Here is a 143,018-nt window from a genome sequence, read left to right as displayed (position 1 = left end):
CGCTTCAAGCCCGCCTCCTATTGGTGACGTCCTTTTTCAACCAATCGTCATTCTGTATAGGCGGGACTATCTGTAAATGACGGCGGCCCCTTGCAATAAGGGAGCGTCGTTGTGCCTTCTACGCATTGGTCATGAAACCTTCGGTTCATTTTAAGGAACCGTCTGTTTTGAATCGGTTGAATAAAAAGAGCCGGATAATTCGGTTCCCGAAATGCACTCATTTTTTGTTGTGTGTAAAATACGTGTAAAATGAATATTTAGTGTACAAATATGATAGATTGTGTTTATTATTACGATGATTTACATGGATTAAAAAATATAAAACAAAAACAAAGACGCATCTTTAAAGAGCCACCCAAACAAAAGGGTTAAACTCATATTTGAGCTATTTTCCGTGAAACACAACAATAAAACACTATGTATTATGTTAAATGTAATTTAAAATGTGCAAAAATAAATGATATGCAGCATCCAGATAACAGTTTTTGCTCATCTTTAGTGAAGATTTGCATGCAGAACACAGAGCGTCTCAACTTTTGTTTCCTACTGCTCATTTTCCTCAACTTTCCATCTTGCTTGTGCGAGTCTGGAATCTCGTCATCACAGCGACTCGAACAGAAAAAAACAACGACTGTGTTAAAGAGCCGGCTCCCGTTGTTCACTTCATGGAGCCGCCTCGAAGAGCCGTTTCGTTCGCAAGAGACACGTCACTAGGACGTATATAAGAAAATTCCGCCATAGTTTCTTTCTTTGTAATAATGTCGGCTGAGAACGATAATAGGTAAGGAACTGTTCATCACGATTCACTGAAAAATTCCCGAGCTAGGGTCCTCACGAGTATATACTTACGTGTGTCGTTATGCATAAAGTGTGACTAACAATCGCTTGGGGTTATACGAGTAAGTCGAATATGTTAAAATAGTCTTATATCGGTTCGGCCTTTTGTGGCTCAATGCTATTAGCCTCCCTTGCTAGCCAGTCGCCGCTCGTTTTCCCTCCCGTAAACAAATTTCACTTGCTAGTGTTTACCCGTGTCCGCCATCTTAGAGCCTGCTAGTAACTGTTAAGAGCTCATAAGGCGACTGGTTCGGTAGTTCGGAGTTAAGCTAAGCTAACGTAGCCCGGCAACATGTGACTGCTTGTGGCCTAGCGGCAGTTACCTAGGCCTTAAGTGTGTAAATTGTTTAATCGGGTCATAAATGTCATGTTTTTCGAATTCCCGCAATTTTTGATGGCGGATTTCATCACAAATGTTTACAAAGGGCATCACAAATGTTTAAAAAGCGCCGGTGTTAATGTAGTAAGGAGACGTTTATTGAAGTTGGGTGCTGTCACATGGTCCTCCGGCTAACAATGCCGGTAAGTGGAGGTCGCCAGTGTGTAAAACTGCGGGTGAAATCGTGTCGAGGGGCTGTGAAAAGTGTTGTGTCGTGTGAGACGATGGATTTGCTGACTCGGCTGGTGATGCTGAAGCTTAAAAACCGTGTAGGAGAGGTTATGATGGTACCTTTACGGTGCTAGTGCCCGAGCTAGCTTAGTCGCGCTGCTTTTACGACTCATTACATTTTAACTTAACGACCGCTCGAAAGTGAAGTAAGATTAAATTGAAATGATATTAAATAAAGCGTCCATAAACGGCTCTTTTCGACGTGGAATGGTAAGCCTGTCTGAGGTTGTATCCACCATCTTGAATGGGAGGGGGAAAAATGGCGGCCTTGGTTCATGAACAATGTAGCTATCTGGAAAAATGATGGTACAGATGGAAGAAGGGTTTTAAATGTTATATTTTTTTTTCTTTCGACCCACAGAGACAATGGCCCAGAGGGCATGGAGCCAGATGGCATCATTGAGGTAAGTTTCCATTGGCTTTATTTTTCCAATGCCAGATGTTCTCCATCCAATGCATGAATTCCTACAGATGGACAATGGGGGGCAGTGTTGCCCGGTGTGGTGGCAAGCTCTATAGAGAGCAGAGGGGAAGATGATAAATCAGATGCTCCCAGCACCACTACCCTATTACCATTATCCACCCCACCCCCGATGTCGGAATACAGATTTAACATGGAATAATATTAACCATGTTTTAAAGTGAAATTTTGTCTTGGGTTTTAATGCAGATAGAAAATATGATAAAATGACATTGCCGCCCACAATTTTTCCTAAATGTTATGCTACAAAGTAAAAATAAGTGTTACTGGGTTATTCATATAGCCAATGGAGCAACAAGCCCCAACCTGGCATTGGCATCATCCAAAGTCCTGTTTTCAGGGGCTGTCACCACGTCAACGTGTGCATGAGAAGTGTGGCACGCTGTTGCAGATATTCTTCGGACTTGAACAAGAAATGCACGTCTGACATCACTCCTACGCACACACTGTTGTTGTGATCACGTGGGCTGGATAGAATAGACTGCTTGTATCGGACTGCCGATATCGCTAGTTTTACATGCAGGCTGATATTCAATATCAGTATCTGATTTGACAGCCCTAGTTTTACAATGTACTTTTATTCCCTGGGAGCAACATGGGCCCCACCCCTGATCCATGTCCTCACACCCACTAAAGGTCCCCCTCCCCTTGATGCGGGTGTCAATTCAAAATTCTTCACTTGCTTTTAAGCTCATAAATTTGACCCTCATTTCTTCCCTTGCAGAGCAACTGGCATGAGATTGTGGAGAGCTTTGACGAGATGATCCTGCGCGAGGAACTGCTCCGGGGAATTTACGCCTACGGTTTTGAGAAGCCTTCTGCCATCCAGCAGAGAGCCATTCTACCTTGTATCAAGGGTAAGGCAAACGCCTACATGACACCTGCAGTTGTAGTCAAACACGTTGGCACCTTCTTCACGTCGTGCTTCTATCTGATAATGCATCATCTCTCCCCAAAACCCAGCAATTACAAATGCTGTGGTATTTGTTTCAGATTGGCGCTTACCCTTTTCCATGCATAAAACAATTGTAAATGCACTTAAATGAAGAATGGAAGGGCTAAATGAACATTTCTGGTGGTTTTCCTTCATTTACGACTGCTCTTCCCAAAGACATGACGTGGCAGTGACACAATGCACGGACACATCATGAACACTTTTGCGATGTTCTGCTAGTTAAATGGGTCAAACAATTGCTCATCATTTAAAAAAAAAAAAAAATGCTGCAGCAGCAGCCATTCACCCTCCATGCAGCCCACCACCACAGCTTCAAAAAATCCTTGGGCAAACCCTGATACAACCCTTTTGCCCCCAACACATTGCCTGCCTTATGATTTTTATTTTTGTTAAATGGAATTGTAAATTGGATTCTGTTTGGTACACATGGAATAGTGAATACAGCAAGTGCACAAGTTAATGTGGTGGCAATTGATGTGAAACAGGAACAACTACCATTATTCCCAACATAAAGAGAAAATATTAGAATTATTTGTCAAAACAAATACAATTCTTAATAAATACATCATGCATCTTGGTTTGAAATTTGCCAGCCACAAGGTTGCCTCATGTCCAAAGGACTTGCTGTCAGTAAGTAAATGTCGTTTGTTTCAGGTTATGATGTGATTGCTCAGGCCCAGTCCGGAACTGGAAAGACTGCCACCTTTGCCATTTCCATTCTCCAGCAGATTGATGTTTCCCTGAAGGGAACCCAGGCTCTGGTCTTGGCCCCCACCAGGGAGCTAGCTCAACAGGTTAAGCCTCTAGAATTCCCAAATTTAGTATGGCTGGATGTAGGCATCTAAACGCGGATACATTTTTCATTCAGATCCAGAAAGTGGTGCTGGCTCTGGGGGACTACATGGGTGCCAGTTGCTACGCCTGCATCGGAGGGACCAGCATTCGCAACGAAGTCCAGAAGCTGCAGGCAGAGGCCCCCCACATCGTGGTGGGTACCCCGGGCCGAGTCTTTGACATGTTGTCCCGCAAAAACCTCTGTAAGTACTCCAATATAGCTTTGTGATTAAAACTAGGCTATTTGAATGTTTTGTTTCTTTTTCCCACTCCAATAGATTGCCATAACTACCTTTTACAGGCTTCACTACAGTGCTCATGGCATCTGTAAAGCTGCTTTTCACGCTTGCGTAGCTGTGCCTCAATAAGATTTAGCGTCTCCTTTACACGTGTGGGAAGCAATGTCTTTGCCCCAGCATGGCATCTGTAAAGCTTGAAAGGTGAAAGGCACTTTTGAAGCCGTTATATTTACCACACGGACAAGCTTTCCGCACAGAGATGCTGCATGTCTATTCTCTGGGGGGCGGGGGGTGTTTTGGGAGACGGGTGTACCAAGGTACTAAACTAAAGCGGACGAGGTTTGCATTCGACCTCCAGCATGGTGACACGGCTCGTTTCAGTGTTTTTCTGATAAAGGGCATCTTTTTCTGAGATGTTTGAGATGTCAGCAGTCAATAGTGAGGATTGTGGTTGGCGTTTTACGAGCGAGGGCAAAGGGGAACCTGACATGCCTTGCATGCTGGATTCCACCTCTGGCTGTTATTTGAGGATGTGCTGCTGTATCATGATGAAACTCATGCGTGTCAACTGACTCTGGAAGCCCGCTGCTGGGTTGTTGCTCAGGTGGGTGTTTTACCCACCCGAGGATGCAGCCCCAGCAGGGATCCTTGGGTATGATCTTTTGTCATTTCTGAATACAGCACTCGGCAATAATCTGACCCTTCCTCAGCGTTTCCTCTGGCCTGCCATGGAACTAAATAAAAAAAATGAATATCTTTTCAGCTTCCAAACACATCAAAATGTTTGTGCTGGATGAGGCAGACGAGATGCTCAGTCGAGGCTTCAAGGACCAGATCTACGAGATCTTCCAGAAACTGCCACCCAGCACACAGGTAATGTCCGCCACCAAATGGAGCATAAAAGTATATGTGGTCAAACCCGGGATGGAAGTGTAGTCATGCTGGCTGGGTTGGCAAGGGCTCCTTTATTTGCTTGTTTTCGATTGTTTTTTTTATTTCCAAGGTTGTCCTACTGTCGGCCACCATGCCAGCCGATGTCTTGGAGGTCACAAAGAAGTTTATGCGCGAACCCATCCGCATCCTGGTCAAGAAGGAGGAGCTTACCTTGGAGGGTATCCGCCAGTTTTACGTCAATGTGGAGAAAGAGGTTTGTGGACAATGATGCGAAAGGGGAGTCTTGGACAGGACTTGATTTGGACTCGTGGACTCTTACAATTCCAGGAGTGGAAGCTGGAGACGCTTTGCGATCTGTATGAAACCCTCACCATCACACAAGCCGTCATCTTCATCAACACCAGGAGGAAAGTGGACTGGCTCACTGAGAAAATGCAGTCCAGGGACTTTACAGTGTCTGCTATGGTACGGGTCCTCCATGTCTGCTTTGAACAAGGCTTAATGCGGTCTGGACTAATGTTGCCTCTTTCTCAGCACGGTGACATGGACCAGAAAGAGAGGGACTTGATCATGAGGGAGTTCCGTTCCGGCTCTAGTAGAGTCCTCATCACCACTGACTTGCTGGTATGCATCATCTGGTTAACTTTGATATGCTCATGTTGAGGGCCACCAAATGTGGAGATGTGATTGAGTCTGGAGTGGATGGTGGCCATAGAGTTTAGTCTCCACTCAACAGCAGGCTAGTTCATAGTGGAAAGTTGTGACCTTTTTGGGCCGCTTGATTGCATTCCCCCACACCATGGAACATTCACAAAATGAGAGTATAAATATTACAACGTTTGACCAAGTAGGAGTTACTTTTCAATCACCCTCTGCCTTTGAGTTAACTGAAGTCCAAGGTTCCCTCTCCTCCCAACTGTTGTGTTGGCTCAGGACTGAAAGTACTTTGGTAGAGAATACCCGATCTGTCCTCCACTGTGGCTGGGCCATTCTGTCCCAGTTGTCCAACTTAAAGATGGATCACATTGCACAATAACTGCCTGGACGAGCCAACTTGATCGCTCACGCTGTTTTCACTTGGCAGGCCCGTGGTATCGACGTGCAGCAGGTATCTCTCGTCATCAACTACGACCTTCCGACCAACCGGGAGAACTACATCCACAGGTAGTATCTACCACCTTCTACCTTGTACTGCCACACCTAGGTGGTCTCCATCCAGACTGTTTTATTCTTTGTCCCGCCAGGATCGGACGTGGTGGTCGTTTTGGCCGAAAGGGTGTCGCCATCAACTTGGTGACTGAGGACGACAAGCGCACCCTGCGGGACATTGAGACCTTCTACAACACCACCATCGAGGAGATGCCCATGAATGTGGCTGATCTTATCTAAAAACAAACATGTATGAATTTGCCCCTCCATTTTTAAAAGCAAAAAAGCCCACATCAACTTCACTTTCTTTTCCCACGCGAGGAACGCCCATATAAGGACGTTACAACCCAATCAGATGTCTTGCTAATTTGCATTCATGTTTTAACCCTGGTGGCTGTTTTTGCACACTGTCTTTAGGATTATTACCATCATGAAGAGGATGTGCTGCGTTGGACCACAACAGTGTTAAAACGTCAGTGTACATAAAAGAAAAATACGTAAAAAAAAAAAACAACAAACAAAACAAAAAACGTTGGGGGCTTCAGAGTACACAATAAAAAGACCTGTATAGTTAACGGCTGTTTTCATACTTATTATGATACACTGTTCATGGCCCGTAGTCAATGGATGGATTGCAGGTGAGTTATGCTAAATTATTTTTATCCCCCCTCTTAGTTTTGTAGCATTTATTTTTTATTAAAAAAAACATGGTGGCCACTTTGTGTGAACTACCTCAGCAGTGAAATTAAACGTGTGTGTTAAAAGGACCAAAATAAAGCGTCCCAGCATAATAACCTGTTCTCATGTGGAGGGGAGGATTTCCATCTTGTTTATACTTTTTTTTTTAAGTGACTATTGACTTGTTAATCTTTTTTTTTTGACACGGAAGACGGTGTATAAAATTTTTTTCTACATTGGATTCTGTATAGTATTTATTTTTAATGGTCTTTAAAAACAATAATAAAGGTGTCCTTTTTCACAGTGGAATCTGACTTGAGTGCAAGAAAAGCTTAAAGCTAGGCTAGGATAATGCCCGCCCTATCACAACCTGTCCAATCAGATGTTGAGAACATTTTACTTCCGCAATTACGTCGCTCTGATTGGCGTCTGATAATGGCCAATTTGTCCTGCCGGCGAAACCTAACATTTATTATTAGCTGTGTTAGTTGTCAACGCTAAGAAACTCCCTTATTGGCAAAATTACATTTGACAAAAGGTGCCTAGAATTTCAAATAAACTAGTCAAAATATAAGCATCGCATGAGCTGTCAACATTTCGTGTAATTCCGAGTTTGTCCGTGTTCCCTGGGTGTTAGCTTAAGGGCAAAGAGCGTTGTTATGCAATCTCGCTCGTTCCTACACAAAACACGTCACTGACACGCCAGTCCACGTTTGCCCTGGGACACGCAATTCCAGATCCACAAACCAGAACTGGATGTCAGGACGTCTCTACCGTAAGTATTCATTGTCTTGATAGTAAACAAGTGTTGGTCCCTTTGGTTAGGTCTGTTTTCACCTAAATGCCACCTTAGCTGCCCCTTTGACCCTTCGACGATGACGTCACTCTGAAGTCCCCCCAAAGACCCCACCACCAGAATAAATTGCAAGTGGCAGCATCGTGGGCAAGAAGGTGAGAAAAGTTATTGAATCCATAAATAACTCCTGACAAAAGATAACTCAAATGTGGTGTGTCGCTGCCACGTCGTCTTTGGGAAAAGTGACGTCACCAATGACGGTAAAAGCAACCTCAAATGGTCAATTTGCCTTTTTATTCAGCATTGATTGTATTTTCATTCATTATTTCTACTAAAGGTATCTGCTTTTTCCTATATCTACATGTGTTTCTTTACAAAATATCAAAGGTTCATGCTTTCATTTGTCACTGTGGCCCTGGCTGGAAAAAGTTTGGACACCCCTTGTTTGAAGATGAATGGTAGTGACGTATCCGAGCTGCTGCTACTGCTTCCCACCACTAGAGGGAGACACACTACTTGTCTCCATTCAAGCCAATGCGGACCATTCCTAATCTTTAAAAATGGCATTTACGAAAATTGTCATTTCAATGTAAAAATATGACATTTGAAATACATAACTGCTGATAAAGTAATAAAAAGTGGCGGTTTCCGGAAGAAGATGATATGCTACCTTATTCATGACAAGAGTAGTTTTATTGTATTTTTATTATATTGTATTGTTGACTTGAAGTGGTCTTTTTAAACCTGTATGTACCTGTACCCGGTAAAATAAGAACACCCTGTAGACCAGGGGTGGCAAAGGCATGCCATGGAGGGCCGAGACGTTGCGGCTTTTCTTTCCAAGACTTTTCTCCAGCAGATGATTTCATTGACAGCTCCTTCCCTCCAACCGAAGGAGGGGTCATCATTCAAACCAGCTGCTTTGGTGACCGGCTGGAAAGAAAACCTGTAGCGTGTCGGCTCTGCGTGGCAGGAGTTTGACACCCCTGCTGTAGAGTGATATTTAATATGAACTTCTGCCCATAAAGCCCTCTAAAAAAGCATCCATCAACGCCCCATTTGCATGCCATGACCTGTACATTAACCCACACGAGGAACGACTCCTCTTGCGTAGTGATACGCTAGCTTGACTGTGTATACAGCTGTGATATCAAGCACTATGAGCTCCATGTATCGGAATCGATATCACGCTGACTTGCCCCAACTGACCTGGGGTGTCTTTTCCAGTTGATTTGAAGTGGGTGGAAAAACGGCTTTGCTAGCTTTGTTGTTGTGATACTCGGGCTGGCCATACGGACCAAAAGTCATATCCCGATATATTGAGGTTGAATATCTATATATGACATACGTATATCTCTCTTTTTCCACAGTTGCGACAAAGTACGAGTGAAACGTTGCGTTTTCACATCCAAAAAGGCTACATCATAAAAAGGACGGGAACCCTAAATTCCAGGGTACAAAAACTTACCTTTTTCTCAACTTTGAAGCCTAATCTATGGTGACATTCTAATCTGGTGATGAGAATCTCTTAAGTTTTGGGGCAGTTTTGCTTCGAAGACCCACAGAATATTGGCTTTTAGGACTACATGAACATTGAAACTATTTAAGAAACTTCAGACTCTTGATGTACTTTTGATGTACTTTTGATGTACTTTCTAGCCGTTTAGGTCTTTAAACTGGACAGTAGAACAAACAAAGGGTGGTTTCAGCGAAAAACCCAATATTGACCAAAAATGGAGACAATGAGCTTTTTCTGAAGACTTTACCTACAAGTCTGAAATTGACACACAAGATGGCTACCACTTTGATCTGTAGCTCCTGCGGGAAAAAGCAAAAGAGGGTAATAGCCGTCTTTGGCAGTGAAATAATACAATTGTATTAACAATAGAATTCTCCATTCAATCACTCACTAAAACAACACTTATTTCACCCCACAGCAAGCCATCATATTGTACAAACATGTACAAATATGAGTTTACAATGAAGCCCCCCCCCCCAAAAAAAAACATTTTAAAGTTTGCCCACTGGCAACATTGTAGCACATCCATCTATGTTGCTTGTCCTCCAATGAACCGCCCTTCTGGCAGTAATGCATTATGGGTAAGTGTTGTTTGTTATTATTTGATGTCCTAGGTGAGTGTTAAGTTGCAGTGTGATGAGTTTAATGTAGTTTTGTTATTTGATGTCCTAGGTGAGTGTTAAGTTGCAGTGTGATGAGTTTAATGTAGTTTTGTTATTTGATGTCCTAGGTGAGTGTTAAGTTGCAGTGTGATGAGTTTAATGTGATTTGTGAGATGAGACAGCGAGTTCAACTTCTCTACTGAATAATTGTATTTTCTAGTTGACAAGCTTGTTATATAAGTTCTTGAAAGATCACTAAGTGCTTTTGAAAATGAAGCGGTTGTCTTTTGAAAAATGGCAGGAAGGTATTTTCTTTCTAATTATCATCTGTGTTTGGCTTCTTTTTACGCTTTCATTATTGCCCTCCACACCTCGGGACAGATGAAATCCATTTGCACGATTTGGAATAAGGAGAAATATGGCATCCGTTGAGTGTAAACATTTCCCGACTAGGTGGCCCTTCTTCTTCTACTTCTTCTTCCATGCACCCAAGCCCCCCCCCCCACTTCACCCCCTGTTGGGTGCTGGATTGTGGGGTGGATTATGCGAGTGGGAGGCTCGTAAAAGGTCTGCCAGGGTCTTTCTGTTTGTGTGTGACGGATGGCTGGGAGGCTGAAGGAGGGGGTCTGCTTTGCATGAGAAGAGGGGAGAATAGAGGTCTATTCAAGGGGGCCTGTCACCCTCAAATCACCCCCCCCACGAGCACACATGCATCCCTTTTCATTCCTCAGCCTCACTTTTTCTCCCCCCGAAACTTCTTCTGCTAGCCTTCTTTACTTTTTATTATTATTGATTTCATCCTCATCATCTTCGTTTCTCTTCTCATTTCCCCTCCTCTCCATCACGCCGTTATTATCATCGCCTGGAAATGTTACGGTTCAACAAGTCATGTGACTCGCCACCTTTTAGATTTAGGAAAGATATGTCACCTTTATGTGTTGTACATATGTTCTAACGTTAGCATTAGCACTAGCGTAATGTCAACGTGGCATCCAAGCTCCAGTTTGCTCGTCATTTTCTCCATTTACTCCATCAAATGAACTCATTTATTGGCTTTCTGCTACAATACAGATGAACCTTGTGGATGGTGGATGGATGGATGGATGGATGGTTGGATGATGGATGGATGGATGGATGATGGATGGATGGATGGATGGATGGATGGATGGATGATGGATGGATGGATGGATGGATGGATGATGGATGGATGGATGGATGGATGATGGATGGATGATGGATGGATGGATGGATGGATGGATGGATGGATGGTGGATGGATGGTGGATGGTGGATGGATGGATGATGGATGATGGATGATGGATGGATGGATGGATGGATGGATGGATGGATGGATGGATGGATGATGGATGGTGGATGGATGATGGATGGTGGATGGATGGATGGATGGATGGATGATGGATGGATGGATGGATGGATGGATGGATGGATGGATGGATGGTGGATGGATGGTGGATGGTGGATGGATGGATGATGGATGATGGATGATGGATGGATGGATGGATGGATGGATGGATGGATGGATGGATGGATGGATGGTGGATGGATGGATGGTGGATGGATGGATGATGGATGATGGATGATGGATGATGGATGGATGGATGGATGGATGGATGGATGGATGGATGGATGGATGGATGGATGGATGGATGGATGGATGGATGATGGATGGATGGATGGATGGATGATGGATGGATGATGGATGGATGGATGGATGGATGGATGGATGGATGGTGGATGGATGGTGGATGGTGGATGGATGGATGATGGATGATGGATGATGGATGGATGGATGGATGGATGGATGGATGGATGGATGGATGGATGATGGATGGTGGATGGATGATGGATGGTGGATGGATGGATGGATGGATGGATGATGGATGGATGGATGGATGGATGGATGGATGGATGGATGGATGGATGGTGGATGGATGGTGGATGGTGGATGGATGGATGATGGATGATGGATGATGGATGGATGGATGGATGGATGGATGGATGGATGGATGGATGGATGGATGGATGGATGGTGGATGGATGGATGGTGGATGGATGGATGATGGATGATGGATGATGGATGGATGGATGGATGGATGGATGGATGGATGGATGGATGGATGGATGGTGGATGGATGGATGGTGGATGGTGGATGGATGGATGATGGATGATGGATGATGGATGGATGGATGGATGGATGGATGGTGGATGTTGGATGGATGGATGATGGATGGATGGATGATGGATGATGGATGATGGATGATGGTGGATGGATGGATGGATGATGGATGATGGTGGATGGATGGATGATGGATGGATGATGGATGGATGGAAGGATGGTGGATGGATGATGGATGGATGGAAGGATGGATGGATGATGGATGATGGATGATGGATGATGGTGGATGGATGGATGGATGATGGATGATGGTGGATGGATGGATGGATGATGGATGATGGATGATGGATGATGGTGGATGGATGGATGATGGATGGATGATGGATGGATGGAAGGATGGATGGATGGATGGTGGATGCATACATGTATGTATGGATGGATGGATGGATGGATGGATGATGGATGGATGGAAGGATGGTGTCCGTGTGGTGTCTCGCACCCACATTGTGTGTTTGTCACATCTTCAGTGAAGGTAAAAGTTCCCAAAAATGGGAAAAGGGAGTGATTTTCAGAGAAAAATGTTGTAATATGAGGGAACATAACTTCAATAACTAGTAATAAGTTTTTATTTTATAATACATTTACCTTTGGGGTAAGTTAGCTTTAGAAAAAACGTATAATGTGGTGAGAATAATGTCAAAATATTATGCAGATGAAGTCATAATTATGGCAAAACAATTCAAGAAGCGAGTTGGAAGATATAAAAATAAAATAATATAGATACATTAAAAACAGCTGTGATATTACTAGAATAACGGCAAAATATAAAGAGAAAAAGTTGTATCCTAACAAGAAAAAAAGTCTAAATTTGATGAGAGAAATCATGTCATTGTAGTAGCATAGAGTTGAAATATTAACCAAAAATATTGTATTTTTAAGTGATAATATTATGATAAGAAAAAAAAGCTTCATTTAATATCAATTTTTTGGAAAATGAGACGAAAGGTGAAAAAGAGCAAAGGCCAAAGTTCGGACATTCGATGCGTTGTTTCATCTTTCTGACAAAGCTGAGATGCAGTTTTTTTGGAAGTACTGTATGTGTAACCTCTTTGCATATGTACACGTGTTGCTTTACAACATGTCCAAGTGGCCCTTGCATCCTTTCAGTACACGTCAAGTATTATAAGAAAGTGAAAGTGAAAGCACAGTATGAAATGCCAAGAAGACATTTCCGTCCGTCGGGTCACAGGTCCCACGTTCGAGCCCTCTTAGCCGTCATAGATATGCAATCCAATCCAATAAGCAAGTCATTGTGTAATACTAGTCCGAGTCGAACTACTCATCCTTTCATGGTGTCGCCTGGAAGGGAGGCCGACATCGTGCGTCACGCTTTTTAACATTCTTAACTGTCATACAAGTTGAAGGGTTTCCTGTGGGACCTCGCGCTTCGTGATTCATCCGTTCCAAAGGTTTTCTTTAAAGCCGCAACGACCCTTCGGAAACAAAGTCAATCCAAGTCACGGGAACAGGAAACACTTTGAATGTAGAACAATTACAGTTTTACATTTCGTTGTACGTCTTGTATAATGACAATAAAGGCCATTCCTTTACACGCACAAAACAATTTGAAATCAAATTGTCAATAAATATCAATAAAAAACTGAAGGAACATTCACTTCTCACTGACCTTGATGGAGGAGTGGAGGACGACCTTCATAGGTAGATTATTTATGGACTTCAACCAGGATTCAACTTTCTTTGGCCCCGTGGTGGCTTGTTTACAGCTGGGCCATTTTTCCACCTTAAAATGCACCAAACATGCTCTCTTGTATCGTGGAGTTACATCATCACCTCTTTTGGCCTCTACCATGAAAGAGCTAACTTTGTGAGCGAGCGCTGGAGTATCTTATTACCGCAAGATTGTCAAATACGTGAAGGACCACCGAGACGGCGTACTGGAGGTGGACCAGAGGTGGACTTGCTGGTGTGGTTTGGGTTATTGTGTTGCAGCAGAACCCATCATCCAGCTTTCCTCACCAGGGTCCCAGGACATGCTGGAGCCTATCCCAGCTGACTTGGGCGAGAGGCAGGGGCACATATAGACACAGCAAACATGCATGAATGTGGGAGGAAACCAGATGCCCGGATGACCCCCCCCCCCCCCCGCCCCCCCCCCCGCCCCCATCCACAGGGAGAACCTGCAAACTCCACACAGAGATGCCAACCAAGATTCCAAGCAAGATTCCAAGCAAGATTCCAAGCCAGGTCTTCCTGATCGGCCAGCATGCTAAGCCCTCGTCCACCAAGCACGTAAAACTATAAAAACTATAAAAACTATAAAAACTATAAAAACTATAAAAACTATAAAAACTATAAAAACTATAAAAACTATAAAAACTATAAAAACTATAAAAATGCTTTTCAGAATTGAATTGAACATCGAATCGAAAAAAAAAGCTAAAATCATAAAATATTTTGAAATAGTAATTTCAAAAATAAACTTAACATATACTAACTTTTGTTTTGGTTTTGAAAGTTATTATGCAATTATGATTTTTTTTTAATTATATACGTAAAATATTTTTGAAATACAAATAATTAAAAAATATAAATAATGATGAAAAATGAAATAAATACTCCCTTTTTCAACATGTGTTCAACCTTCACATTTTGGGACCAGACCCAAAGGAGTAAGTTACACTATTTTCAATCATTAAACTAAATCTAGGCCTATATATGTTTACAAATAATCCTAAAAACAGTCATAAACGTTTGAATAAGTTAAATATAGAAAATAATGTAAATAGTTGGGGACCCGTTCAAGGCCCACAGGTTTTGGTCTAATATAAAGTGCTTTTATTGGCGTTATTAAGATATTGGCTCGTCCCTCTTTTCTCATGCTAATTGGCTCGCACCGGCCAGCAAGCTCGCTCCTGATTGGTCCTCCGGGGGGCGGAAAGGGGGAAGTGGGCTTGAACAGGAGAGCGGGCTGGAACAACAAGTGTTTCACATCACAACAACAAGTTGCACCGAGGACTCCACTCAACTCCTCTCCCCACGAAAACTTGGATTAGGGGAACTTTTACAGAGGAAAAGGGCGGAAGAAGAAGAACAAGAAGAAGAAGAAGTTCCAACGCTAACTGTTAATTAGCTCATTGGGATCACCCGGTGCTCCCGCTCCAGCTGCGGGAACACCAGGTTGTTAAATCATTTTCCCTTCTTTATTAGATCGCCATTTTGACCGCGCCCGCCATGTATAGCATGATGGAACACGAATTGAAGCCCAGCGGGCAGCAGGTTCATCACGCCGCCCAGGGGATGTCGCCGATCCCCGGAAACATGACGCCCGGGAACGGCGTCTCTCACCCGGGCTCCAAGTCCGCCGTCGTGGTGGACCCGATGGACAAGGTGAAGCGGCCCATGAACGCGTTCATGGTGTGGTCGAGGGGCCAGAGACGCAAAATGGCCCAAGAAAACCCCAAAATGCACAACTCCGAGATCAGCAAGCGCCTCGGGGCCGAATGGAAGCTGCTGAGCGACGCCGAGAAGCGGCCGTTCATCGACGAGGCCAAGCGGCTCCGGGCCGTCCACATGAAGGAGTACCCGGACTACAAGTACAAGCCCCGCCGCAAGACCAAGCCCATGCTGAAGAAGCACGACGTCCAGGTGCCCAAGTACCCGGCGCTGTCGGCGGGGAACCTGCTCCAGCAGGTGACGGCGGCGCAGGGTCAAGGGGTGAGTCCCAGGATGGAGAGCTACGGGTGGGGCCCCGCGGGGGGCTACGCCGGGATGCAAGGCGAGGCGCTCGGCTACACTCAGCAGCTGCACCGCTACGACCTGTCGGCCCTCCAGTACCCCCCCGCCATGGCGGCGCAGACCTACATGAACGGGAACAACTCCTACAGGTGAGCGTTTGGACTGGGGGTCTCCAAGCCGAGGCTGCGGGCCTAACGCGGATGGCTTTTAACGCTCTGGTGACTTTTCCGTGTGGTGTGGAGGTTCAAACGTCAGGAAAGTTTGAGGGGAGGGCGGGTATCCAAAGTGAGGGCCGGGGCCACAAATGGGGCCCTTTTTAATGCAATTTGGGGTTTAGATGAGAAAATTAGAAACTGTTGGGGGGGGGGGGGGGGTGCAGTTGGGGAGCAGTCGCCGTCAAAATTGGATTATTTTTTATTTTGATGACGTCGGGGCCAATAACTTTAAAAGTAACGAGTTACTCCAAAATCAGCTGCAGAAACATTAATACTTTCCTGCTGTACTGCTATTTTTATCTTAAATACTGTATGTTGATAGAAAAATACATAACATCGTATTTTACCGTTGTAGACTACAAAAGTCATTCTAGTTTGAATGCAGTTATTGAAAATGACATTTTATGAATGAAATGTTTTTAGTATACAAGATGTTGCTTATCTATATGTAGTCAATGTAATGTACATAAACATTCCAAACCATCCATAATGGGACATCTATTAAATGTGTAGTCTATTTACATATTTTATATATATATATATATACTCTAATATTCCAGTTTATCCATGTATAATCTGACTATAAGATTGGTCATTTCAAAATGTTTGATATTCCAATATGATATGAAATGTTCCATATGAGCAGCAAGCGGAATGCCGGGATGGAGCATCCATCAGACTTTCCCTTTTCCCAAATACTTCAGGACAGGCCTCACTCTTGTCCTACTTGTTACACACACACACACACACACACACACACACACACACACACACACACACACACACACACACCTCCTGTCTGGAATGTTGATCAGAACGACACACAGGCTGTGTGTGTGGTCCCATTTTTTTACCCATAATGCATCACTGCCTCCCTGCCTCACACGTCGTCCTGGTCTGGGCGAAGTCGTGATCCAAAGCATCTTACTTTTATTTTGGATCTTTTTGTTGCTGTGCAGAACAGCACATCATGCAAACTCTTATTTTGGAAAGATTTTGGTATATTAGATATTTTTCCATGATAATTTCAATGAACAGTAATATGGACAGTAATATGGACAGTAATATGGACAGTAATATGGACAGTAATATGGACAGTAATATGGACAGTAATATGAACAGTAATATGAACAGTAATATTAATGTTACATGGAAATATTTATATCAGGTTTCCAATCCAAAGTTTTAGCAAGAGCAGCGCTGCAGTGATGGTGGCATCTGTAAAGCTGCAGTACACCCTCCACACCCTCAATTTGCCCTGGGGGGTGGGAAGCCCTCCCTTCATCCTGTACCCCACCCTTGATAATTTATCATTTCAAAGAAATCAATTTCTAGTGGCCCCTCCCACCCCGCCGTCTATCGCCCCATTTTGCTCTTATTTTGAAATGTTGCTTGCCCCCAAACTTTGGGGTGCCCACCTCCCCTGCCCCGACAAACATTTTGCTCAAACTATTTTCTTCTTTTCATCTATGTGCCCCCCCCTTACCCTTAAACATTGGAGTCTTCAAGTTAACTGCCCCCCCCCCCGCCACACCCAACCCATCCTTTATTTTTACAATTTGTGCATATTTTCAATATTTGTGTTTTTAAAATCGACTAACGTTTGGTTTCATGGTGGGTGGGGGGGTACCACCCTCGTTCATGGACACCCCCACATTTAGCACAATAGCTAACACTTTTTCACGTAGCAGACATTTGGGCCCCAGGGGTGGGCCCTCTCACCCAACACTCAGGTTGACCGCCCCCCTAGACTACACCCCCCCCCCCCCAAAGCTCTGTATTTATTGTGTGTATGTTGTGATAGGTCTAACATGTGCCCCCGCCCCCATTTTCCCTTCCCCTTACAGCCCGATGTCGTACACCAGCAGCCCCCAACAGCCCAGCCCCGTCACCATGTCCATGGTCAAACCCGAACCGGTGTCCCACTCGCCTCCGACGCCCACCCACCAGCGGGGCGGCCCCCTGCAGGGCGACCTCCGGGACATGATCAGCATGTACATCCCCGGAGGGGGCGACACGGGAGACCCCGCGGCAGCGGCGGCTGCGGCAGCGGCACAGAGGGGCTACAGCAGCGTCCAGCAGCACTACCTCAGCGGGACCGTCCCGCTCACACACATCTAGACCCCCCCCCCCCCCCGACCCCCAAAGTGTACATATTGGCTTTTTTTAGTCCTTTTTAGACCCAGCATTCAGCTCCGGCTGACCTGAGACCAGCCGATACAACAAAACGCTTTGTTTTGTTTTGGATGGATGACGCCGCCCAATGGGGGGACCACTTTTCTTCTTCGATATTCTTTGAAATAAATGAACCAACGTGTTTTTAATCTTAGCTTTTCCTCTTGACGTGGACACCGTTTGTTTTTAGGCTTACGTTAACGCTCTCCAGGGCCGCTTGAGCCCACAGGGGCCGCAGGTTGCCCACCCCTGCTGCTTTATGGACCTAAAAGGGAAATGTTTTTTAGTTGGAGGCGTCCGGTACTAACTACACACTTTTTGGAAGAAAAGGAGAAGGGAAAAAGCTGTGATGTGTGAATGTTTACATTTTGAAAAAGAAATTAACTTTCTATTTTCCCTATAGATTTTATTCTGTGTATAAATGCAGAAAGATAGTTACTGTATGTAGCATTCTTGTAAATAATGTACACATTTTCAGGTTCTTATACTAAGAGCCCTTTTTTAGAGAAAAAAAATCTTTATGGATTTCATGACTATTAATAAAATGTAAAAAAAAAATGTAATTTTTGTATTTTCATGTTTAAAATATATTTGTTGTGTGCGTAGTTTAAATTGTGTAGTTTTATTTTTAATTGAAATAGCGGGTGACAACGTGCTCATGATTGTGTATATATTTTTGAATGTGGCGTATTCTAGTGTGCATATTGTCTAACTGATAATATAAAAATAAACTAATAGGCCTACATTAATACCTTAAAATGAAATGCACATAAATATGTTAGGCTTTTTCATTCTTGACAACTATTTTATTTCTTAAATATGTCCACATTTCCTCTATTTTTTAATCATTTCAAGCAAATATATGTAATTTAATACCCAAAAATTATATTGTATTTGTATCTTCAAATTCAAGTGTTTTCTACTAAAGTGTTAATAGTTTAGGGGTGAAAAAGCCTTCAATATAAAAGTCCACCCTTGGCCAATATGATCAGTAGAAAAAAACACCAAAATGACACAATTTTAACCATCATTTTCAAATCTTTTCTTTTGACCCTCCGTCTGGGAACCCATGTCAGAAAGTAAAGTATTTAAACAGGGGCTCAGTGACGTTCATTAACAATGACATATTAGCCTTATAGGTGGCTGGGATGGGGGTTCGGGGGGGTCCAAGGGTGTCGGTGGGGGCGGGGCGTGTTCTCCATAGTGCTGTGGGATGATTTAAAAACCTGCGATTATTTACTTTCTTATCTTTGTCCTCTTTAAAATTCACTTTCTCCCCCTCTCCGATTCGCTTTCGCTGCCCCCCCCCCGGCCCCCAGCCCCCCCACCGCCTCCCGACCTCCCCGCACAAAGCCGGTGGATGACGGCCCCCGCGCGTATAATTGGCCGTTTCGGAGGCCGCATTGTCCTCCGCCTTTCAGGACGCAGGTGCATATAGTAAAGCCCGGCGAGTCTCCGCTCCTCCCCTCGGCCGTCTTTGTTCGCCCTCTCCCCGGCTTCCACCCTCCGACAGCCCCCGCTGTGCAGAAAATAAGGGGCTGCTTTTCTGCTGCTTTTTTTCCTTGCTTCGTCCGAGCGGGCTTAACCCTTTCAGCGACCGACGCCTTTTCTCATGGAAATGCCCCACAAAAACCCCAAAGACACCCCCGCACCCCCCCCCCCCCCCAACCTTTGCACCAGCTAATCGGTCAGTGGAAGGGGGGACGGGGCTGGGGGGGGGGGTGAGAGAGTTGATTTCCAAATGAAAGTTTCTACCATTGCTCCTAAACATGATGACAGTACTTCAAGTACTTCAAGTACTTCAAGTACTTCAAGTAGTAAGCTAACGCCGAATAGGGATATTCAAAGTATTATATTAGCTACCTAACAAGTGATTTGAAAGGAAAAAAAGTTGAAATTGTTATACTATTATAGGAAAAATCATAAATATACAAGTACTAAAGTGGTGATGAGGAAAAATACTATTTGGTATTTCATATGTGATCATTTGGCCAAAACCAAAAGTAAAAGTATAATAGTTTTTCTCTTGGTGTATTTGGGGTTGTTGTTCCTGTTTTGTACCCCGGCCACCCCTTCATCCGTGGTGACCACCGTGCCGGCCCCCAATATGGCTGCCCCCAATATGGCCGCCGCCACGGTCAGCAGGTACGCAAACAGGACCGTAGTCTGGACTACATAATCCAACTACTTGTCCTCTTTGGCCGGATGGCTAGCACGCGTCTTCATAGCGCAGGTGAAACAAGAACACAACACCCGACCTCCAGCCATAATTCATATAGAAATATAGACATAGAAATATAGAAATATATAAATATATAAATATATAGCCTCCTTCCTGGTTTACTGTTGGTTAGCATGTTTGACTCCAGTAAATATTAGTCAATGGCAACTCAACACATTATTGGGGAGAAAGAAAGCTCCATGTCCCAGTGGGAAAAAGTGGTAGCCCCCTAAAGCTAATAAGTGCTTGGACCCCCCCCCCCCCACGCCCCCAGCAGCAATAACTGCAATCAAGCGGTTGTGCTAACTTGCTATCTCAGAGCTACAGTGGTAGCTCTGAGATAGCTAACAACATAACCGCTCATTTTATATTTTCAGATGAAAAAGCGGGAAAAATGGGTCATCTTGTTGGAAGTTGTAATATTATTTCTTTTTTAAATCAATATATATCCATATGTTATCATGAAACAATAAAAACAATTCAAGAAAGAAGTAGTAGTTTTACAATACAAAAGTCATACAAAATAATCACCCAAACTTTCAAGTTTTAAGAAAACAAGTAATTTAACCTAAACAATTGAATATTATGAGGAAAAAAGTCAAAAGATGTGTGGAAATTGAAGTTAAAAAGTTGTAATGTTATGAAAAAAAGGCGACATTACAGGAAAAGGGTATTTTTTTAATCGGTATTAAGTCAGAAATATGTAATATATATAATGACAAGTTGTAATATGAAGACATTTTACAAGAAAAAAAGTGGTCATGCTCCAATAAATATTGTGTAATATTATGAGAAACACGTAATAGAACAAAAACAGAAAATGATGAGGAAAAAAAGAGAAAGAATGTCATGAGAGAGAAGTCATTTCCAAAACCAATCACAAATTTATGAGAAAAAAGTCTAATTTCATGATTTCAGTGATATTGTGAGAAAAATGTAATTATTAAATGTAATATAAAAGTAATTTTGCATGTTAAAAGGCGACTAAAGTGCAGCAGGAAGGGGCGGGGCCATCCCAGGTAAACTTAGTGAAATAATACTTTTACTGGAATACTGGAATACTGGAATACTGGAATACTGGAATACTGGAATGCCATTTGACAACGTGAAAGGAATATATGCTGGCTGTTTTGGCTGGAGACCTGGGGGGGGGGGGGGGGGGGGGGGGTTCAGGGGTGACAGGGGGGTTGGGAGGTGTCAATGGAGGGGATTTTCTGGTCCAGTACATCCCATCACCTAGCAACAGGCAGCCAGGCTTCAACAAGTGGTCGCCATGGAAGCGTACACACTGACTTCAAAGTTTTCATACAAAGAGCACGTGTGTGTGTGTGTGTGTGTGTGCGTGTGCGTGTGCGTGTGCGTGTGCGTGTGCGTGTGTTTGTAAAGACCAGCTGGGGAGTCCAAACAATTGAAGAACATTTTATTGAAGTTTTTAACATTTGGTCATATTTGATGAACATGGCATTATTGGATCATTCCAGCCATCCGGAGGCTGTTCCTGGTTTCACCAGCAGAGGGCGACCAAAGCTCATGTGACCTTTTTGTGGCCGGGCTGTCAGTCAAGCGTCAGTCAACCAAACTTGATCTTTTATCTTTTGACTGGAGGAAGACACATTTGTCTTGTTCTTGGTGGATTTATTCATACCAGGAGCTGTGATACGCTGGGATCTTTACGCTGACGTTATTCAACTTCACGTTTGATGTACACTGAAGCTCCGCTATTCTCCCATCTTTGTTTACTCATTTTGCCCGGCTCCATTGTCTCTCTGGCGCCAGCTAGCTAGCTAGCTAGCTACCCGGAGAAAAGAAGATGCAAACTCCACACAGAGATGGCCCAGGGTGGAATTGAACTCGGGTCTCCGCGCTGTGAGGCCTGCATACAAACCAATAGTTCCGCGTGCAGATGGTGCAAATCAGAGTTATTCCTAAAAATGAAATGATTGACATGTGAAATATGTATGTATTGTAAATATTAATATCTGATTAGTTTTGGCAGCAATTTAGTGTCCGATGGTTTCATGTTGCTTCTGGTTCAGGTCTTTGTTTCAGCATCACTTTGGTTGCTTTCCAGTAGTAGACCACCTGCAGGACTATGGTCCCGTTGCAGGCCACCGATACCAGGTAGGTGACCACCAGCAGCGTGTCTCCCGTTTCCTAGGAACACAAACTCAACAGCATCATCAACTAGTTATATTTTCATTCAATATTCATTCTTAGATATGGTTTTTGGACCTGCACGGATGTGAAGACGCGAGCTAGCGATCCAGCAAACAAGATGAAGACGGTCAAGGCGGACAACTGGCCCGTGTGTCCGTTCCGGAAGTTAGCCACCCCTTGGATGACCTACGAGACACCCACAGCATGGACGCCCCTTGGTGGCCAGCCCATAATCCTAATCATGTGGCGTATTAATCATCATCATGTGTGTACCCTGCTGACGATGACGGCCGGCATGTTGGAGGCTTGCATGGTGGTCACCACGGACGAAGGCGTGACCGGAGACAACAGCAGGAACAACAACCCCAAATACACCAACAGAAAAACTACACCTGGAAAACCAAATGTGTCATGATGGTGACACCGGTTTGACTCTGGAACAGACTAACAGCCTTCCCACCTCTGGCCGTTCTTCCTGCGTAGCGCTGAATGAGGAAGCCGATGATGACCGTCTGCAGCATGACGAAGAGCGCCTCGCCCCAAGCGCTGTTCACAGAAAGGTGATTAACGTGGAAAACACAACGACGGGGCCGCGTCCTAATATGGTCGGGACCTGAAGGGGAAGCGGTTAGCGACGCTGTAGGCGATGCTTCCTGTGATGGCCAGCAGCTCCACCAGAACAGACGGGAAGCTCAGACCCTCGGCGCTTTTTGCTCCAATCACCTTCACGATCTGAGGTAACTTGACTGGAAAAACACAAAGGAAGAGTTAGCAAGTCTTAGCCACACGGGGGCGCCACAGAGCACTCACTTTTTCATGTGCTGTCAGAAGGGAAAAAAACATTTTCGAGAAAAAGGAGGAAGTTTTCAAGAAGGAAAATATTTTCGACAATAAATTTTCTTGGGGAAAAAAACATATATGTACTTTTACAAAACCACGATGCATGTTTTCTAGAATAAAATAGTATATTTCAAGAAAAAATACAACACATTTTCCGGAAAAAGATCTACATTTTTGAAGAAAAAAAGCACATTTTGTACAAAAAGTAGTAGATTTTCTAGAAAAAATATTTTCCAGAAAAAGGTGTTGCATAAAAAAAGATAAAAAATAAAGTTGGATATTTCAGAGAAAAAACATTAATATACTTTGTAAAACCATGATGCATGTTTTCTTGAAATAAAAGCATATTATAAAGAAATAATATAAAAACATAACGAAAAATACAGCATATTTTCCAGAAAAACAGGTTGAGAAAGCAAATTACATTTCCATGAAAAAATATTTATATATAAATATAAATACATATTTTCAAGGAAAAAGCTATTTTCCAGAACAAAATTTGACTTTTTTTAAAGTGTTATATTTTGGAGATAAAGCATTTTAAGAATAAAGTCAAAACCTTTTAGAATAAACCTCTTTATAATAATAATAACGCATTGGATGTTGTGAGCGGTTTGTCGCCTTGCTTACCCATCACTGATCCCAAGATGATGGCGGTCCCCACAACTTTGCTTAGGATCGTTTTAAAACACGTTCCTGAAACAAAACAGAGACTTTCATTGTAATATAAAATGTTGTACGTTGTCATACCTGAAAATGTCTGTTTTGCAACTATATTTGTAAAAAGTGTATACTTTATGCAAATAAAAGTATGAAAAAATTAAATAAAGCCGTCTTCCCAAGACAAATGTTAGAATATATTGCAAAAAAGTTGATGTTGCTTGGAGGTACAGCGCCCTCTGGTGGGCCAACCTTGACCATTACAGCGAGGCATGCCTGTACCAAGCCATGTTTACATGTGATGGAGATTTGGAAATGGTCATTCACTGCTTGGTAGGAAGCACAAATGGGACATTTCTCCTCCATATTCTACTTACAACACCTCAAATTACTTCCTCTTTTGGTGCTCACAAAATCCAATGTTTCACTCATAATCTAATAACTTTTATAAAATGCCCAAGTTTGAGGGTGGTGATTTTTGACAAAAAACGTAAACGTCATTTTTTGTCATTTTTTTCAACTTGCTTCAAATGCACTTTTCTGGTGAAATAAATGGAGGAAACCTCACACACACTCAACAGGGGCCCCAGAAGCATCAAAAAATGGCATAAAATGCCAAAGTTTGAATTTGGTGATTTCTGACAAAAAACGTAAGGGGTTAGTATGTCGTTTTTTTATTTTTTTCAACTTGCTACAAATGCACTTTTCTGGTGAAATAAATGGAGGAAACCTCACACACACTCAACAGAGGCCCCAGAAGCATCCAAAAATGGCATAAAATGCCAGACTTTGAGGGCGAGGATTTCTGACAAAAAACGTAAGGGGTTAGTATGTCGTTTTTTTTCATTTTTTCAACTTGCTTCAAATGCACTTTTCTGGTGAAATAAATGGAGGAAACCTCAAACACACTCAACAGGGGCCCCAGAAGCATCCAAAAATGGCATAAAATGCCAAAGTTTGAATTTGGTGATTTCTGACAAAAAACATAAGGGGTTAGTATGTCGTTTTTTTTCATTTTTTCAACTTGCTTCAAATGCACTTTTCTGTTGAAAAATATGGAGGAAACCTCACACACACTCAACAGAGGCCCCAGAAGCATCCAAAAATGGCATAAAATGCCAGAGTTTGAGTTTGGCGATTTCTGACAAAAAACACAAGGGGTATGTCGTTTTTTTCAATTTTTTCAACTTGCTGAAAAAGCACTTTTCTGGTGAAAATAACAAATGAAACCTCACACACACACAACAGGGGGCCCAGAAGCACCCAAAAAGGGAATAAAATGCCAGTTTTAAATTTTGTGATTTTTGAAAAAAACGTAAGGGGTTAGTATGTCGTTTTTTTCAATTTTTTCAACTTGCTGAAAATTCACTTTTCTGGTGAAAATAACAAAGGAAACCTCACACACACTCAACAGGGGGCCCAGAAGCACCCAAAAAGGGAATAAAATGCCAGTTTTAAATTTTGTGATTTTTGAAAAAAACGTAAGGGGTTAGTATGTCGTTTTTTTCATTTTTTTCAACTTGCTGAAAATGCACTTTTCTGGTGAAAATAACAAAAGAAACCTCACACACACTCAACAGGGGCCCCAGAAGCATCCAAAAATGGCATAAAATGCCAGAGTTTGAGTTTGGCGATTTCTGAAAAAAAACGTAAGGGGTTAGTATGTCGTTTTTTTCAATTTTTTCAACTTGCTGAAAAAGCACTTTTCTGGTGAAAATAACAAAGGAAACCTCACACACACTCAACAGGGGGCCCAGAAGCACCCAAAAAGGGAATAAAAAGCCAGTATTATATTTTGTGATTTTTGAAAAAAAAAAACGTATGTCGTTTTTTTCATTTTTTTCAACTTGCTGAAAATGCACTTTTCTGGTCCAAAAAACAGCGGAAACCTCACACACACTCAACAGGGGCCCCAGAAGCACCCAAAAATGGCATAAAATGCCAGACTTTGAGGGCGAGGATTTCTGACAAAAAAGGTAAGGGGTTAGTATGTCGTTTTTTTTCATTTTTTCAACTTGCTTCAAATGCACTTTTATGGTGAAATAAATGGAGGAAACCTCAAACACACTCAACAGGGGCCCCAGAAGCATCCAAAAATGGCATAAAATGCCAAAGTTTGAATTTGGTGATTTCTGACAAAAAACGTAAGGGGTTAGTATGTCGTTTTTTTCAATTTTTTCAACTTGCTGAAAATGCACTTTTCTGGTGAAAATAACAAAGGAAACCTCACACACACTCAACAGGGGCCCCAGAAGCACCCAAAAATGGCATAAAACGCCAAAGATTGAGGGTGTTGATTTTTGAAAAAAACGTAAGGGGTTAGTATGTCGTTTTTTTCAATTTTTTCAACTTGCTGAAAATGCACTTTTCTGGTGAAAATAACAAAGGAAACCTCACACACACTCAACAGGGGGCCCAGAAGCACCCAAAAAGAGAATAAAATGCCAGTTTTAAATTTTGTGATTTTTGAAAAAAACGTAAGGGGTTAGTATGTCGTTTTTTTCAATTTTTTCAACTTGCTGAAAATGCACTTTTCTGGTGAAAATAACAAAGGAAACCTCACACACACTCAACAGGGGGCCCAGAAGCACCCAAAAATGGCATAAAACGCCAAAGATTGAGGGTGTTGATTTTTGAAAAAAACGTAAGGGGTTAGTATGTCGTTTTTTTCAATTTTTTCAACTTGCTGAAAATGCACTTTTCTGGTGAAAATAACAAAGGAAACCTCACACACACTCAACAGGGGGCCCAGAAGCACCCAAAAAGGGAATAAAATGCCAGTTTTAAATTTTGTGATTTTTGAAAAAAACGTAAGGGGTTAGTATGTCGTTTTTTTCAATTTTTTCAACTTGCTGAAAATGCACTTTTCTGGTGAAAATAACAAAGGAAACCTCACACACACTCAACAGGGGGCCCAGAAGCACCCAAAAAGAGAATAAAATGCCAGTTTTAAATTTTGTGATTTTTGAAAAAAACGTAAGGGGTTAGTATGTCGTTTTTTTCAATTTTTTCAACTTGCTGAAAATGCACTTTTCTGGTGAAAATAACAAAGGAAACCTCACACACACTCAACAGGGGCCCCAGAAGCACCCAAAAAGGGAATAAAGTGCCAGTTTTAAATTTTGTGATTTTTGAAAAAAACGTAAGGGGTTAGTATGTCGTTTTTTTCAATTTTTTCAACTTGCTGAAAATGCACTTTTTTTTGGTGAAAATAACAAAGGAAACCTCACACACACTCAACAGGGGGCCCAGAAGCACCCAAAAAGGGAATAAAATGCCAGTTTTAAATTTTGTGATTTTTGAAAAAAACGTAAGGGGTTAGTATGTCGTTTTTTTCAATTTTTTCAACTTGCTGAAAATGCACTTTTCTGGTGAAAATAACAAAGGAAACCTCACACACACTCAACAGGGGGCCCAGAAGCACCCAAAAATGGCATAAAACGCCAAAGATTGAGGGTGTTGATTTTTGAAAAAAACGTAAGGGGTTAGTATGTCGTTTTTTTCAATTTTTTCAACTTGCTGAAAATGCACTTTTCTGGTGAAAATAACAAAGGAAACCTCACACACACTCAACAGGGGGCCCAGAAGCACCCAAAAAGAGAATAAAATGCCAGTTTTAAATTTTGTGATTTTTGAAAAAAACGTAAGGGGTTAGTATGTCGTTTTTTTCAATTTTTTCAACTTGCTGAAAATGCACTTTTCTGGTGAAAATAACAAAGGAAACCTCACACACACTCAACAGGGGGCCCAGAAGCACCCAAAAATGGCCTAAAACGCCAAAGATTGAGTTTGGCGATTTCTGACAAAAAACGTAAGGGGTTAGTATGTCGTTTTTTTCAATTTTTTCAACTTGCTGAAAATGCACTTTTCTGGTGAAAATAACAAAGGAACCTCACACACACTCAACAGGGGCCCCAGAAGCACCCAAAAATGGCATAAAACGCCAAAGATTGAGGGTGTTGATTTTTGAAAAAAACATAAGGGGTTAGTATGTCGTTTTTTTCAATTTTTCAACTTGCTGAAACTGCACTTTTCTGGTGAAAATAACAAAGGAAACCTCACACACACACAACAGGGGGCCCAGAAGCACCCAAAAAGGGAATAAAATGCCAGTTTTAAATTTTGTGATTTTTGAAAAAAACGTAAGGGGTTAGTATGTCGTTTTTTTCAATTTTTTAACTTGCTGAAAATGCACTTTTCTGGTGAAAATAACAAAGGAAACCTCACACACACTCAACAGGGGGCCCAGAAGCACCCAAAAATGGCATAAAACGCCAAAGATTGAGGGTGTTGATTTTTGAAAAAAACGTAAGGGGTTAGTATGTCGTTTTTTTCAATTTTTTCAACTTGCTGAAAATGCACTTTTCTGGTGAAAATAACAAAGGAAACCTCACACACACTCAACAGGGGGCCCAGAAGCACCCAAAAAGGGAATAAAATGCCAGTTTTAAATTTTGTGATTTTTGAAAAAAACGTAAGGGGTTAGTATGTCGTTTTTTTCAATTTTTTCAACTTGCTGAAAATGCACTTTTCTGGTGAAAATAACAAAGGAAACCTCACACACACTCAACAGGGGGCCCAGAAGCACCCAAAAATGGCATAAAACGCCAAAGATTGAGGGTGTTGATTTTTGAAAAAAACGTAAGGGGTTAGTATGTCGTTTTTTTCAATTTTTTCAACTTGCTGAAAATGCACTTTTCTGGTGAAAATAACAAAGGAAACCTTACACACACACAACAGGGGGCCCAGAAGCACCCAAAAAGGGAATAAAATGCCAGTTTTAAATTTTGTGATTTTTGAAAAAAACGTAAGGGGTTAGTATGTCGTTTTTTTCAATTTTTTCAACTTGCTGAAAATGCACTTTTCTGGTGAAAATAACAAAGGAAACCTCACACACACACAACAGGGGGCCCAGAAGCACCCAAAAAGGGAATAAAATGCCAGTTTTAAATTTTGTGATTTTTGAAAAAAACGTAAGGGGTTAGTATGTCTTTTTTTCAATTTTTTCAACTTGCTGAAAATGCACTTTTCTGGTGAAAATAACAAAGGAAGCCTCACACACACTCAACAGGGGGCCCAGAAGCACCCAAAAAGAGAATAAAATGCCAGTTTTAAATTTTGTGATTTTTGAAAAAAACGTAAGGGGTTAGTATGTCGTTTTTTTCAATTTTTTCAACTTGCTGAAAATGCACTTTTCTGGTGAAAATAACAAAGGAAACCTCACACACACTCAACAGGGGGCCCAGAAGCACCCAAAAAGGGAATAAAAAGCCAGTTTTAAATTTTGTGATTTTTGAAAAAAACGTAAGGGGTTAGTATGTCGTTTTTTTCAATTTTTTCAACTTGCTGAAAATGCACTTTTCTGGTGAAAATAACAAAGGAAACCTCACACACACACAACAGGGGGCCCAGAAGCACCCAAAAAGGGAATAAAATGCCAGTTTTAAATTTTGTGATTTTTGAAAAAAACGTAAGGGGTTAGTATGTCGTTTTTTTCAATTTTTTCAACTTGCTGAAAATGCACTTTTCTGGTGAAAATAACAAAGGAAACCTCACACACACACAACAGGGGGCCCAGAAGCACCCAAAAAGGGAATAAAATGCCAGTTTTAAATTTTGTGATTTTTGAAAAAAACGTAAGGGGTTAGTATGTCGTTTTTTTCAATTTTTTCAACTTGCTGAAAATGCACTTTTCTGGTGAAAATAACAAAGGAAACCTCACACACACTCAACAGGGGCCCCAGAAGCACCCAAAAAGGGAATAAAATGCCAGTTTTAAATTTTGTGATTTTTGAAAAAAACGTAAGGGGTTAGTATGTCGTTTTTTTCAATTTTTTCAACTTGCTGAAAATGCACTTTTCTGGTGAAAATAACAAAGGAAACCTCACACACACACAACAGGGGGCCCAGAAGCACCCAAAAAGAGAATAAAATGCCAGTTTTAAATTTTGTGATTTTTGAAAAAAACGTAAGGGGTTAGTATGTCGTTTTTTTCAATTTTTTCAACTTGCTGAAAATGCACTTTTTTGGTGAAAATAACAAAGGAAACCTCACACACACTCAACAGGGGCCCCAGAAGCACCCAAAAAGGGAATACAATGCCAGTTTTAAATTTTGTGATTTTTGAAAAAAACGTAAGGGGTTAGTATGTCGTTTTTTTCAATTTTTTCAACTTGCTGAAAATGCACTTTTCTGGTGAAAATAACAAAGGAAACCTCACACACACTCAACAGGGGGCCCAGAAGCACCCAAAAATGGCATAAAACGCCAAAGATTGAGGGTGTTGATTTTTGAAAAAAACGTAAGGGGTTAGTATGTCGTTTTTTTCAATTTTTTCAACTTGCTGAAAATGCACTTTTCTGGTGAAAATAACAAAGGAAACCTCACACACACTCAACAGGGGGCCCAGAAGCACCCAAAAAGGGAATAAAAAGCCAGTTTTAAATTTTGTGATTTTTGAAAAAAACGTAAGGGGTTAGTATGTCGTTTTTTTCAATTTTTTCAACTTGCTGAAAATGCACTTTTTTGGTGAAAATAACAAAGGAAACCTTACACACACTCAACAGGGGGCCCAGAAGCACCCAAAAAGGGAATAAAATGCCAGTTTTAAATTTTGTGATTTTTGAAAAAAACGTAAGGGGTTAGTATGTCGTTTTTTTCAATTTTTTCAACTTGCTGAAAATGCACTTTTCTGGTGAAAATAACAAAGGAAACCTCACACACACACAACAGGGGGCCCAGAAGCACCCAAAAAGGGAATAAAATGCCAGTTTTAAATTTTGTGATTTTTGAAAAAAACGTAAGGGGTTAGTATGTCGTTTTTTTCAATTTTTTCAACTTGCTGAAAATGCACTTTTCTGGTGAAAATAACAAAGGAAACCTCACACACACACAACAGGGGGCCCAGAAGCACCCAAAAAGAGAATAAAATGCCTGTTTTAAATTTTGTGATTTTTGAAAAAAACGTAAGGGGTTAGTATGTCGTTTTTTTCAATTTTTTCAACTTGCTGAAAATGCACTTTTCTGGTGAAAATAACAAAGGAAACCTCACACACACTCAACAGGGGCCCCAGAAGCACCCAAAAAGGGAATAAAATGCCAGTTTTAAATTTTGTGATTTTTGAAAAAAACGTAAGGGGTTAGTATGTCGTTTTTTTCAATTTTTTCAACTTGCTGAAAATGCACTTTTTTGGTGAAAATAACAAAGGAAACCTCACACACACTCAACAGGGGGCCCAGAAGCACCCAAAAAGGGAATAAAATGCCAGTTTTAAATTTTGTGATTTTTGAAAAAAACGTAAGGGGTTAGTATGTCGTTTTTTTCAATTTTTTCAACTTGCTGAAAATGCACTTTTCTGGTGAAAATAACAAAGGAAACCTCACACACACTCAACAGGGGGCCCAGAAGCACCCAAAAATGGCATAGAACGCCAAAGATTGAGGGTGTTGATTTTTGAAAAAAACGTAAGGGGTTAGTATGTCGTTTTTTTCAATTTTTTCAACTTGCTGAAAATGCACTTTTCTGGTGAAAATAACAAAGGAAACCTCACACACACTCAACAGGGGGCCCAGAAGCACCCAAAAAGGGAATAAAAAGCCAGTTTTAAATTTTGTGATTTTTGAAAAAAACGTAAGGGGTTAGTATGTCGTTTTTTTCAATTTTTTCAACTTGCTGAAAATACACTTTTCTGGTGAAAATAACAAAGGAAACCTCACACACACTCAACAGGGGCCCCAGAAGCACCCAAAAAGGGAATAAAATGCCAGTTTTAAATTTTGTGATTTTTGAAAAAAACGTAAGGGGTTAGTATGTCGTTTTTTTCAATTTTTTCAACTTGCTGAAAATGCACTTTTCTGGTGAAAATAACAAAGGAAACCTCACACACACACAACAGGGGGCCCAGAAGCACCCAAAAAGGGAATAAAATGCCAGTTTTAAATTTTGTGATTTTTGAAAAAAACGTAAGGGGTTAGTATGTCGTTTTTTTCAATTTTTTCAACTTGCTGAAAATGCACTTTTCTGGTGAAAATAACAAAGGAAACCTCACACACACTCAACAGGGGGCCCAGAAGCACCCAAAAATGGCATAAAACGCCAAAGATTGAGGGTGTTGATTTTTGAAAAAAACGTAAGGGGTTAGTATGTCGTTTTTTTCAATTTTTTCAACTTGCTGAAAATGCACTTTTCTGGTGAAAATAACAAAGGAAACCTCACACACACTCAACAGGGGGCCCAGAAGCACCCAAAAAGGGAATAAAATGCCAGTTTTAAATTTTGTGATTTTTGAAAAAAACGTAAGGGGTTAGTATGTCGTTTTTTTCAATTTTTTCAACTTGCTGAAAATGCACTTTTCTGGTGAAAATAACAAAGGAAACCTCACACACACACAACAGGGGGCCCAGAAGCACCCAAAAAGGGAATAAAATGCCAGTTTTAAATTTTGTGATTTTTGAAAAAAACGTAAGGGGTTAGTATGTCGTTTTTTTCAATTTTTTCAACTTGCTGAAAATGCACTTTTCTGGTGAAAATAACAAAGGAAACCTCACACACACTCAACAGGGGCCCCAGAAGCACCCAAAAAGGGAATAAAATGCCAGTTTTAAATTTTGTGATTTTTGAAAAAAACGTAAGGGGTTAGTATGTCGTTTTTTTCAATTTTTTCAACTTGCTGAAAATGCACTTTTTTGGTGAAAATAACAAAGGAAACCTCACACACACTCAACAGGGGGCCCAGAAGCACCCAAAAAGGGAATAAAATGCCAGTTTTAAATTTTGTGATTTTTGAAAAAAACGTAAGAGGTTAGTATGTCGTTTTTTTCAATTTTTTCAACTTGCTGAAAATGCACTTTTCTGGTGAAAATAACAAAGGAAACCTCACACACACTCAACAGGGGGCCCAGAAGCACCCAAAAATGGCATAAAACGCCAAAGATTGAGGGTGTTGATTTTTGAAAAAAACGTAAGGGGTTAGTATGTCGTTTTTTTCAATTTTTTCAACTTGCTGAAAATGCACTTTTCTGGTGAAAATAACAAAGGAAACCTCACACACACTCAACAGGGGGCCCAGAAGCACCCAAAAAGGGAATAAAAAGCCAGTTTTAAATTTTGTGATTTTTGAAAAAAACGTAAGAAGTTAGTATGTCGTTTTTTTCAATTTTTTCAACTTGCTGAAAATGCACTTTTCTGGTGAAAATAACAAAGGAAACCTCACACACACTCAACAGGGGGCCCAGAAGCACCCAAAAAGGGAATAAAATGCCAGTTTTAAATTTTGTGATTTTTGAAAAAAACGTAAGGGGTTAGTATGTCGTTTTTTTCAATTTTTTCAACTTGCTGAAAATGCACTTTTCTGGTGAAAATAACAAAGGAAACCTCACACACACACAACAGGGGGCCCAGAAGCACCCAAAAAGAGAATAAAATGCCAGTTTTAAATTTTGTGATTTTTGAAAAAAACGTAAGGGGTTAGTATGTCGTTTTTTTCAATTTTTTCAACTTGCTGAAAATGCACTTTTCTGGTGAAAATAACAAAGGAAACCTCACACACACTCAACAGGGGCCCCAGAAGCACCCAAAAAGGGAATAAAATGCCAGTTTTAAATTTTGTGATTTTTGAAAAAAACGTAAGGGGTTAGTATGTCGTTTTTTTCAATTTTTTCAACTTGCTGAAAATGCACTTTTCTGGTGAAAATAACAAAGGAAACCTCACACACACTCAACAGGGGGCCCAGAAGCACCCAAAAAGGGAATAAAAAGCCAGTTTTAAATTTTGTGATTTTTGAAAAAAACGTAAGGGGTTAGTATGTCGTTTTTTTCAATTTTTTCAACTTGCTGAAAATGCACTTTTTTGGTGAAAATAACAAAGGAAACCTTACACACACTCAACAGGGGGCCCAGAAGCACCCAAAAAGGGAATAAAATGCCAGTTTTAAATTTTGTGATTTTTGAAAAAAACGTAAGGGGTTAGTATGTCGTTTTTTTCAATTTTTTCAACTTGCTGAAAATGCACTTTTCTGGTGAAAATAACAAAGGAAACCTCACACACACTCAACAGGGGGCCCAGAAGCACCCAAAAAGGGAATAAAAAGCCAGTTTTAAATTTTGTGATTTTTGAAAAAAACGTAAGGGGTTAGTATGTCGTTTTTTTCAATTTTTTCAACTTGCTGAAAATGCACTTTTTTGGTGAAAATAACAAAGGAAACCTTACACACACTCAACAGGGGGCCCAGAAGCACCCAAAAAGGGAATAAAATGCCAGTTTTAAATTTTGTGATTTTTGAAAAAAACGTAAGGGGTTAGTATGTCGTTTTTTTCAATTTTTTCAACTTGCTGAAAATGCACTTTTCTGGTGAAAATAACAAAGGAAACCTCACACACACTGAACAGGGGGCCCAGAAGCACCCAAAAATGGCATAAAACGCCAAAGATTGAGGGTGTTGATTTTTGAAAAAAACGTAAGGGGTTAGTATGTCGTTTTTTTCAATTTTTTCAACTTGCTGAAAATGCACTTTTCTGGTGAAAATAACAAAGGAAACCTCACACACACTCAACAGGGGGCCCAGAAGCACCCAAAAAGGGAATAAAATGCCAGTTTTAAATTTTGTGATTTTTGAAAAAAACGTAAGGGGTTAGTATGTCGTTTTTTTCAATTTTTTCAACTTGCTGAAAATGCACTTTTCTGGTGAAAATAACAAAGGAAACCTCACACACACTCAACAGGGGGCCCAGAAGCACCCAAAAAGGGAATAAAATGCCAGTTTTAAATTTTGTGAATTTTGAAAAAAACGTAAGGGGTTAGTATGTCGTTTTTTTCAATTTTTTCAACTTGCTGAAAATGCACTTTTCTGGTGAAAATAACAAAGGAAACCTCACACACACACAACAGGGGGCCCAGAAGCACCCAAAAAGGGAATAAAATGCCAGTTTTAAATTTTGTGATTTTTGAAAAAAACGTAAGGGGTTAGTATGTCGTTTTTTTCAATTTTTTCAACTTGCTGAAAATGCACTTTTCTGGCGAAAATAACAAAGGAAACCTCACACACACTCAACAGGGGCCCCAGAAGCACCCAAAAAAGGAATAAAATGCCAGTTTTAAATTTTGTGATTTTTGAAAAAAACGTAAGGGGTTGGTATGTCGTTTTTTTCAATTTTTTCAACTTGCTGAAAATGCACTTTTTTGGTGAAAATAACAAAGGAAACCTCACACACACTCAACAGGGGGCCAGAGGCACCCAAAAAGGGAATAAAATGCCAGTTTTAAATTTTGTGATTTTTGAAAAAAACGTAAGGGGTTAGTATGTCGTTTTTTTCAATTTTTTCAACTTGCTGAAAATGCACTTTTCTGGTGAAAATAACAAAGGAAACCTCACACACACTCAACAGGGGGCCCAGAAGCACCCAAAAAAGGAATAAAATGCCAGTTTTAAGTTTTGTGATTTTTGAAAAAAACGTAAGGGGTTAGTATGTCGTTTTTTTCAATTTTTTCAACTTGCTGAAAATGCACTTTTCTGGTGAAAATAACAAAGGATACCTCACACACACTCAACAGGGGGCCCAGAAGCACCCAAAAAGAGAATAAAATGCCAGTTTTAAATTTTGTGATTTTTGAAAAAAACGTAAGGGGTTAGTATGTCGTTTTTTTCAATTTTTTCAACTTGCTGAAAATGCACTTTTCTGGTGAAAATAACAAAGGAAACCTCACACACACTCAACAGGGGGCCCAGAAGCACCCAAAAATGGCATAAAACGCCAAAGATTGAGGGTGTTCATTTTTGAAAAAAACGTAAGGGGTTAGTATGTCGTTTTTTTCAATTTTTTCAACTTGCTGAAAATGGACTTTTCTGGTGAAAATAACAAAGGAAACCTCACACACACTCAACAGGGGGCCCAGAAGCACCCAAAAAGGGAATAAAATGCCAGTTTTAAATTTTGTGATTTTTGAAAAAAACGTAAGGGGTTAGTATGTCGTTTTTTTCAATTTTTTCAACTTGCTGAAAATGCACTTTTCTGGCGAAAATAACAAAGGAAACCTCACACACACTCAACAGGGGCCCCAGAAGCACCCAAAAAGGGAATAAAATGCCAGTTATAAATTTTGTGATTTTTGAAAAAAACGTAAGGGGTTGGTATGTTGTTTTTTTCAATTTTTTCAACTTGCTGAAAATGCACTTTTTTGGTGAAAATAACAAAGGAAACCTCACACACACTCAACAGGGGGCCCAGAAGCACCCAAAAAGGGAATAAAATGCCAGTTTTAAATTTTGTGATTTTTGAAAAAAACGTAAGGGGTTAGTATGTCGTTTTTTTCAATTTTTTCAACTTGCTGAAAATGCACTTTTCTGGTGAAAATAACAAAGGAAACCTCACACACACTCAACAGGGGGCCCAGAAGCACCCAAAAAGGGAATAAAATGCCAGTTTTAAATTTTGTGATTTTTGAAAAAAACGTAAGGGGTTAGTATGTCGTTTTTTTCAATTTTTTCAACTTGCTGAAAATGCACTTTTCTGGTGAAAATAACAAAGGAAACCTCACACACACGCAACAGGGGGCCCAGAAGCACCCAAAAAGGGAATAAAATGCCAGTTTTAAGTTTTGTGATTTTTGAAAAAAACGTAAGGGGTTAGTATGTCGTTTTTTTCAATTTTTTCAACTTGCTGAAAATGCACTTTTCTGGTGAAAATAACAAAGGAAACCTCACACACACTCAACAGGGGCCCCAGAAGCACCCAAAAAGGGAATAAAATGCCAGTTTTAAATTTTGTGATTTTTGAAAAAAACGTAAGGGGTTAGTATGTCGTTTTTTTCAATTTTTTCAACTTGCTGAAAATGCACTTTTCTGGTGAAAATAACAAAGGAAACCTCACACACACTCAACAGGGGGCCCAGAAGCACCCAAAAAGGGAATAAAATGCCAGTTTTAAATTTTGTGATTTTTGAAAAAAACGTAAGGGGTTAGTATGTCGTTTTTTTCAATTTTTTCAACTTGCTGAAAATGCCATTTTCTGGTGAAAATAACAAAGGAAACCTCACACACACTCAACAGGGGGCCCAGAAGCACCCAAAAAGGGAATAAAATGCCAGTTTTAAATTTTGTGATTTTTGAAAAAAACGTAAGGGGTTAGTATGTCGTTTTTTTCAATTTTTTCAACTTGCTGAAAATGCACTTTTCTGGTGAAAATAACAAAGGAAACCTCACACACACTCAACAGGGGCCCCAGAAGCACCCAAAAATGGCATAAAACGCCAAAGATTGAGGGTGTTGATTTTTGAAAAAAACGTAAGGGGTTAGTATGTCGTTTTTTTCAATTTTTTCAACTTGCTGAAAATGCACTTTTCTGGTGAAAATAACAAAGGAAACCTCACACACACTCAACAGGGGGCCCAGAAGCACCCAAAAAGGGAATAAAATGCCAGTTTTAAATTTTGTGATTTTTGAAAAAAACGTAAGGGGTTAGTATGTCGTTTTTTTCAATTTTTTCAACTTGCTGAAAATGCACTTTTCTGGTGAAAATAACAAAGGAAACCTCACACACACTCAACAGGGGGCCCAGAAGCACCCAAAAATGGCATAAAACGCCAAAGATTGAGGGTGTTGATTTTTGAAAAAAACGTAAGGGGTTAGTATGTCGTTTTTTTCAATTTTTTCAACCTGCTGAAAATGCACTTTTCTGGTGAAAACAACAAAGGAAACCACACACACACTCAACAGGGGGCCCAGAAGCACCCAAAAATGGCATAAAACGCCAAAGATTGAGGGTGTTGATTTTTGAAAAAAACGTAAGGGGTTAGTATGTCGTTTTTTTCAATTTTTTCAACTTGCTGAAAATGCACTTTTCTGGTGAAAATAACAAAGGAAACCTCACACACACGCAACAGGGGGCCCAGAAGCACCCAAAAAGGGAATAAAATGCCAGTTTTAAGTTTTGTGATTTTTGAAAAAAACGTAAGGGGTTAGTATGTCGTTTTTTTCAATTTTTTCAACTTGCTGAAAATGCACTTTTCTGGTGAAAATAACAAAGGAAACCTCACACACACGCAACAGGGGGCCCAGAAGCACCCAAAAAGGGAATAAAATGCCAGTTTTAATTTTTGTGATTTTTGAAAAAAACGTAAGGGGTTAGTATGTCGTTTTTTTCAATTTTTTCAACTTGCTGAAAATGCACTTTTCTGGTGAAAATAACAAAGGAAACCTCACACACACTCAACAGGGGCCCCAGAAGCACCCAAAAAGGGAATAAAATGCCAGTTTTAAATTTTGTGATTTTTGAAAAAAACGTAAGGGGTTAGTATGTCGTTTTTTTCAATTTTTTCAACTTGCTGAAAATGCACTTTTCTGGTGAAAATAACAAAGGAAACCTCACACACACTCAACAGGGGGCCCAGAAGCACCCAAAAAGGGAATAAAATGCCAGTTTTAAATTTTGTGATTTTTGAAAAAAACGTAAGGGGTTAGTATGTCGTTTTTTTCAATTTTTTCAACTTGCTGAAAATGCCATTTTCTGGTGAAAATAACAAAGGAAACCTCACACACACTCAACAGGGGGCCCAGAAGCACCCAAAAAGGGAATAAAATGCCAGTTTTAAATTTTGTGATTTTTGAAAAAAACGTAAGGGGTTAGTATGTCGTTTTTTTCAATTTTTTCAACTTGCTGAAAATGCACTTTTCTGGTGAAAATAACAAAGGAAACCTCACACACACTCAACAGGGGCCCCAGAAGCACCCAAAAATGGCATAAAACGCCAAAGATTGAGGGTGTTGATTTTTGAAAAAAACGTAAGGGGTTAGTATGTCGTTTTTTTCAATTTTTTCAACTTGCTGAAAATGCACTTTTCTGGTGAAAATAACAAAGGAAACCTCACACACACTCAACAGGGGGCCCAGAAGCACCCAAAAAGGGAATAAAATGCCAGTTTTAAATTTTGTGATTTTTGAAAAAAACGTAAGGGGTTAGTATGTCGTTTTTTTCAATTTTTTCAACTTGCTGAAAATGCACTTTTCTGGTGAAAATAACAAAGGAAACCTCACACACACTCAACAGGGGGCCCAGAAGCACCCAAAAATGGCATAAAACGCCAAAGATTGAGGGTGTTGATTTTTGAAAAAAACGTAAGGGGTTAGTATGTCGTTTTTTTCAATTTTTTCAACCTGCTGAAAATGCACTTTTCTGGTGAAAATAACAAAGGAAACCACACACACACTCAACAGGGGGCCCAGAAGCACCCAAAAATGGCATAAAACGCCAAAGATTGAGGGTGTTGATTTTTGAAAAAAACGTAAGGGGTTAGTATGTCGTTTTTTTCAATTTTTTCAACTTGCTGAAAATGCACTTTTCTGGTGAAAATAACAAAGGAAACCTCACACACACTCAACAGGGGGCCCAGAAGCACCCAAAAAGGGAATAAAATGCCAGTTTTAAATTTTGTGATTTTTGAAAAAAACGTAAGGGGTTAGTATGTCGTTTTTTTCAATTTTTTCAACTTGCTGAAAATGCACTTTTCTGGTGAAAATAACAAAGGAAACCTCACACACACTCAACAGGGGGCCCAGAAGCACCCAAAAATGGCATAAAACGCCAAAGATTGAGGGTGTTGATTTTTGAAAAAAACGTAAGGGGTTAGTATGTCGTTTTTTTCAATTTTTTCAACTTGCTGAAAATGCACTTTTTTGGTGAAAATAACAAAGGAAACCTCACACACACTCAACAGGGGGCCCAGAAGCACCCAAAAAGGGAATAAAATGCCAGTTTTAAATTTTGTGATTTTTGAAAAAAACGTAAGGGGTTAGTATGTCGTTTTTTTCAATTTTTTCAACTTGCTGAAAATGCACTTTTCTGGTGAAAATAACAAAGGAAACCTCACACACACTCAACAGGGGGCCCAGAAGCACCCAAAAATGGCATAAAATGCCAGAGTTTGAATTTGGTGATTTCTGACAAAAAACGTAAGGGGTTAGTATGTCGTTTTTTTTTTTTTTCAACTTGCTACAAATGCACTTTTCTGGTGAAAAAAATGGAGGAAACCTCACACACACTCAACAGGGGCCCCAGAAGCACCCAAAAATGGCATAAAATGCCAGACTTTGAGGGCGAGGATTTCTGACAAAAAAGGTAAGGGGTTAGTATGTCGTTTTTTTTCATTTTTTCAACTTGCTTCAAATGCACTTTTATGGTGAAATAAATGGAGGAAACCTCAAACACACTCAACAGGGGCCCCAGAAGCATCCAAAAATGGCATAAAATGCCAAAGTTTGAATTTGGTGATTTCTGACAAAAAACGTAAGGGGTTAGTATGTGGTTTTTTTCAATTTTTTCAACTTGATAAAAATGCACTTTTCTGGTGAAAATAACAAAGGAAACCTCACACACACTCAACAGGGGCCCCAGAAGCACCCAAAAAGGGAATAAAATGCCAGTTTTAAATTTTGTGATTTTTGAAAAAAACGTAAGGGGTTAGTATGTCGTTTTTTTCAATTTTTTCAACTTGCTGAAAATGCACTTTTCTGGTGAAAATAACAAAGGAAACCTCACACACACTCAACAGGGGGCCCAGAAGCACCCAAAAATGGCATAAAACGCCAAAGATTGAGGGTGTTGATTTTTGAAAAAAACGTAAGGGGTTAGTATGTCGTTTTTTTCAATTTTTTCAACTTGCTGAAAATGCACTTTTCTGGTGAAAATAACAAAGGAAACCTCACACACACTCAACAGGGGCCCCAGAAGCACCCAAAAAGGGAATAAAATGCCAGTTTTAAATTTTGTGATTTTTGAAAAAAACGTAAGGGGTTAGTATGTCGTTTTTTTCAATTTTTTCAACTTGCTGAAAATGCACTTTTTTGGTGAAAATAACAAAGGAAACCTCACACACACTCAACAGGGGGCCCAGACGCACCCAAAAAGGGAATAAAATGCCAGTTTTAAATTTTGTGATTTTTGAAAAAAAACGTAAGGGGTTAGTATGTCGTTTTTTTCAATTTTTTCAACTTGCTGAAAATGCACTTTTCTGGTGAAAATAACAAAGGAAACCTCACACACACTCAACAGGGGGCCCAGAAGCACCCAAAAATGGCATAAAATGCCAAAGATTGAGGGTGTTGATTTTTGAAAAAAACGTAAGGGGTTAGTATGTCGTTTTTTTCAATTTTTTCAACTTGCTGAAAATGCACTTTTCTGGTGAAAATAACAAAGGAAACCTCACACACACTCAACAGGGGGCCCAGAAGCACCCAAAAAGGGAATAAAATGCCAGTTTTAAATTTTGTGATTTTTGAAAAAAACGTAAGGGGTTAGTATGTCGTTTTTTTCAATTTTTTCAACTTGCTGAAAATGCACTTTTCTGGTGAAAATAACAAAGGAAACCTCACACACACTCAACAGGGGGCCCAGAAGCACCCAAAAATGGCATAAAACGCCAAAGATTGAGGGTGTTGATTTTTGAAAAAAACGTAAGGGGTGAGTATGTCGTTTTTTTCAATTTTTTCAACTTGCTGAAAATGCACTTTTCTGGTGAAAATAACAAAGGAAACCTCACACACACTCAACAGGGGGCCCAGAAGCACCCAAAAATGGCATAAAACGCCAAAGATTGAGGGTGTTGATTTTTGAAAAAAACGTAAGGGGTTAGTATGTCGTTTTTTTCAATTTTTTCAACTTGCTGAAAATGCACTTTTCTGGTGAAAATAACAAAGGAAACCTCACACACACTCAACAGGGGGCCCAGAAGCACCCAAAAAGGGAATAAAATGCCAGTTTTAAATTTTGTGATTTTTGAAAAAAACGTAAGGGGTTAGTATGTCGTTTTTTTCAATTTTTTCAACTTGCTGAAAATGCACTTTTCTGGTGAAAATAACAAAAGAAACCACACACACACTCAACAGGGGGCCCAGAAGCACCCAAAAATGGCATAAAACGCCAAAGATTGAGGGTGTTGATTTTTGAAAAAAACGTAAGGGGTTAGTATGTCGTTTTTTTCAATTTTTTCAACTTGCTGAAAATGCACTTTTCTGGTGAAAATAACAAAGGAAACCTCACACACACTCAACAGGGGGCCCAGAAGCACCCAAAAAGGGAATAAAATGCCAGTTTTAAATTTTGTGATTTTTGAAAAAAACGTAAGGGGTTAGTATGTCGTTTTTTTCAATTTTTTCAACTTGCTGAAAATGCACTTTTCTGGTGAAAATAACAAAGGAAACCTCACACACACTCAACAGGGGCCCCAGAAGCACCCAAAAAGGGAATAAAATGCCAGTTTTAAATTTTGTGATTTTTGAAAAAAACGTAAGGGGTTAGTATGTCGTTTTTTTCAATTTTTTCAACTTGCTGAAAATGCACTTTTCTGGTGAAAATAACAAAGGAAACCTCACACACACTCAACAGGGGCCCCAGAAGCACCCAAAAAGGGAATAAAATGCCAGTTTTAAATTTTGTGATTTTTGAAAAAAACGTAAGGGGTTAGTATGTCGTTTTTTTCAATTTTTTCAACTTGCTGAAAATGCACTTTTCTGGTGAAAATAACAAAGGAAACCTCACACACACTCAACAGGGGGCCCAGAAGCACCCAAAAATGGCATAAAACGCCAAAGATTGAGGGTGTTGATTTTTGAAAAAAACGTAAGGGTTTAGTATGTCGTTTTTTTCAATTTTTTCAACTTGCTGAAAATGCACTTTTCTGGTGAAAATAACAAAGGAAACCTCACACACACTCAACAGGGGGCCCAGAAGCACCCAAAAAGGGAATAAAATGCCAGTTTTAAATTTTGTGATTTTTGAAAAAAACGTAAGGGGTTAGTATGTCGTTTTTTTCAATTTTTTCAACTTGCTGAAAATGCACTTTTCTGGTGAAAATAACAAAGGAAACCACACACACACTCAACAGGGGGCCCAGAAGCACCCAAAAATGGCATAAAACGCCAAAGATTGAGGGTGTTGATTTTTGAAAAAAACGTAAGGGGTTAGTATGTCGTTTTTTTCAATTTTTTCAACTTGCTGAAAATGCACTTTTTTGGTGAAAATAACAAAGGAAACCTCACACACACTCAACAGGGGGCCCAGAAGCACCCAAAAAGGGAATAAAATGCCAGTTTTAAATTTTGTGATTTTTGAAAAAAACGTAAGGGGTTAGTATGTCGTTTTTTTCAATTTTTTCAACTTGCTGAAAATGCACTTTTCTGGTGAAAATAACAAAGGAAACCTCACACACACTCAACAGGGGGCCCAGAAGCACCCAAAAAGGGAATAAAATGCCAGTTTTAAATGTTGTGATTTTTGAAAAAAACGTAAGGGGTTAGTATGTCGTTTTTTTCAATTTTTTCAACTTGCTGAAAATGCACTTTTCTGGTGAAAATAACAAAGGAAACCTCACACACACTCAACAGGGGCCCCAGAAGCACCCAAAAAGGGAATAAAATGCCAGTTTTAAATGTTGTGATTTTTGAAAAAAACGTAAGGGGTTAGTATGTCGTTTTTTTCAATTTTTTCAACTTGCTGAAAATGCACTTTTCTGGTGAAAATAACAAAGGAAACCTCACACACACTCAACAGGGGCCCCAGAAGCACCCAAAAAGGGAATAAAATGCCAGTTTTAAATTTTGTGATTTTTGAAAAAAACGTAAGGGGTTAGTATGTCGTTTTTTTCAATTTTTTCAACTTGCTGAAAATGCACTTTTCTGGTGAAAATAACAAAGGAAACCTCACACACACTCAACAGGGGGCCCAGAAGCACCCAAAAATGGCATAAAACGCCAAAGATTGAGGGTGTTGATTTTTGAAAAAAACGTAAGGGTTTAGTATGTCGTTTTTTTCAATTTTTTCAACTTGCTGAAAATGCACTTTTCTGGTGAAAATAACAAAGGAAACCTCACACACACTCAACAGGGGGCCCAGAAGCACCCAAAAAGGGAATAAAATGCCAGTTTTAAATGTTGTGATTTTTGAAAAAAACGTAAGGGGTTAGTATGTCGTTTTTTTCAATTTTTTCAACTTGCTGAAAATGCACTTTTCTGGTGAAAATAACAAAGGAAACCTCACACACACTCAACAGGGGCCCCAGAAGCACCCAAAAAGGGAATAAAATGCCAGTTTTAAATTTTGTGATTTTTGAAAAAAACGTAAGGGGTTAGTATGTCGTTTTTTTCAATTTTTTCAACTTGCTGAAAATGCACTTTTCTGGTGAAAATAACAAAGGAAACCTCACACACACTCAACAGGGGGCCCAGAAGCACCCAAAAAGGGAATAAAATGCCAGTTTTAAATTTTGTGATTTTTGAAAAAAACGTAAGGGGTTAGTTTGTCGTTTTTTTCAATTTTTTCAACTTGCTGAAAATGCACTTTTCTGGTGAAAATAACAAAGGAAACCTCACACACACTCAACAGGGGCCCCAGAAGCACCCAAAAAGGGAATAAAATGCCAGTTTTAAATTTTGTGATTTTTGAAAAAAACGTAAGGGGTTAGTATGTCGTTTTTTTCAATTTTTTCAACTTGCTGAAAATGCACTTTTCTGGTGAAAATAACAAAGGAAACCTCACACACACTCAACAGGGGGCCCAGAAGCACCCAAAAATGGCATAAAACGCCAAAGATTGAGGGTGTTGATTTTTGAAAAAAACGTAAGGGGTTAGTATGTCGTTTTTTTTCAATTTTTTCAACTTGCTGAAAATGCACTTTTCTGGTGAAAATAACAAAGGAAACCTCACACACACTCAACAGGGGGCCCAGAAGCACCCAAAAAGGGAATAAAATGCCAGTTTTAAATTTTGTGATTTTTGAAAAAAACGTAAGGGGTTAGTATGTCGTTTTTTTCAATTTTTTCAACTTGCTGAAAATGCACTTTTTTGGTGAAAATAACAAAGGAAACCTCACACACACTCAACAGGGGGCCCAGAAGCACCCAAAAAGGGAATAAAATGCCATTTTTAAATTTTGTGATTTTTGAAAAAAACGTAAGGGGTTAGTATGTCGTTTTTTTCAATTTTTTCAACTTGCTGAAAATGCACTTTTCTGGTGAAAATAACAAAGGAAACCTCACACACACTCAACAGGGGGCCCAGAAGCACCCAAAAATGGCATAAAACGCCAAAGATTGAGGGTGTTGATTTTTGAAAAAAACGTAAGGGTTTAGGATGTCGTTTTTTTCAATTTTTTCAACTTGCTGAAAATGCACTTTTCTGGTGAAAATAACAAAGGAAACCTCACACACACGCAACAGGGGGCCCAGAAGCACCCAAAAAGGGAATAAAATGCCAGTTTTAATTTTTGTGATTTTTGAAAAAAACGTAAGGGGTTAGTATGTCGTTTTTTTCATTTTTTTCAACTTGCTGAAAATGCACTTTTCTGGTGAAAATAACAAAGGAAACCTCACACACACTCAACAGGGGCCCCAGAAGCACCCAAAAATGGCATAAAATGCCAGAGTTTGAATTTGGTGATTTCTGACAAAAAACGTAAGGGGTTAGTATGTCGTTTTTTTTTTTTTCAACTTGCTACAAATGCACTTTTCTGGTGAAAAAAATGGAGGAAACCTCACACACACTCAACAGGGGCCCCAGAAGCACCCAAAAATGGCATAAAATGCCAGACTTTGAGGGCGAGGATTTCTGACAAAAAAGGTAAGGGGTTAGTATGTCGTTTTTTTTCATTTTTTCAACTTGCTTCAAATGCACTTTTATGGTGAAATAAATGGAGGAAACCTCAAACACACTCAACAGGGGCCCCAGAAGCATCCAAAATTGGCATAAAATGCCAAAGTTTGAATTTGGTGATTTCTGACAAAAAACGTAAGGGGTTAGTATGTCGTTTTTTTCAATTTTTTCAACTTGCTGAAAATGCACTTTTCTGGTGAAAATAACAAAGGAAACCTCACACACACTCAACAGGGGCCCCAGAAGCACCCAAAAATGGCATAAAACGCCAAAGATTGAGGGTGTTGATTTTTGAAAAAAACGTAAGGGGTTAGTATGTCGTTTTTTTCAATTTTTTCAACTTGCTGAAAATGCACTTTTCTGGTGAAAATAACAAAGGAAACCTCACACACACTCAACAGGGGGCCCAGAAGCACCCAAAAAGAGAATAAAATGCCAGTTTTAAATTTTGTGATTTTTGAAAAAAACGTAAGGGGTTAGTATGTCGTTTTTTTCAATTTTTTCAACTTGCTGAAAATGCACTTTTCTGGTGAAAATAACAAAGGAAACCTCACACACACTCAACAGGGGGCCCAGAAGCACCCAAAAATGGCATAAAACGCCAAAGATTGAGGGTGTTGATTTTTGAAAAAAACGTAAGGGGTTAGTATGTCGTTTTTTTCAATTTTTTCAACTTGCTGAAAATGCACTTTTCTGGTGAAAATAACAAAGGAAACCTCACACACACTCAACAGGGGGCCCAGAAGCACCCAAAAAGGGAATAAAATGCCAGTTTTAAATTTTGTGATTTTTGAAAAAAACGTAAGGGGTTAGTATGTCGTTTTTTTCAATTTTTTCAACTTGCTGAAAATGCACTTTTCTGGTGAAAATAACAAAGGAAACCTCACACACACTCAACAGGGGGCCCAGAAGCACCCAAAAAGAGAATAAAATGCCAGTTTTAAATTTTGTGATTTTTGAAAAAAACGTAAGGGGTTAGTATGTCGTTTTTTTCAATTTTTTCAACTTGCTGAAAATGCACTTTTCTGGTGAAAATAACAAAGGAAACCTCACACACACTCAACAGGGGCCCCAGAAGCACCCAAAAAGGGAATAAAGTGCCACTTTTAAATTTTGTGATTTTTGAAAAAAACGTAAGGGGTTAGTATGTCGTTTTTTTCAATTTTTTCAACTTGCTGAAAATGCACTTTTTTTTGGTGAAAATAACAAAGGAAACCTCACACACACTCAACAGGGGGCCCAGAAGCACCCAAAAAGGGAATAAAATGCCAGTTTTAAATTTTGTGATTTTTGAAAAAAACGTAAGGGGTTAGTATGTCGTTTTTTTCAATTTTTTCAACTTGCTGAAAATGCACTTTTCTGGTGAAAATAACAAAGGAAACCTCACACACACTCAACAGGGGGCCCAGAAGCACCCAAAAATGGCATAAAACGCCAAAGATTGAGGGTGTTGATTTTTGAAAAAAACGTAAGGGGTTAGTATGTCGTTTTTTTCAATTTTTTCAACTTGCTGAAAATGCACTTTTCTGGTGAAAATAACAAAGGAAACCTCACACACACTCAACAGGGGGCCCAGAAGCACCCAAAAAGAGAATAAAATGCCAGTTTTAAATTTTGTGATTTTTGAAAAAAACGTAAGGGGTTAGTATGTCGTTTTTTTCAATTTTTTCAACTTGCTGAAAATGCACTTTTCTGGTGAAAATAACAAAGGAAACCTCACACACACTCAACAGGGGGCCCAGAAGCACCCAAAAATGGCCTAAAACGCCAAAGATTGAGTTTGGCGATTTCTGACAAAAAACGTAAGGGGTTAGTATGTCGTTTTTTTCAATTTTTTCAACTTGCTGAAAATGCACTTTTCTGGTGAAAATAACAAAGGAACCTCACACACACTCAACAGGGGCCCCAGAAGCACCCAAAAATGGCATAAAACGCCAAAGATTGAGGGTGTTGATTTTTGAAAAAAACATAAGGGGTTAGTATGTCGTTTTTTTCAATTTTTCAACTTGCTGAAACTGCACTTTTCTGGTGAAAATAACAAAGGAAACCTCACACACACACAACAGGGGGCCCAGAAGCACCCAAAAAGGGAATAAAATGCCAGTTTTAAATTTTGTGATTTTTGAAAAAAACGTAAGGGGTTAGTATGTCGTTTTTTTCAATTTTTTAACTTGCTGAAAATGCACTTTTCTGGTGAAAATAACAAAGGAAACCTCACACACACTCAACAGGGGGCCCAGAAGCACCCAAAAATGGCATAAAACGCCAAAGATTGAGGGTGTTGATTTTTGAAAAAAACGTAAGGGGTTAGTATGTCGTTTTTTTCAATTTTTTCAACTTGCTGAAAATGCACTTTTCTGGTGAAAATAACAAAGGAAACCTCACACACACTCAACAGGGGGCCCAGAAGCACCCAAAAAGGGAATAAAATGCCAGTTTTAAATTTTGTGATTTTTGAAAAAAACGTAAGGGGTTAGTATGTCGTTTTTTTCAATTTTTTCAACTTGCTGAAAATGCACTTTTCTGGTGAAAATAACAAAGGAAACCTCACACACACTCAACAGGGGGCCCAGAAGCACCCAAAAATGGCATAAAACGCCAAAGATTGAGGGTGTTGATTTTTGAAAAAAACGTAAGGGGTTAGTATGTCGTTTTTTTCAATTTTTTCAACTTGCTGAAAATGCACTTTTCTGGTGAAAATAACAAAGGAAACCTTACACACACACAACAGGGGGCCCAGAAGCACCCAAAAAGGGAATAAAATGCCAGTTTTAAATTTTGTGATTTTTGAAAAAAACGTAAGGGGTTAGTATGTCGTTTTTTTCAATTTTTTCAACTTGCTGAAAATGCACTTTTCTGGTGAAAATAACAAAGGAAACCTCACACACACACAACAGGGGGCCCAGAAGCACCCAAAAAGGGAATAAAATGCCAGTTTTAAATTTTGTGATTTTTGAAAAAAACGTAAGGGGTTAGTATGTCTTTTTTTCAATTTTTTCAACTTGCTGAAAATGCACTTTTCTGGTGAAAATAACAAAGGAAGCCTCACACACACTCAACAGGGGGCCCAGAAGCACCCAAAAAGAGAATAAAATGCCAGTTTTAAATTTTGTGATTTTTGAAAAAAACGTAAGGGGTTAGTATGTCGTTTTTTTCAATTTTTTCAACTTGCTGAAAATGCACTTTTCTGGTGAAAATAACAAAGGAAACCTCACACACACTCAACAGGGGGCCCAGAAGCACCCAAAAAGGGAATAAAAAGCCAGTTTTAAATTTTGTGATTTTTGAAAAAAACGTAAGGGGTTAGTATGTCGTTTTTTTCAATTTTTTCAACTTGCTGAAAATGCACTTTTCTGGTGAAAATAACAAAGGAAACCTCACACACACACAACAGGGGGCCCAGAAGCACCCAAAAAGGGAATAAAATGCCAGTTTTAAATTTTGTGATTTTTGAAAAAAACGTAAGGGGTTAGTATGTCGTTTTTTTCAATTTTTTCAACTTGCTGAAAATGCACTTTTCTGGTGAAAATAACAAAGGAAACCTCACACACACACAACAGGGGGCCCAGAAGCACCCAAAAAGGGAATAAAATGCCAGTTTTAAATTTTGTGATTTTTGAAAAAAACGTAAGGGGTTAGTATGTCGTTTTTTTCAATTTTTTCAACTTGCTGAAAATGCACTTTTCTGGTGAAAATAACAAAGGAAACCTCACACACACTCAACAGGGGCCCCAGAAGCACCCAAAAAGGGAATAAAATGCCAGTTTTAAATTTTGTGATTTTTGAAAAAAACGTAAGGGGTTAGTATGTCGTTTTTTTCAATTTTTTCAACTTGCTGAAAATGCACTTTTCTGGTGAAAATAACAAAGGAAACCTCACACACACACAACAGGGGGCCCAGAAGCACCCAAAAAGAGAATAAAATGCCAGTTTTAAATTTTGTGATTTTTGAAAAAAACGTAAGGGGTTAGTATGTCGTTTTTTTCAATTTTTTCAACTTGCTGAAAATGCACTTTTTTGGTGAAAATAACAAAGGAAACCTCACACACACTCAACAGGGGCCCCAGAAGCACCCAAAAAGGGAATAAAATGCCAGTTTTAAATTTTGTGATTTTTGAAAAAAACGTAAGGGGTTAGTATGTCGTTTTTTTCAATTTTTTCAACTTGCTGAAAATGCACTTTTCTGGTGAAAATAACAAAGGAAACCTCACACACACTCAACAGGGGGCCCAGAAGCACCCAAAAATGGCATAAAACGCCAAAGATTGAGGGTGTTGATTTTTGAAAAAAACGTAAGGGGTTAGTATGTCGTTTTTTTCAATTTTTTCAACTTGCTGAAAATGCACTTTTCTGGTGAAAATAACAAAGGAAACCTTACACACACTCAACAGGGGGCCCAGAAGCACCCAAAAAGGGAATAAAATGCCAGTTTTAAATTTTGTGATTTTTGAAAAAAACGTAAGGGGTTAGTATGTCGTTTTTTTCAATTTTTTCAACTTGCTGAAAATGCACTTTTCTGGTGAAAATAACAAAGGAAACCTCACACACACACAACAGGGGGCCCAGAAGCACCCAAAAAGGGAATAAAATGCCAGTTTTAAATTTTGTGATTTTTGAAAAAAACGTAAGGGGTTAGTATGTCGTTTTTTTCAATTTTTTCAACTTGCTGAAAATGCACTTTTCTGGTGAAAATAACAAAGGAAACCTCACACACACACAACAGGGGGCCCAGAAGCACCCAAAAAGAGAATAAAATGCCTGTTTTAAATTTTGTGATTTTTGAAAAAAACGTAAGGGGTTAGTATGTCGTTTTTTTCAATTTTTTCAACTTGCTGAAAATGCACTTTTCTGGTGAAAATAACAAAGGAAACCTCACACACACTCAACAGGGGCCCCAGAAGCACCCAAAAAGGGAATAAAATGCCAGTTTTAAATTTTGTGATTTTTGAAAAAAACGTAAGGGGTTAGTATGTCGTTTTTTTCAATTTTTTCAACTTGCTGAAAATGCACTTTTTTGGTGAAAATAACAAAGGAAACCTCACACACACTCAACAGGGGGCCCAGAAGCACCCAAAAAGGGAATAAAATGCCAGTTTTAAATTTTGTGATTTTTGAAAAAAACGTAAGGGGTTAGTATGTCGTTTTTTTCAATTTTTTCAACTTGCTGAAAATGCACTTTTCTGGTGAAAATAACAAAGGAAACCTCACACACACTCAACAGGGGGCCCAGAAGCACCCAAAAATGGCATAGAACGCCAAAGATTGAGGGTGTTGATTTTTGAAAAAAACGTAAGGGGTTAGTATGTCGTTTTTTTCAATTTTTTCAACTTGCTGAAAATGCACTTTTCTGGTGAAAATAACAAAGGAAACCTCACACACACTCAACAGGGGGCCCAGAAGCACCCAAAAAGGGAATAAAAAGCCAGTTTTAAATTTTGTGATTTTTGAAAAAAACGTAAGGGGTTAGTATGTCGTTTTTTTCAATTTTTTCAACTTGCTGAAAATACATTTTTCTGGTGAAAATAACAAAGGAAACCTCACACACACTCAACAGGGGCCCCAGAAGCACCCAAAAAGGGAATAAAATGCCAGTTTTAAATTTTGTGATTTTTGAAAAAAACGTAAGGGGTTAGTATGTCGTTTTTTTCAATTTTTTCAACTTGCTGAAAATGCACTTTTCTGGTGAAAATAACAAAGGAAACCTCACACACACACAACAGGGGGCCCAGAAGCACCCAAAAAGGGAATAAAATGCCAGTTTTAAATTTTGTGATTTTTGAAAAAAACGTAAGGGGTTAGTATGTCGTTTTTTTCAATTTTTTCAACTTGCTGAAAATGCACTTTTCTGGTGAAAATAACAAAGGAAACCTCACACACACTCAACAGGGGCCCCAGAAGCACCCAAAAAGGGAATAAAATGCCAGTTTTAAATTTTGTGATTTTTGAAAAAAACGTAAGGGGTTAGTATGTCGTTTTTTTCAATTTTTTCAACTTGCTGAAAATGCACTTTTTTGGTGAAAATAACAAAGGAAACCTCACACACACTCAACAGGGGGCCCAGAAGCACCCAAAAAGGGAATAAAATGCCAGTTTTAAATTTTGTGATTTTTGAAAAAAACGTAAGAGGTTAGTATGTCGTTTTTTTCAATTTTTTCAACTTGCTGAAAATGCACTTTTCTGGTGAAAATAACAAAGGAAACCTCACACACACTCAACAGGGGGCCCAGAAGCACCCAAAAATGGCATAAAACGCCAAAGATTGAGGGTGTTGATTTTTGAAAAAAACGTAAGGGGTTAGTATGTCGTTTTTTTCAATTTTTTCAACTTGCTGAAAATGCACTTTTCTGGTGAAAATAACAAAGGAAACCTCACACACACTCAACAGGGGGCCCAGAAGCACCCAAAAAGGGAATAAAAAGCCAGTTTTAAATTTTGTGATTTTTGAAAAAAACGTAAGAAGTTAGTATGTCGTTTTTTTCAATTTTTTCAACTTGCTGAAAATGCACTTTTCTGGTGAAAATAACAAAGGAAACCTCACACACACTCAACAGGGGGCCCAGAAGCACCCAAAAAGGGAATAAAATGCCAGTTTTAAATTTTGTGATTTTTGAAAAAAACGTAAGGGGTTAGTATGTCGTTTTTTTCAATTTTTTCAACTTGCTGAAAATGCACTTTTCTGGTGAAAATAACAAAGGAAACCTCACACACACACAACAGGGGGCCCAGAAGCACCCAAAAAGAGAATAAAATGCCAGTTTTAAATTTTGTGATTTTTGAAAAAAACGTAAGGGGTTAGTATGTCGTTTTTTTCAATTTTTTCAACTTGCTGAAAATGCACTTTTCTGGTGAAAATAACAAAGGAAACCTCACACACACTCAACAGGGGCCCCAGAAGCACCCAAAAAGGGAATAAAATGCCAGTTTTAAATTTTGTGATTTTTGAAAAAAACGTAAGGGGTTAGTATGTCGTTTTTTTCAATTTTTTCAACTTGCTGAAAATGCACTTTTCTGGTGAAAATAACAAAGGAAACCTCACACACACTCAACAGGGGGCCCAGAAGCACCCAAAAAGGGAATAAAAAGCCAGTTTTAAATTTTGTGATTTTTGAAAAAAACGTAAGGGGTTAGTATGTCGTTTTTTTCAATTTTTTCAACTTGCTGAAAATGCACTTTTTTGGTGAAAATAACAAAGGAAACCTTACACACACTCAACAGGGGGCCCAGAAGCACCCAAAAAGGGAATAAAATGCCAGTTTTAAATTTTGTGATTTTTGAAAAAAACGTAAGGGGTTAGTATGTCGTTTTTTTCAATTTTTTCAACTTGCTGAAAATGCACTTTTCTGGTGAAAATAACAAAGGAAACCTCACACACACTCAACAGGGGGCCCAGAAGCACCCAAAAAGGGAATAAAAAGCCAGTTTTAAATTTTGTGATTTTTGAAAAAAACGTAAGGGGTTAGTATGTCGTTTTTTTCAATTTTTTCAACTTGCTGAAAATGCACTTTTCTGGTGAAAATAACAAAGGAAACCTCACACACACTCAACAGGGGGCCCAGAAGCACCCAAAAAGGGAATAAAATGCCAGTTTTAAATTTTGTGATTTTTGAAAAAAACGTAAGGGGTTAGTATGTCGTTTTTTTCAATTTTTTCAACTTGCTGAAAATGCACTTTTCTGGTGAAAATAACAAAGGAAACCTCACACACACTCAACAGGGGGCCCAGAAGCACCCAAAAAGGGAATAAAATGCCAGTTTTAAATTTTGTGAATTTTGAAAAAAACGTAAGGGGTTAGTATGTCGTTTTTTTCAATTTTTTCAACTTGCTGAAAATGCACTTTTCTGGTGAAAATAACAAAGGAAACCTCACACACACACAACAGGGGGCCCAGAAGCACCCAAAAAGGGAATAAAATGCCAGTTTTAAATTTTGTGATTTTTGAAAAAAACGTAAGGGGTTAGTATGTCGTTTTTTTCAATTTTTTCAACTTGCTGAAAATGCACTTTTCTGGCGAAAATAACAAAGGAAACCTCACACACACTCAACAGGGGCCCCAGAAGCACCCAAAAAAGGAATAAAATGCCAGTTTTAAATTTTGTGATTTTTGAAAAAAACGTAAGGGGTTGGTATGTCGTTTTTTTCAATTTTTTCAACTTGCTGAAAATGCACTTTTTTGGTGAAAATAACAAAGGAAACCTCACACACACTCAACAGGGGGCCAGAGGCACCCAAAAAGGGAATAAAATGCCAGTTTTAAATTTTGTGATTTTTGAAAAAAACGTAAGGGGTTAGTATGTCGTTTTTTTCAATTTTTTCAACTTGCTGAAAATGCACTTTTCTGGTGAAAATAACAAAGGAAACCTCACACACACTCAACAGGGGGCCCAGAAGCACCCAAAAAAGGAATAAAATGCCAGTTTTAAGTTTTGTGATTTTTGAAAAAAACGTAAGGGGTTAGTATGTCGTTTTTTTCAATTTTTTCAACTTGCTGAAAATGCACTTTTCTGGTGAAAATAACAAAGGATACCTCACACACACTCAACAGGGGGCCCAGAAGCACCCAAAAAGAGAATAAAATGCCAGTTTTAAATTTTGTGATTTTTGAAAAAAACGTAAGGGGTTAGTATGTCGTTTTTTTCAATTTTTTCAACTTGCTGAAAATGCACTTTTCTGGTGAAAATAACAAAGGAAACCTCACACACACTCAACAGGGGGCCCAGAAGCACCCAAAAATGGCATAAAACGCCAAAGATTGAGGGTGTTCATTTTTGAAAAAAACGTAAGGGGTTAGTATGTCGTTTTTTTCAATTTTTTCAACTTGCTGAAAATGGACTTTTCTGGTGAAAATAACAAAGGAAACCTCACACACACTCAACAGGGGGCCCAGAAGCACCCAAAAAGGGAATAAAATGCCAGTTTTAAATTTTGTGATTTTTGAAAAAAACGTAAGGGGTTAGTATGTCGTTTTTTTCAATTTTTTCAACTTGCTGAAAATGCACTTTTCTGGCGAAAATAACAAAGGAAACCTCACACACACTCAACAGGGGCCCCAGAAGCACCCAAAAAGGGAATAAAATGCCAGTTATAAATTTTGTGATTTTTGAAAAAAACGTAAGGGGTTGGTATGTTGTTTTTTTCAATTTTTTCAACTTGCTGAAAATGCACTTTTTTGGTGAAAATAACAAAGGAAACCTCACACACACTCAACAGGGGGCCCAGAAGCACCCAAAAAGGGAATAAAATGCCAGTTTTAAATTTTGTGATTTTTGAAAAAAACGTAAGGGGTTAGTATGTCGTTTTTTTCAATTTTTTCAACTTGCTGAAAATGCACTTTTCTGGTGAAAATAACAAAGGAAACCTCACACACACTCAACAGGGGGCCCAGAAGCACCCAAAAAGGGAATAAAATGCCAGTTTTAAATTTTGTGATTTTTGAAAAAAACGTAAGGGGTTAGTATGTCGTTTTTTTCAATTTTTTCAACTTGCTGAAAATGCACTTTTCTGGTGAAAATAACAAAGGAAACCTCACACACACGCAACAGGGGGCCCAGAAGCACCCAAAAAGGGAATAAAATGCCAGTTTTAAGTTTTGTGATTTTTGAAAAAAACGTAAGGGGTTAGTATGTCGTTTTTTTCAATTTTTTCAACTTGCTGAAAATGCACTTTTCTGGTGAAAATAACAAAGGAAACCTCACACACACTCAACAGGGGCCCCAGAAGCACCCAAAAAGGGAATAAAATGCCAGTTTTAAATTTTGTGATTTTTGAAAAAAACGTAAGGGGTTAGTATGTCGTTTTTTTCAATTTTTTCAACTTGCTGAAAATGCACTTTTCTGGTGAAAATAACAAAGGAAACCTCACACACACTCAACAGGGGGCCCAGAAGCACCCAAAAAGGGAATAAAATGCCAGTTTTAAATTTTGTGATTTTTGAAAAAAACGTAAGGGGTTAGTATGTCGTTTTTTTCAATTTTTTCAACTTGCTGAAAATGCCATTTTCTGGTGAAAATAACAAAGGAAACCTCACACACACTCAACAGGGGGCCCAGAAGCACCCAAAAAGGGAATAAAATGCCAGTTTTAAATTTTGTGATTTTTGAAAAAAACGTAAGGGGTTAGTATGTCGTTTTTTTCAATTTTTTCAACTTGCTGAAAATGCACTTTTCTGGTGAAAATAACAAAGGAAACCTCACACACACTCAACAGGGGCCCCAGAAGCACCCAAAAATGGCATAAAACGCCAAAGATTGAGGGTGTTGATTTTTGAAAAAAACGTAAGGGGTTAGTATGTCGTTTTTTTCAATTTTTTCAACTTGCTGAAAATGCACTTTTCTGGTGAAAATAACAAAGGAAACCTCACACACACTCAACAGGGGGCCCAGAAGCACCCAAAAAGGGAATAAAATGCCAGTTTTAAATTTTGTGATTTTTGAAAAAAACGTAAGGGGTTAGTATGTCGTTTTTTTCAATTTTTTCAACTTGCTGAAAATGCACTTTTCTGGTGAAAATAACAAAGGAAACCTCACACACACTCAACAGGGGGCCCAGAAGCACCCAAAAATGGCATAAAACGCCAAAGATTGAGGGTGTTGATTTTTGAAAAAAACGTAAGGGGTTAGTATGTCGTTTTTTTCAATTTTTTCAACCTGCTGAAAATGCACTTTTCTGGTGAAAACAACAAAGGAAACCACACACACACTCAACAGGGGGCCCAGAAGCACCCAAAAATGGCATAAAACGCCAAAGATTGAGGGTGTTGATTTTTGAAAAAAACGTAAGGGGTTAGTATGTCGTTTTTTTCAATTTTTTCAACTTGCTGAAAATGCACTTTTCTGGTGAAAATAACAAAGGAAACCTCACACACACGCAACAGGGGGCCCAGAAGCACCCAAAAAGGGAATAAAATGCCAGTTTTAAGTTTTGTGATTTTTGAAAAAAACGTAAGGGGTTAGTATGTCGTTTTTTTCAATTTTTTCAACTTGCTGAAAATGCACTTTTCTGGTGAAAATAACAAAGGAAACCTCACACACACGCAACAGGGGGCCCAGAAGCACCCAAAAAGGGAATAAAATGCCAGTTTTAATTTTTGTGATTTTTGAAAAAAACGTAAGGGGTTAGTATGTCGTTTTTTTCAATTTTTTCAACTTGCTGAAAATGCACTTTTCTGGTGAAAATAACAAAGGAAACCTCACACACACTCAACAGGGGCCCCAGAAGCACCCAAAAAGGGAATAAAATGCCAGTTTTAAATTTTGTGATTTTTGAAAAAAACGTAAGGGGTTAGTATGTCGTTTTTTTCAATTTTTTCAACTTGCTGAAAATGCACTTTTCTGGTGAAAATAACAAAGGAAACCTCACACACACTCAACAGGGGGCCCAGAAGCACCCAAAAAGGGAATAAAATGCCAGTTTTAAATTTTGTGATTTTTGAAAAAAACGTAAGGGGTTAGTATGTCGTTTTTTTCAATTTTTTCAACTTGCTGAAAATGCCATTTTCTGGTGAAAATAACAAAGGAAACCTCACACACACTCAACAGGGGGCCCAGAAGCACCCAAAAAGGGAATAAAATGCCAGTTTTAAATTTTGTGATTTTTGAAAAAAACGTAAGGGGTTAGTATGTCGTTTTTTTCAATTTTTTCAACTTGCTGAAAATGCACTTTTCTGGTGAAAATAACAAAGGAAACCTCACACACACTCAACAGGGGCCCCAGAAGCACCCAAAAATGGCATAAAACGCCAAAGATTGAGGGTGTTGATTTTTGAAAAAAACGTAAGGGGTTAGTATGTCGTTTTTTTCAATTTTTTCAACTTGCTGAAAATGCACTTTTCTGGTGAAAATAACAAAGGAAACCTCACACACACTCAACAGGGGGCCCAGAAGCACCCAAAAAGGGAATAAAATGCCAGTTTTAAATTTTGTGATTTTTGAAAAAAACGTAAGGGGTTAGTATGTCGTTTTTTTCAATTTTTTCAACTTGCTGAAAATGCACTTTTCTGGTGAAAATAACAAAGGAAACCTCACACACACTCAACAGGGGGCCCAGAAGCACCCAAAAATGGCATAAAACGCCAAAGATTGAGGGTGTTGATTTTTGAAAAAAACGTAAGGGGTTAGTATGTCGTTTTTTTCAATTTTTTCAACCTGCTGAAAATGCACTTTTCTGGTGAAAATAACAAAGGAAACCACACACACACTCAACAGGGGGCCCAGAAGCACCCAAAAATGGCATAAAACGCCAAAGATTGAGGGTGTTGATTTTTGAAAAAAACGTAAGGGGTTAGTATGTCGTTTTTTTCAATTTTTTCAACTTGCTGAAAATGCACTTTTCTGGTGAAAATAACAAAGGAAACCTCACACACACTCAACAGGGGGCCCAGAAGCACCCAAAAAGGGAATAAAATGCCAGTTTTAAATTTTGTGATTTTTGAAAAAAACGTAAGGGGTTAGTATGTCGTTTTTTTCAATTTTTTCAACTTGCTGAAAATGCACTTTTCTGGTGAAAATAACAAAGGAAACCTCACACACACTCAACAGGGGGCCCAGAAGCACCCAAAAATGGCATAAAACGCCAAAGATTGAGGGTGTTGATTTTTGAAAAAAACGTAAGGGGTTAGTATGTCGTTTTTTTCAATTTTTTCAACTTGCTGAAAATGCACTTTTTTGGTGAAAATAACAAAGGAAACCTCACACACACTCAACAGGGGGCCCAGAAGCACCCAAAAAGGGAATAAAATGCCAGTTTTAAATTTTGTGATTTTTGAAAAAAACGTAAGGGGTTAGTATGTCGTTTTTTTCAATTTTTTCAACTTGCTGAAAATGCACTTTTCTGGTGAAAATAACAAAGGAAACCTCACACACACTCAACAGGGGGCCCAGAAGCACCCAAAAATGGCATAAAATGCCAGAGTTTGAATTTGGTGATTTCTGACAAAAAACGTAAGGGGTTAGTATGTCGTTTTTTTTTTTTTTCAACTTGCTACAAATGCACTTTTCTGGTGAAAAAAATGGAGGAAACCTCACACACACTCAACAGGGGCCCCAGAAGCACCCAAAAATGGCATAAAATGCCAGACTTTGAGGGCGAGGATTTCTGACAAAAAAGGTAAGGGGTTAGTATGTCGTTTTTTTTCATTTTTTCAACTTGCTTCAAATGCACTTTTATGGTGAAATAAATGGAGGAAACCTCAAACACACTCAACAGGGGCCCCAGAAGCATCCAAAAATGGCATAAAATGCCAAAGTTTGAATTTGGTGATTTCTGACAAAAAACGTAAGGGGTTAGTATGTGGTTTTTTTCAATTTTTTCAACTTGATAAAAATGCACTTTTCTGGTGAAAATAACAAAGGAAACCTCACACACACTCAACAGGGGCCCCAGAAGCACCCAAAAAGGGAATAAAATGCCAGTTTTAAATTTTGTGATTTTTGAAAAAAACGTAAGGGGTTAGTATGTCGTTTTTTTCAATTTTTTCAACTTGCTGAAAATGCACTTTTCTGGTGAAAATAACAAAGGAAACCTCACACACACTCAACAGGGGGCCCAGAAGCACCCAAAAATGGCATAAAACGCCAAAGATTGAGGGTGTTGATTTTTGAAAAAAACGTAAGGGGTTAGTATGTCGTTTTTTTCAATTTTTTCAACTTGCTGAAAATGCACTTTTCTGGTGAAAATAACAAAGGAAACCTCACACACACTCAACAGGGGCCCCAGAAGCACCCAAAAAGGGAATAAAATGCCAGTTTTAAATTTTGTGATTTTTGAAAAAAACGTAAGGGGTTAGTATGTCGTTTTTTTCAATTTTTTCAACTTGCTGAAAATGCACTTTTTTGGTGAAAATAACAAAGGAAACCTCACACACACTCAACAGGGGGCCCAGACGCACCCAAAAAGGGAATAAAATGCCAGTTTTAAATTTTGTGATTTTTGAAAAAAAACGTAAGGGGTTAGTATGTCGTTTTTTTCAATTTTTTCAACTTGCTGAAAATGCACTTTTCTGGTGAAAATAACAAAGGAAACCTCACACACACTCAACAGGGGGCCCAGAAGCACCCAAAAATGGCATAAAACGCCAAAGATTGAGGGTGTTGATTTTTGAAAAAAACGTAAGGGGTTAGTATGTCGTTTTTTTCAATTTTTTCAACTTGCTGAAAATGCACTTTTCTGGTGAAAATAACAAAGGAAACCTCACACACACTCAACAGGGGGCCCAGAAGCACCCAAAAAGGGAATAAAATGCCAGTTTTAAATTTTGTGATTTTTGAAAAAAACGTAAGGGGTTAGTATGTCGTTTTTTTCAATTTTTTCAACTTGCTGAAAATGCACTTTTCTGGTGAAAATAACAAAGGAAACCTCACACACACTCAACAGGGGGCCCAGAAGCACCCAAAAATGGCATAAAACGCCAAAGATTGAGGGTGTTGATTTTTGAAAAAAACGTAAGGGGTGAGTATGTCGTTTTTTTCAATTTTTTCAACTTGCTGAAAATGCACTTTTCTGGTGAAAATAACAAAGGAAACCTCACACACACTCAACAGGGGGCCCAGAAGCACCCAAAAATGGCATAAAACGCCAAAGATTGAGGGTGTTGATTTTTGAAAAAAACGTAAGGGGTTAGTATGTCGTTTTTTTCAATTTTTTCAACTTGCTGAAAATGCACTTTTCTGGTGAAAATAACAAAGGAAACCTCACACACACTCAACAGGGGGCCCAGAAGCACCCAAAAAGGGAATAAAATGCCAGTTTTAAATTTTGTGATTTTTGAAAAAAACGTAAGGGGTTAGTATGTCGTTTTTTTCAATTTTTTCAACTTGCTGAAAATGCACTTTTCTGGTGAAAATAACAAAAGAAACCACACACACACTCAACAGGGGGCCCAGAAGCACCCAAAAATGGCATAAAACGCCAAAGATTGAGGGTGTTGATTTTTGAAAAAAACGTAAGGGGTTAGTATGTCGTTTTTTTCAATTTTTTCAACTTCCTGAAAATGCACTTTTCTGGTGAAAATAACAAAGGAAACCTCACACACACTCAACAGGGGGCCCAGAAGCACCCAAAAAGGGAATAAAATGCCAGTTTTAAATTTTGTGATTTTTGAAAAAAACGTAAGGGGTTAGTATGTCGTTTTTTTCAATTTTTTCAACTTGCTGAAAATGCACTTTTCTGGTGAAAATAACAAAGGAAACCTCACACACACTCAACAGGGGCCCCAGAAGCACCCAAAAAGGGAATAAAATGCCAGTTTTAAATTTTGTGATTTTTGAAAAAAACGTAAGGGGTTAGTATGTCGTTTTTTTCAATTTTTTCAACTTGCTGAAAATGCACTTTTCTGGTGAAAATAACAAAGGAAACCTCACACACACTCAACAGGGGCCCCAGAAGCACCCAAAAAGGGAATAAAATGCCAGTTTTAAATTTTGTGATTTTTGAAAAAAACGTAAGGGGTTAGTATGTCGTTTTTTTCAATTTTTTCAACTTGCTGAAAATGCACTTTTCTGGTGAAAATAACAAAGGAAACCTCACACACACTCAACAGGGGGCCCAGAAGCACCCAAAAATGGCATAAAACGCCAAAGATTGAGGGTGTTGATTTTTGAAAAAAACGTAAGGGTTTAGTATGTCGTTTTTTTCAATTTTTTCAACTTGCTGAAAATGCACTTTTCTGGTGAAAATAACAAAGGAAACCTCACACACACTCAACAGGGGGCCCAGAAGCACCCAAAAAGGGAATAAAATGCCAGTTTTAAATTTTGTGATTTTTGAAAAAAACGTAAGGGGTTAGTATGTCGTTTTTTTCAATTTTTTCAACTTGCTGAAAATGCACTTTTCTGGTGAAAATAACAAAGGAAACCACACACACACTCAACAGGGGGCCCAGAAGCACCCAAAAATGGCATAAAACGCCAAAGATTGAGGGTGTTGATTTTTGAAAAAAACGTAAGGGGTTAGTATGTCGTTTTTTTTCAATTTTTTCAACTTGCTGAAAATGCACTTTTCTGGTGAAAATAACAAAGGAAACCTCACACACACTCAACAGGGGGCCCAGAAGCACCCAAAAAGGGAATAAAATGCCAGTTTTAAATTTTGTGATTTTTGAAAAAAACGTAAGGGGTTAGTATGTCGTTTTTTTCAATTTTTTCAACTTGCTGAAAATGCACTTTTTTGGTGAAAATAACAAAGGAAACCTCACACACACTCAACAGGGGGCCCAGAAGCACCCAAAAAGGGAATAAAATGCCATTTTTAAATTTTGTGATTTTTGAAAAAAACGTAAGGGGTTAGTATGTCGTTTTTTTCAATTTTTTCAACTTGCTGAAAATGCACTTTTCTGGTGAAAATAACAAAGGAAACCTCACACACACTCAACAGGGGGCCCAGAAGCACCCAAAAATGGCATAAAACGCCAAAGATTGAGGGTGTTGATTTTTGAAAAAAACGTAAGGGTTTAGGATGTCGTTTTTTTCAATTTTTTCAACTTGCTGAAAATGCACTTTTCTGGTGAAAATAACAAAGGAAACCTCACACACACGCAACAGGGGGCCCAGAAGCACCCAAAAAGGGAATAAAATGCCAGTTTTAATTTTTGTGATTTTTGAAAAAAACGTAAGGGGTTAGTATGTCGTTTTTTTCATTTTTTTCAACTTGCTGAAAATGCACTTTTCTGGTGAAAATAACAAAGGAAACCTCACACACACTCAACAGGGGCCCCAGAAGCACCCAAAAATGGCATAAAATGCCAGAGTTTGAATTTGGTGATTTCTGACAAAAAACGTAAGGGGTTAGTATGTCGTTTTTTTTTTTTTCAACTTGCTACAAATGCACTTTTCTGGTGAAAAAAATGGAGGAAACCTCACACACACTCAACAGGGGCCCCAGAAGCACCCAAAAATGGCATAAAATGCCAGACTTTGAGGGCGAGGATTTCTGACAAAAAAGGTAAGGGGTTAGTATGTCGTTTTTTTTCATTTTTTCAACTTGCTTCAAATGCACTTTTATGGTGAAATAAATGGAGGAAACCTCAAACACACTCAACAGGGGCCCCAGAAGCATCCAAAAATGGCATAAAATGCCAAAGTTTGAATTTGGTGATTTCTGACAAAAACCGTAAGGGGTTAGTATGTGGTTTTTTTCAATTTTTTCAACTTGATAAAAATGCACTTTTCTGGTGAAAATAACAAAGGAAACCTCACACACACTCAACAGGGGCCCCAGAAGCACCCAAAAAGGGAATAAAATGCCAGTTTTAAATTTTGTGATTTTTGAAAAAAACGTAAGGGGTTAGTATGTCGTTTTTTTCAATTTTTTCAACTTGCTGAAAATGCACTTTTCTGGTGAAAATAACAAAGGAAACCTCACACACACTCAACAGGGGGCCCAGAAGCACCCAAAAAAGGCATAAAACGCCAAAGATTGAGGGTGTTGATTTTTGAAAAAAACGTAAGGGGTTAGTATGTCGTTTTTTTCAATTTTTTCAACTTGCTGAAAATGCACTTTTCTGGTGAAAATAACAAAGGAAACCTCACACACACTCAACAGGGGGCCCAGAAGCACCCAAAAAGGGAATAAAATGCCAGTTTTAAATTTTGTGATTTTTGAAAAAAACGTAAGGGGTTAGTATGTCGTTTTTTTCAATTTTTTCAACTTGCTGAAAATGCACTTTTCTGGTGAAAATAACAAAGGAAACCTCACACACACTCAACAGGGGCCCCAGAAGCACCCAAAAAGGGAATAAAATGCCAGTTTTAAATTTTGTGATTTTTGAAAAAAACGTAAGGGGTTAGTATGTCGTTTTTTTCAATTTTTTCAACTTGCTGAAAATGCACTTTTCTGGTGAAAATAACAAAGGAAACCTCACACACACTCAACAGGGGCCCCAGAAGCACCCAAAAAGGGAATATAATGCCAGTTTTAAATTTTGTGATTTTTGAAAAAAACGTAAGGGGTTAGTATGTCGTTTTTTTCAATTTTTTCAACTTGCTGAAAATGCACTTTTTTGGTGAAAATAACAAAGGAAACCTCACACACACTCAACAGGGGGCCCAGAAGCACCCAAAAAGGGAATAAAATGCCAGTTTTAAATTTTGTGATTTTTGAAAAAAACGTAAGGGGTTAGTATGTCGTTTTTTTCAATTTTTTCAACTTGCTGAAAATGCACTTTTCTGGTGAAAATAACAAAGGAAACCTCACACACACTCAACAGGGGCCCCAGAAGCACCCAAAAAGGGAATAAAATGCCAGTTTTAAATTTTGCGATTTTTGAAAAAACGTAAGGGGTTAGTATGTCGTTTTTTTCAATTTTTTCAACTTGCTGAAAATGCACTTTTCTGGTGAAAATAACAAAGGAAACCTCACACACACTCAACAGGGGCCCCAGAAGCACCCAAAAAGGGAATAAAATGCCAGTTTTAAATTTTGTGATTTTTGAAAAAAACGTAAGGGGTTAGTATGTCGTTTTTTTCAATTTTTTCAACTTGCTGAAAATGCACTTTTCTGGTGAAAATAACAAAGGAAACCTCACACACACTCAACAGGGGCCCCAGAAGCACCCAAAAAGGGAATAAAATGCCAGTTTTAAATTTTGTGATTTTTGAAAAAAACGAAAGGGGTTAGTATGTCGTTTTTTTCAATTTTTTCAACTTGCTGAAAATGCACTTTTTTGGTGAAAATAACAAAGGAAACCTCACACACACTCAACAGGGGGCCCAGAAGCACCCAAAAATGGCATAAAACGCCAAAGATTGAGGGTGTTGATTTTTGAAAAAAACGTAAGGGGTTAGTATGTCGTTTTTTTCAATTTTTTCAACTTGCTGAAAATGCACTTTTCTGGTGAAAATAACAAAGGAAACCTCACACACACTCAACAGGGGGCCCAGAAGCACCCAAAAAGGGAATAAAATGCCAGTTTTAAATTTTGTGATTTTTGAAAAAAACGTAAGGGGTTAGTATGTCGTTTTTTTCAATTTTTTCAACTTGCTGAAAATGCACTTTTCTGGTGAAAATAACAAAGGAAACCTCACACACACTCAACAGGGGGCCCAGAAGCACCCAAAAAGGGAATAAAATGCCATTTTTAAATTTTGTGATTTTTGAAAAAAACGTAAGGGGTTAGTATGTCGTTTTTTTCAATTTTTTCAACTTGCTGAAAATGCACTTTTCTGGTGAAAATAACAAAGGAAACCTCACACACACTCAACAGGGGGCCCAGAAGCACCCAAAAATGGCATAAAACGCCAAAGATTGAGGGTGTTGATTTTTGAAAAAAACGTAAGGGTTTAGGATGTCGTTTTTTTCAATTTTTTCAACTTGCTGAAAATGCACTTTTCTGGTGAAAATAACAAAGGAAACCTCACACACACGCAACAGGGGGCCCAGAAGCACCCAAAAAGGGAATAAAATGCCAGTTTTAATTTTTGTGATTTTTGAAAAAAACGTAAGGGGTTAGTATGTCGTTTTTTTCATTTTTTTCAACTTGCTGAAAATGCACTTTTCTGGTGAAAATAACAAAGGAAACCTCACACACACTCAACAGGGGCCCCAGAAGCACCCAAAAATGGCATAAAATGCCAGAGTTTGAATTTGGTGATTTCTGACAAAAAACGTAAGGGGTTAGTATGTCGTTTTTTTTTTTTTCAACTTGCTACAAATGCACTTTTCTGGTGAAAAAAATGGAGGAAACCTCACACACACTCAACAGGGGCCCCAGAAGCACCCAAAAATGGCATAAAATGCCAGACTTTGAGGGCGAGGATTTCTGACAAAAAAGGTAAGGGGTTAGTATGTCGTTTTTTTTCATTTTTTCAACTTGCTTCAAATGCACTTTTATGGTGAAATAAATGGAGGAAACCTCAAACACACTCAACAGGGGCCCCAGAAGCATCCAAAAATGGCATAAAATGCCAAAGTTTGAATTTGGTGATTTCTGACAAAAACCGTAAGGGGTTAGTATGTGGTTTTTTTCAATTTTTTCAACTTGATAAAAATGCACTTTTCTGGTGAAAATAACAAAGGAAACCTCACACACACTCAACAGGGGCCCCAGAAGCACCCAAAAAGGGAATAAAATGCCAGTTTTAAATTTTGTGATTTTTGAAAAAAACGTAAGGGGTTAGTATGTCGTTTTTTTCAATTTTTTCAACTTGCTGAAAATGCACTTTTCTGGTGAAAATAACAAAGGAAACCTCACACACACTCAACAGGGGGCCCAGAAGCACCCAAAAAAGGCATAAAACGCCAAAGATTGAGGGTGTTGATTTTTGAAAAAAACGTAAGGGGTTAGTATGTCGTTTTTTTCAATTTTTTCAACTTGCTGAAAATGCACTTTTCTGGTGAAAATAACAAAGGAAACCTCACACACACTCAACAGGGGGCCCAGAAGCACCCAAAAAGGGAATAAAATGCCAGTTTTAAATTTTGTGATTTTTGAAAAAAACGTAAGGGGTTAGTATGTCGTTTTTTTCAATTTTTTCAACTTGCTGAAAATGCACTTTTCTGGTGAAAATAACAAAGGAAACCTCACACACACTCAACAGGGGCCCCAGAAGCACCCAAAAAGGGAATAAAATGCCAGTTTTAAATTTTGTGATTTTTGAAAAAAACGTAAGGGGTTAGTATGTCGTTTTTTTCAATTTTTTCAACTTGCTGAAAATGCACTTTTCTGGTGAAAATAACAAAGGAAACCTCACACACACTCAACAGGGGCCCCAGAAGCACCCAAAAAGGGAATATAATGCCAGTTTTAAATTTTGTGATTTTTGAAAAAAACGTAAGGGGTTAGTATGTCGTTTTTTTCAATTTTTTCAACTTGCTGAAAATGCACTTTTTTGGTGAAAATAACAAAGGAAACCTCACACACACTCAACAGGGGGCCCAGAAGCACCCAAAAAGGGAATAAAATGCCAGTTTTAAATTTTGTGATTTTTGAAAAAAACGTAAGGGGTTAGTATGTCGTTTTTTTCAATTTTTTCAACTTGCTGAAAATGCACTTTTCTGGTGAAAATAACAAAGGAAACCTCACACACACTCAACAGGGGCCCCAGAAGCACCCAAAAAGGGAATAAAATGCCAGTTTTAAATTTTGCGATTTTTGAAAAAACGTAAGGGGTTAGTATGTCGTTTTTTTCAATTTTTTCAACTTGCTGAAAATGCACTTTTCTGGTGAAAATAACAAAGGAAACCTCACACACACTCAACAGGGGCCCCAGAAGCACCCAAAAAGGGAATAAAATGCCAGTTTTAAATTTTGTGATTTTTGAAAAAAACGTAAGGGGTTAGTATGTCGTTTTTTTCAATTTTTTCAACTTGCTGAAAATGCACTTTTCTGGTGAAAATAACAAAGGAAACCTCACACACACTCAACAGGGGCCCCAGAAGCACCCAAAAAGGGAATAAAATGCCAGTTTTAAATTTTGTGATTTTTGAAAAAAACGAAAGGGGTTAGTATGTCGTTTTTTTCAATTTTTTCAACTTGCTGAAAATGCACTTTTTTGGTGAAAATAACAAAGGAAACCTCACACACACTCAACAGGGGGCCCAGAAGCACCCAAAAATGGCATAAAACGCCAAAGATTGAGGGTGTTGATTTTTGAAAAAAACGTAAGGGGTTAGTATGTCGTTTTTTTCAATTTTTTCAACTTGCTGAAAATGCACTTTTCTGGTGAAAATAACAAAGGAAACCTCACACACACTCAACAGGGGGCCCAGAAGCACCCAAAAAGGGAATAAAATGCCAGTTTTAAATTTTGTGATTTTTGAAAAAAACGTAAGGGGTTAGTATGTCGTTTTTTTCAATTTTTTCAACTTGCTGAAAATGCACTTTTCTGGTGAAAATAACAAAGGAAACCTCACACACACTCAACAGGGGGCCCAGAAGCACCCAAAAAGGGAATAAAATGCCATTTTTAAATTTTGTGATTTTTGAAAAAAACGTAAGGGGTTAGTATGTCGTTTTTTTCAATTTTTTCAACTTGCTGAAAATGCACTTTTCTGGTGAAAATAACAAAGGAAACCTCACACACACTCAACAGGGGGCCCAGAAGCACCCAAAAATGGCATAAAACGCCAAAGATTGAGGGTGTTGATTTTTGAAAAAAACGTAAGGGTTTAGGATGTCGTTTTTTTCAATTTTTTCAACTTGCTGAAAATGCACTTTTCTGGTGAAAATAACAAAGGAAACCTCACACACACGCAACAGGGGGCCCAGAAGCACCCAAAAAGGGAATAAAATGCCAGTTTTAATTTTTGTGATTTTTGAAAAAAACGTAAGGGGTTAGTATGTCGTTTTTTTCATTTTTTTCAACTTGCTGAAAATGCACTTTTCTGGTGAAAATAACAAAGGAAACCTCACACACACTCAACAGGGGCCCCAGAAGCACCCAAAAATGGCATAAAATGCCAGAGTTTGAATTTGGTGATTTCTGACAAAAAACGTAAGGGGTTAGTATGTCGTTTTTTTTTTTTTCAACTTGCTACAAATGCACTTTTCTGGTGAAAAAAATGGAGGAAACCTCACACACACTCAACAGGGGCCCCAGAAGCACCCAAAAATGGCATAAAATGCCAGACTTTGAGGGCGAGGATTTCTGACAAAAAAGGTAAGGGGTTAGTATGTCGTTTTTTTTCATTTTTTCAACTTGCTTCAAATGCACTTTTATGGTGAAATAAATGGAGGAAACCTCAAACACACTCAACAGGGGCCCCAGAAGCATCCAAAAATGGCATAAAATGCCAAAGTTTGAATTTGGTGATTTCTGACAAAAACCGTAAGGGGTTAGTATGTGGTTTTTTTCAATTTTTTCAACTTGATAAAAATGCACTTTTCTGGTGAAAATAACAAAGGAAACCTCACACACACTCAACAGGGGCCCCAGAAGCACCCAAAAAGGGAATAAAATGCCAGTTTTAAATTTTGTGATTTTTGAAAAAAACGTAAGGGGTTAGTATGTCGTTTTTTTCAATTTTTTCAACTTGCTGAAAATGCACTTTTCTGGTGAAAATAACAAAGGAAACCTCACACACACTCAACAGGGGGCCCAGAAGCACCCAAAAAAGGCATAAAACGCCAAAGATTGAGGGTGTTGATTTTTGAAAAAAACGTAAGGGGTTAGTATGTCGTTTTTTTCAATTTTTTCAACTTGCTGAAAATGCACTTTTCTGGTGAAAATAACAAAGGAAACCTCACACACACTCAACAGGGGGCCCAGAAGCACCCAAAAAGGGAATAAAATGCCAGTTTTAAATTTTGTGATTTTTGAAAAAAACGTAAGGGGTTAGTATGTCGTTTTTTTCAATTTTTTCAACTTGCTGAAAATGCACTTTTCTGGTGAAAATAACAAAGGAAACCTCACACACACTCAACAGGGGCCACAGAAGCACCCAAAAAGGGAATAAAATGCCAGTTTTAAATTTTGTGATTTTTGAAAAAAACGTAAGGGGTTAGTATGTCGTTTTTTTCAATTTTTTCAACTTGCTGAAAATGCACTTTTCTGGTGAAAATAACAAAGGAAACCTCACACACACTCAACAGGGGCCCCAGAAGCACCCAAAAAGGGAATATAATGCCAGTTTTAAATTTTGTGATTTTTGAAAAAAACGTAAGGGGTTAGTATGTCGTTTTTTTCAATTTTTTCAACTTGCTGAAAATGCACTTTTTTGGTGAAAATAACAAAGGAAACCTCACACACACTCAACAGGGGGCCCAGAAGCACCCAAAAAGGGAATAAAATGCCAGTTTTAAATTTTGTGATTTTTGAAAAAAACGTAAGGGGTTAGTATGTCGTTTTTTTCAATTTTTTCAACTTGCTGAAAATGCACTTTTCTGGTGAAAATAACAAAGGAAACCTCACACACACTCAACAGGGGCCCCAGAAGCACCCAAAAAGGGAATAAAATGCCAGTTTTAAATTTTGCGATTTTTGAAAAAACGTAAGGGGTTAGTATGTCGTTTTTTTCAATTTTTTCAACTTGCTGAAAATGCACTTTTCTGGTGAAAATAACAAAGGAAACCTCACACACACTCAACAGGGGCCCCAGAAGCACCCAAAAAGGGAATAAAATGCCAGTTTTAAATTTTGTGATTTTTGAAAAAAACGTAAGGGGTTAGTATGTCGTTTTTTTCAATTTTTTCAACTTGCTGAAAATGCACTTTTCTGGTGAAAATAACAAAGGAAACCTCACACACACTCAACAGGGGCCCCAGAAGCACCCAAAAAGGGAATAAAATGCCAGTTTTAAATTTTGTGTTTTTTGAAAAAAACGAAAGGGGTTAGTATGTCGTTTTTTTCAATTTTTTCAACTTGCTGAAAATGCACTTTTTTGGTGAAAATAACAAAGGAAACCTCACACACACTCAACAGGGGGCCCAGAAGCACCCAAAAATGGCATAAAACGCCAAAGATTGAGGGTGTTGATTTTTGAAAAAAACGTAAGGGGTTAGTATGTCGTTTTTTTCAATTTTTTCAACTTGCTGAAAATGCACTTTTCTGGTGAAAATAACAAAGGAAACCTCACACACACTCAACAGGGGGCCCAGAAGCACCCAAAAAGGGAATAAAATGCCAGTTTTAAATTTTGTGATTTTTGAAAAAAACGTAAGGGGTTAGTATGTCGTTTTTTTCAATTTTTTCAACTTGCTGAAAATGCACTTTTCTGGTGAAAATAACAAAGGAAACCTCACACACACTCAACAGGGGGCCCAGAAGCACCCAAAAATGGCATAAAACGCCAAAGATTGAGGGTGTTGATTTTTGAAAAAAACGTAAGGGGTTAGTATGTCGTTTTTTTCAATTTTTTCAACTTGCTGAAAATGCACTTTTCTGGTGAAAATAACAAAGGAAACCTCACACACACTCAACAGGGGGCCCAGAAGCACCCAAAAAGGGAATAAAATGCCAGTTTTAAATTTTGTGATTTTTGAAAAAAACGTAAGGGGTTAGTATGTCGTTTTTTTCAATTTTTTCAACTTGCTGAAAATGCACTTTTCTGGTGAAAATAACAAAGGAAACCACACACACACTCAACAGGGGGCCCAGAAGCACCCAAAAATGGCATAAAACGCCAAAGATTGAGGGTGTTGATTTTTGAAAAAAACGTAAGGGGTTAGTATGTCGTTTTTTTCAATTTTTTCAACTTGCTGAAAATGCACTTTTCTGGTGAAAATAACAAAGGAAACCTCACACACACTCAACAGGGGGCCCAGAAGCACCCAAAAAGGGAATAAAATGCCAGTTTTAAATTTTGTGATTTTTGAAAAAAACGTAAGGGGTTAGTATGTCGTTTTTTTCAATTTTTTCAACTTGCTGAAAATGCACTTTTTTGGTGAAAATAACAAAGGAAACCTCACACACACTCAACAGGGGGCCCAGAAGCACCCAAAAAGGGAATAAAATGCCAGTTTTAAATTTTGTGATTTTTGAAAAAAACGTAAGGGGTTAGTATGTCGTTTTTTTCAATTTTTTCAACTTGCTGAAAATGCACTTTTCTGGTGAAAATAACAAAGGAAACCTCACACACACTCAACAGGGGCCCCAGAAGCACCCAAAAAGGGAATAAAATGCCAGTTTTAAATTTTGCGATTTTTGAAAAAACGTAAGGGGTTAGTATGTCGTTTTTTTCAATTTTTTCAACTTGCTGAAAATGCACTTTTCTGGTGAAAATAACAAAGGAAACCTCACACACACTCAACAGGGGCCCCAGAAGCACCCAAAAAGGGAATAAAATGCCAGTTTTAAATTTTGTGATTTTTGAAAAAAACGTAAGGGGTTAGTATGTCGTTTTTTTCAATTTTTTCAACTTGCTGAAAATGCACTTTTCTGGTGAAAATAACAAAGGAAACCTCACACACACTCAACAGGGGCCCCAGAAGCACCCAAAAAGGGAATAAAATGCCAGTTTTAAATTTTGTGATTTTTGAAAAAAACGAAAGGGGTTAGTATGTCGTTTTTTTCAATTTTTTCAACTTGCTGAAAATGCACTTTTTTGGTGAAAATAACAAAGGAAACCTCACACACACTCAACAGGGGGCCCAGAAGCACCCAAAAATGGCATAAAACGCCAAAGATTGAGGGTGTTGATTTTTGAAAAAAACGTAAGGGGTTAGTATGTCGTTTTTTTCAATTTTTTCAACTTGCTGAAAATGCACTTTTCTGGTGAAAATAACAAAGGAAACCTCACACACACTCAACAGGGGGCCCAGAAGCACCCAAAAAGGGAATAAAATGCCAGTTTTAAATTTTGTGATTTTTGAAAAAAACGTAAGGGGTTAGTATGTCGTTTTTTTCAATTTTTTCAACTTGCTGAAAATGCACTTTTTTGGTGAAAATAACAAAGGAAACCTCACACACACTCAACAGGGGCCCCAGAAGCACCCAAAAAGGGAATAAAATGCCAGTTTTAAATTTTGTGATTTTTGAAAAAAACGTAAGGGGTTAGTATGTCGTTTTTTTCAATTTTTTCAACTTGCTGAAAATGCACTTTTCTGGTGAAAATAACAAAGGAAACCTCACACACACTCAACAGGGGGCCCAGAAGCACCCAAAAAAGGCATAAAACGCCAAAGATTGAGGGTGTTGATTTTTGAAAAAAACGTAAGGGGTTAGTATGTCGTTTTTTTCAATTTTTTCAACTTGCTGAAAATGCACTTTTCTGGTGAAAATAACAAAGGAAACCTCACACACACTCAACAGGGGGCCCAGAAGCACCCAAAAAGGGAATAAAATGCCAGTTTTAAATTTTGTGATTTTTGAAAAAAACGTAAGGGGTTAGTATGTCGTTTTTTTCAATTTTTTCAACTTGCTGAAAATGCACTTTTCTGGTGAAAATAACAAAGGAAACCTCACACACACTCAACAGGGGCCCCAGAAGCACCCAAAAAGGGAATAAAATGCCAGTTTTAAATTTTGTGATTTTTGAAAAAAACGTAAGGGGTTAGTATGTCGTTTTTTTCAATTTTTTCAACTTGCTGAAAATGCACTTTTCTGGTGAAAATAACAAAGGAAACCTCACACACACTCAACAGGGGCCCCAGAAGCACCCAAAAAGGGAATATAATGCCAGTTTTAAATTTTGTGATTTTTGAAAAAAACGTAAGGGGTTAGTATGTCGTTTTTTTCAATTTTTTCAACTTGCTGAAAATGCACTTTTTTGGTGAAAATAACAAAGGAAACCTCACACACACTCAACAGGGGGCCCAGAAGCACCCAAAAAGGGAATAAAATGCCAGTTTTAAATTTTGTGATTTTTGAAAAAAACGTAAGGGGTTAGTATGTCGTTTTTTTCAATTTTTTCAACTTGCTGAAAATGCACTTTTCTGGTGAAAATAACAAAGGAAACCTCACACACACTCAACAGGGGCCCCAGAAGCACCCAAAAAGGGAATAAAATGCCAGTTTTAAATTTTGCGATTTTTGAAAAAACGTAAGGGGTTAGTATGTCGTTTTTTTCAATTTTTTCAACTTGCTGAAAATGCACTTTTCTGGTGAAAATAACAAAGGAAACCTCACACACACTCAACAGGGGCCCCAGAAGCACCCAAAAAGGGAATAAAATGCCAGTTTTAAATTTTGTGATTTTTGAAAAAAACGTAAGGGGTTAGTATGTCGTTTTTTTCAATTTTTTCAACTTGCTGAAAATGCACTTTTCTGGTGAAAATAACAAAGGAAACCTCACACACACTCAACAGGGGCCCCAGAAGCACCCAAAAAGGGAATAAAATGCCAGTTTTAAATTTTGTGATTTTTGAAAAAAACGAAAGGGGTTAGTATGTCGTTTTTTTCAATTTTTTCAACTTGCTGAAAATGCACTTTTTTGGTGAAAATAACAAAGGAAACCTCACACACACTCAACAGGGGGCCCAGAAGCACCCAAAAATGGCATAAAACGCCAAAGATTGAGGGTGTTGATTTTTGAAAAAAACGTAAGGGGTTAGTATGTCGTTTTTTTCAATTTTTTCAACTTGCTGAAAATGCACTTTTCTGGTGAAAATAACAAAGGAAACCTCACACACACTCAACAGGGGGCCCAGAAGCACCCAAAAAGGGAATAAAATGCCAGTTTTAAATTTTGTGATTTTTGAAAAAAACGTAAGGGGTTAGTATGTCGTTTTTTTCAATTTTTTCAACTTGCTGAAAATGCACTTTTCTGGTGAAAATAACAAAGGAAACCTCACACACACTCAACAGGGGGCCCAGAAGCACCCAAAAATGGCATAAAACGCCAAAGATTGAGGGTGTTGATTTTTGAAAAAAACGTAAGGGGTTAGTATGTCGTTTTTTTCAATTTTTTCAACTTGCTGAAAATGCACTTTTCTGGTGAAAATAACAAAGGAAACCTCACACACACTCAACAGGGGGCCCAGAAGCACCCAAAAAGGGAATAAAATGCCAGTTTTAAATTTTGTGATTTTTGAAAAAAACGTAAGGGGTTAGTATGTCGTTTTTTTCAATTTTTTCAACTTGCTGAAAATGCACTTTTCTGGTGAAAATAACAAAGGAAACCACACACACACTCAACAGGGGGCCCAGAAGCACCCAAAAATGGCATAAAACGCCAAAGATTGAGGGTGTTGATTTTTGAAAAAAACGTAAGGGGTTAGTATGTCGTTTTTTTCAATTTTTTCAACTTGCTGAAAATGCACTTTTCTGGTGAAAATAACAAAGGAAACCTCACACACACTCAACAGGGGGCCCAGAAGCACCCAAAAAGGGAATAAAATGCCAGTTTTAAATTTTGTGATTTTTGAAAAAAACGTAAGGGGTTAGTATGTCGTTTTTTTCAATTTTTTCAACTTGCTGAAAATGCACTTTTTTGGTGAAAATAACAAAGGAAACCTCACACACACTCAACAGGGGGCCCAGAAGCACCCAAAAAGGGAATAAAATGCCAGTTTTAAATTTTGTGATTTTTGAAAAAAACGTAAGGGGTTAGTATGTCGTTTTTTTCAATTTTTTCAACTTGCTGAAAATGCACTTTTCTGGTGAAAATAACAAAGGAAACCTCACACACACTCAACAGGGGCCCCAGAAGCACCCAAAAAGGGAATAAAATGCCAGTTTTAAATTTTGCGATTTTTGAAAAAACGTAAGGGGTTAGTATGTCGTTTTTTTCAATTTTTTCAACTTGCTGAAAATGCACTTTTCTGGTGAAAATAACAAAGGAAACCTCACACACACTCAACAGGGGCCCCAGAAGCACCCAAAAAGGGAATAAAATGCCAGTTTTAAATTTTGTGATTTTTGAAAAAAACGTAAGGGGTTAGTATGTCGTTTTTTTCAATTTTTTCAACTTGCTGAAAATGCACTTTTCTGGTGAAAATAACAAAGGAAACCTCACACACACTCAACAGGGGCCCCAGAAGCACCCAAAAAGGGAATAAAATGCCAGTTTTAAATTTTGTGATTTTTGAAAAAAACGAAAGGGGTTAGTATGTCGTTTTTTTCAATTTTTTCAACTTGCTGAAAATGCACTTTTTTGGTGAAAATAACAAAGGAAACCTCACACACACTCAACAGGGGGCCCAGAAGCACCCAAAAATGGCATAAAACGCCAAAGATTGAGGGTGTTGATTTTTGAAAAAAACGTAAGGGGTTAGTATGTCGTTTTTTTCAATTTTTTCAACTTGCTGAAAATGCACTTTTCTGGTGAAAATAACAAAGGAAACCTCACACACACTCAACAGGGGGCCCAGAAGCACCCAAAAAGGGAATAAAATGCCAGTTTTAAATTTTGTGATTTTTGAAAAAAACGTAAGGGGTTAGTATGTCGTTTTTTTCAATTTTTTCAACTTGCTGAAAATGCACTTTTTTGGTGAAAATAACAAAGGAAACCTCACACACACTCAACAGGGGGCCCAGAAGCACCCAAAAAGGGAATAAAATGCCATTTTTAAATTTTGTGATTTTTGAAAAAAACGTAAGGGGTTAGTATGTCGTTTTTTTCAATTTTTTCAACTTGCTGAAAATGCACTTTTCTGGTGAAAATAACAAAGGAAACCTCACACACACTCAACAGGGGGCCCAGAAGCACCCAAAAATGGCATAAAACGCCAAAGATTGAGGGTGTTGATTTTTGAAAAAAACGTAAGGGGTTAGTATGTCGTTTTTTTCAATTTTTTCAACTTGCTGAAAATGCACTTTTCTGGTGAAAATAACAAAGGAAACCTCACACACACTCAACAGGGGGCCCAGAAGCACCCAAAAAGGGAATAAAATGCCAGTTTTAAATTTTGTGATTTTTGAAAAAAACGTAAGGGGTTAGTATGTCGTTTTTTTCAATTTTTTCAACTTGCTGAAAATGCACTTTTCTGGTGAAAATAACAAAGGAAACCACACACACACTCAACAGGGGGCCCAGAAGCACCCAAAAATGGCATAAAACGCCAAAGATTGAGGGTGTTGATTTTTGAAAAAAACGTAAGGGGTTAGTATGTCGTTTTTTTCAATTTTTTCAACTTGCTGAAAATGCACTTTTCTGGTGAAAATAACAAAGGAAACCTCACACACACTCAACAGGGGGCCCAGAAGCACCCAAAAAGGGAATAAAATGCCAGTTTTAAATTTTGTGATTTTTGAAAAAAACGTAAGGGGTTAGTATGTCGTTTTTTTCAATTTTTTCAACTTGCTGAAAATGCACTTTTCTGGTGAAAATAACAAAGGAAACCTCACACACACTCAACAGGGGGCCCAGAAGCACCCAAAAATGGCATAAAACGCCAAAGATTGAGGGTGTTGATTTTTGAAAAAAACGTAAGGGGTTAGTATGTCGTTTTTTTCAATTTTTTCAACTTGCTGAAAATGCACTTTTTTGGTGAAAATAACAAAGGAAACCTCACACACACTCAACAGGGGGCCCAGAAGCACCCAAAAAGGGAATAAAATGCCAGTTTTAAATTTTGTGATTTTTGAAAAAAACGTAAGGGGTTAGTATGTCGTTTTTTTCAATTTTTTCAACTTGCTGAAAATGCACTTTTCTGGTGAAAATAACAAAGGAAACCTCACACACACGCAACAGGGGGCCCAGAAGAACCCAAAAAGGGAATAAAATGCCAGTTTTAATTTTTGTGATTTTTGAAAAAAACGTAAGGGGTTAGTATGTCGTTTTTTTCAATTTTTTCAACTTGCTGAAAATGCACTTTTCTGGTGAAAATAACAAAGGAAACCTCACACACACTCAAAAGGGGCCCCAGAAGCACCCAAAAAGGGAATAAAATGCCGGTTTTAAATTTTGTGATTTTTGAAAAAACGTAAGGGGTTAGTATGTCGTTTTTTTCAATTTTTTCAACTTGCTGAAAATGCACTTTTCTGGTGAAAATAACAAAGGAAACCTCACACACACTCAACAGGGGCCCCAGAAGCACCCAAAAATGGCATAAAACGCCAAAGATTGAGGGTGTTGATTTTTGAAAAAAACGTAAGGGGTTAGTATGTCGTTTTTTTCAATTTTTTCAACTTGCTGAAAATGCACTTTTCTGGTGAAAATAACAAAGGAAACCTCACACACACTCAACAGGGGGCCCAGAAGCACCCAAAAAGGGAATAAAATGCCAGTTTTAAATTTTGTGATTTTTGAAAAAAACATAAGGGGTTAGTATGTCGTTTTTTTCAATTTTTTCAACTTGCTGAAAATGCACTTTTCTGGTGAAAATAACAAAGGAAACCTCACACACACTCAACAGAGGCCCCAGAAGCACCCAAAAATGGCATAAAACGCCAAAGATTGAGGGTGTTGATTTTTGAAAAAAACGTAAGGGGTTAGTATGTCGTTTTTTTCAATTTTTTCAACTTGCTGAAAATGCACTTTTCTGGTGAAAATAACAAAGGAAACCTCACACACACTCAACAGGGGACCCAGAAGCACCCAAAAAGGGAATAAAATGCCAGTTTTAAATTTTGTGATTTTTGAAAAAAACGTAAGGGGTTAGTATGTCGTTTTTTTCAATTTTTTCAACTTGCTGAAAATGCACTTTTCTGGTGAAAATAACAAAGGAAACCTCACACACACGCAACAGGGGGCCCAGAAGCACCCAAAAAGGGAATAAAATGCCAGTTTTAATTTTTGTGATTTTTGAAAAAAACGTAAGGGGTTAGTATGTCGTTTTTTTCAATTTTTTCAACTTGCTGAAAATGCACTTTTCTGGTGAAAATAACAAAGGAAACCTCACACACACTCAAAAGGGGCCCCAGAAGCACCCAAAAAGGGAATAAAATGCCGGTTTTAAATTTTGTGATTTTTGAAAAAAACGTAAGGGGTTAGTATGTCGTTTTTTTCAATTTTTTCAACTTGCTGAAAATGCACTTTTCTGGTGAAAATAACAAAGGAAACCTCACACACACTCAACAGGGGGCCCAGAAGCACCCAAAAAGGGAATAAAATGCCAGTTTTAAATTTTGTGATTTTTGAAAAAACGTAAGGGGTTAGTATGTCGTTTTTTTCAATTTTTTCAACTTGCTGAAAATGCACTTTTCTGGTGAAAATAACAAAGGAAACCTCACACACACTCAACAGGGGCCCCAGAAGCACCCAAAAATGGCATAAAACGCCAAAGATTGAGGGTGTTGATTTTTGAAAAAAACGTAAGGGGTTAGTATGTCGTTTTTTTCAATTTTTTCAACTTGCTGAAAATGCACTTTTCTGGTGAAAATAACAAAGGAAACCTCACACACACTCAACAGGGGGCCCAGAAGCACCCAAAAAGGGAATAAAATGCCAGTTTTAAATTTTGTGATTTTTGAAAAAAACGTAAGGGGTTAGTATGTCGTTTTTTTCAATTTTTTCAACTTGCTGAAAATGCACTTTTCTGGTGAAAATAACAAAGGAAACCTCACACACACTCAACAGAGGCCCCAGAAGCACCCAAAAATGGCATAAAACGCCAAAGATTGAGGGTGTTGATTTTTGAAAAAAACGTAAGGGGTTAGTATGTCGTTTTTTTTCAATTTTTTCAACTTGCTGAAAATGCACTTTTCTGGTGAAAATAACAAAGGAAACCTCACACACACTCAACAGGGGGCCCAGAAGCACCCAAAAAGGGAATAAAATGCCAGTTTTAAATTTTGTGATTTTTGAAAAAAACGTAAGGGGTTAGTATGTCGTTTTTTTCAATTTTTTCAACTTGCTGAAAATGCACTTTTTTGGTGAAAATAACAAAGGAAACCTCACACACACTCAACAGGGGGCCCAGAAGCACCCAAAAAGGGAATAAAATGCCATTTTTAAATTTTGTGATTTTTGAAAAAAACGTAAGGGGTTAGTATGTCGTTTTTTTCAATTTTCTCAACTTGCTGAAAATGCACTTTTCTGGTGAAAATAACAAAGGAAACCTCACACACACTCAACAGGGGCCCCAGAAGCACCCAAAAATGGCATAAAATGCCAGAGTTTGAATTTGGTGATTTCTGACAAAAAACGTAAGGGGTTAGTATGTCGTTTTTTTTTTTTTCAACTTGCTACAAATGCACTTTTCTGGTGAAAAAAATGGAGGAAACCTCACACACACTCAACAGGGGCCCCAGAAGCACCCAAAAATGGCATAAAATGCCAGACTTTGAGGGCGAGGATTTCTGACAAAAAAGGTAAGGGGTTAGTATGTCGTTTTTTTTCATTTTTTCAACTTGCTTCAAATGCACTTTTATGGTGAAATAAATGGAGGAAACCTCAAACACACTCAACAGGGGCCCCAGAAGCATCCAAAAATGGCATAAAATGCCAAAGTTTGAATTTGGTGATTTCTGACAAAAAACGTAAGGGGTTAGTATGTGGTTTTTTTCAATTTTTTCAACTTGATAAAAATGCACTTTTCTGGTGAAAATAACAAAGGAAACCTCACACACACTCAACAGGGGCCCCAGAAGCACCCAAAAAGGGAATAAAATGCCAGTTTTAAATTTTGTGATTTTTGATAAAAACGTAAGGGGTTAGTATGTCGTTTTTTTCAATTTTTTCAACTTGCTGAAAATGCACTTTTCTGGTGAAAATAACAAAGGAAACCTCACACACACTCAACAGGGGGCCCAGAAGCACCCAAAAATGGCATAAAACGCCAAAGATTGAGGGTGTTGATTTTTGAAAAAAACGTAAGGGGTTAGTATGTCGTTTTTTTCAATTTTTTCAACTTGCTGAAAATGCGCTTTTCTGGTGAAAATAACAAAGGAAACCTCACACACACTCAACAGGGGGCCCAGAAGCACCCAAAAAGGGAATAAAATGCCAGTTTTAAATTTTGTGATTTTTGAAAAAAACGTAAGGGGTTAGTATGTCGTTTTTTTCAATTTTTTCAACTTGCTGAAAATGCACTTTTCTGGTGAAAATAACAAAGGAAACCTCACACACACTCAACAGGGGGCCCAGAAGCACCCAAAAAGGGAATAAAATGCCAGTTTTAAATTTTGTGATTTTTGAAAAAAACGTAAGGGGTTAGTATGTCGTTTTTTTCAATTTTTTCAACTTGCTGAAAATGCACTTTTCTGGTGAAAATAACAAAGGAAACCTCACACACACTCAACAGGGGCCCCAGAAGCACCCAAAAAGGGAATATAATGCCAGTTTTAAATTTTGTGATTTTTGAAAAAAACGTAAGGGGTTAGTATGTCGTTTTTTTCAATTTTTTCAACTTGCTGAAAATGCACTTTTTTGGTGAAAATAACAAAGGAAACCTCACACACACTCAACAGGGGGCCCAGAAGCACCCAAAAAGGGAATAAAATGCCAGTTTTAAATTTTGTGATTTTTGAAAAAAACGTAAGGGGTTAGTATGTCGTTTTTTTCAATTTTTTCAACTTGCTGAAAATGCACTTTTCTGGTGAAAATAACAAAGGAAACCTCACACACACTCAACAGGGGCCCCAGAAGCACCCAAAAAGGGAATAAAATGCCAGTTTTAAATTTTGTGATTTTTGAAAAAAACGTAAGGGGTTAGTATGTCGTTTTTTTCAATTTTTTCAACTTGCTGAAAATGCACTTTTCTGGTGAAAATAACAAAGGAAACCTCACACACACTCAACAGGGGCCCCAGAAGCACCCAAAAAGGGAATAAAATGCCAGTTTTAAATTTTGTGATTTTTGAAAAAAACGTAAGGGGTTAGTATGTCGTTTTTTTCAATTTTTTCAACTTGCTGAAAATGCACTTTTCTGGTGAAAATAACAAAGGAAACCTCACACACACTCAACAGGGGCCCCAGAAGCACCCAAAAAGGGAATAAAATGCCAGTTTTAAATTTTGTGATTTTTGAAAAAAACGTAAGGGGTTAGTATGTCGTTTTTTTCAATTTTTTCAACTTGCTGAAAATGCACTTTTCTGGTGAAAATAACAAAGGAAACCTCACACACACTCAACAGGGGGCCCAGAAGCACCCAAAAATGGCATAAAACGCCAAAGATTGAGGGTGTTGATTTTTGAAAAAAACGTAAGGGGTTAGTATGTCGTTTTTTTCAATTTTTTCAACTTGCTGAAAATGCACTTTTCTGGTGAAAATAACAAAGGAAACCTCACACACACTCAACAGGGGCCCCAGAAGCACCCAAAAAGGGAATAAAATGCCAGTTTTAAATTTTGTGATTTTTGAAAAAAACGTAAGGGGTTAGTATGTCGTTTTTTTCAATTTTTTCAACTTGCTGAAAATGCACTTTTTTGGTGAAAATAACAAAGGAAACCTCACACACACTCAACAGGGGGCCCAGACGCACCCAAAAAGGGAATAAAATGCCAGTTTTAAATTTTGTGATTTTTGAAAAAAAACGTAAGGGGTTAGTATGTCGTTTTTTTCAATTTTTTCAACTTGCTGAAAATGCACTTTTCTGGTGAAAATAACAAAGGAAACCTCACACACACTCAACAGGGGGCCCAGAAGCACCCAAAAATGGCATAAAACGCCAAAGATTGAGGGTGTTGATTTTTGAAAAAAACGTAAGGGGTGAGTATGTCGTTTTTTTCAATTTTTTCAACTTGCTGAAAATGCACTTTTCTGGTGAAAATAACAAAGGAAACCTCACACACACTCAACAGGGGGCCCAGAAGCACCCAAAAATGGCATAAAACGCCAAAGATTGAGGGTGTTGATTTTTGAAAAAAACGTAAGGGGTTAGTATGTCGTTTTTTTTCAATTTTTTCAACTTGCTGAAAATGCACTTTTCTGGTGAAAATAACAAAGGAAACCTCACACACACTCAACAGGGGGCCCAGAAGCACCCAAAAAGGGAATAAAATGCCAGTTTTAAATTTTGTGATTTTTGAAAAAAACGTAAGGGGTTAGTATGTCGTTTTTTTCAATTTTTTCAACTTGCTGAAAATGCACTTTTTTGGTGAAAATAACAAAGGAAACCTCACACACACTCAACAGGGGGCCCAGAAGCACCCAAAAAGGGAATAAAATGCCATTTTTAAATTTTGTGATTTTTGAAAAAAACGTAAGGGGTTAGTATGTCGTTTTTTTCAATTTTCTCAACTTGCTGAAAATGCACTTTTCTGGTGAAAATAACAAAGGAAACCTCACACACACTCAACAGGGGCCCCAGAAGCACCCAAAAATGGCATAAAATGCCAGAGTTTGAATTTGGTGATTTCTGACAAAAAACGTAAGGGGTTAGTATGTCGTTTTTTTCAATTTTTTCAACTTGCTGAAAATGCACTTTTCTGGTGAAAATAACAAAGGAAACCTCACACACACTCAACAGGGGGCCCAGAAGCACCCAAAAATGGCATAAAACGCCAAAGATTGAGGGTGTTGATTTTTGAAAAAAACGTAAGGGGTTAGTATGTCGTTTTTTTCAATTTTTTCAACTTGCTGAAAATGCACTTTTCTGGTGAAAATAACAAAGGAAACCTCACACACACTCAACAGGGGCCCCAGAAGCACCCAAAAAGGGAATAAAATGCCAGTTTTAAATTTTGTGATTTTTGAAAAAAACGTAAGGGGTTAGTATGTCGTTTTTTTCAATTTTTTCAACTTGCTGAAAATGCACTTTTTTGGTGAAAATAACAAAGGAAACCTCACACACACTCAACAGGGGGCCCAGACGCACCCAAAAAGGGAATAAAATGCCAGTTTTAAATTTTGTGATTTTTGAAAAAAAACGTAAGGGGTTAGTATGTCGTTTTTTTCAATTTTTTCAACTTGCTGAAAATGCACTTTTCTGGTGAAAATAACAAAGGAAACCTCACACACACTCAACAGGGGGCCCAGAAGCACCCAAAAATGGCATAAAACGCCAAAGATTGAGGGTGTTGATTTTTGAAAAAAACGTAAGGGGTGAGTATGTCGTTTTTTTCAATTTTTTCAACTTGCTGAAAATGCACTTTTCTGGTGAAAATAACAAAGGAAACCTCACACACACTCAACAGGGGGCCCAGAAGCACCCAAAAATGGCATAAAACGCCAAAGATTGAGGGTGTTGATTTTTGAAAAAAACGTAAGGGGTTAGTATGTCGTTTTTTTTCAATTTTTTCAACTTGCTGAAAATGCACTTTTCTGGTGAAAATAACAAAGGAAACCTCACACACACTCAACAGGGGGCCCAGAAGCACCCAAAAAGGGAATAAAATGCCAGTTTTAAATTTTGTGATTTTTGAAAAAAACGTAAGGGGTTAGTATGTCGTTTTTTTCAATTTTTTCAACTTGCTGAAAATGCACTTTTTTGGTGAAAATAACAAAGGAAACCTCACACACACTCAACAGGGGGCCCAGAAGCACCCAAAAAGGGAATAAAATGCCATTTTTAAATTTTGTGATTTTTGAAAAAAACGTAAGGGGTTAGTATGTCGTTTTTTTCAATTTTCTCAACTTGCTGAAAATGCACTTTTCTGGTGAAAATAACAAAGGAAACCTCACACACACTCAACAGGGGCCCCAGAAGCACCCAAAAATGGCATAAAATGCCAGAGTTTGAATTTGGTGATTTCTGACAAAAAACGTAAGGGGTTAGTATGTCGTTTTTTTTTTTTTCAACTTGCTACAAATGCACTTTTCTGGTGAAAAAAATGGAGGAAACCTCACACACACTCAACAGGGGCCCCAGAAGCACCCAAAAATGGCATAAAATGCCAGACTTTGAGGGCGAGGATTTCTGACAAAAAAGGTAAGGGGTTAGTATGTCGTTTTTTTTCATTTTTTCAACTTGCTTCAAATGCACTTTTATGGTGAAATAAATGGAGGAAACCTCAAACACACTCAACAGGGGCCCCAGAAGCATCCAAAAATGGCATAAAATGCCAAAGTTTGAATTTGGTGATTTCTGACAAAAAACGTAAGGGGTTAGTATGTGGTTTTTTTCAATTTTTTCAACTTGATAAAAATGCACTTTTCTGGTGAAAATAACAAAGGAAACCTCACACACACTCAACAGGGGCCCCAGAAGCACCCAAAAAGGGAATAAAATGCCAGTTTTAAATTTTGTGATTTTTGATAAAAACGTAAGGGGTTAGTATGTCGTTTTTTTCAATTTTTTCAACTTGCTGAAAATGCACTTTTCTGGTGAAAATAACAAAGGAAACCTCACACACACTCAACAGGGGGCCCAGAAGCACCCAAAAATGGCATAAAACGCCAAAGATTGAGGGTGTTGATTTTTGAAAAAAACGTAAGGGGTTAGTATGTCGTTTTTTTCAATTTTTTCAACTTGCTGAAAATGCGCTTTTCTGGTGAAAATAACAAAGGAAACCTCACACACACTCAACAGGGGGCCCAGAAGCACCCAAAAAGGGAATAAAATGCCAGTTTTAAATTTTGTGATTTTTGAAAAAAACGTAAGGGGTTAGTATGTCGTTTTTTTCAATTTTTTCAACTTGCTGAAAATGCACTTTTCTGGTGAAAATAACAAAGGAAACCTCACACACACTCAACAGGGGGCCCAGAAGCACCCAAAAAGGGAATAAAATGCCAGTTTTAAATTTTGTGATTTTTGAAAAAAACGTAAGGGGTTAGTATGTCGTTTTTTTCAATTTTTTCAACTTGCTGAAAATGCACTTTTCTGGTGAAAATAACAAAGGAAACCTCACACACACTCAACAGGGGCCCCAGAAGCACCCAAAAAGGGAATATAATGCCAGTTTTAAATTTTGTGATTTTTGAAAAAAACGTAAGGGGTTAGTATGTCGTTTTTTTCAATTTTTTCAACTTGCTGAAAATGCACTTTTTTGGTGAAAATAACAAAGGAAACCTCACACACACTCAACAGGGGGCCCAGAAGCACCCAAAAAGGGAATAAAATGCCAGTTTTAAATTTTGTGATTTTTGAAAAAAACGTAAGGGGTTAGTATGTCGTTTTTTTCAATTTTTTCAACTTGCTGAAAATGCACTTTTCTGGTGAAAATAACAAAGGAAACCTCACACACACTCAACAGGGGCCCCAGAAGCACCCAAAAAGGGAATAAAATGCCAGTTTTAAATTTTGTGATTTTTGAAAAAAACGTAAGGGGTTAGTATGTCGTTTTTTTCAATTTTTTCAACTTGCTGAAAATGCACTTTTCTGGTGAAAATAACAAAGGAAACCTCACACACACTCAACAGGGGCCCCAGAAGCACCCAAAAAGGGAATAAAATGCCAGTTTTAAATTTTGTGATTTTTGAAAAAAACGTAAGGGGTTAGTATGTCGTTTTTTTCAATTTTTTCAACTTGCTGAAAATGCACTTTTCTGGTGAAAATAACAAAGGAAACCTCACACACACTCAACAGGGGCCCCAGAAGCACCCAAAAAGGGAATAAAATGCCAGTTTTAAATTTTGTGATTTTTGAAAAAAACGTAAGGGGTTAGTATGTCGTTTTTTTCAATTTTTTCAACTTGCTGAAAATGCACTTTTCTGGTGAAAATAACAAAGGAAACCTCACACACACTCAACAGGGGGCCCAGAAGCACCCAAAAATGGCATAAAACGCCAAAGATTGAGGGTGTTGATTTTTGAAAAAAACGTAAGGGGTTAGTATGTCGTTTTTTTCAATTTTTTCAACTTGCTGAAAATGCACTTTTCTGGTGAAAATAACAAAGGAAACCTCACACACACTCAACAGGGGCCCCAGAAGCACCCAAAAAGGGAATAAAATGCCAGTTTTAAATTTTGTGATTTTTGAAAAAAACGTAAGGGGTTAGTATGTCGTTTTTTTCAATTTTTTCAACTTGCTGAAAATGCACTTTTCTGGTGAAAATAACAAAGGAAACCTCACACACACACAACAGGGGGCCCAGAAGCACCCAAAAAGGGAATAAAATGCCAGTTTTAAATTTTGTGATTTTTGAAAAAAACGTAAGGGGTTAGTATGTCGTTTTTTTCAATTTTTTCAACTTGCTGAAAATGCACTTTTCTGGTGAAAATAACAAAGGAAACCTCACACACACTCAACAGGGGCCCCAGAAGCACCCAAAAATGGCATAAAACGCCAAAGATTGAGGGTGTTGATTTTTGAAAAAACGTAAGGGGTTAGTATGTCGTTTTTTTCAATTTTTTCAACTTGCTGAAAATGCACTTTTCTGGTGAAAATAACTAAGGAAACCTCACACACACTCAACAGGGGCCCCAGAAGCACCCAAAAAGGGAATAAAATGCCAGTTTTAAATTTTGTGATTTTTGAAAAAAACGTAAGGGGTTAGTGTGTCGTTTTTTTCAATTTTTTCAACTTGCTGAAAATGCACTTTTTTGGTGAAAATAACAAAGGAAACCTCACACACACTCAACAGGGGGCCCAGAAGCACCCAAAAATGGCATAAAACGCCAAAGATTGAGGGTGTTGATTTTTGAAAAAAACGTAAGGGGTTAGTATGTCGTTTTTTTCAATTTTTTCAACTTGCTGAAAATGCACTTTTCTGGTGAAAATAACAAAGGAAACCTCACACACACTCAACAGGGGGCCCAGAAGCACCCAAAAAAGGAATAAAATGCCAGTTTTAAATTTTGTGATTTTTGAAAAAAACATAAGGGGTTAGTATGTCGTTTTTTTTCAATTTTTTCAACTTGCTGAAAATGCACTTTTCTGGTGAAAATAACAAAGGAAACCTCACACACACTCAACAGGGGGCCCAGAAGCACCCAAAAAGGGAATAAAATGCCAGTTTTAAATTTTGTGATTTTTGAAAAAAACGTAAGGGGTTAGTATGTCGTTTTTTTCAATTTTTTCAACTTGCTGAAAATGCACTTTTCTGGTGAAAATAACAAAGGAAACCTCACACACACACAACAGGGGGCCCAGAAGCACCCAAAAAGGGAATAAAATGCCAGTTTTAAATTTTGTGATTTTTGAAAAAAACGTAAGGGGTTAGTATGTCGTTTTTTTCAATTTTTTCAACTTGCTGAAAATGCACTTTTCTGGTGAAAATAACAAAGGAAACCTCACACACACACAACAGGGGGCCCAGAAGCACCCAAAAAGGGAATAAAATGCCAGTTTTAAATTTTGTGATTTTTGAAAAAAACGTAAGGGGTTAGCATGTCGTTTTTTTCAATTTTTTCAACTTGCTGAAAATGCACTTTTCTGGTGAAAATAACAAAGGAAACCTCACACACACTCAACAGGGGCCCCAGAAGCACCCAAAAATGGCATAAAACGCCAAAGATTGAGGGTGTTGATTTTTGAAAAAAACGTAAGGGGTTAGTATGTCGTTTTTTTCAATTTTTTCAACTTGCTGAAAATGCACTTTTCTGGTGAAAATAACAAAGGAAACCTCACACACACTCAACAGGGGCCCCAGAAGCACCCAAAAAGGGAATAAAATGCCAGAGTTTGAATTTGGTGATTTCTGACAAAAAACGTAAGGGGTTAGTATGTCGTTTTTTTTCCATTTTTTCAACTTGCTTCAAATGCACTTTTCTGGTGAAATAAATGGAGGAAACCTCACACACACTCAACAGAGGCCCCAGAAGCATCCAAAAATGGCATAAAATGGCAGACTTTGAGGGCGAGGATTTCTGACAAAAAACGTAAGGGGTTAGCATGTCGTTTTTTCATTTTTTTTCAACTTGCTTCTAATGCACTTTTCTGGTGAAATAAATGGAGGAAACCTCACACACACTCAACAGGGGCCCCAGAAGCATCCAAAAATGGCATAAAATGCCAGAGTTTGAATTGGATGATTTTTGACAAAAAACGTAAGGGGTTAGTATGTCGTTTTTTTATCATTTTTTAAAACTTGCTTCAAATGCACTTTTCTGGTGAAAAAAAAGTGGAGGAAACCTCACACACACTCAATAGGGGAATGAGAAGCATCCAAAAATGGCATAAACATTATGACACACTTTCGTTTTTCTAAAAAAAAAAATATGGCATCCTCCTCCAACATTTGATTGGTCTGGAAGCAATTAATAACACAAACTAATTGTTTGTTTGCATTTGTAATCCAGTCTTTCAGGAGTTGCCCCCGCCTCTACATACATTGTGCCTGCAGCGCCCTCTATGGTCTAAAACCAGACCATACACGCAGGGTATGCAAAACAAATATAGGCAAAACAATAAAAATAAGTTTGTAAACATTTTCAAATTGAAGGAATTACAACAAAACCCTAGTTTAGGATTATGTACGGTATGTGTAAGTCTTTGGGACACCCTGTTTATTTGTTCAACGTTTTTATGAAACGCATACGTGACTGTCACAGTGGGCGGGCTTACCTGTCAATCATCCTACGGATTGACCACTGATTGGTCGTGATGCCGGCTTGGACGTTGATCGTCACCGAGCAATGCCTTCTTCCGCGCACACAAGCTTTTTTGTGCTAGCGGTTATTTTTGCGTTTGTGCCAAATGAGCGGAGGCGTCACCTCCCACCTACCGTCCAAGAAGTTGAACTGCAGGAAAAAGGCAGCGTAGCACGACTCCGGGAGAAAATAGGCCAACAAATCCCCTTGAAAGGGATCCGTGAAAGAGGAACCTGGGTGCAAAAACACTTCCGCCATTGCTGGCCTTTATTCTTTATTCCCCGCCAACAACTCAAAGGTCAACATTTTTGTCACGTGATTATTGGACGATAAAAAAATGATTGGATTGCTGAGTATGTAAATAATTATGATTATAACTTATTTATAACATTTAAAAATATAAAATAGCCTTCGACCCATAAATACATATTTTAAAGTTTGTTTTCAAGACGTGATGAGTGACATACGAAAACTATAAAAATTGCCTTTCCCCCCACAAATACATATTTGATATAGTTTCTTTCCAAGACGTGATTGAAGTGAAATACACCCTGAAAACGACACATGTATCATACATTTGACATCAGCATCGTTCACTTGTATCCTAGCAATGATACTTGTCATTCACTTGTTGAAAATGACAACTTTAGTCACATAATATTGTTCTTCAGGAGACAGCGGTCAATAATCAATAGTCAATAACAATAACACAAAGTAAACAACTTGAAATGCTTTCCACATTTTTGTTGCAAATATATAAGAACTTTTGTGTCCAACAACTTTATTCTCCCAATATTCCTTTTCCTCATGTCACAGGAAGTTGGGGTTGAAAGTTAAAACAACCAACCAATAAAATCATCAAAAAGACAATGCTTCATGTACACTTCAATGTTTAGACATAAAAGTCAAAGAAAAAGGAATGTATATTTGCATTGTAACTGCACCATGATCACGATGGCCAAGTATCAAGGACGTACAGGAAGTCCTCGTTCATCGCGGTTCGCCCGTGATAAATAGATTTTGGATTCGTTCTTTACAACCGGAATATTTGTACCAAACGCTGTCTTTTGGCTTTGCCCTTTGTCTTTCTGTTGTGTGGTTTGAACAATAAAGTTGCACTGCGCCTGGAACAGGAGGCGCATACCCGCCCGTTCATAAAGCAAAACTATCTTTAATCCCATAAAGTTCATATTGAAGGCTAAACCTGCAGTATGGTGTTCCGGCAATGAGCTGAGGTTCTTGCGTGTTTGGCCTACTGACATCTCGAGACGAGACCGGTGTAGAATACTCCATATCACTTTTTCAATGTTTGTTTGTACTTCTATTCATTTTGACATTTTTCTGCCACAATTGTTACAGTTAGGCAAAAAAATGTCCTTAAAAAGGTCCGACATTATTCACCAACTTCACTTAAATGTTATGTGTCGTTTGTAATTATGTTCTACGTTTTTCAATTTTACAAAAAATGTTAAATTTGCCAAAATGCCATTTCTACGTAGTTGATGGCGCCAGCCACGACAAAGTAGCTAACAGCTCAGCCTCATTTCCGGAGGTGACGTCGTTGGGGTAACACTTCTCGACGTAGATTGTCAACTCGGCTCAGTATCATTTTCATGGAGACTAATCATGCCAAAACGTGTTGCTGCTGGATGTTCACAGTCTCCAAGTGATATCGTGAGTTGGATTTCATTTCCAAAAGAGGAGCGTTTAAGACAACAATGGACCAAGCAAGTGCAGAGAACCAGAGACAGATGGACACCAACCTCAGGTTCTGTTCTTTGCAGTGATTGTTTCGCGGATGACTGCTCTTGAAAGTAGCGTATAAATGTATTGTGAAAAATGATGCTATTCCGCCCGTACACGGGGAAAAAAACATGAATACAAGGAGGAAAGACCATGGCGTCAAAGTTGCACTGTTCCGTGATAGAGCCAACGCTGCAAAGCACTATACATGTTATAGAAAGATGTTTTGACAGCGCTACGTTTACTGTGGGGGACAACTACGGCAATAATCTATCGCATATATACACTAATAATCTATATTACGGTAAACATCCTGTGTCCGATACGCTCCTTTGTTTACCTTAGTGATTGCACCTCCATGGCGTCACTTCCGCAAATGAGGCTGAACTACGACACAACAGCGTGATTTATGAATATATTTTGGATGAACCGTGATAGAGCGACGCAGCCAAATTGGAACGGCGATGTGCCGAGGGACGACTGTATATGACAGCTGCATACGGTAACCGTTCTCACTATTAATCTTTCTTCTTCCTCTTCTTCCTCTTCTTGCGCTCTGAGGAGCTGTTCCAGTAGTACGCCACCTGCAGGGCGATGAGGCCGTTGCAGCACGAGGAGATCACGTAGGTCAACGCCATCAGGGTGTCGCCCGTTTCCTACGAAACAGCACACGGCCTTCTTGATGCGTACATATCCATATTCCAGGGCAAAGGTTGTAGAATAGTAGTGGATCATCAAGTGCAAAACTTTTTTCTCAATAATGAAAAAGTACAACAATCAATGTCACAAATGTCGTATCAGTGAGAGAAAAGGCAGTATTACCACAAATAAGTCCTAGATGACCATGTAAGGAAGCAGTATATCTAAGACACCAATAATGAACACATGAGGATTACCTGAAGTGATGTGAAGATGCGTGCTAGTGATCCAGCAAACAACAGGAAGACGGAAATGGCCGACAACTGGCCGGTGTGCCCATTCCGGAAGTTAGTGGCCGCTTGGATCAGCTGCAAGACAAACACAGACACACGCCTTTTCCTTGGAGAAATGTGCTTTGGGAATGCATGTTCTTCCTATCACATCAATGATGTTGACCTTGTGCCTGTTACTTCCTGAAAAGGACGTTTTGGACAATGCGGCCGCGGCGCACTGAGGTTTGAAACCCCGGCCACCTACCTCAACTTTGCCACTCTTTGGATTAGCGCAAATGAAAAAAGCCAATGAGTAATAATATTGTGATAGTAGAGCTGTGTTAGCATACCCTGCTAACGATGACGGCAGGCATGTTGAAGGCTTGCATGGTGGTCACCATGGACGTAGGAGTGATTGGCGACAGCACCAGGAACAGCAACCCCAAGTACACCAGCACAAAAACACCACCTGCAAAACACAAAGCAGTCAGGCAACCCTTCCTCCCGCCACTTAGCAACACAAACCACCATCTTGCATCCGCCCATACATCACCGCACGTCTTCACGAAGGACGTTAGAAACGTGCAACATGCAAAGAAAACCTCTGTTACTGCCAAATCTTGGTTTTTGTCCCATTTCGTAGGAAAATGTACTTCCTGGTACTTTTCTGACACACCTCGTACATGCTGTATACACAACTATATTATCAGAATACCATGACTTTATTCTGGTAATTAGAGCTTGACCAATGAGTGAAGGTGGGTGTGGTCTAACCTCTGCCGGTTCTTCCTGTGTAGTGTTGAATGAGGAAACCGATGGTGATCGTCTGCAGCATGAGGAAAAACGCCTCGCCCCAAGCGCTGTCGGAAACATGAATAAAGTATGGCTAAGGTCAATGCAGTGTTTCCCGTATATTCACTCATTTGTGGTGGGCTTCCCTGAATGAGGTCCACATTAAACATTATCACAGGCTTATTTGTGACATTAAAAAAATCCTGAAAATAAACACATGTCCCACCACAAATAGATTGCAGTCCTGTGGGAAACACTGAAATGTACACAGAAACATCCAATATGGTCCAACCTGAACGGGAACTCATTAGTGATGCTGTAGGCCATGGTCCCCGTGATGGCCACCAGCTCCAGGAGCACCGACTGGAAGCTCAGACCCTCGGCGCTCTTAGCCCCCATCATCTTTAAGATCTGAGGGAGTTTCACTGCAATCAAACACAACGGTAATTCAACGGTAAAACGGTCTTTTTTGAAATATGTAGTTGACACAATAATAGGGTTCCCTAGTACACAGGTTCTCAAACCTTTGGGGACCACAGACTCCATACAAAAGAACAGAAGTGGAGGATTTACCTGGTGAATCACAGCAATGTCAGAGTTCTTAGAAATAGCGTGACAGTTAAATGGAAACACAGTTGGAATACGTGCAGATTCTAGAAGATCTAAAAAGCTTTCTGTCGTCTTTCTTATATTTCAGTGTTGTTTCTTATCATGTGTTGCTGCTCTATTGGAGTCCACAACTCAATACAAGGGGCCGAAATATTTGCATAATAGATTTATCCCTTTAAAAGGATATTCTGTATAAAATATTTATGTATATTTTCAATAACTTAAAGATGCAACATTAAAAGATCACTGATTTTATTTACCCATCACTGATCCGAGGATGATACCTATCCCCAGTCCTTTGCTGATCAGAATCTTCAGACATGGAACTAAAATATAACACAAACAAAATCAATAAATGTTGTATAAAAATAACCAAAATAACATTGAAGCCACAGTAAATGTTCATTCATTTGAAGCAGACAATACATACAAATATATACTGAATGATTGTGTCCATTCATTCATCTTTTTTCATAAAACACAGCAAAACTTGGAATACACTCACACAAATAGTGCAGCTCTAACCGCTGGTTGCTTATACTTAGGGACCGTCAATAAATACCGTTGTAAGAAGAGAATTTATTTAAAAAAAACAATACATCCTTATAGACCCCAAGACCTCTGGTCTCAGCCGTAAACCTGCTCAGGATCTACACCAGCTGCCCCCTTTACCAAATTTTATATAGACTATTACATATAATTAGTAATAATAATTAGTCCAGCCTAGTCCAATGCATTGTAGTACAACCCGGTAGTAGTTGTACCCCCTCCCCTTCCAGGTCATGTGACAGAGTCCAAACTACTTCCTATATTAGCTGTGCTAGCTTCGTTGTATCGTTCACACTATCTTAAATATACAAAATAAAGAACTTCTTTCCCCCAAAACTTTCGGGTCATGTAAATACGGACTGAAAATTAATTGGTAATTCGATTTAGGAGAAATTCTTTTTTTTAACAAACATTCTTCAACACAAGAGTTATTTATTGACGTTTCCAGGTATACCCCAGCAGCGTTCAGAGCGGCACTTGTTCACTTGTTGTGCGACACAGTGAGGGGGAACTGCCACTATGGACGCGGAGGCAAATATATATCGACAGGTCCAGTGGCAAAGCAACTTCACCGCGGGAGCTCCGTGATTATTTTGAATGAACTGCTAGCTTACCACAAGTGCGCTTCCGGTTTCATGTGAGTTAGCTCGCGGCTATCAAACAAACAAACTTACCGTCCAAAAGGTTGAATTTGATAAAGAACTCGTCGTAACACGACTCGGGTATCAAATACGTCAACAAAAAGCCTTTAAAAGGATCCATGAAGGAGGAAGTTTTCATCAAAGTCGCCTCCTCCGCCATTGTGTAGCCAGCAGTCCGCTACCGGTCTATAGCAAAGGTCTACAGTCAATGTGCTGTAGCATAAACAGTCCGGCTAGCAACAGCGAACAGCAACATTGTCCTGAAGCAACTTGGTTCCCTATGGCGCTATTACCTTAACATTTAAATAAAGTATTTTATAAAATAGATATAATATTATATATTTTTTTAAAATGAGAATTTGTGGAGCCATGAATGCTAAATAGTGAGTGCATCCATTCTATACCCAAAAATGAAAGGAAAGTAAATAAAAATGATTCATTATTGTTATTAAGGTCAGGGCCAAAAACTAAACAAATGACATTGAAATAAATTTGATCATGGAAACAATTTGTAAATATATAAGTGTGCATGACATTGATAGATGTCCATGTGATCAATAGTCCACACACACAATAAAGATAATATCAGATAAAACAGATAGAGAGCACAGTGTGGTGATAACAAGTTGACCTTTGAACCTGATAAGAATGATTGAAACTGGCTATGCCGTGTGTGGTGTGGCTGAACAGAACACAACTGAACACAAAATGCTCCCCAAGACCTTTATGAAAATACTATGTGGTCTGACGAGACAAAGGTTGAACTTTTCAGAAGGTGTGTGTCCTAGTACAACTGGTGTAAAAGTAACGCTGTATTTCAGCAAAAGAACTTCATAGCAACAGTAAAATATGGTGGTGGTAGCGTAATGGCTTCAGGACAACGGGGGCAATCCCTTTTTCACACAGGACCATGTAGCTTTGGATTTATTTTTTCCCCTTAATAATAAAAAGTTTCATTTAAAAACAGCATTTTGAAACTAATAATAGTGTGAGCACCCCCTGGGCTGTTAGAATATTTGCACATCGCCTTGATAAATTACAATTTATATAATATTGATATTATATTTCATATAATATCTGATTTATCTAATAATATATAACGTGCCAAACAAAATATTTTGTAGGGGTTTAATTTGTAGCTAAAAGTCCTTTATTTTTGCAGTACCGTATCGCGAAACTGCTGTAAGAATGACCTCACATCCGGTAGATCACTTCCTGCCAGTGCGTTCTGATCCTGCCTTGGAAGTGTGGCATTCAAGGCGAAGCATCGTAAAGGCGATGCCATAAGGTCATTGTAAGCTAGTTAGTGAGATAACTTAGTTAGTTTCATGTTGGAGACGGAGAAGCACAAATAGTGCTGTTATGTGAAAAACTGTGTCGAGCTATACACGCTAATAAGTGTTAATGAGGCGAGGCGAATGTCTCCCTCTGCTGGATATTAATGGCACTGCATCATGTTAAAAGTAATCGAAGCAATTGTTTGAACTTTGTTTTACAATGTCATTTACTTTACCAAATGTGTGCACGAATACTAAGCATTCTTGTATCACTTTATATTTAATTTTTCACGGTCATGTCTGTTAAGAAATGCTAAAGTTGGTCTTTTTTGGCTGCAGTTGAATTTGTTGTTTCGTCGGCATTCCAACATGTTGCACGAGACCACGACAGCTCACGTTAGTATGAAGGAAGTAGTCGCCATTGCGCATGCGTGTGTGTTACACCAGACTGTGACTAAGAGCTGCCATTTTGCCACAAAATTGTATAAGGGCATGTGTGAGCAGTAAATTAGTAAACTAATAAATACATAAATAATAATAAATAGGCTGCACGGCGGACAAGTGGTTAGCACGCAGGCCTCACAGCTAGACCCGAGTTCAATCCCACCCTCGGCCGTCTCTGTGTGGAGTTTGCATCCTCACTCGTGAGGATAAGCGGTAGAAAATGAATGAATGAATAAATAAGTAAACGTTGATGTTGGTCATCATGTCCCAATAATATAATATTGGAGAAACGTTAGAGGAAATATGCATATTTGAATGACTATAGTTTATTACTGTAGTACCCTGAAATTGTAAGTAGGGCCCACGGTGCTCCAGTAAAAAAAGGTTACATCATCATGGTCACATGGTATTGGTCCCAGTGGTAGAGCCAGGCACAAAGAGAGACATGTTTAATAACCTCATGGCCAATATGATCGTCTTTGCCCCATAAAGCCGTCATAAACCTCAGATGGCACGCTCGCATTCCTTATGTAAGCTAGCATCAACCATAGCTGTCCAGGTCCCCGTTTTCCCTGGAAAACTACGGGATTTTGCCCTTTTCCGTGTCCCCCCCAAGTAGTCTCCTTGATTTAAAAATAAACATCCTCCCTGGCACAGAAGGTGACAGTGGCGACGCCGGGCTGGTGATGGAGTACAAATGCCGCTTATGCAAGAGTGGCGTGTGACACGGCTCATTCAATCATCAGCTCCATCAAGAGCATCCATGGGCGTGAAGATGAGGAGACATCCCCGCTAAAAAACAAAGATGTCGTTGGACAACATCTGTTTGTGCTTAGCTTTACTCGGATGGAAGACCAAGCACTCTGGTCCAGTCCTCACCACAAAGTCCCGATGAAGGCCAAGTCCACGACTTGTGTGTGGAACCTCGGTGAGCAACATTAGCAAGTTCCAGAAGGGACGTTAACTCATGTAAATCCAATGAAGTCATCCCAGAAAGGAAAAAATGTACATTTGTATACTTATACAATTACGTAAATGACGGTGTCCAAGCCACGCCCCAAAACCCCATTTATAATCCGCTTCAGTGGACAAGCTGCACGTGTCCACGTCACAAAATGGCGTACTGTGGTATGCACAATTCCGTAAGGTCAGCAGTGAGGTCTTGACAGGAGCCGACATTTCGTTTGAGAAAATTGCAATGCTGCTTCTGTCCAACTTGGGGAGCCAGAGGACCCGGGGTCCAAATCCCTGACGTCATTAAACAATGAAAACATTAAAACCGTGAAAATGTTACATTCTTATTGGGACATGTTTGTATGTTTGTATATACACACCTTTTGAGTGTTAAGTTGCTGTGTGACGAAGTTAGCGGCGATAATATATCGTTTTTTGAAAGATACCAGCGTGAGTCAAATAGTCTTGTTGTTGTACTGATAAAATACAAATAAAATACATGAAAAAGGATGACGCCCGAGCACAGCCGTGAAGTTGAGTGGGCAGGTAGGACTAATAGACCGTGAAGTTCATGTAGCAGATTTCAACAATGATAGCTCACATGGAAATATCTACGTGAGATGGAATGCTGACCACGCCCTCTTTTCCAAATGTACCCTCTAGCACAGTACGGGTGTGTATGCGTGTGTGGACGTTGACCCATAAATCATAGATTAGACACACACACACACACACACACACACACACACACACACACACGGCCTTGTTATCGAGCTATTGACTATTGCGCAATGAAGAGCCGTATCATTATTTAATATTTCACAGGGTACTACAATTAGGACGTTCTATATTTTGATCGTTGAATTTCATGTAAAGACAAATGAGCTATGAAACATTACATTTCATTTGAACGTATTTTGTTGTTGGGCAGATGAAAGCCATGATGCAAGGACTATCACACCAGCAAATCAACATAACTTATTCCTTATTCCTAATTCCTTATTCCTTATTCCTCATATGAAGTCATTCTATTTGTTAGACGGAGTAGTTTGCTGTTACCCGACTTGCCAGATTACAAACGAAAGCCTCACGGAGGAACACAAACAAAGAGAAAGTTTGCAATGAAAGGAAAAATGAAAAGAGGGAGGTAGAAGCCGCCCCAGAGAAGATGTCAGCTGTTGACAGCGGCGTCTTTTACGACCACGCCAATGGTCCTTATCGACGCCACTCCCCAGGGAGGGATGCCGTATATGTATATATATTCCAGGTGTTTGTCACTCGCCTTTGCTCTGGTCAGCAGCAAGTCAACATTTGCTAGCAAACATGTGCACGGGAGCGTGCTCCAAGGTGATAGCGGTGCCCCTCTACGTCCTGGCGTTGGTGTCGGTCATCTGCAACATCATGCTTTTCTTCCCTGACTTTGACACCAAATATGCGGCCGACGATCGCAACGGGAAAGAACGCATCACCCAGGAGGTTAAATACATGGGGGGCTTGATAGGAGGCGGAATCATGGTAGTGTATTACTTCTTCTTTGGCTTTTATTTCACGCAACTTTATTCACCTTTAAATCAATAAATACAATAAATCATAGAATTACTATGAATCGCTTTTTGATTTACTTGATGTACTTTATGTTGGATTTGACTTTTATGTCCTTTCACACATTTTAAAATCAAATATATGGACTTCATGACATGACTTTTCAGGTAATATCTGGAATATTACGTGTCTATTGCGGTATTTATAACATGTATTCATACATGATCAGTTTTGTGTGAATGGCTGGTCATTAGTCACAACAAGCAAACGGTACGTTTGGCCCAAATGAAACATTTAGATCCTAAAAATGCCTATGTTACAGTTATTATTACAGTTGTTATGTGGTGTAGTATCTGTGATGGGTGTATGCCTTTAAGAGGCGGGGCCGGGGCAGGACCCTGCTGGCCGACAGCAGCTCCTGTGTGAAGGATGTCCATTACACCATGACGGTAGTTCCACTAAATACCAGGAACGTTAGGAGTTGATGAGACAGCGTGTGGATGTCATGTTTAGTTATTATTATATTTTATATTATTTTCCATTTTTATGCCAACTAGCAGTGTTATAGGCGATTCTAATAATTCTTTATTAGAACAGTCTTTAGAAAGTTTTCTATGCTCCGTGTCGACAATTCATTCACATGGTCAATGCTAATTTAGAACCATAATGCCGTACATTTATGACTTTTTTCAAAGAAATGTACGACCTATTGTCAGAATTATTTTTATGTATGTTTTGTATGTGTTTTTATGATAATAATCTCATAAAAATGATGATGAAATGATCTAATATTATGATCAAATTTGTTTAGAGATTGAATTCTGATATATTGTGAGGTATTTTACCATAATTGAATATGAATGTACTATTCATCCATTTCTCTTGAGATGGTTCAGTCTGATAAAACGACTTCTTTGTATGAATTATCGTCCTCTGCGACAGGCTTTGATTCCTGCCATCCACATCCACTTGACCAGTTCTGGAAAATGCTGTGCCAACCGCTGTGGGGTGAGTACTTATACTTATACTTATACTTATACTTGTTATTATATTTCAATACATCCATCCATTTTCTATGCCGCTTATCATGACTATATTCCCAGGTATATGATCCTAAACGTATTTGACCTGTTGCCTGTGCAGATGTTCCTGTCCATAGGCTTTGCGGCATTGGGCGTGGCGGGGGGCGTGTACAGCCTCAGCACGGCAGCCCTCGGCCTCCAAAACGGTCCACTGTGCTACTGGAACAATCTCCTAAACCCCATTCCCAAATGGGGCGTTCCCTTCGCCAACAGGTACACGTTGTTCCCACATGGATGACGGTAGAAACCAAAGAGAGACCCCAACAACGTGCTACGTGCTACGTGCTACGTGCTACGTGCTAGAAAAGCATTGAACTGCATGGAATCAAGGACATTCAAATAGAATAAAAAGCGTTCTTTCCTGCAGCACCGGAAGCTACCTGACTGACAAGGAGATGTGGAAGTGGTGTCTGATCCCGGAGAACGTGGTTGAATTCAACGTGGGCCTCTTCTCCACGCTGCTGGTGGCGGCGTGTCTTCAGCTTGTCCTCTGCCTCATCCAGATGATCAACGGACTCTTCGGGTGCATCTGCGGCACCTGCGGTGGGAAGGAGGTATGGCGCCAATAATTCATATTCAATATTCAAGTCAGTTTGCCTGCAGACCAACGGAATGCCGCCATGATACAGCCATGCTACGTTATCATCGCTATGCCGCAAGACAAAATGGTGGAATAAACACCCGATGTCGGGAAAAAGACGAAAGAAATAAACAAACGTCTTGTGAACAATGTCGCGATGCAACTGCACTGTGCAAAGCAAACATTGTCATATTATCATATTATCATATTATATGAGTATTATGGGCACATTTACGATAAAAAAACGTCAAAACCTTTTATTCATAACGTGGCAGCAAAACACAGCAGTTGAGCACAAAGCGATTAGCGTGTCTAGCTAGCCCTTTTCACGTCCACTGTCCTTACCCCGCCCCCCCCACACGCCCAAGGCCAAAGGTCACATCGGGTCCTGAACTTCAGATTTGACTTTTTTGTCCATGTGGGCATAATACTCTTATGATTGTGTACTGGAAATGTAGAAATATCCCAACGTAGTACTTCACTGTGTCTTTTCTGTCTGTTCACAGTGAGTGACCAGAACCACCTTTGAAGACCACCTGGATCAATATGCATCCTATTCATTATTATTATGAATTATTTCTGCATTCTTATTATGTTTGTTAACGCATATTTTTTAATAAAGTGAAGAATATTGTTGAAAAGATGTGTTTTTTTCTATCACTTATTTATATTTATAATAATAATTATTTATAATAATAATAATAATAATAATTATAATAATAATATTAATAATAATAATAACATTAATAATAATAATAATAATAATAATAATAATCATCATCATCATAATAATCATAAATAATTATTTAATTATTATTTATTAATTATTATATACATTATTATTATTTATTAATAATTATTTATTATAATAATAATAAATAATAATAAATAATACAATACATTGTAGCAGCATTTCCACGGTGGGTCAGTAGGGGGGGCCCTTTAGCAGTCAATGGAGCATGGATGACCCTGCCTGCAGTTCCACTCGTTCACCACTAGGGTGCGTCCTGCCACTTCTACTTATCATCACGTAGACCAGCTTGATGCAGGGCAGATATGAAAGTAGGTTCATTGTGAAATATGGAGGATGGTGGGGGGGGGGGGGGGGGGGGGGGATACCGATACCGATGGTCCAGATTCTGGACTATTTTCTCCTGTTAGGTGTGAACGAAACAAAAGACGTGGTATTTGATTGGGGGGGGGGAAACCACAGTGTTGACCTAGTCTCTATCAAGGGGGGGCCACTATGGCGCAGGTGAGCCAGTCCAAATACCTGGGGACAATGGCCAATCGCTGACTCTGGGCTCGACTTTGAAGCCTATTGTGAGGCCGTTTGGAAAAAGGGACACCAGGAACGGCACCGTGTCAGGAAAGTGGATTACCATTGATACAAATATTATTATTATTAGTATTCAATCTATTTCATCTTTTTATTGACTGGTTTGGGGTGGAAATGGGTCTGCAAAAAATAAGACCCCCCCCCAACCAGTCACATGGCCCACCAAGCCGATTGGATAGTCACAGGTGAGCTTGGAAGACAGGAGCTCTGGTCTGTGTCGTATATATATTGTCGTATATATATTGTCGTATATATATTGTCGTATCTATATTGTCGTATATATATTGTCGTATATATATTGTCGTATCTATATTGTCGTATCTATATTGTCGTATATATATTGTCGTATATATATTGTCGTATATATATTGTCGTATATATATTGTCGTATCTATATTGTCGTATATATATTGTCGTATATATATATTGTCGTATATATATTGTCGTATCTATATTGTCGTATCTATATTGTCGTATATATATTGTCGTATATATATATTGTCGTATATATATTGTCGTATCTATATTGTCGTATCTATATTGTCGTATATATATTGTCGTATATATATTGTCGTATATATATTGTCGTATATATATTGTCGTATATATATATTGTCGTATATATATTGTCGTATATATATTGTCGTATATATATTGTCGTATATATATTGTCGTATATATATTGTCGTATATATATTGTCGTATATATATTGTCGTATATATATTGTCGTATATATATTGTCGTATATATATTGTCGTATATATATTGTCGTATATGTATTGTCGTATATATATTGTCGTATATATATTGTAGTATATATATTGTCGTATATATATTGTCGTATATATATTGTCGTATATATATATTGTCGTATATATATTGTAGTATATATATTGTCGTATATATATTGTCGTATATATATTGTCGTATATATATTGTCGTATATTGTTGGGGTTGCAAGGTGCTCTCTTACAAGGTGAAGAATGAATGAATGAATGAAGTAATTCATATTCATGAATATAATATGACTGGACAGGAAACAGTTTTTGATTGAACCGAGTCATAAAACAACGCAGGTCGGTTTTGAAATGTCAAATGTCCCACAAATGGACACGAAACCAAATGATTGTGTCCACTTTTTTAGAGCATAAACCACTGATATCATATACTAATTCTATGACAGAATACTACATCATAATAATGCAATGTTTCCTTGAATGCTTTGATGTCTATGTATGAGGCGTTATGATGAGGCGTTATGATGAGGCGTTATGACCAATGCGAGACACTAAGTTAACCTTTCCAATACGTCCTCCTCGATGCGCCTGACTTGGGATCAGACAAGCCCAACATGGAGTATTTCCACTCACGTATCCAATCCTGAGTAACTCAGATCAAATGTAGAATTACTGCAGCTTCTGCTCGGACATTAGCACGGTGGCCGCTGTTCGAATCCCATGGAAGAAACAGCCACGCGTCACAACACCGAGGTAGGTTGGATTGCAAGATTTCTAGCGTGCGTTCCCGATAATGCCTCGCACCACGTCTGGTTCGTACCACCTACGAGTGGGGCGGGGCATCGAACATGGATTGGAATCGGTTGCGACATAATGCTGTACTGTACCTGATGTCAATGCTAGCTTTAGCCAGAGCGCACGTTACTCGATTCACTTGACTTGTTTCCATGGTGACGTCCATTTTGTACCTTGGCTGTTGGACATTGGTCTCCATCGCTTTTATTTCAAGTTTAAATATATCAAAAAATTACAAAATATTATTATATTAGATCATTTTGAAATATATTAAAAAGGATATATTCTAAATCAGTGATTCCCAAAGTTTGGGCTGCGGTCTCCTGGTGGGCCGTGGTGGTACTGCGGGTGGGCCATCAGAGGTCATTAAAAATATGAATCATTTTTGCAAATATAATTTTTTTAAATTATTTTTTATTGTAAAATATTTATTGCATGATTAAAAAATACTTATAGGCCTAAGTAATAACCTTTTGAGTGTTATTGCCCTGTCATAATATTTTAGGAGCCTTATACAGTTTATGATTGGAACATACATCATGCAGTTATGAAAAGTATGAGAATTAATGACATTAAAAGTTTGGGCTTCCTTTATCTCCCTGCTTTCAATCCTCAATCTTTATAATCATAATAATACCAATAATTATTATGGTTATATACTGGTTATTAATACTATCCGTGGAGGAATTCAAGGTCATTGAAAAGTCCTTCATAAAAAGGTCATATTATTTAAAAAAACAAACAAACATGGAGGCAGACATTTCATCCAGGAACTTCGGTCGGCGCCCCCCCCAACCTTTAATGACCCTCCCTCTGAAAAGAATCGTAATCGAGAATCGTTCGGAACCGAAATCGAAAAAAGGAATCTGAATTGGAACCGGAATCGCTCAAATTCAAATGCTGGCCAACCCTGCACATTGTGTGTATATTAATATGTATAGTTTATATATATAAGGAAATATATACGTTCTTATTTACCATCTGCAACAAAAATAATCACAGCAATGAATTAAAAAGATATCTTTTCAGATTTGAAACAGGGCTCCATGATTTATTTAGCCCAGGACAAAGTGCCTAATAATATAAATAAACAATGGCCCAAGTGGGGGACAGGTGGGGGACGGGGGCGGGGCACGGGGGGGGGCGGTATCGTGTTGTCGGAAGAAGAAGGGGGAGGGATTTAACAATCCTGCACTCAGGTTTCAAGCGCTTGCCTGCAATGTTGTGCAGCAGACTGAATGGACCAGAACGCAACATTTATTTATGTTTTCCATATCGCCATATTTGGAAGATGATCCTCGACTCACCGCAATTTCCTTCTCTTCTAATTAACGCTGTTCAATTACTCCAAGACCAGGTAAGGAGTTCATGCTTCTTTCTTTCTATTGGAAGTCATAAGAAGTGAGGAGATGGTGGAGGTTTTGGGGAGGGACCAGGACTGACATGAGATGGAAGAGGGAACATCTAGTTCATAAACGTCTTCTTCTCCTGTTCTAATTCCCACTTATTCCCACTTATCAGCTTACGCTGCAAGCATTAGGTCACGCCAATAATCTTGTTTCACTCAGCCTCAACACAACTCAATTGGCCTCCATGGGGGGGGGGCAACGCTCCTGTAGTTCACTATTAATAGTTACTCTATTGGATGGCTATGCTCCATATTCTAGATATATTCTAGATATATTCTAGATCTGTTCAATGGCTATGCTCCATATTCTAGATATATTCTAGATCTTTTCAATGGCTATGCTCCATATTCTAGATATATTCTAGATCTGTTCAATGGCTATGCTCCATATTCTAGATATATTCTAGATCTTTTCAATGGCTATGCTCCATATTCTTGAAATATATTCTAGATCTTTTCAATGGCTATGCTCCATATTCTAGATGTATTCTAGATCTTTTCAATGGCTATGCTCCATATTCTGGATATGTTCTAGATATATTCTAGATCTTTTCAATGGCTATGCTCCATATTCTAGATGTATTCTAGATCTTTTCAATGGCTATGCTCCATATTCTAGATATATTCTAGATCTTTTCAATGGCTATGCTCCATATTCTAGATGTATTCTAGATCTTTTCAATGGCTATGCTCCATATTCTTGAAATATATTCTAGATCTTTTCAATGGCTATGCTCCATATTCTAGATATATTCTAGATATATTCTAGATCTGTTCAATGGCTATGCTCCATATTCTAGATATATTCTAGATGTATTCTAGATCTTTTCAATGGCTATGCTCCATATTCTAGATATATTCTAGATATATTCTAGATCTTTTCAATGGCTATGCTCCATATTCTAGATATATTCTAGATCTTTTCAATGGCTACGCTCCATATTCTAGATATATTCTAGATATATTCTAGATCTTTTCAATGGCTATGCTCCATATTCTAGACCACTTTGGACATCAATGACTTCTGGACTTGACCCCGACTTTAGTCCAACGACTTAAATATACTTCAGTTTTTGGGTGAGTGTGTTGAGTAAAACGTGTCCCCAGCCCAAGTATTCATCCATTACTACATCCATTACTACATCCATTACTACATCCATTACTACATCCATTACTACGTCCATTACTACATCCATTACTACGTCCATTACTACATCCATTACTACATCCATTACTACGTCCATTACTACGTCCATTACTACATCCATTACTACGTCACTTCCAGCAAGACAGCAGGTTTTCCCTCGGCATGTTTCTTCTAGCGTCGGCTTTAAGAAGGAACAAAGAAGCAAACAGACAAGAAAGAAAGAAGGAAAGTGCTGTGGAGTGGAAGTGATGAACGTGGAGATGAGTGGAGTTCCACGGAGGACAACCTGACCATAATGTAGCAGCTGTGGAAGAAGTCATGGATGTTGGACGGTTAGCATGCTAACTAGTAGGAATGGTCCAAGAACAGAGTAACACAGTACCAGACTTACCTGTGGATGCTGCAGACCTGCCAAGTTCCCGTGAGCGGCGTGCGGATGAAAATCCCGGCATTGGAGGAGATCACTTGGACGCCAGGAAAAATAGTCTTCACTGTGATGAGGACTCATGGGGATCTGGAATAAACAACAACAACCATCACGTCTCCATAACACCTCCAAGGAATGTTGAACTAAACGTCCACGGAGATGAAAATGATGCTTTTTGGGAAGATGGAAGGCGGAATGCTGCAAAGCAGCTCATACGATCCCGGTGAAAGCTGATATTTCGGAATGCCGAGTCCAGATTGCAAAGCAGATAGGAAATGCAGGAGTGAAAAGTACACCTTGGAGGGCGGTTGGGGGGGTCGGGGCTGGACCGGGTCTGCCCGAGACGCGGCCTTTGGATGGATGATGCCAAAGGCATGACTTTAAGATGGAAGGCTATGAAATGATCAGCGCTCCAAGTTTTCTAGATCTTCCGGAACCTGCACCTATTCTGCTGTATTGCTTTGGATTTCGTGCTTCGGGCGAAAACGGTTCCTGTTTTAATGTATTTAATGTCTAACGTTAAACACTTAATGTCTCTTTAATGTATTCCACCCAGGGCCCGCTTCCGGCCACGCCCACCCCTCTGTGGTTGGCCACGCCCGAGTGCGCAGAAAGACTCGGGGTGTTGTGGCGCTAGCTGGAACCCAACTCTATTGGAGTTGGTAAACGGAGTAGGTTTTGAAAACATGCTCAAATGACATGTTAAAACATGTTAACATGTTAAAACATGTTAACATGTTAAAACATGTTAACATGTTAAAACATGTTAACATGTTAAAACAAATAGCATGAAAGCATCGGCATCCACAGTTCTTAGTATCCTGGAAGCAACAATACATTTTTAGCATCATAATCATAATCATCTTGGAAGCCCAGTCACGTGATGCTTATTCCCAAGACAAACAGTACGTGTTTAAAAGCGACAGTACTAATCCTCATACAGGAAGTAGCCGAAGCCACTTCCGGTATCGGGGACCCTTACTTTGGAAGCGACCGGAAGTCTCGCGCCTGGTCGTCTTCGGAGCCGCTCTTCCTATGAGCTGGCAGCCTTGGCGCAGATGCTGTGCACACCAAAAAGGAAGAATTGCGCCGCCTCGCCGACCTCCCGCCATGGCTCCCCAATGTTCGCACCGGCGGCCCGCTGGCTTCCAGCCGCCACGATAGGAAGCCCAACCAGCGAGATGCTCCGAGGTCCCGGCGGCTGCAGACGAACGACACCGCCGCCGATCCCGGTCCGGGGACGTAGCGATGCTTTTGAAACGGAAAGCCAGGTAGCATTTGGTGGATTGGAGGACAAAAACGGGGGCGAAATGGAGAAAAGGCAGAAATGCGATGCGGGGATTGTGTAGCCGAGCGAGGGCGACAGGGTGTGGGTGGACTCCCTGTCACGCCAAGGCCTTTCTTTCTCCGTGGCTTTTGGGGATTTGTTGATAAAATGCGCCGTTTCTTATATTTCGTTTTATCCTTGCTTATCTTAAATCTGTGTTACAAAAATACCTTTACTGTGTGACGTAATAATAATAATAATAATAATAATAATGCATGTTGCAAAAGCACACATGATAATGGAGCATTTGGAGGATGATCTATTTTCATTTATTTCCAACATTCATCATTAATTTGGTAATCAGGCCATGAAAACGTAGGCTTGTCCATTGATGAGGTTGCATGAAATAATAGCACTAAGCAGTTATGGATTATGGATTATAGATCAGAGGTGTTTGGGCATCATTGTCCATCCAGGAAAACCCGCCATTTTTACGCCAAGCGGCTTTTACACAGAAACATGAGCAATGGCGAGTTGTGTCCGCTTTCACACAGTGACAAACTGTCAACAAAGCATTTTAAAAATGCAGCATCAGCAAATCTAATATTTATCCGTTTGTGCCATTTTTCATTTACATTTTCAATCCTAAAATCATAATATTGCAAACAAAAACTATGAGATTAAAAAAAAACTTGTAATATGAAGACAAAAAAGTCATATTCTGGTAAAACATTAAAACTGAATGATTGAATAAAGTCTCAAAAATTCAAAAGTGAAGACTTTTGGCCAACAATTTGCAAACCAGACATATTATAAAATCACGTTACAAGAAAAAACAGGCAGATTTAGGACAGTAGTTGTAATATGAGGAGGGATTGGGAGTGACCAGGATGGATAGGATCAGGAAGGACATTGCATGTTCGAGGCCTTGGAGATAAAGTCCTTCAGGCCAGACTGAGATGGTCGGGACATGTCCAGAGGAGAGCTAGTGGACATATTGGTAGAAGGATGCTGCCGGGTAGGAGGTGTAGAGGAAGACCCAAGAGGAGCTCTATGGATGTAGGAAGGCAGGGTTGGATGGAGGAGACTGATTGGCTGTGGGACCCCTGGAGGGAAAAGCCGAGCGAGAAAGAGGAAGTGGTAAAACGAGGAGGCCAAAAGGCTGTAATGCCAATCAAGCAGTAAAAAAAGTCCGATTTTCCAGAAAAGGTGACAGACAAGATGTCATATCAAGTCTAAACATTATGAGGAAAAAGCTGTAATGTTATATCAGAGAAAGTTGCAATATTGATAAGTCGCAAATGAAATGTAAAGTCGTCATATTCCCCAAAAGTTAGGATAATAGATAGGAGACAAAAGTCATAACGTTATGAGAATAATAAATAGAAAGAAATAGTCTGATGCTTTGAGACAAAGTTCCTTTAAAGTCTGTTATGACTATGGCTCGTCGTCATGACAACGTAAGCGATGCTGTGAATCTTCCCATCAGGATGTTGGGGTGGCTGATGTGTCGTCGTGTGGGGCCCATGTGGATGTGGAACATCTTGCTCGTCTTCGGGGTCATCGCCTTCGCCAGCCAACTGCTAGGACTCATCTTCAACAAGAGGTCAAACCACCATATTCTTTTTGTTTTCATAACCACGTCCATTCCCATTCCCATTCCCAAATACTACTAGTTCCTTTTTTCACATCTTGACCCTTGTTGGCCTGCTTAGAAGACACCATATCTGATCTGGAAAACTCTAGTTTGGGGTATATAAATCATAACAATATGACTTTTTCCACAGCCTGGAAATATTTCTCTTATTTAAGGAATCATATATATATATATATATATATATATATATATATATATATATATATATATATATATATATATATATATATATATATATATATATATATATATATATATATATATATATATATATATATATATATATATATATATATATATATATATATATATATATATATATATATATATATATATATACCGCTCACAAAATAAAGGGAACACTAAAGTAAGACGTTGTAGATCTGAATGAATGAAATATGTTTATGAAATATTGAGTTCTTTCCAGTTGAATGTGCTTATAACAAAATGACAATCAATCAATCAATCAATGTATCACCAACCAATCAAATGCATCAACCCATGGAGGTCTGGATTTGGACTTATAGTCCCAATCAAAGTGGCAAACACCACAGGCTGATCCAACATCCGAGTATTTCATTCCAAAGTATTTCATAAACATATTTCATTCATTGAGATCTCCAACTGTATTTTAGTGAGCGCTGTATTTTGTCTGAGTTGGAGGGAACTTTGGGCCATCAAAGTAGAACATCAGTCACCAAGTCTCAAGTCTGGAATAAGTCTCAAGTGAAGGTGTACAGATCCAAGTTGAGTCAGTCTGAAGTCCTGGGCTTGAATTAGAGTCCTCACAAGTCCTAAAGACTATTTGATGCCTCCCAAACAAAAGAGCAGTCTGCATGAGAACATTGTCGTGTATGTCCTTTATTGTTTCGCCGCACCATTTGCCAAAGTATGTATCAGCTCCGTAGGGAAGTTTCAGACGGATTTTATTTGCTTTTTCCAAGCCGCTCGAAGCCCCCGGACTATGCAGCTTGACTCCAGACGTGTCAACAAGGCGACTAGTTGACAAATTCCAATGTGTTGCAGACTTCCTCCTCTTTTATGTCAACTTTTCCATGGAATTGTCTTGGCGAAGAGCAGGCGTATATTTCTCATGCTTGCACTTCCATTTCAGTAGAAACTGCATGTTGATGCATGAGGATCGTAAACAAGGTGGTAGGCGTCATCTACCGAGCTGGTAGAGTCCTGAGCTGGGATGCTGGAATAGTAGAACTCTCCAAAAGATGTTTCCCGTCCTCCATCATGAGGACATAGATGTTCTGTCCTTGTCACTTTGGCTCCCACATTCCAGCCAATATGGCGGCAAGCCAAAGTGTCCTCCTGCGATGCCAGTGGCAGGAACGCCGTGGACTATGTAGGCCGATTGTTCCAGCCCAGATAATTAGCCCCCATCGTTTGCTAGACGTTAGCTCTCACATGAACTGGCTCGTGTCGCAGTGTTGTAATCCGCATGAAGACACCGTGGAAGACGTACGCCGCTTCCATGGTGCCGTCATCCTCAAGGAGACAAAATGGCTGTGTGGTCTTAACCTTGTCAGGGTTTGTGATGCAACTTTAGTCCTCTTTGGAACGCATATTGTTTGGATTAGCAAAAGGATCTTTAGTGACCCCACAACTAGCCGTTGTGTCGGCCATCAAGGAACGGGTCAAAAGAACTAGTTCTTTTTTTTGAACGGAATGAACGAGGTCACCGCCCCTAAAATACCCGTTCGGTATGTTCAGTTGCAAATCCTTTTTTTGATTGGCTGGAGAGTCAGTTCACCGTTCCTTTTGCAGGGCGGGACTATCTGCGTATTTGACTGTCTTCTCCTATCATGGCGCCTTGCTCTGAGGGTGGGTGGGGTTAGCTGACGGAAAGACCAAGGCCAAGAGATTGGCCGACACTGTCGGTGATCTCGTTCATTCCGTTCACAAAAAAGAACTGGTTCTTTTGACCCGTTCGTTCATGGCCGACACGCCGCTCGTCATCACGTGTTGTTGGGCTGCTGAGTCGGAACGAACGTGAACACGAGTGAACGGACGGACTCGACACGGCTGACCGGGTCCTTGCACAGGGGGGACCACAGGCTAACCACCAATTGGCCCAAATGAACGGATCTTTTTACTGAATGAACCGGAATGATCGGGTTCACTGAAATGAAAGGTTTTGCCCACCACTGCTAGCCGCTAACGTTAGCATCAGATTGATGGAATTTATTGTTTGACTTATCTGACCGGTCGGAAGACGCCCGGCGTGGCGGATCCAAACACGGCGGATCTCGTAACATTCCAACTTTATTCTCGTACTTTTTCATGTACTGTTCAGCTTCAGCAGCATCCAGCGGGCCGCCCAGTCCGTCTTATCATCCCCCGACTCCGAGGGTCCTTCCCTGGGCCCGTGTAGTCCCCACACCCACATCATGTTCCTGAAGACCCACAAGACGGCCAGCAGCACCGTGACCAACATCCTCTATCGCTTCGGGGAGGAGCACCACCTCCGCTTCGCCCTGCCGCTCGGCTACCAGCTGGGCTACCCCCTGCCCTTCGTCGCCGACAGGGTCAAAGGTTACCAGTCAGCCGGCGCTCAGGAGTTCCACATCATGGCCAACCATCTGAGGTTTAAGAAAACTGAGGTCAGTGAAGGGAGCAGCGCGGCCGAGAAAAAGAAAGTTGATAAAAGTGGTCGAGTGGAACCGCTCTACCGCCACTATACCACCGCTCTAACACTCTACTACTCTACCACTCTAGTACCACTCTACCGCCACTCTACCACCACTCTAGTACCACTCTACCACCACTCTAACACTCTAACACCACTCTACCACCACACTACCACCACACTACCACTCTACCACCACTCTAGTACCACTCTACCACCACTCTAACACTCTACTACTCTACCACTCTACCACTCCACTACCACTCTACTACCACCACACTACCACTCTACTACTCTACCACTCTACCACCACTCTACTACCACTCTACCACCACTCTAGTACCACTCTACTACCACCACACTACCACTCTACTACTCTACCACTCTACCACCACTCTACTACCATTCTACCACCACTCTAGTACCACTCTACTACCACTCTACTACCACCATTCTACCACTCTAGTACTCTACCACTCTACTACTCTACCACTCTACCACCACTCTACCACCACTCTACCACCACTCTACCACACTACCACCACACTACCACCACTCTACCACCACTCTACCACCACTCTACCACCACTCTACCACCACTCTACCACCACTCTAGTACCACTCTACCACCACTCTACCACTCTACCACCACTCTACCACCACTCTACCACCACTCTACCACCACTCTACTATTTTAGTCATTTCCTGGTCCTGAATTGTTGCTGCGTAAGTAAAAGCGACGTAGCGTTTTCCCCTGCTTTGTGTCTTCCAGGTGGAAAAGGTGATGCCCAGAGACACCTTCTACTTCTCCATAATGCGGGATCCCGTGGCGATTGCGGAATCCTCCTTCGATTACTACAAAGTAGCCACTCCGGCATTTTGGAAGGCCAAAACCTTGGGCGATTTTGCCGACGATCCGTGGAGATACTACAACCCTCGTGCCAGGAACAACCACTACGCCCGCAACTTGCTGTGGTTCGACTTCGGGTTGGACCACAACGCCAACTTTTCCGTCAGCTTGGCACGTCGCGGAGAGGCGCTGATCCGGCGCACCTTCAAGTTGGTCCTGATGACGGAGTTCTTCGACCAGTCCATGATCCTCCTCAGACACGCCCTCTGCTGGCCTCTGGATGCCGTCGTCTCCTTTAGCCTGAACGCTAGGCAGCGCAAGATGGGCGAACGCGGCAGCGGGAGCGGGCGTTCCCAAAGCAATCCGGTCCTAACGGAGGACCAGCAGGACAAGCTGTGCCAGTGGAATGCCTTTGACTGTTTTATATACGACTCCTTCAACCGGACCTTCTGGGAGAAAGTGGACAAGTTCGGCAAGTCCCGCATGGAAGAGGAAGTGGGTCTCCTCCGGAAGCGGCGAGAAGCGCTCACGCGGTTGTGTCTCAGGGACGGCGGCAAGCCCGTAGAGGCCCACCACATCCGGGATAAAACCATACGGCCGTACCAGAGCGGACTGGTGAAGATCCTGGGATACGAGCTGCAACCGGGTTTGGACAATTCCACCAGGATGGCGTGTCTGAGGATGATCCGACCCGAGCTCCAGTACAAGGACTTGCTGGACGCCAAACAGTTCCCACGAACTCGAAAACAGCAGTCGGACCAGCGGATTCGCGTGGATCCTGGACCGATGAAGACCGGAAGAGGAAAGTTTGAACCAGTTTGAGCCAAAAAACTAAACAAAAGCCTCTTTTGCACTTCCTTGTCGTACGTTTGCCTCGCGTCCTTCTTGTCCTTTGGGGATGCTGACAAGACCGAGGGACTTTTATGGTACTCACCTTATTGGTATTGTTATTATTATTATTATTATTATTATTATTATTATTATTATGGCATAGGTACTGTCATTAGGGTTCATCCTGGGGGGGGGGCTCTTTTATCACCATGCTAGCTATGTCGATAAGCTCATCCCACCCAGATTACGTCTAGGTGAATATAGGGGTGTTACTTCCTGTTTACAGGGCTCCAATCATGGATTTAGAAAATGTGGTTTTCTGTACTCTAACTAGGACTTTCCATTTAGGGGTGTAAGGATTCATGTTGCTTACGTCGGCAACTACGGAATCGAATCATTCTTACCAGTCGGGCCTGGAACCGATTAACAGTGATAAACGAGGGACGACTAGACGGGGAATTTTGGTTTTGTTGAGCCGCATGATGAGCACAAAGTCCGGGTACGTCCAGCCACTTTGGCGGTCCAGGCCTCGGGCGTATTCAACGTCGTAACCAAGGGAGCCACACTCACCCAAACGAGGAGGCCCAGGGGCCGAACCCGCGCTGCCCCAGCATGTACACTCGACATGAACTATGACCCATATTGAAACATTTAGTTGTCGTGGTAACCAAGTTGCAACACAACACAAATGACTGATGGACGCCATTTTAGAAAGACTTTGTTGTTAGCAAGGATCCATGCTAGCCCGGCTATAGTTGCCTTCTGATGCGTAGAGCAGGACCAAGACAAGACCAAGACCAAGACTTTTGTTGACGGTTGTCCAAGTGTTGGATTATCTCCGTGCTCGTGGTTCCCAACTGAGGATGGACCGGGTCCAGGTTTCCATGTTTGGTTGGAAAGTGCCTGCGTAGCTTGTTCCTTTGAAACGCCGTTCACTTGGCTACAAAGTCAACGCTTCGGCTTTCCCACGGCATTTTCCATAAATGCACATTTTGTAGTCCCGTCTCCGTGAAAAGCCTCCATTCCCGGGAACGTCTACCGCTTCCTCTTTGTGACGCCTCGTTGTCTCCCCCCGCAGGGCAGCGGGAGTACTGCTGAGTTTCAATGGTTTCATTATTTGGGTGATGCTTGGTGGCCAACATGCGGGTGGCCAACATGCGGCTGGCCACCGGTGGAATAGCCGTGTCCTCAGCTTTTACTTCAAGCGTAATAATACTGCGTAATAATACTACAACACCTCTAAAAGTCAGACAAAAGTTGGAAATATTTCATGGAAAAAAATCTTCTGCTGTAAATCTTCCACAAATATTGGCCAATTAGGGCCACACCGACAACACCAAAGAATGGTCCTTGCCACCACCCATGAGCGTTTCAAAAAAACGATTTTTTCAGACAAAATTATCCGATCCATTTGCAAGAATTCCCATTGTGGTTGATGGAAATGAAGGCGTTGCATCACCAGCAAAACGTCCCAAAGTTGGGGGATAAGATTGTGATCCCTAACCCCCCTAAAGTGAAAAGAATCCATAAAAATATCAAAGTTGTGAGTACGAAGCCACAGCAACACGAGAAATACGGAATGCCATTAAGTCTTTGCAAAGTGGGCCAGCCTGCGTCCGGCAGCGTTACCAGGAACCAAGTCTGTGTTACATCAAGTTGACTTTTCACAAGGAAACGTTTTTTAATGTTTCATACATTTCTGGTTATTATGACAGAAACCCTGGAAAAACTCTGAGAAAAAGCTGACTATTAGTATTATAATACAAGTATTGCCATAGTATTACAAGAATGAATGTCATAGTGTTCCAATGAGTGTGCAGATTGTGTGTAATCCCAGTAATCCCAATATTACAACAAACAAGTCAAGTCTCAACTTGTAGTCCCGGAATAAAGTCGGTACGACAGGAAGCCAGTCGTACGGTTATGAGAAGAAATTGTTCAATCCTTAAATAAGCTTTGTCGTTTCGGTATATATATATATATATATATATATATATACATCACAGATGGGTTCCACTCAACAAGAAAAGTGTGATGACGACCATAGAACTGAAAATTCTGTGGTGTTGCTTTCCTGGGTGTTGATCATGCTACTTTTTTTAAGCTCATATTTTGTCTTACACTACAAGTGTATTTACCTGTTTATGTCAAAAGGTACTTTATAAAAGGTACTTTTCAATTTATTTAAATTACAGATAAGAATTTAATTACAGAAAAATATGTTGATATAGGATTTTTTTGGGGGTGGGGGGGGTGATTTAATGGATACTGCATAAAATATTTCCTCAAATAGTGTCTTGTTTTTAGATGCCACGCCTTAATTGAATCACTTTTTATTGTAGTATTATATGCATTATATATTATTTAAAAATACGTTAAAAAAATATCCGTTCATTCATAATTAGATTTTCATCCAAATGTTAATTGATGAATACCTTTTTTTATAATAGTTTTATATTATTATTTGTCATTTTTAAGTTTTAGCTAATCCACTTAAACTCATTTGTATGAAGGCAATTTCTGACAAATATTTAAGACATACTATGATGTATTATGTATTTGAATTTGGTATTGACGTGCGTAGAGATTATTTTAAAAATATGTTGAACCAAATATTATTAGGAAAGAACATTACTTAAAGCAGGTATTCCTTGGTACTCTCTGCAGTTGAGTAAATAAAAGTTGGTCACTATTTGAGGGAAATATTGGTGATTGGTAAATGATCAATGATTGGTCAAACAAGCTTTAATGAAAGGGACATTGATTTTTTTTAAGCTTTGCTTTACTGACAAAAACCCTAAAAATACATTTATTATTTTTCATGAAAAATGATGGAATAGTTTATTTCAACAAAATAATTGGAGATATTTCCATATGAAAACTGACTTGCTCCATCGTGTGACCGACCAGCCTTCCAATTGTCTTCTTCCTCCATTTTACGTACCAACAGCAAACACGAGGCTTCAACCTTACTTGAAACTTCTTGTAGGATTTTGTAGTCCATGAAAACTTTGGTGTGCATCATCTGATTTCTTGAACAAAATAAAAGGCAAACCACTTCACTCCATGTCTTTCTTTTGGGGACGCCAAAGCGCCGCGCATCGTGTATACGTTCGTGCTGCATTCATGCTGCTCTGTAACCTGCCCGACAACATCTTCATGATCGCCACACCTTTGGGAAAATACTCGGTGTTCCACCTGCGGGCCGCTGCGTGGAAACACCTCGGATTTTGTTCTAAATTCTTGGCCTGCTTCCACGTCGGAAAGCCAGTTTGGCCGGTTTGTTCGTGCGTTAGTGACGCCGAACTGCGGTTCACTCATTTTCGTCACGCAGATTTTTCCACCAGATGTGATCTTGCTAGACCTCCAGGCTTCCAGGTGGGTGCAGCCAATGCTAAAAAGATGCTAAACTCCAGCAAGCTAGCGAGTAAGAAGGGATGAAAACGAGTGGAAAAGCTGGACCAAGTAAAAAGCGGAAGACCGCCCACTAACATACGGAGTGGGAGGAGGACTTCCTTTTCACGATGGTGCGTTTGCACTTGGAGATGCTCTGGACATGCAAGCTCCACACAAGATGACCTCACGAAGAATCGAACCCAGGTCTTCCCGACCTCCTGACTGTGTGGCCAACATGCTAACCACTCATCCAACATGCTAACCACTCATCCAACATGCTAACCACTCATCCAACATGCTAACCACTCATCCCACATGCTAACCACTCATCCAACATGCTAACCACTCATCCAACATGCTAACCACTCATCCAACATGCTAACCACTCGTCCAACATGCTAACCACTCGTCCAACATGCTAACCACTCATCCAACATGCTAACCACTCGTCCAACATGCTAACCACTCGTCCAACATGCTAACCACTCGTCCAACATGCTAACCACTCGTCCAACATGCTAACCACTCATCCAACATGCTAACCACTCGTCCAACATGCTAACCACTCGTCCAACATGCTAACCACTCGTCCAACATGCTAACCACTCGTCCAACATGCTAACCACTCATCCAACATGCTAACCACTCGTCCAACATGCTAACCACTCGTCCAACATGCTAACCACTCGTCCAACATGCTAACCACTCGTCCAACATGCTAACCACTCATCCAACATGCTAACCACTCATCCAACATGCTAACCACTCGTCCAACATGCTAACCACTCGTCCAACATGCTAACCACTCATCCAACATGCTAATCACTCGTCCAACATGCTAACCACTCGTCCAACATGCTAACCACTCGTCCAACATGCTAACCACTCATCCAACATGCTAATCACTCGTCCAACATGCTAACCACTCGTCCAACATGCTAACCACTCGTCCAACATGCTAACCACTCATCCAACATGCTAACCACTCGTCCAACATGCTAACCACTCGTCCAACATGCTAACCACTCGTCCAACATGCTAACCACTCGTCCAACATGCTAACCACTCGTCCAACATGCTAACCACTCGTCCAACATGCTAACCACTCGTCCAACATGCTAACCACTCATCCAACATGCTAACCACTCATCCAACATGCTAACCACTCATCCAACATGCTAACCACTCGTCCAACATGCTAACCACTCGTCCAACATGCTAACCACTCGTCCAACATGCTAACCACTCATCCAACATGCTAACCACTCGTCCAACATGCTAACCACTCGTCCAACATGCTAACCACTCATCCAACATGCTAACCACTCGTCCAACATGCTAACCACTCATCCAACATGCTAACCACTCATCCAACATGCTAACCACTCATCCAACATGCTAACCACTCATCCAACATGCTAACCACTCGTCCAACATGCTAACCACTCATCCAACATGCTAACCACTCATCCAACATGCTAACCACTCATCCAACATGCTAACCACTCATCCAACATGCTAACCACTCGTCCAACATGCTAACCACTCATCCAACATGCTAACCACTCATCCAACATGCTAACCACTCATCCAACATGCTAACCACTCGTCCAACATGCTAACCACTCATCCAACATGCTAACCACTTTCTATAATCAACAATTCCAAGACACGTTTGCTATTATTATTATTTATTTTAATTATTTAAATTATTTGGGCAATTTACTGTTCACGCTGCACTTTACATTATGTTGTTCATATTTGGTGTCTATTCTATCTATTTATTCTCCACATTATTATTATTATTATTATTTATTATTACTTATCTTCTTTTTGTCTGTTATTATATGGGAGCCAGGCAACGACATTTTGTTGGCAATTTCACTACTGTGTTTTTGTGCAATGACAATAAAGGGAGTCTATCTATCTATCTATCTATCTATCTATCTATCTATCTATCTATCTATCTATCTATCTATCTATCTATCTATCTATCTATCTATCTATCTATCTATCTATCTATCTATCTATCTATCTATCTATAATTTGACCCTAGTAAATACAATGCACTTAGTCTGACTTGCACTTCCTGTTTGCAGCCAGGTGGGGTCGCTGTGGTGCCAGTAGAGGCTTCTCTCCAACATTACTGTTGCTTTATTTCATGCAAGGATTCTCTCTTGCTTTCTGTCATGCTGAACATTTGCTGATCATTTCTCTTTATTATTTATTTACACGGCCAGGAAGCGACGTCCCGTGTTTACGCTTTGTTGCATAGACGTACCGTATGTTTATTGCTCATAAGATTGGGAGTTTTTTTCCTGCTAAAATACAACTTAAAAATATAATATTTTGAATTTATTCTCATAAAACTAAATGTATTTTGTCAATTTCTGCTTAGTTTTTGAAGATTTTTTTCTTGTAAATATTACGAGGATAAACTTTTAATTTTCAGGAAAAATATCATCATGCCACTAGCACAAAGTTTAAATATTAATCTGGAAAAATCCAACACCAAAAATATTCTAATACTAATATTACTAATATTACTAATACTGTACCTTTGGCCACCCCCACAGTGCTATTCCCAGCCACTAGGGGGCTCCAAAGTCAATGCACAGCAGCGACTGAAGACAATGGCCATCCCAGGCTTGACCCCTCTGCCCCCCCCAAGGAGGAAAAGGAAGGTGCAGATCATGAAGCACCCCCCCCCCCCCCCACCACCAAACTTCAATCCTCCACATACGCCAGAGGTCAGAGGTCAGCTTCCACCCCGCAGGAAGACTGGCAGGAAACGTGACGGGATGTACGGCGTCACAACGCTCTGACCTCACCGCCACTCACAGGCAACGAGGGTCCGAGGAAGCGACCCCCCCCCCCCCCAGAAAGGCACCAACTGCGGACGGATGAGCCAACAAGACTTGGCCCGGTGGTGCGTTCAATGGCGTGTCCTGTGACACTAGCCATTGTGGGTCTAGCCATTGTAGCGCTAAAGGTCGGTTAACGAGGAAGCAAAACTCCCCAAACGTTATCTGTCACTTTCAGATTCACCGTCTTAGATTGATTGATTGACGCAAAAAAACACAATCATCCTTTCTCTGCCCCCACGCCGCTTTTCCATGCTTTTCCATGCTTTTCCATGCTTTTCCATGCTTTTCCATGCTTTTCCATGCTTTTCCATGCTCTTCCACTCGTAAATAGTCTGCCATACGATATGCTAGCGATACAACAGTCAGCATAAACAAATATACTGGTAAAAAATAGTGTGTGCTATATATTAGCATGCTAATATATCCTTGTTTTTAGCCAATTGAATGAAGTATAACTGTTAGCTCTGCTAGCTAACATTCCTAAAACCATACTATGCCTAATATATTTCTATAAAACATCGTAGAGGCCCCGTATATCACGTATGATATATTTTAGCAACACTAGCATAGCTATGCTAAAGTGGGAACATTTCAGGGAACAGCGGCATCATGCAAGGTGCGCCACTTTGAAAACAGGGTGAATCTCAGAAATGTTTAGAGGGGTGTGCGGGGGGGGGGGGGGGGGGGGGGGGGGGGGCTACAGTATTTATAAAGTGTAGGCCCACCCGGCCCGGCATGCTCAGGATGCTTGGAGTGTTAGCAGAAGCGGCACCGAGCGGAAAAACAGCGGCAGCATTCCTTCGCCAACGACGCTCCAACTTTCACATGTTCACTCGACGTGTTGAACTTTGACCCCTTTTACCTCTTAATATTATGGCTTTATTCTTGCTAAATCAATGCTGCATTTTCTATTAAAAAAAAAAAACAATCCAATATTTTTGCTTTAATATTTGACCTCACAGGATTAAATATTCTCACTTTATTCTCATTTGATTACTGCAGGGTTTTTTTTTAATTTTGCTGTAATTTTTTAAAAAGTTTTCAGGTTTAAAAATATTATGAATTTATTGACATAATATTATATTTTCCCAAACTTAATTACTACGTTATTTATTTTTAAAATCATATTACAACTTTATGCTACTAAAATAATGTGATTTTTCCTCATAATATTACCAATTTATTCTTGTAAAAAAAATACATTTTTATTTTTTTCTCTGAATATTATTTGGACTTTATTGTTATATTACAGCTGTAAACAATAATTGATTATGACTTGAATATTGGACTGTCACAGGCAGCCTCAGAGGACACAAGCGGCCACGAGTCGTTCATTAAAGCCGAGCACTCACTGTCGTCGTCGTAAACATTAATGGCCGCTCATGACGCCATCCGCCATCAAGGTCGCTTCCAAAGGCAATCTGCAGGGGGCGGCGGTGAGCTCGGATGATAAGTCAATTAGGTTTTCATCTCCTCTTCATCCTCCACCACGCCCTGGATGCCCCCCGGAGCCCCTCCCCCCGGCGTCCCCCTGCAGTGATGACGTCACAGAGCAGCCTGGACCGTTCTCGCTCCCCGCTCTCCCAGTCGGGGGCGGCGGGAGAATGGCGGCCTTCGGCAGACAGAGGCCCGCTTGTGCTGTCACGGTCATAATGGCGGCGGGACAATACGTGCAAACATCTGTGGCTGACCGCCACATCCGCCAGCCGGCTTAGCGACGCTCGGATCGACCGCCTCGGGAAAAAACGTCCGGCTGCAGCATCTCCTCGACGCAAGCGTGTACGCTTATATTTATTATTATATATATTATATATAATAATATTATATATTATTATATATATATATATACATTATAATGTCTTCCAAATCATCAATGATACTTTTTATGCTTACAATAAAACGCATACAAAGAAATACATTTTCCTACAAATAAAAAGCAAGGAAAAAATTTTTCATTTTTTGTCATTTTCTGCACATTTATTATATGTATTTTCTATTTTTATTTATTATTATTATTTTATTATTATAGCTAAATGAATGCCTCATTGGCAATATTATTATTACTACAGCTTCGTTCTTTTCATATTACAAACTGCATTTATAATATTTTTATCACATATAAACGAGATTTGTCATTATTATTTTATTATCATATATGATTTATTATTAATTATTTAAGAGTTAATTTGTTCTTATTAAGCTAAAATAAACATAAATTTTTTTTTAATTAAAAAGAAAATCTCAAGATTTATTGTAATAATAAAGCCAATAAAAAACTAAAAGTAATGTTGTTTTTATTATTTACATTATACATATATATTTTATTATTACTAGTGTTATTAACACTACAGCTGAATGGCAGTACCTCAATAAAAATATATTATACTCGTTATTTATTCATCACGTCCTTGGCAGTGTCAATGAAAAAAATGACTACTATCAATATTTATTTTTTATATTTTTACATTTTTTAGTCAATGATCTCAATTTTGATGATCAATAAGTTGTTAGCTTACAGGATGGCCCAAACTCTCCTGTTAAATTTGCATAAAATGGCAGACATTTTGAGACAATCGACGCATGGAATTAGTGTGGCGGCGTCGTGGTTCTTCGGTACTCGGACCGCGCCAACGTACCGGCCGCCATCTTGTGGACGCGGTGCTATTCCTTTTCCATTTCTTTCCAACTCGCTTTGCCGACCTTGGCAAAGTCTCTTTGAGGTCAACGTGCATTCCCAGCTGCTGGGGGCCGTCACACACACACACACGCACACACACACACACACACACACACACACACACACACACACACACACACGCACACGCTAACACACACGTATGCTAGCATAAGCGTGCCCCTCACGTGGAACATGCACCTGACCCAGCGGCACACGTCCAAACCAACATCATCCCAAGCAGACAAAATAAGCTCGGGGGGAACTGGAGGTGGGTGGCGTGTCGGGGGGGTTGGGGAGGGGGGGTCTACTGTACTTATGAGCGTCATGGCAACAGCGGCGGCCGCATGCCACAAGTTCAGGCGGCAAACAGAACACGCTTTGCTAACAATGGCCTCCTTCTGCTCAGTGTCCCAATTTGGGAAGCGGGCGGACAATTTGGGACCTTGTGAGGGGCGGCCGGCATCTCGCTGGGGGAGGGCGGACGCAGAGGTTGGAAAATGCCTGCGAACAAAAAAGCCTTGGTTTTAAATGCCTCGGTCGCCCTCCGCCTTTTCTTTGTTTGGACGCAAGAATTCAGCCGGGAACCAAAGACGACACGGCATCGGGTCCAAGGGGTCCGAGGGGTCCGAGGGGTCCGAGGGGTCCGAGGGGTCCAAGGGTTCCACGGGGTCCAACTGGGTGTGGTTGACATTCAAATGAGTCCATTTGGGTGCCGTGTCCCATCAGAATCTGCTAATGGCATCAGGGCGTGGCCCTGGCGTGCCTTCCCGGGCATCGGACACCTTCCTATGTGCACTTTGACCTTTGGTGGCATGCTGAAAGATTGCGCAACCAAGGCAGGGAATGCCGCGGGAGCAGCTGCTTGCGTCGGCTTGACGGCTCCCGCGCGGTTAGACGGACATGCAGGGTCGGGTTTGACTCTTTTAGACACAACCCGATCTGATTGATGGCGAGCTGAGGGTAGGCGTTTGATTACAATTCCTTGATTGACATGCTAAATACTTTGGATGCTAATAATAACTTGAAAAAAGGCTACAAGGAACAACGTCTGAACTGCGCTACCAAAGTCTTTGACTTTTCACACGGGCCGACTCGGATAGTTTGGTTTTGATGCCACTTCCCTGGAGAAATAGCTGGCTTGCTATGTTATGCTATGTTAGCTAGCCAGTTGCAGCGCAAAAGGCGACAAAGATTTTCATAGCAAACCTCAGGTCTCAAACTTTTGTTATGATGCCGCTGTCTTCCAGGAATAGTTTGATGAGTACAAGCGGTTAGCTACCTAGCTAAGAAAGCTGAGATATAGCATGGTCGCCATGGCTGATTGGCTAGCTGGCTGGTTAGCTTTGCTAGCAACTTTCAGTTGATTTACATTTACGGTTCCTAAACGACAACAACCTGACAGACAACAGAAGTAGTAGCTATGGTTGGTAGCCTTGCTAGCTGGCACTAGCTAGCAGGAAAAGGTCCCAGTGACCGTTGATCCAACTGTGCTATAAAACTCGACTTTATTGACTTTGACGTTGCTAGGATTTCAGTCCAGACCAGAAAGATCTGGTTTGATTCCATTTCCCCCGAGACATCGGTTGCTTGCTATGAATGCCAAGCTAGCTGGTAGTGGCAGAAAATAGATGCAAAGATTACCATGCTAACAAAACACATGGATGCTAACAAAACCTCTGGGATCAGCTTCCCCGAGGAACACGTTTCCTTTAGCCAGAAACCAAAGTCCTCGCTAGGTGCTAAAGACACAACATAGTCTTGTTATTGCGATGATAGATCAACACAGTCAGCAAAATCCTCAACGCTAACGCTAGCATGTCATACAAGAACAGAGAAACCGTGTCGTGTTCAGTCCAGAACCCATCTGGACCCGAGTCCTGTTCCCATGCTGCACACGGTCCAGCTGTGCGGCGTCGCCATGGACACGGACAGAAAGGTCTTTGTGCGGAGGAGGACACGCAGGCCTCGGGCGGCCATAAAAGGCGGCCAATGGAACGTCCCGGCAGGTGATTAAAGGCGGCATGGAGGAGAAGCTGCCAGGGAGGAACAAAAGGGAAGTGAAAGATTTAGGGGGTCCTCGCTACAGCGTTGAAAAAGTGAGGAGGAGATTCTCGTCCGACTGTGACGAGTCGCCATGCAACCGGGAGCTAGCGCTCGCTCAGCTAGCGCTCGCTCAGCTAGCGCTAGCTGCTGTGGGCATCTCTAGGAAGACACCAACAATGTGGGAACATGAAGTAACAAATACGCCAAATGGTGGCGCTTCAGAAGTCGGATTGACTTGAAACTTCTCACACCCCTCGATGCAGCTCTCAGCCAAGCTAAAGTACAACAATCCCGTGGTACTTCCCAAATATATCATTTTACTAGAAAAACATTTTGACATTTTCTATGCCGCTTATCGTCCAGAGTCGCGGGTATGCTGGTGCATACATTTGGGCACCCCAACAACAGAAAATCGAAATCAATATTTAGTAGATCCTCCTCCATCAGAATAAATGCTTTGATGGTTCCCAGCATGGACAACCCCTCAGATTACCAAAAGAATTCTGTGTTCCAATAATTAGTATTAAAGGTATTCAAATCAATTAAACAACAAGGGTGCCCAAATTTAGGCACCTACTTTTGTTTAAATAATAATTATAAATAATAATTGGCCACTTTCTGTAAATCCTGTCGATTCTATTCCACTTGTCATCCATCAGGTTGTTGGTCTGCTAGATGATATCTTTACCTGGAATGGCTGACCCCGACCACCAGGGATTTACAAAGGAACATCTGGACCATTACCAGGGGTGCCCAAACCTTTCCATACCATCGTATCTCCACGTGTTGCTTTATCTGCCTTATCTACCTTCCATTTTTCCCCGGAGGAAAACATGGTGGACGTCCCTGATGTCCTAACCCTAACCCTTCACTAGCAACATGACGGACCACACCGACCAACCAGTGGGGGCGCTGCCCCATGCCATCGTAAATAAATAATAAGTGGCACAGTCAGGACAGTGTGCCCCCCCCCCCCCCCATGGTCGCGGCCTCTCCTCCGCTCCGCTGCGCTCCACACAGTGCCTCCAGTGGAATGTGATGACCACGGCGTGGACAAAGCCTCGCATTCATGCTCCCTCAGCCCACTCTGGCCGCCTTGATTTCAGAGCCGGGGGGGGGGGTCATTGGTCTGGGGGGGGGTCTGTCCAACCCTCTGTGTAAGTCACTGTGTAGTATTAAATACGTGAAATGAAAGGTTAACGACGAAAGAGCCGACTTCCTGTCTACTGGATGCAACACAATGGAGTTGTTGCTAGGCAACCACACACCAACACACACGTTGTGCCGTCACGTATGGACCGGTTTAACCCCAACTACACACTGTACTGGATTCCTTCACTGGATCTATTTACCGCCTTTTATTGTCGGAAGGCCGGGGGGGGGGGCATCTTTCCCCTCGCCAAGTTAAGCTAATTCCATGATTCCATTCTAAATGCTAGTCTTCATGTTTATGACAATAGGGGCTGGGGCGTGGGCGTCGGCCTCTTTGGGGTCCTCCCTTAACCCCGCCTCTTGTAGACCAATATACCGTACAGTCGGGGGGGGGGGGGGGGGTACATAGTACTTCTCCAAATGAAAGTACTAAAACCACACAAACAACAAACATCTACCGCGGGGGTGTCCAAACGCCCCCCCCCCCCCCCAGTGACAGCCGCATAGTGGAAAATTAGCCCTTTGATATTTTGTAAAGCTATGCTAGGAAGTTATAGATATTTCAAGAAAAAAATGCATGTCAGCTACAGCCTTATTAATGTACACTTTTTTTTATTTCCAAAATATTTCACATTTCTTCTGAAAAAAACTTCATAAATTTCAATTTATTCCCATAATATAATAACATTTACCCCAACCTAATTTATTTTGTTTTGTTCATAATATTTTGACATGACAAAAATTATTTTTCCTCATAATAAAAATAATAATAATAATACTCTATGCTCATAAAATTGCGTTGACTTGATTTTTGTTTATTTTTCTCCTTGTTGTAGACGGCCAGCTACTGCCCCCCCCATCAGCATAAAACAGACCGTGTGAATGGGCAGATACAGGAAGACCAAGAGCGATTCCCCCAAAGAATGATGAGACATGAAGTCGTTGTTCGATGCCGCCATCCCAACAGATCCACAGCCAGACAAACGCTGTGCCAGTCTAAGCGGCCTGCGTTTTTCTCCTCTCATTGATTCGTTGATTCAAACACAGGATGCTTACGACTTTGTACCTGCACCATCTGTACCTCCGCAAAAAAACCAAGCTAAAGACCTCAACAGATGTCTTTGGCAGTCAAGGTTACTTTTTGAAGACATCTGAAGACGTGTTTGGCAGGCAATGAGTCCAATTAGCTCTGTTATAAAAACAAAGCATGTCTTGGAATGAAAACAGACACATGGATCTGCTGGGGCACTGCCCCACTTGCCCCTGATGCAAACCCCCCCCTGCTGTACGGTGTGAGATGCCATTTTGAGAGCCCGTCGGTAAGATGGAAAGCGAACCATCAGAGCACGCTAGCGTGACGAGTGCTCAGGTAATTCAACACAGATTATTATTGTGCGGCTCTTCCTGCTGCATCAATCATTCAACAGCCAACGTAATCCAAGCGGACAGCTCGCCGCTTTGCTTACAAGCTCAGATTCCTTGCGTCCACGATAAGAAACGCCACAAAAAATGGACGGCTATTTTTTCCATGCTACTTTTCCACCACGAGGGAAGAACGAGTGGATGCATCGTGTTGCTATAGAGCATCTTTGGGAAGAATCCATGACGCTGAAGCTAAGCAATCATCAAGTGTGTCTCAACCTTAGAATGGTTGTGTCAGTCAGACGTTTGGAGACACTTTCTCATGCAGTTGGATGATGACATGAGTCTGAACTTTGATGACTTTATGCCAAAAGTTTGGCGACATGGGGGTGCCTAAACTGGTACTGCGGGTCAGAAAGTGTGCATCATGGGGTGGATGTGACACTCAATGATGCAAGCTAACACCTATTGTTCTCCTGGAGGACTACCTCATACCGTGGTATGGACTACCTCATACCGTGGTATGGACTACCTCATACCGTGGTATGGACTACCTCATACCGTGGTATGGACTACCTCATACCGTGGTATGGACTACCTCATACCGTGGTATGGACTACCTCATACCGTGGTATGGACTACCTCATACCGTGGTATGGACTACCTCATACCGTGTTATGGACTACCTCATACGGTGGTATGGACTACCTCATACCGTGGTATGGACTACCTCATACGGTGGTATGGACACACGGAAGACAGATGGTAATTCTGTGCTAAAATCCTTGAAGAACTGCAAATGTTTACGGTTCCAGCGTATTATTCCAGCTCTTGTATTGGCAGTACAGTAAAAGCACCTGCTCAGCATTAATGCGGCCCACAGAGCAGCAAGCGGTAACCCACGGCAACCAGCATTGTGTCAACAGAAATCTTGGACAGGCCAGCTCCGGCGGCTCGAGCGCTGCCATTGGCTGGCGGCGAATGAATGACTGGCAAACTTGTCCATGTATTATGCATGGACCATCACCTTTGGAGGTCTTGGGCTCAGTCGCAGGTGAGCAACACGGAGAGGCAGCCGGAGGAAAGATCTCCACGGTAAGACCAAAGAACTTTGAACTGTAAGAGTAACCAAAGATGCTAACTGGTAGCTGGCGTCCCTGAAGGGGCTCGGAGACATGGAGCTGACAGCTACGTATGCTCGACCAAAGACCGGCAACTTCCTTCCTGCCATCTCCACCATGGCGTCCAGCTACCGCAACACAAAGCCCGCCTCCGCCCTGAACCACAGCGCCAACCAGTGGAGGACCAGCAGCTACTACAAGACCAGCGACGCCATCCCCAGCCTGTCCTCTGTGCCGCGGGGCAGTCTGGACCTCCTGAGGGCCAACACCACGTTCTACCCGTCCAACAGGAACACCCTGACCACTCGCTACACGCCCGAGGACTGGTTCCGGTCCAACCAGAGCAACTACCGTGAGTCGGAGGCGTCCCGCAACAGCGCCGAGAGACTGCGGCGGGACACGTTGAGGCTGATCCAGGACAAGGAGCAGCTGACCCGGCGGACGCAGGAGAAAAGCAGCAAGAACATCGGGGAGCGCCTCAACGACATCGCCTTCTGGAAGTCTGAGCTCAGCCACGAAATCGACAACATGGTGACCGAGATCGCCGCGCTCGCCGAGGTCAAGCGGAGGCTGGAGAGAGCCTTGGCGGAGACCGAGAGGCCCCTACAGGTGGGTGGATCGCGTGGACCGGATCTGGCTGGAGATCCGATGACGCCTCGGACGTTCCTCTTAGGATGAGATCATGTGACCGAGGTTTTGTTTACCGACTTAGCAGGTAACTGAAACTGGAGAATGGAGGTGAAACGTCTCCCCACGGAGCTTACCCCGCGGAGGCCGTTCTGGCTCCGCTAGACCTACACCACAATAGTCCAACCGATAGGGGCCAGCCTCTGGAGGAGGACCATAGTATCACGTGACCAGGCAGCACGGCTTGGATGGCGTTGCTGTCACTCATCCAAGTTCTACAGAATAAAAGTGAAAAGCATGGATGCTAGCTAGCGTTGCTACATTCCTATCCAGTCAAAGGCAGTCAGTTCCTGTCTTAGCCAATGAGCTTCAAGAAGGACGGTTGAGGTCCATGACGTCACGGTTCCTCACTGTTGCCTCCTGAGGAAGAACTACATGGTAGTATTACATGGCAACATGGGATTGGGGGCGAACCAGTGTTGGGCACGTTACTTTAAAAAACTCATAGTTACTAGTTACTTCTCCAAAAAAGTAACTGAGTTACTCCACTACAAAAGTAACTAGTTACCAGTAAAAGTAACGGGGTGTCGAAAACAGTAACGGCGTCATGCTGACAGTAAGAGTAATTAGTTAGGTGACCCGTTACTGGAAAACGTAACGGCGTTATTCCGATCACTGGTGCTAAGGAATGACAAACGCCGGCCTTTGGACACCCCCCTTGATGGCAAACCGAGTTCAGTCAGTCCGAGGTCTCACGCTAAAGTTGCTAAATCTCCTGCTTTCATATTGAATGCATATATTGATGTATTAGCGCTGCACAGGAAGTTAGCATGCTTTGGCGTCTGGTCCCCAGGTGTCTCAGGAGTGCTTGTACCACCGGGAGAAGCGCATGTCCATCGACCTGGTCCACGACGACGTGGAGAAGGACCTGATCAAGGTAACGGAAGCGCCGTCAATAAATGCCACCATGTCGCTGACGTCCGCCTCACACAGGAAGTGGACGTGATCAAGTCCTGTCAAGACAGGATGAGGCGACATTTGGAGAGAGCCGCCGCCCAGCTGGCGTGAGTCTGAGCGCCAGCGACGCAAGCAAAGCTTTGATTTGTGGGCCATGTTTTGGAGGGTTTTTGTGGCACTCAGGTCAAACCGGGCGGCCCAACACGAGTTGGAAAGAGACCTGAGCGACAAAATGGCGGCCCAGAGGATCGACGACCGCTGCCACCATTTGAGGAACACGTCGGATGGCATCACTTTCTACCGAGGCATCGAAAGACTGGATCCTTCGTGAGTCAACTGTTGGCTTTGTTTATTGGAGCAGATATGAAATGAGTCGGGGAGTTTCAGGGACAGTTTACAATCCATGCAATTCCAATGCCAGCACCGGAGAGACGGATTAGCTGCCGGTGAAGGTTTAGTGCATCTTTTCCAGGTGAAAGTTCTTCCGAGTGAGTTATGCCTGCAGATAACCAAGTTGCCATACTTGGAGTGGAAAATATTCCATTCCTATCAACCCCCCCCGTGTGACCTACGTCGGTAACCACGCGTGGGTTCTTCGTCAGGCTCTCTCTGCCGGAGTCGTGGTCCAAGTTCAGCGACGACAACCTGCTGTTCTCGCAGAGCCAGCGGGCCGCCTCGCACAAGCTGAGGGACGAGATCGAGATCCTCCTCAACGCCACCTCCGCTGAGATGTGGAACCAGTTCAACAACGTCAACGTGGCCTTCACCGGCCGCGTGGCCGAGACCGCCGACGCCCGCAACAGCCTGCAGACGCACCTGGCCAAGGTCATGTGACTACACCGCTCCTCTCTCCACTGACTGGGACTATACATATATACGTATATATCCATCCATATATATATTAATAATACCATCAAATATTTAGCTGACGATATCGCTGCTATTAATAGTAGTAGTACTAGTTCATATTACTTGACATGCTACGTTGTGCATTATTAGATTTATCATATACAGTATTTACCACAAAACACGTAAAAGTTAAATATAAAATATTTATGTTGAAATTGTTGAAGTATTTTAAATGTATATATGTAAATGTATATAATACATGGTACTCCTATATTAGTAATAAATAATATATTAGTAGTAGTAGTTCATATTACCATATTTTCGGAGCATAAATCGCCCCATTTAAAACAACAAAGAAGAAAAAAAACATATTTCAGTCGCACTAGACTAGAATTAGCATGGGGGGTGGGGGGGGGGGGTATGATCCTATATTACACTACTGCTATATTTACGTAAGCAAAACAATAAAAAGGCAAGTACGCTGGCAAGTACTCATGACTCCTATTGATCTTGGTGCAGACCCTGCAGGAGATCTTCCAGACGGAGCTGCTCATCGAGTCTCTGAAGAAGGCCCTGCGGGACAAAGAGAGCCCCCTGAAGGTGGCCCAGACCAGGCTGGAGGAGCGGACCCGCCGGCCCAACGTGGAGCTGTGCAGGGACAACCCCCACCACAGGTACAGTGGCGTCACCGCCGGCTGTTCCGAGCGCGGGCGGCCTCATCCTTGGAATCATCTTAACGTGTGCGCCGTCCCAGGCTGGTGAGCGAGGTGCGGGAGATCGAGGACACGGTCCACAAGCTGCAGGAGAGACTGCTCGAGGCCGAGAGCAGCCTCCAGTGTCTGGTCAAGACCAAAGTCACCTTGGAGCACGACCTCTCCGTCAAGGCCAACTCGCTCTTCCTGGACCAGGAAAAGTGCATGAGCATGCGCAAGACTTTCCCCAGCATTCCGCGCCTCGTCGGATACACTTAGAGTACGCCGGCCGGCGTCGACTCACGACTTCAAACCATCGCTTTGATCGACCGGAGGGACTTTAGGATGTACACGATGCTAATGATAACATACCGTGGTTGGGAGTGTTTGTGTGTACTTGCCATGTGTTTTACTCTTTCATCGTTCTTATTTGAAGCCCATGTTGTCACTCCGCGACACTATACTACGATACTACCGAAGACCCTACCGCCGACTCTAAAGACGACCCTACCGCCGATACTACAGACAACCCTACTGACGACCCTACCAACGACTCTACGGACGACTCTACCGACAACCCTACCGCCGATACTACAGACAACCCTACTGACGACCCTACCAACGACTCTACGGACGACTCTACCGACAACCCTACCGCCGATACTACAGACAACCCTACTGACGACACTACCGACCCTACTTACGACACTACCGACGACCCTACTGCCGATACTACAGACAAACCTACTGACGACTCTACCGACAACCCTACCGCCGATACTACAGACAACCCTACTGACGACCCTACCAACGACTCTACGGACGACTCTAAAGACGACCCTACCGCCGATACTACAGACAACCCTACTGACGACCCTACCAACGACCCTACCGACGACCCCCACCCAGCGCTGGTGGCCCACGCTCACCACAGCCTGAAGCCTTCCGCTAACAACAAACCCTGCAGCTTCATTTATTATTTAAAATGCTCATACTGTATACGTATATATACTATATATATCTATATATATATATATATCCATCCTGGCACTGATCAATAAGTGTGAGACAAGAGTGGATGAAATAAAAAATAATAACAACAAAAATGAAAAAGACGACATTTGCAGACACGTGGTCTCGGTGCTGAACCAATGCACACAGTGAACTCCCTTCCTGCCCTTTTGGGGGCAAACAGCCAGGCATACACCTGGCAACATGATCCAGTCATTTATGGTGTCGTTATGGGATTTATTGATTTACTACGGCCAAACATGCTTTTTTCTGACGGACATAAACATCACATGACAACATCTGTGATGACTTGTTGGCATCTGGCATCTTAATCTGACCCGTGTGTCACTCATGGTCCCCCCCACACACACACACGTTTTATCAGCACCTTGACAATGACTCAGCACTTTGCCCCCCCCCCCTCCCCGCAGGAAGGTAAACCCTGCGTACGTTTGACCCCCATCCTTCCTCTCCACGCCCGTCTGCCCTTCCTACATGCAGTCCCGTCCTCAAGACACGCCTCACCTCGCTCGTGGAGCAGAGGAAGGAAGCGTGGAGTGATGGCGCCAGGCCCCGCGGACGCCGCTAGCATACTGATGCTTCTCAGATCGATAGCCCAGGAGGCGGCCTGGATGGATGGATGGAAGCCGCGAGTGTGGGCGTGACTGCGGTGGGCACATTTGCAACACCTGAGGGAGGGACGGCACTGATAACACTCACCGTGGGTGTGTGTGTGTGGGTGTGTGTGTGGATGTGTGTGTGTGTATGTGTGTGTGAGACTTGCACTTTGCTTTGCTTGTAATCTTTTACAGCCCCACCGTTACTGTTCCTGCGCTGTGCAAACATCTGGTGTTTGACCGCCAAGCTGCCCGGGTTTCCAAAGTGTGTGTTTGGTAAAGGTGCATGCACGCCCAACACCCAGGAACATTCCGGAGCTGAGTGGATCCCAGAGTTCCGTGTGGAAGAACGGCAAACGGTGTCGCAAGTCTTCCAGTACGGCGGGGATCTCGGAGGCGGCCGGCGGTGCCCCCGTTTTAGCCTCGACACAAATAGTTGCTCCTCTTTGGCTCCCCCCGGGGCCACACCCCCCCACCCCCACCACAGCCCCCACATACATGCGGAATGTACGCTGGAATCCTCCCTGGCACTCCGAGCATACTGGCGGGTTATTTTTAGCGCCCCCACCGCTAGCAGAGTGTTATTTTATTTTCTGTTCTTACTGTTCTTACTTTCACAGGCGGGTTCTGATTTCCTGTTGATTTCTCTTGATTTTGAGTGACATTCCAAGTGTGTTAGCCGTTAGCATGCGATGGGAGCACAGCGAGTCGCGGTTCACATGAGAGTCTGGCCTGAACGTTCCTGGGAATGTGTGTGCACTTCCTGTGGCCGTTGGAGCGCCGCCATGGTGGAAGCCTCCGGAGACGGCCGCTACGACGAGCCGCTTGGCCGAAACGCCGACAAGTAGGAAGTGGAAGACTAGAAGATGAGCAGCGTGGGGGTTCCAGCCCCCACCGCCTTGCTGGGGCACCCCAATGAAGTCCAAAAAGTCGAAAAACGTCAAATCTGACATCAAAACTGACATTTGAAAAATGAAATATATACAATTCAAAAAAAGGGAAAATTCAATGATAATTTGATCATTATTCAAAATTATTATTATTCAATATCATTAAAATAATTTTTTAGTTTTTTGTCTGATTCAGTTCTTGACAAAAACATTTGCCAGGATAAAAGATATAATTAATAAATAAAGATTGGAAACTTTTATGGATTAAAAAAAAATACTAAAAAAGGTGTCATTTGTAATAAAAAAATGAAAATATAACATAAAAAATTAAACATGAAAATAATAATTTAAAACTAAATAAAATACTAATATTTTATAATAATAAATGTTTTTTTACCTGACAAAATGTTACCTGAGCTTATGTAAAATATTGCACATATAAAGCTCGTCTGTATCGTTCGGCGGAATCAAGTGCCCTAAAAAGTGCTGAGTCACTTGTCTGCTAAATAACCAGCCACGGGGCCAAAGAAAGTTGCGAGTGCCAAGGTGAGAAACACTGGAACAACACACAGGGTGGACGCTGGGATAGGCTCCAGCACCCCCGACCCTGGTGAGGATAAACGGTAGAAAATGAATGAATGATATTTTTGAGTGTCTTGAATGGATGCCCTGATTGACATATTTCTTATATGGGAAAAAATGGCTTTGTCGCCAGGCTTCCAGTTTCTGGATGTTAGCAAATAGCAAAAAGATGTAGCAAAGTTCAGAAGCCAAGAACTGAGACCGACGCCTGTGGTCTCAGTGGCGTCGGAATTCTCAGAGAGGAATTCCAGAACAATCCATACTATTGATCCTGCAGTCTTTGGCGTGATAAGGAGCGGGACCGTCTAGTACTGGACCATAGTCCAAGAGAGGCCCAACCCCGTGGGCGGAGTCGCAAGGGGGTCCTCCTTTACTCTCCACTTGGTGCATCGGTAAAAAAAACCCCCAAAAAAAGATGGAACATTTTTTGTTCCCTGGTGCCTTGATGAAGTTACTGCAACTCGTGCACGCCGCCCCCAGTCCCTGCCCCTGCCGCCACCCTCTGATCTTTGGTTGCACGTTTGCAGACCTGAATAGAAGTAGCTAAGGAGTACATTTGCAGTGACCCCCAAAATGATCCCCAAAAGCTGGCATCAAGGCATCACGTCTACCAGCAAGCCCCCGCATGGGGGCCACTCCGTCCTGGACAAACATTGGCATATAAGGCATGGAAAACATTTAGCGGCAGCACTCGCTCATCAAGTCCTTCCATGCTGGACTAAGAGGTGGCGCTCGGGCCGTCGGCAGCCACTCTAAGCGTGGAGGCGTCCACCAGGACCCGAGTGGGGGTCCAAACCCACACACGTCTTATCTGAGATCCTGGAGGAGCTCAAGATGGTCTTTGGTGTTCTCAGCTTCTCAGCCCAGGGAAGCACGCGTGGTGACGCACGCGCTACTTCCTGTCTGGATGCGGACCGCCGCCAAGGATCCTCGACACGCTGTCACAAATATTTGGAAATATTTCCAGCTTTGACCGCGCCTTGCTCATTTCCTGGAATTTCACTCATTGTATTTCTAGGAGCAACAACATCAGGATATTTTTACACACACACACACACACACACACACTGGGGGGGGGGGGGGGGTATATGAGTCATATCAACAGAGAACAACCCCCCCCCCCCCACGTAGCCGTGCACACTTGACTCATGAGCTTCATGACACAACTTTACGCCAGAGTTTGTTTCCTGTTGCCGAGGCAACCAGAAAACCACAACCCAGACTATTATTATTATTATATTGCTATGATATGCTATGATATGACAACCAGTCGCTCATGAGCTACTGGTAGCTCCTCGTTAGCTCCTCGTTAGCTCCTCGTTAGCTCCTCGTTAGCTCCTCGTTAGCTCCTCGTTAGCTCTTCAAAGGGTTCATTCATTTATTATCCATTTCTATATGAACAAAATTAGAAAGTAGGGTTTGGTAGTAGTCCGGAAGTAGTCCGGAATGCTTGGGAGTGGGACCAATCACAGCGGGTTGGGCGTGCCCGGAGGCAGGCTGTGGGAGGAATACATTCAGATCGTTGTGGAGGTAATACATCTGGAATAGGTGCAGATTCTGCAAGATCTAGAAAGCTCTCATAGCGGGTCATCGTGTGTGGAGTCCACATCACCGAAAATGGGCGGAAAAATGAGCATAACAGGGATTATTAGCATGCAGGTCACATCATGGAGATGTTGGGCTTCATAGGCGGAATAGGTGCGTCCCATTACGTGCGTTTTTAGCCGCTTCCTGTTTTTCTTTTTTGGTTTTATATCTGGACAACGCGTAGAAAGAGCAACACCAGCGTGTTCATGTGTCAGGGATAAATGCCAACAAAAGGACACTTTTCCTGAGTGAATATTGTGTTATGTTATATTTCATATTTCATATTGTCCTGTCAAAGATGAAGTTAAACAATAAAGGTTATGATAAACCCAAGTCCGAATGGATCAATTGTCAAGGCAAGAAAGGAGAACATGTCCTCCTCGAAAGCATGTCCTCAACTGCTAAAGCAAAACAGTACACACACACACACACACACACGCACACACACACAGGGCCGGTAACCCAGGGCAACGGCGCACAGTGCTTCTATATGCGGGGCCGGGCCGAGCGTGCGTGACGCAGCCACGCAGGCTGGGCGTTGTTCTCCCATAATGAGACACTTTATAACAGGCCGCCAGCCGCTGGGCTCCAATGTGCTGACACCGGAGCCGAGGACACCGGCACTCCCGCGCTTCCTTAGGACCGCTACTTCACGCCTCTTTGCCTTTTGAGTGGGAATACGAGCCCTCTGCTCCGAGTAAGTACACCTTCATGTCTCCACAACTTCTTCTGGGCCGTCAAAAGGAGCACCGAGAGCGGAGACTATTTGATTCCAAAGTTCATTCTGACCGTGATTGCAGGCGGCGCCAACTCAGTGAGGGTGACCAGCTGCTGAGGTGGCTTTTTTTGGGTGGGGGTCTGTGTCGGGGTGGGGGTCTGTGTCGGGGTGGGGTGGTCTCCGTCCAGCAAGCCGCCGCCGCTGCTGCTGCTGCAGTGACACGCCCATGTCCCACAGGCTGGCTGAGTGTCTTCTCTTGCTTCTCTTGCTGTGCTCCAGACTCGTCTGCAAAGATGCTGCTGCTCCTGCTGGGCATCGTCCTCCTGCACATCATCGCTCTGGTTCTCCTCTTCGTCTCCACCATCGTCAGCGTGAGTCCCCCCCCCCCACCACCCCACCCATGAAGTGACTTTGAAGGTGTCTGCAAGCTGAAAAGTGATTTTCTTCCCCCATCCCCTTGCAGGTGTGGACCTCCAGTGACACCGGGACGTCGGACCTGTGGTCAAACTGCTCCACCATCAATGGAGGCTACCGCTGTGACCCCGCCTCCACCGGAGGTGAGACCCCCAAGTGATGATTGTTATGAGAAAATGCACACATTGACACGATATGCCGCCGCTTAGATGAGCGCTGGGGGTCTTTGCGGGATCAACTGCTGGTTGCCAGGGCGTGTCGCAGCCCGCCTGGCGCCATCTAGGGGAGGGAATGCGGCGGCGGCGGCCATTGCTGCTGTATAAATAGTCGCTGGTGTGATGTCCATATTGAGGTCCCGTGTGCTTGCGGCATAGTGACCCGGCTTTTAGTCGTGTGTGTACATGTGTGTGTGTGTGTGTGGGGGGGTGGGTGGGGCCGCGTGGGAGTATTTAAAGTTCTCCATGTATGCACGATGACGGGTCACGCCCCGTGTCCCCGTCTAAGTTTGCAGCGTCCACCCGGACAATTTAGGGGCAGCAGCTGCTTCTCTTTAAGAGATTTATTTAGCGCGTGAGAAGAGCGAGCGCATAACTTCGGGGACGTTCCGCACGTCTTTGGCTTTTTTTGTTGTTGTTGTCGCTTTTCCTTTTTTCTTTCCGCCGCCGGGTGATGTCAGCCGTCCGGAATGTTCACTCGGGCGCCCGGTGACGGTCGCTGTTTATTCAAACAGGCGTGTGTGTGCACGGGAGGGGGACGCCCGCCCCCGGCCCCCGCTCGCTCACGTGCCGGGGAGGGGGGGATCCTTCACAGGGTGCTGGCGGGGGCGGGTGTCACCAAAGCATGAAGCTTTGCTGAGCAATCAGGTTTAGTTTTGGTGTCTTTTTTAACTTTGGGGGCCTAATATTTGACGTTCTGCTTCCTTTTTAATGCTAATTCTATTAAATGTTGGCAGGATGCATCCAAAAATATATTATTATTATTATTAAATGCAACAATGCCCACTTTTGCAATATGCAAAGAAAAGGAGGTGTCCATATTGGCCCCCCCCGACACAAAAACCATTTGACTCATTTAAAGGTGAAAAAGAATATTCATATATGACATTTTCATTTGGTGTAAAGAACTTATTGATGCTTTTTCATAATGAAATCAATTCAAAGCTAAATTCTAACCTAAAGAAATCCAATGTTTCCGTTAAAAAAGCCAAACATCTGCGGTTGCTATGACAACACGGCCATCTAAACGAGACCACCCATTTTGGGACCCCAGGCTAAAAAGCGTGACTGAATATTGACTTTGGCATCAGGACAAACCTCAGCCGCTATCTTCCTGTTTGGCGTTGCCGCATGATTGATTGGCGTGTTTGTGTGGTTTTGTGAGAGGGGGCGTGGCCTCTCGCTTCCTGCCAGGAAATGTCCCATGTTGACAGCAAAGGAAGGAAGAAGGCCGCGCTGGTGGAGTGGCGTAGCGGAGACGGACAGAACATTCCGCCCGGGCTATCATCTTATGGTCACGTGGGATTATGTAACATCTCAAAACGGTCATGCGGCGGCCACATTTTGCCGTTTTGATGGAGACAAGCGAGCTAATAGGCCGAGAGTGTCAGGTTGCCTACCTTATCTCGTCCATCTGGGAGGCGGCGCTGGACAGGAAGCAGTGCGTCATGTTGGCGGCGGCTGGCTTTAGCGAAGAGAGAGAAAACACGACATCACTACGGAGCGCTACACAACATTACACAACATTACACAACTTAACACGCCAACAGCGGCGCTCGGTTCAGCGTGTTTCTCCGTTGCTCGTGTGTAGCATGTAGCACGGCCACTTCACCGCTAGCAGGAATTATCATCATCGTAACTGCCAAATTGCAGGCTTTTCTCAAATATCGGCGACTTCAAGGAACTATTAGCAACACAGCGTTAGCTCTACATGGCAATTCCTCCTCCAGCAGATATCTGCAGCTGTGTGTCGGACGGATCCACTCCATTTCTCTCTTCCTGCTTAAGCTTGACAAAGTTGCCCATAAACACGGCACGCCCCCAAGCCCGTAGCACAGACAGGAATGTGAGGTGCATTCAGGGGCATCAAGTATTCAATATTTCATAGTAGATAGTATAGTATTTATATAGTATTTAGCACTGGCGTAAAACTGGAACTCAATGAAAACAGCTCGGTGACAAAAAACCCTCACAGATGTTTTTGTGCTTCTGAACGTGGGTGACATTTTTCTTAAACTTTTTTTTCAAAAAATTCTAACTTTATTGTTTTGTTTACAACTTTTTTAATCTATTCTTTCCTCATAATATTATAATTCTTGAAAAATGATTACTTTTTTTCTCCCAATATTATAACTCTATTCTTTGTTGTTTTTTCCGTTAATTATTGTTCTCGTTAAAGCAGATTTTTAGAAAAAAATAAGCGCACTTTGGACGCCCCGCCTTAGACAATACAACAGCAAGTGGAATGCGCCAACTAGTGGTGGAGCTGCTGAATTACACTCATCGACACAACGCTACTGCATCCAAATGACAGCTGTTTGGAATATTTGGATATTTTCTACTAAATAAATAAAGTGAGTTGGTAACACAATCATCGCTAAAGACGGGCTTTTTGCTGTTCCTAATGTTGTGGCCAATGAGGAAGCGCAGTCCCGACATTCCCAGCACGCCGGCGCAGGTACTTAATGGGTTAATGTACTCCAGGGCCTTGGAGGTCTGGCGGTCTGGGTCGATGGAATACATTTAGCTGCCCGGCGGTCCTGATGCAAGACGGGGGGGGGGGGCTTTTAAGGAATAATAATCCCCTCGCTCGTGGTGCCTTCTGGATCTCTTACTGCCGTTTGTTTGTTTGCCGTCTCCGATGACGACTTGCTTATTGATTCCGTCTCCTCTTGCGTCCATCCAGAGTGGATCCAGGCGGTCCAGGCCCTCATGATCCTGTCCATCATCTTCAGCTGCCTGTCGCTCTTCCTCTTCTTCTGCCAGCTCTTCACTTTGCAGAAGGGCGGACGCTTCTTTGTCACTGGAACCTTCCAGATACTCGCCAGTGAGTACCCCCCCGCCAGATCCACTTATGGAAAACTTAGAAGAACCCGGCTGGTTCTTCTTCAGGCTGGCCAATCCATGCTGGAGTAGTGGATGCTTCACATCCTTTGAAGGCGCCTCCAACTATGTCATCTTTCTCACCTCGTGTAGCGGATTTAAAAACTCTTTCCATGGAAGAAGTTGATGTTTAAAATGAATAATAATTAGGAGTGCATGAGAAAGTGGAAAGGCGCATGCAGAGGTGGATAAAGCTGCTCATCGGCTAATGCAGATACTGTACCGTATGTAGTCCGGATACTTCAAATATACTGACATCTTGCACAGGTTAGTTAAAGAGGTTGCCTACAGCCACAGCAACCGCTAATGTTAATCTAATTCACTGACCTTGTGCTAATGAAAGGCCAGTTATTTTCTCTATTCATGTCACATTTTTAAATAAAATGTGACAATGTGACATGTGTAAAAGTTTAAAGGGCGGGACCATGTGACCCGTGGAGGCGGGCTTACCACAAGCGCTCTGTGTTCTCCAGGCTTGTTCGTGATGAGCGGCGCCATCATCTACACGGTGATGAGTCCGGACTGGGTGCCCGAGACGGACGTGTTCGGCTACTCCTACATCCTGGCGTGGGTGGCCTTCCCGCTGGCGCTCATCAGCGGGCTCATCTACGTCATCCTGAGGAAGCGAGAATGAGCCGCGCCTCCCTCGCCCTCGCCGCCACTCGTCAACGCCCAAAGCAACCATTACTGTCTCGGTTTGAAGATGTATATAGTATCTATGGTTTAAACCTATTTATAATGTAACACTTTTACATACGTGTACATAGTTTTTGTGTTGCTCCGTCACGTCGGCTTGGTTAGCTTAAGTGCCTCAGCGTTTGTTTGTAACATCATCACACCTCGTTGTGTTGCGTTTTGCCAAAGATTAACACGAGTATCTCAAAGTTCATTAACCAAAAGGTGCATGTTCAAGAAAAAAAAACAAAAAAAGTGTTTGCGTTATGAAAAAAAAAGAGTGGTAACATCCGCGTGTAGCCAGGATGCAGCATCGCATCATTCGCTCATTTTTCTGTTTGTTCCATTTCTTTTTATTCTCTGTCTTTTTTTCTATTTCTTCTTTTCAACAAAAAAGATGGTGCTATGATATTCTAAATATGTATCATTCCTCTTCATGATTACCAAGGAAGCAGAGGGAGCTCCTCCCCTTCAAGCTATACCGCAACGTTGGAGTCGATCCCGGGCGGATATCAGTATTACTTGGCTTAGCATAGACGTCAAAGATGACATACTAGAACCTTGGCCTTTAGCTGGGCAGCTTGGGTCGTGCTGCTTTGTCACCACCGCTTTGTATTTGTGACTGTTAGAGAAGCCAAACGTATGCGACACATGCGCCGAGCTAGGCTCCACATCCAAGCCATAGGAGGACGAGCGAGCGTGTAGATATGGCTCCCACAGACCGTGTCTCGTCTACTTGAACCTTGACATGCTGCGGCCCCCTAGCCCCGCCCCAGCCCCGCCTCCCAGCCCCGCCTCCCAGCCCCACCCCGCTGTGCAACAACGCACTTCCTTAACGGCATTAAACTATTAGCTAGCTGACGTATTCCGCTGAGAAGCAAGTGAGGGAAAAATACATGAAAAGATAAAAGGGACAGAAGTGGCACTAATGACTTGATGCATGTGGGATTAAAAGATGCAGCCATGTAACACCACACCAGTGGGTCTCCGTTATTTGCTGGCATGCCCCCACCGGGGGACAGCAATGCTTTGCCCCCCCACCCCACCCCTCCCCTTCCAATTTGTACTGAAGTGAAACTGAAACCAGCCAAATGCACCCGCATGGAGAGCAGTGAAACATACAAGCCTACGCAAGAGTCACATTGCATGCTGGGTAGGCAGATTCATACATGTTGGCAGGTCAGGGCTAAATATCGAAAGCACACCACCCCGGGGTACCCGCCCCACTACACTCCCCCACACACACACAAGCAGGGCTACACAGTGACAATTAAAAGATAGGAAAGAAGAAAAAAAGATGGGTCTAAAAAAAACAACTGGCAAAACTATATGAAGCACTTCCGGTCATAGCCCCCCCCCCCCCCCCCCCACACACACACACAACGAAAATCGGGTAGAAATACATAATTACATTTCCATCTCAAGTATTTACTCATCCCTTGCTGCGTAATTGTAGAGGTATAAAGTGATACTGTCACTACTGGAACAACTTTCCAATTCCGTAATGGTTATTCGGCTCGTCTTTTCAAAACAAAATGCTAACATCCGTTCCTAGCTAGGGTTGCTGGAAAACATCACTCTTAGTAATTTTAGTATTCGTACTAGAAAGGAAATACATCGATTAGCCATACATTGGATTTTTTCCCACTTGCGCGCACTGCTATGAGTAAACAGACATATCAGAAACTCTTAATTTGAAGTTTCTAGGCAAGCATCCACCCTGAAAACGGAAGTACAGTGCTCTCACTGTAAACACTGTAGCGAGCTTTCCCTCCATGTAGTAATAAACGAGTCATCTGGGAGCGAGTAAGAATAAACAACAAAGTGCATGGTGCCAGTAAAGTACACTTTAAACACATCAGCTTAAACAGAAGTCATTCAATGACAAAAAATGATAGAATCTCACTTGCGGGTCCAGTTAGAAGAGTCGCACTCTGATGACGACTGCCCATGTTTGTGTGCCGTGTTCGTGGGTCTGTAACGTTTACAAGCTGAAACGCTCTCCTTGTTGGCAAACTGCTGTGTTCGCTTGCAACCATTAAAGAGGACGTCTCTGACCACCAACAATGCCCTCTTTTGGTGTCTGTCCATCCAAATCATAGACATGTTGACTTGTTCATCTTTATATAAAGACTAGACGTCTTGTGGACCACCAGCGTGTGCTCGGTGGTCATTAGAAATGGGCGCTTATTGACCGAGTCGTTCAAAGATCGAGAGTTTTTTTAATGAGCCGGGACTCGTTTCTGTTAACTCCTTCACTTGTCCTGCTACCACTAGCTAAATGCTAAAGGACAGCGGCTAACATTGCATTAATTGTGCAACAGTTACCCTAACGCCATTCAGACTCGAAGAACCCGGGTACCCAACCTGAAGTGGGTGGGTGGCGTATTGTAAATGTGTAATTTTGTCGCGTGATGTATGACACATCATACTTCGACGTCGCCGCCATATTGGATGTGCCAAACGAGAACAGGAAGTGAAGATGCCAAATGTATGTTCTTGCTGTCCAAAAAAGGTCTCACGGGACTTCCTTTCTCAGGTAACGCAGGTATGCAATGTTACAAAATTCTGAAATTTGTAAAATCAAGTTCGGGATAAATTAATGACTGATAAAGCGTGAACTGGACTTTAATGTTATACCACAGAGAAGATTTAGAGCAGATTTTATACCAAAAATGGTGCCTTGGGTCACATTGCTTTAACATTGAGTCAAGTCAAAAGCTGTGATTGACCCACCGACATTACTACAATAAATATCATAACTTAAACAGGGGAAATTGTTTTAAAAGTCAATAATGAAAGTATTTCTCGCAGTGCAGCAGCAGGCGAGGGAGCAGTGCCCCCGTGTGGTTGTGTATCAACATTACAACCCCTGATGCTTGACAAGACGTGATGTTGCGTAACTTCACATTTTGTCAGTACAATACCGCCTGTAGTTCCTTCTTCATGCGTAAAACTGATTTGAAAATGGGATCATTATTACATAATGACGTTTTATATGTAATTAAAGACAAAACTTTGTGTTATAGGCAGGGGCGCCGTAAAAAATCTCTTGTATTTGGTGATAACAGTTAAATATCAACATTGACCAAAAGTAAACTTTCATATTGCCACCCCTCATTGGTACATGAAATGGTATGGTCCACTATGGTCCCTTCCCTTGCTTCCCAACAGCAGCGTGTCGGCCAGTGCTACAAAGTCATGTTTGGGGTAGAAAAAAGGAAAGAGAAAAAGATGATAGAAAAAAGGAGTGAATACGTGAGCCAGTCTTTTGTGTGTGTCGTGGAAATTAACTTGTTAGTTTAATGTCCACAATGAAATAAGCCTGCAGAGTGTTAGCATGTTGCCTTAGCCGAGCCAAGATTGCAGATTTAAAAGTTATCATTTTTTCATCAGGCCCAGAATTCCTGGCTGTGCCCCTGGTTATCGGTGATAAAGGTTTATAGTATTAAAAATATGCGTATTAGGGCTTTTTAT

The 143,018-nt window shown here is 40.7% G+C and overlaps 8 protein-coding genes, 1 long non-coding RNA gene and 1 other non-coding gene across 13 annotated transcripts; 7 read left to right on the top strand and 3 right to left on the bottom strand.

Annotated features, from left to right (window-relative positions):
- The first annotated feature begins 657 nt into the window (after positions 1-657).
- LOC131132512 (eukaryotic initiation factor 4A-I-like) lies at positions 658-6,986 on the top strand. The gene is made up of 11 exons (XM_058078231.1): positions 658-781; positions 1,809-1,851; positions 2,653-2,785; positions 3,538-3,677; positions 3,752-3,920; positions 4,720-4,829; positions 4,960-5,103; positions 5,178-5,315; positions 5,385-5,474; positions 5,935-6,014; positions 6,095-6,986. The coding sequence occupies exons 1-11, from the start codon at positions 759-761 to the stop codon at positions 6,237-6,239; spliced, it is 1,215 nt and encodes a 404-aa protein (XP_057934214.1). The 5' UTR covers positions 658-758; the 3' UTR covers positions 6,240-6,986.
- Positions 4,496-4,636, top strand: LOC131133625 (small nucleolar RNA SNORD10). Its single transcript, XR_009130907.1, has one exon. It is a non-coding gene; the product is annotated as a small nucleolar RNA SNORD10 (small nucleolar RNA).
- A 7,729-nt stretch (positions 6,987-14,715) lies between the features above and the next one.
- On the top strand, positions 14,716-18,557 carry sox19a (SRY-box transcription factor 19a). Its single transcript, XM_058078248.1, has 2 exons — positions 14,716-15,636; positions 17,550-18,557. Exons 1-2 carry the CDS (start codon positions 14,984-14,986, stop codon positions 17,821-17,823), a joined length of 927 nt encoding a protein of 308 aa, XP_057934231.1. The 5' UTR covers positions 14,716-14,983; the 3' UTR covers positions 17,824-18,557.
- Positions 18,558-21,535: 2,978 nt separating this feature from the next.
- LOC131132524 (mannose-P-dolichol utilization defect 1 protein-like) lies at positions 21,536-88,268 on the bottom strand. 2 transcript variants are annotated; one of them, XM_058078251.1, is made up of 7 exons: positions 88,120-88,268; positions 23,726-23,791; positions 22,869-23,001; positions 22,716-22,801; positions 22,529-22,647; positions 22,331-22,441; positions 21,536-22,252 (listed from the first exon to the last, which is right to left on the bottom strand). In XM_058078251.1, exons 1-7 carry the CDS (start codon positions 88,241-88,243, stop codon positions 22,115-22,117), a joined length of 777 nt encoding a protein of 258 aa, XP_057934234.1. In that variant the 5' UTR covers positions 88,244-88,268; the 3' UTR covers positions 21,536-22,114. The 2 variants fall into 2 exon arrangements, with proteins under 2 accessions (XP_057934234.1, XP_057934235.1); XM_058078252.1 differs by lacking the exon at positions 88,120-88,268 and adding an exon at positions 87,960-88,106.
- A 483-nt stretch (positions 88,269-88,751) lies between these two features.
- Positions 88,752-93,457, bottom strand: mpdu1b (mannose-P-dolichol utilization defect 1b). Its single transcript, XM_058078250.1, has 7 exons — positions 93,264-93,457; positions 92,301-92,366; positions 91,724-91,856; positions 91,414-91,499; positions 90,990-91,108; positions 90,625-90,735; positions 88,752-90,384 (listed from the first exon to the last, which is right to left on the bottom strand). The coding sequence occupies exons 1-7, from the start codon at positions 93,388-93,390 to the stop codon at positions 90,247-90,249; spliced, it is 780 nt and encodes a 259-aa protein (XP_057934233.1). The 5' UTR covers positions 93,391-93,457; the 3' UTR covers positions 88,752-90,246.
- Positions 93,458-97,228: 3,771 nt separating this feature from the next.
- LOC131132532 (transmembrane 4 L6 family member 5-like) lies at positions 97,229-99,714 on the top strand. The gene is made up of 5 exons (XM_058078264.1): positions 97,229-97,420; positions 98,390-98,455; positions 98,591-98,742; positions 98,897-99,083; positions 99,616-99,714. Exons 1-5 carry the CDS (start codon positions 97,229-97,231, stop codon positions 99,616-99,618), a joined length of 600 nt encoding a protein of 199 aa, XP_057934247.1. The 3' UTR covers positions 99,619-99,714.
- A 3,457-nt stretch (positions 99,715-103,171) lies between these two features.
- Positions 103,172-115,268, top strand: gal3st4 (galactose-3-O-sulfotransferase 4). Of its 2 annotated transcripts, none has more exons than XM_058078227.1 (4): positions 103,172-103,338; positions 107,720-107,836; positions 110,193-110,499; positions 111,298-115,268. In XM_058078227.1, exons 2-4 carry the CDS (start codon positions 107,721-107,723, stop codon positions 112,195-112,197), a joined length of 1,323 nt encoding a protein of 440 aa, XP_057934210.1. In that variant the 5' UTR covers positions 103,172-103,338; position 107,720; the 3' UTR covers positions 112,198-115,268. The 2 variants fall into 2 exon arrangements, with proteins under 2 accessions (XP_057934210.1, XP_057934209.1); XM_058078226.1 differs by lacking the exon at positions 103,172-103,338 and adding an exon at positions 105,672-106,234.
- Positions 104,259-141,908, bottom strand: LOC131132544 (uncharacterized). 2 transcript variants are annotated; one of them, XR_009130385.1, is made up of 4 exons: positions 141,448-141,908; positions 137,384-137,448; positions 104,928-105,050; positions 104,259-104,840 (listed from the first exon to the last, which is right to left on the bottom strand). It is a non-coding gene; the product is annotated as an uncharacterized LOC131132544 (long non-coding RNA). The 2 variants fall into 2 exon arrangements; XR_009130384.1 differs by lacking the exons at positions 104,259-104,840; positions 104,928-105,050 and adding an exon at positions 106,342-107,336.
- tekt3 (tektin 3) lies at positions 126,780-130,228 on the top strand. Its single transcript, XM_058078221.1, has 7 exons — positions 126,780-127,433; positions 128,305-128,388; positions 128,445-128,515; positions 128,592-128,735; positions 129,011-129,233; positions 129,777-129,931; positions 130,012-130,228. The coding sequence occupies exons 1-7, from the start codon at positions 126,879-126,881 to the stop codon at positions 130,226-130,228; spliced, it is 1,449 nt and encodes a 482-aa protein (XP_057934204.1). The 5' UTR covers positions 126,780-126,878.
- pmp22b (peripheral myelin protein 22b) lies at positions 135,179-139,963 on the top strand. Its single transcript, XM_058078270.1, has 5 exons — positions 135,179-135,333; positions 135,634-135,725; positions 135,818-135,911; positions 138,670-138,810; positions 139,340-139,963. Exons 2-5 carry the CDS (start codon positions 135,648-135,650, stop codon positions 139,498-139,500), a joined length of 474 nt encoding a protein of 157 aa, XP_057934253.1. The 5' UTR covers positions 135,179-135,333; positions 135,634-135,647; the 3' UTR covers positions 139,501-139,963.
- Positions 141,909-143,018: the final 1,110 nt, after the last annotated feature.

Source organism: Doryrhamphus excisus, chromosome 7 (genome assembly GCF_030265055.1).
Source record: "Doryrhamphus excisus isolate RoL2022-K1 chromosome 7, RoL_Dexc_1.0, whole genome shotgun sequence".
Taxonomy (NCBI): domain Eukaryota; kingdom Metazoa; phylum Chordata; class Actinopteri; order Syngnathiformes; family Syngnathidae; genus Doryrhamphus; species Doryrhamphus excisus.
This window is presented reverse-complemented; position numbering and strand designations above follow the sequence as displayed.

Coding starts and splice junctions, on each gene's coding strand:
- LOC131132524 (XM_058078251.1), bottom strand. CDS start 88,243: ATGGCGGAAGTGTTTTTGCACCCAGGTTCCTCTTTCACGGATCCCTTT. Junction 22,648..22,715: donor CGCAGGAAGAACGGCCAGAG/GTGGGAAGGCTG, acceptor TTGGTTTTCCAG/GTGTAGTTTTTCTGTTGGTG. Junction 22,253..22,330: donor GCGTCTTCACATCCGTGCAG/GTCCAAAAACCA, acceptor TTGTGTTCCTAG/GAAACGGGAGACACGCTGCT.
- LOC131132512 (XM_058078231.1), top strand. CDS start 759: ATGTCGGCTGAGAACGATAATAG. Junction 3,921..4,719: donor GTTGTCCCGCAAAAACCTCT/GTAAGTACTCCA, acceptor ATATCTTTTCAG/CTTCCAAACACATCAAAATG. Junction 5,316..5,384: donor ACTTTACAGTGTCTGCTATG/GTACGGGTCCTC, acceptor CCTCTTTCTCAG/CACGGTGACATGGACCAGAA.
- mpdu1b (XM_058078250.1), bottom strand. CDS start 93,390: ATGGCGGAGGAGGCGACTTTGATGAAAACTTCCTCCTTCATGGATCCT. Junction 91,500..91,723: donor ACTAATGAGTTCCCGTTCAG/GTTGGACCATAT, acceptor TGTTTCCGACAG/CGCTTGGGGCGAGGCGTTTT. Junction 90,385..90,624: donor GCATCTTCACATCACTTCAG/GTAATCCTCATG, acceptor GCTGTTTCGTAG/GAAACGGGCGACACCCTGAT.
- pmp22b (XM_058078270.1), top strand. CDS start 135,648: ATGCTGCTGCTCCTGCTGGGCATCGTCCTCCTGCACATCATCGCTCTG. Junction 135,726..135,817: donor TCGTCTCCACCATCGTCAGC/GTGAGTCCCCCC, acceptor ATCCCCTTGCAG/GTGTGGACCTCCAGTGACAC. Junction 135,912..138,669: donor TGACCCCGCCTCCACCGGAG/GTGAGACCCCCA, acceptor GCGTCCATCCAG/AGTGGATCCAGGCGGTCCAG.
- sox19a (XM_058078248.1), top strand. CDS start 14,984: ATGTATAGCATGATGGAACACGAATTGAAGCCCAGCGGGCAGCAGGTT. Junction 15,637..17,549: donor AACGGGAACAACTCCTACAG/GTGAGCGTTTGG, acceptor TTCCCCTTACAG/CCCGATGTCGTACACCAGCA.
- LOC131132532 (XM_058078264.1), top strand. CDS start 97,229: ATGTGCACGGGAGCGTGCTCCAAGGTGATAGCGGTGCCCCTCTACGTC. Junction 98,456..98,590: donor GCTGTGCCAACCGCTGTGGG/GTGAGTACTTAT, acceptor TTGCCTGTGCAG/ATGTTCCTGTCCATAGGCTT. Junction 98,743..98,896: donor GGCGTTCCCTTCGCCAACAG/GTACACGTTGTT, acceptor TCTTTCCTGCAG/CACCGGAAGCTACCTGACTG.
- gal3st4 (XM_058078226.1), top strand. CDS start 106,212: ATGCTTTTGAAACGGAAAGCCAG. Junction 106,235..107,719: donor CTTTTGAAACGGAAAGCCAG/GTAGCATTTGGT, acceptor TCTTCCCATCAG/GATGTTGGGGTGGCTGATGT. Junction 110,500..111,297: donor TGAGGTTTAAGAAAACTGAG/GTCAGTGAAGGG, acceptor TGTGTCTTCCAG/GTGGAAAAGGTGATGCCCAG.
- tekt3 (XM_058078221.1), top strand. CDS start 126,879: ATGGAGCTGACAGCTACGTATGCTCGACCAAAGACCGGCAACTTCCTT. Junction 127,434..128,304: donor AGACCGAGAGGCCCCTACAG/GTGGGTGGATCG, acceptor TCTGGTCCCCAG/GTGTCTCAGGAGTGCTTGTA. Junction 129,234..129,776: donor TGCAGACGCACCTGGCCAAG/GTCATGTGACTA, acceptor ATCTTGGTGCAG/ACCCTGCAGGAGATCTTCCA.